The 143,503-nt window shown below is 50.9% G+C and overlaps 1 protein-coding gene across 9 annotated transcripts; it reads left to right on the forward strand.

Moving 5' to 3' along the window:
* The first annotated feature begins 19,761 nt into the window (after positions 1 to 19,761).
* LOC148413324 (protocadherin-1-like) lies at positions 19,762 to 86,863 on the forward strand. 9 transcript variants are annotated; one of them, XM_088430652.1, is made up of 5 exons: positions 19,762 to 20,458; positions 26,440 to 27,253; positions 30,385 to 32,568; positions 53,402 to 53,624; positions 81,557 to 86,863. In XM_088430652.1, exons 2-5 carry the CDS (start codon positions 26,444 to 26,446, stop codon positions 81,970 to 81,972), a joined length of 3,633 nt encoding a protein of 1,210 aa, XP_088286778.1. In that variant the 5' UTR covers positions 19,762 to 20,458; positions 26,440 to 26,443; the 3' UTR covers positions 81,973 to 86,863. The 9 variants fall into 9 exon arrangements, with proteins under 9 accessions (XP_088286778.1, XP_088286777.1, XP_088286776.1 ...); XM_088430651.1 differs by lacking the exon at positions 19,762 to 20,458 and adding an exon at positions 24,082 to 26,370 and having other exon boundaries at positions 53,405 to 53,624; XM_088430650.1 differs by lacking the exon at positions 19,762 to 20,458 and adding an exon at positions 24,083 to 26,370.
* Positions 86,864 to 143,503: the final 56,640 nt, after the last annotated feature.

Consider the following 143,503-nt stretch of genomic DNA (forward strand, 5'->3'; position numbering starts at 1 on the left):
TGTTCATTCACTAAGCTAACCCTTGCCGCGATTGGTGCGTGCGTGTCGGGACAAGACTGTCCCGGAGCACCGGTCGGTGGATGTAACCTTTAACGCACGCACACGCACGGCTAAATCATTTAGCGGCCGCATAATTTAAAAGATCGATCACGTGAACGTTCCCAGGCCGAATTAACGCAAGCGGCGAGAGCTTCGCGTCGGAGCGGGTTAGCCTCCGCCGCTAGCTGCGGCGCGGCGGGAGGTCTTGAATCATTCACCGCGTGCCCCATACCTTATTGATGAAGAAAAGACGAAGACGGCGAAATCAAGAAGTTTCTTTGACAGCTGTGAACGTGGGCGGATCGCAAATGGCGTGGAATACCGCACGGAGATAGAAACCGTTTTCCATCGGTGCTCATTTCTTCACTTTCGTAGACCAAAGACAACACAAAACTCATTTCATTGCTCATTTCTTCAATTTCGTACTTTTTTTCTCACCCGATTTGTTGTTTTTCTAATATGACGCGGACGGATTCGAACTGGAATATGTAACAGGTGCAAAATGATACGGATGTAAGCAACATGGAGGAGTGTGACAAACTGTAGGTGGAATAAAACAAGTCGGTATATGACACGATATGACAGAGTAAAACAGTGGAACGTGAAACAGGTGTAAAATGATGCACATGCAGCCAACATGGCGGCGTGTGAAATACCGGCGGTGGAATAAAAAATAAAACGTCCTCGGACGGAATCCGTTGGAATCCGGATGCCGTCGAACGGCGTTTGCGACGGTTTTCTGTGCAAAAACCTCATCCTGCCTTGAAGACTTTGTTGGTTACTTGGAAATGAACATGATATTTTGTGTCGAATGTATCACTTTATCGAAGGGCCGTGAATACCTTGACAACTTAACATCGAATCGAAGGAAACGGACGCAAATGTTTTTTTTGGATGAAGAAGCCAAAGGATTTGGGGCCACGGAGCCCCGCCTTGAGACGCGCCAACGTCAGGGCTGGACTAATCCTTTGTCACATTCAGCCGAAGCCAAGCGAAAAAGGGGGAGGCGGGGAGGACTTCTCAGCCGGCCGGACTCGCACTGGGAGAAATACGCTTGCGAATGTCGAATGAGTCGCCCAAAGAAGCAAGTTGGTGAGTTTTTTCACTGGAGGTTGCACATTTTTCTCCCGTTTTCATGTGGCTCACCTTGACTTGCCTTTGAATCAAATCATCAAGAAAAGAAAACACTTGAAGCGCTTTTATTTCTTGGCCATGATTAACTTGCTTGTTTTGTGAGGCGCCAAATGTGCCACTTGAGAGATTTGGAGAAAAAGACAAAACTTTTGGCCTTTTCTTCAATCCCTCAGCCTCCCGGAAAGCGTCCTTTGCCTTTCCGTTCCTTCCACTTCGACCCGGCGCCGTGGGCGCGTGAAAGGGCTTTGGCTTTTGGCTTTGTGTTTTCAAATGAACGGCTAGATGACACCGGCGGCCGCCGCTCCTCTTCACGTTCCGCCAAGCCGACGCCGTTGTCATGCAGTCGGATGCCGTACATACGCGAAGCGTTGTTTTGCCATCGAAAGCGCACTTTCGCGGTGTTTTCTCCGGATGCCGGCAAAAAACACAAAACCGCGGCACCCGGATGACCTCTTTTCAAACAGCAGAATCTTAGTAAGCCAATCTTTCGTACGGCGGCCTCAACATCTACGTAGTCACGCAACAGAATAATCTCTCGGCCTTGAAAAAACTGTCAAATTGCCGGAAACGGGCCGGCGCTCTCGGGCTTGCCTCTTACCATAACATTAAAACTATTTTGCTTTTTTTTGCATTCTTGCTAGATATTTTTGACCTGTTAGCACATCTTTAAATTGCTGTATAAGATTCTATCAAAAGAGCCGATTCGATGAAAGGTGTTTGTGTGTGTGTGTGTGTGTGTGTGTGTACTTTTGTGTGTGTGTGTGTACACGGATCTATCCGCGTGAAAATACACGTCGAAGTCAACCGAAATGACACTTGTTGCTTTCCATGACGGCGGCACGCTTTTGTCAGGAAAACACAAGAAGCGAGGGAAGTTCATCCACAACGCGCGCTGGCCCGCCGACTCGATCAATCACAACAACTCTGAGCTTAAGACGGCCGTCAAAAAGACGTCGCGCATGTTTAGCGTTTCATCCGGGTGCGACTCGAAATATCGAGTTTGAATCGTTTTCGTATGAGCGCTGCTCATCCGCCGATCCGCAAAAAATAGAAATAAATACGAGCAGAAGACTTTAGCCGGAAGCTTCCGATCGGCATTTCGCAGGTCACGTAAAATGATGCGAGGGGCCCCATCTGGCCCCCGGTCTTGACGGCATTCGGATCACCGGCGGGAGCCTGACGCCAAATCTGGATGGGGCCGCCGGCGGCTAAGCGTTGCGTGCTTGCGGCCGGAAAACAAGAAGGGGGCGCGTTTGATCAAGCGTAGCCCAAGTTGACGCGGCCCGACGTTTTCCGCCTTTTGGTGTCCCGGTTACGTCGAGGCGGCTGGCGTGTTGGCGTCCCCCGGTGGGGACGGGGCCGCGCCCGCTCACCAAATATACAGAAAACGTAGGACGCACCTGCGCATAGGACGCCGCCTCAATGGCGTCTTCTCTCGGAAACCATGCCGTAACAAGCTCGGCTAACGCGGGTTGCCGTTGGCCGCGGCGGGCGCTCGATGCTAACGGCCGCCAGTGAGCCTAAGTAAGAATACGGCTGATGTAGAAATGGCCGCCTTTTGCGGCCGACGGATCAATCTTCCCCCAACGGAGTCGGATTCAAAAAAGAAAGAGATAAATGACACTTTGAAGTTAGCGTCGGCCTCGGCTTTGGGGGGTTCGGCCCACCGGTAAAAATCCCGTCTCGTCGACGCCGTAAATAAAGGATGACCCTCGTGGTCCGCCGATCGGAGTGGATCGGGGATAGAAGACGGCGGGCGGGCGGCAAAAGCCGGATGTTAATATTTGCCTTTGTTCGCAGGCGCCTCATTTGCCAGTCAAAGGCGGCGCGACGTGGATCGCGTCCAGATCGCGCATCTGTCGGCCCGCATCAAACTTGGCCGGCCGGCCGGCCGGCGGCGGGGCGCGGGCGTTATTGACAGGCGGGCGCCGAGGTCGGGCGGCCGGCCCGGACGTGGCAGCGGAACACAGGCCGGCCCCTTCATGAATATGGAGCGGCACCGGCCGTCCCTTTGTGGCGCCGCCACCCGGCCCCATCATTAATAAACATCCTCAGATGCTCGCCCGCCGCCGCCGCCGTCGCAGCCGCAAACGCGTCTTGGCTTTTGCCCTTCGCACAAATGAATAAATGTACTCGGGCATGAAAAGAAATGGATTACTATATAATGACAAATGAGTTACTTGTGTTGTTGTTGTTTTTACCGCGTTAAAAACAGATGTGGCGCTGACGGCCCTCAAAAATAGAACGTTCGGACACCCCTGGGTCTCCGTCTTGCGCCCTTGGCGCCGACCGCTCCGCCTACCTTTCTTGCGCGACAACCGTACATCTAGATCAGGATGGTCAAAGGAAAAGATGAATGGAAAAACAGCCGCCGGTTTCCATCGACTCCCCGCGGCAGCCGGACTTTGTTAACTTTGCACCGAGACGACGTTTGCATCTAGTCTGTCTGGAAGTTAGGCCAAAAATCAAAAGATCTGTGAACTTTGCAAAACCGAGGTCAAAGGCCGTCGTACTTGAACAAGCTTTTGCAGCAGCCACTCCGACGACTCCAAGATTTTACTCGATACTTCTTACAGGCTTAGAAAAAACAGGACTTCCTAAAAATGGCCACTAGTTTATCGTGGGGGGCTACAGTTCCCAAAATAGCTGCAGTCAGTCACCAAAATCCGCTAAGGAGATACCAAAGTTGTTTTGGGGTGGGGGTTGGGCAGTAACCTGATATTTCAATACATTCCACAATGTAATACGCGCGTATAAGTTACCTTTGGCGATTGGTGATTTTATTTCCGATTATAAATAACTTTTTGGTACTGATCTTTCTAATCAGAAAGTAAGCGTGCCACGCCCCCTCGGAGCTCGATGCATTCATCCGTCGTTTTGCTCGTGTGTGTTTCACTTCTTCATTCTGGAAAAAACAACAAAACAAATTGCGTCCCGGAAGCCCTTAAGCATTTTCCTTTGGATTTTTTTCTTCAATACATCGATATTCGATATTTGCATTTGTTTTGGTGGGGCGACCACAAGGTAAATGTCATCAAATATGCTTTCCTCCCACCGGAGCCCAAGTAATAATTTCACTGGAATTTACTCTGAATATTTCGATTGTCCAGGTGTCCGTTTTATTGCTTGGATTGCGTCATCATTTTTCAAACGTGAGCGCGTACAGTGTACGGGTCCAATTCGTCACACGCGGTGTTTGACTGGTAGATTTTCATCTTTCCTCCTGCTTTTCCCGAGAAGGAAGTGTGCGATTGCTTTGGGGCGCACTTGTTGCTCTTGAGTAGTTCCGCCAGTCGCGGAGGAATCACAAGTCGCGTTATCAAAGGTGATTGAAGCGCGCCTCGTCTTCATCGAGCCATGCACTCTGAAGGGTTTTTTTTTTTTTTTTTTTTTTTTCCCCCAGGATGCACCGCCGGCTTGCCGGTCTTTTTCATTGCACCGATTCGATTCTCTTAGCGGCTGTCAGAAGCTTGTCGCCGATCACACGCTCGGCGGCGTTATCGTTTGACGCCATTTGATACGGAAGACGCCGTTTCCTTTAGCGACGCTCTCAAACACGCTCTCCGTTTCTTTTTTTCTGGCCGACAAGTGACTTGCGTGATGTGCAACCGCGTCGGCCGACCGCAGCGCCGCGCCTCTACCGGCGTCACCTTTACCCCTTTAATCCGCATCGCTGTCATCAAGCGTTTGGCTTCTGCTTCGTCCCCATCACAAAAAAATATATACAGATATCATTTTCATCCTCCAAAAACATTCTATGTAGATATACATCCACATATATGTCGCACGTGTAGGTGCAAAGTTGTCATTAGTAGGAAGCGTGGATGCAAATGTTTGCACCTCGTTCCTGTTTGGGCGTGGCTCCTCCCCCTCGCTCATTAGCGGTCAAGCTGATTGGCGCAAGGGACGCGCGCGCCTTCCGGCCTGCTCATTACGGAGACGTTGACGCACGCAGGCTTTTTCCGAGACGGATGCGACGGCGGCAGGATTTGTCCGCTCGTCCGCCTCGCAAGGACGTGCGACGCCGACTTGCGACGCCGAGGCCGCCTACCCGGCGGGGCGTTCGGGGGGCGACGGCCCGACGCGTGGGCGGGGAAGCGGAGTTCCCCGGCGCGCGTTATGCTTTCATTCGACAGCCGCTCTTGCGGGCCAAATCGCAAGCCCGCTTTTGGATTTCTGCTTCCATCTATAGATGAGCAAAGCATATCATACGCACACCGATTTAGACTGCTTGGCAAAACACAACAAAGAGAGAGTTTATTCTTATTATTTGACATGGATGTTTTTTCCACCAAAAACTGCGCTGTCTGGGTGCACGGTCTCCTAACGCGAATGCCTTTAGTTACAGCCTCAACAAGAATGTCATTCATGAGCGTGACAGTGGAACTCAACGCTGACAGCGAAACCACACAGTCCCCCCCCCCCCCCCCCCCCCCCCCCCCCATGCAGTTTATGAAAGAAAAGAAATGGCAAAAATAAGCAGACATCCACAAAACAAAAAGACAGCAGTCATTGTGCAGAATACCTTCCAAAAAAGTATCCTTGGTTAATCCCTCCAACAGCTACGGTGCAATTATTCCTTCAAATTCTTCGCATTCTTGTACTTTGAATATTTATGTAAAAGGTTAGCAGAAGAGCAAAAAAGTAGTTGTAGAATACAAGTCATAAGCGCAAAAGTTCAAATCGCTGAAAAGTAAATGGAACAAACTCAAAAGTGTAAAAAACAAAAGAATGCGCAAGTGAGTCATGATTTCAAACAAAATCAGTGATGTTTTTTTATGTATTATTTAGCACCATTAATCCTAAGCATTTGCAGTTGAGCACTCAAAAGTTCAAAGGTCAAGCGCTCCGGTAAACGGCACTCGATGATGCTCTTCTGCTTTTCGCAGCGCCACGCGGGCAGAAATTTCTCGGACAAAGAAAACGCCGCTTTTCATAAAGGCCTTCTCGCCGTGTGATGTCATCAAGGCAAGGACAACAACTTTGCTCAACGCCGGCGCAATCCTGCGCCAATCAAAGCTTTTAACCGAGTCAATTAAACTACATCTTGACCTGCACTCACGGCTCCCGGCTTACAATTAAAAATGCGCGGGCATGCACGCGCGCACGCGCTCGCACACACACACACACACACACACACGCACGCACACACTTGGCTGTGAAGGATTACAGCGATGTGGTCGTAATTAGTTGCGGCATAATGAACATTTGGCCCCGTGGACAAGAATAATGAAACAGCACTTTATGGCCAGTGCCTGAATAAAATAAAAAAAAAAAAGTATATATATTTATATAATTTTCATTATGAATCTTCCACCTACAACAGGCATATTCACATCACAGATAATATGAAAACATAGCAAATTTACAAGTATACTTGTAATTAGATAAAAACCATTTCGATGAAGTAGCTGTAGTGTTTTATGTTATGATGTTTTTGGTTACTTTTCTTTACCCGTGAAACTAATTGAACTTATGCTGATTATTTCCCTTCCGCCGTCGACTATTATTGAGCAGATTTAAAGGCAATCTTAGGCTAGCGGGCGCTTCTCCAGAATTAGGCGCGAAACGATTAGGTTTGGTTTCGGCTCGGCTTTTTTTTCCCGTCTCTCTCGAAGGTCCGCGGTAAAGGTGTCGCCAAGTTAGCCCGGGTCATCAGCGGCCCCGACGAGGTGAGGAAAACGTCGGCGCTTTTTGCGGCTAAGTGGCTTATCTTTTCTCATTACGGCGGGATTCCCGCGCCGGCGGCAGACGCTCCTCGCCGTAATTACGCGGCGGGCATTCTTCATCTGCCGATGATGAGATGCTTGGAAGGTTTGCGCAAAGCTTTCGTTCCGTGCGCACAGAGGCGCGCCCGCGGGCCTTATTGCCCGCTACGCCGGGAATGTCAATGTGGACGCTTAATGAAGGAATAAACCCGCGCCAAATTGCGAGGAATACCGGAAAATATTCCCGGGATTCAAGTTGCATTTGTGAGAATGTCAATGCGAGAACGTTTCTCATCAGAAGCCTTTTTTTCTTTCTTTACCGGACATTTTGCGGCGCGCGGTCCTCGGAAAAGAATTTTCCCTGACTTTGAGAAGCCCCGACCTCAATCGTGCATACAGCTTGCATACGTTTTTGCTGAATAAAGGGAAATAGCCTTTGAGAAAGGCGCGGCCTTCTTGCGTGCTAGCTAAGCCAATCGATTAGCTGTCTCGCATCGGTTTGGTGTACGTACGTCGAAGAAAGCCTTGACGCAACACGCTACGCTCATACGTTAAGAGTCTGCGTCGTTAGCATTAGCCTAGCGTTTGTCTTTCAATTAACATTCAGACCGGCATCCGTCAAATGGCCACTGGACATTCGGTCTTCATGTTTTTTCCGCGTCGGCGGCACCCACAATAGCAAAGTATCCATCGTGGGATTTTGCATTGATCCTAATCTTTTCCCCCCCCGGATTCCCTGGAAAAGGACACCTTTCAAGCCTTCAAACCGCAAGGGCAGATTTCCTATTCTTTTTCACTCTTGTTTTCTTGAGACTTTTTTCTGGGTCCCGTCATGTTGGACAAGCCGATTAGATTCCGGATTGACGGAGGGATGGAAAAGCTGGCTCCAAATCAAAACGGATAAGCAGACTTGGTTTCAAAGCAGGGACGTCAAAGGGTGATGTGGGATCGGGGGTCGCGGGGAAGCCAAGTACGCCATTTCATTCAACAAAAGGCTCGACGGAATCGGGAGCGGGGAAAAACAGGCCGGCGGGAAATACTTAGAGGCAGGTGGGGAAACCTGACGAGAGATTGGCAGGCAAGTAAACGCGACAACGAGCCGACGAGAAGCGAAACGAAACAGGTGACTAAATACGCTCGAACCAATCAGGAACGCCTGGACAAGAAACAATTGGAGCATATTTTAAATGTGTTTTTTTTTTTTGACAAACTGAAGCCCCTTGCGTAACCCCGATAGTGACAAGAAACACAAAGCGGAAAGGAGACAAGCTCGTCGCCGTCTGAAATATAAATAGCTCGCGAGTTCGTTTTTTTTCTGGAGCGAGCGGAGCTAGCCGGCTAGCCCGCGCGTAGCCGCGGGCGTCTTGTCCTCGGCGGCCGGTACCCGACCCCCCGCTCCCGTGCCCCTGCCCGCCCCCCCCCCCCCCCCCCCCTCCCCGCGGCGCATCCTTTGTAGCCGCCGCGCAGTGGCCTCGGGGGTTTTTACCCACAATCCTCCTCGGGGCTAGCCGCTATCGCTCGGCGCGGCGCGCAAGGTCAGCCGCCCGCCGGCCATGAGCGCGCCCCCCACCGCCGCCCCGAAAAGAAAATCTTCAACCGAGACGCCGGCGCCGCTCAAAAGTCGGCGCTGCTCTTTGCCTCACCGGAATAAAAGTCATATAAAATGTATTAAAGAAAAAAAGTTCCAGGAAAAGTTGTCCTGCCAAAGAAACTTACAGTGCAGGTTGCAATCTTTCAAAAAACAAGCAACAAATGTTTAGGATTCACACATTTCAAGTCGATCACATACAAAAACGCTTTGATGTCATTAAAAGAAACTCAGTGAGAGACTGGGGAAGTCCGCCGTTTTGTCTCATTTTGGCTATTTGCCCAAAATGGAAAATTCTGAGCACAAAGCTAGTTTTACTCAACCGAGGTGACGTATGACCCACTCGGGGACAGTTGTTGGCCAATCGACTGTGCGGACGCAAACGGTGTGTTTTTACACAGAAAGGCATGCACACTTGGTTAAATTGGAAATCTCACGGGTTTTTAAAAAAAAAAAAAAAAAATCTGATCAAAGACCGCTTACAAGCTTCAATTATTTCTTGCCATCTGTTCAGCTCTTTCTATTTCAATCTAAATTTCAAAAGTCACGTCGGAGAAGTCAACACGCGTCTCGAAGAAGGAAATGAACTTTAGACACGCGGAAAGTAGTTTTGCCGTCTGCTGTCGTCCGGGCAACGGCCCGCTGTCGCACCTGCGTACTAATTAGGCGTCGACGCAAACGCTTTGGCGAGCTAGCATGACGCCGAGCAACTCATTAGTAGAAGTTGACTTTTGATTGTTTTTTTCTTTTTTCCGCCGGCAAAGGAAAGCGCACGCACGCCGTCGTCCCACGGCGCCATCAATCGCTTCATCGAAGCCTATCGATTATCTACGGCCGGACGCGACACAGCTGAGCGTTTGGCCGCCTTTAGCGCCTCAACGGGAAACGCCAAAGGTGGGAAAGAAAGGGACTTCTGAGGCGTTGTCATTTACAAAAATATGCACAAAATGACTTTGTTTGTTGCGACTGCGGCTAAGGCGCCGGCTAACGTCAGTTCTTATCTTCGGCGTGTTATCTCGCGCCGCCTTGTACGCGTTGAGCTCGTTAGCATTCCCGTTTGTGCCGGGTATTTGCTTTTGCTATGTTGGCATACGCAAAGGTTTCGCGTTGATCGCAAGTACTCATTTGCATGGAATTAGCGTTTTGTATCGAAATGAATAGCATTTGTAATTCAGTCATTCTAGTACATAAAATACAAAAGTATTTTGGAGACTCAAGCGAGCTAAGGGCTTCCATTAGTTTGCTGTTAATGGGGCACTTTATATTCACCGTTCCAAGCCCCAAATGGCCACAAATGTCCCGCAAAAGCATCGTTTTAGCATCTCTAAAAATGTGCACGCATTATCCTTCGCTATTGAAAGCTTCTGTTCAAAATGGACGATACTTCCAGTTTGGAATGGCGGTAAAAGAGCTCGACATGGGCTAATTTCGTCAGCTGTAGGGTGTGGCTCTCCGCCTTCGCAAGCATTTGGAAGGGACGGCGGCGCGGCATATTGAAAGTCGTCATGTTTTGATCGTCTTTGATTTGGCGGCGATCGGACAAAATCCCTCAGGGCGCCGAGAACCAGATGGATTTATTTATGGTCGGCTTCGTACGTCAGACGAGTTCCCGACTCGCCCCGACGCGTCCGCGGCCCGGCCGCGTCCCATTTTGCGGCGGCTCTCTCATTCCGGGCTCGGAAATCAAGCGACGCTCCGCGGTAATGTAAGCCGTTAACTGGAATCCCTTTTCATCGGCGCCCTTAATCTCGGCACGGCGCCGTGAGACCGTGAGACGGCGTCCCAAAGCCTTTCAAAACCTTAATTCAATCTTCAGCCCGGCTTCAAAGCGCATGTCACATTAACACGCGCGCCCTAGAATGTGTGAAATTGTCCCGTCTACTTGAAACATATCCACAAGCTCTAACGTTGGAAATGAAACGTTACGTGCGTGTCGTCTCCCTCCTTTCTTCATCGCGTTAACGCCTTAGATCATTCTTGACATTTTTGCTTGATTATGGCACGCGGGTTTTTGTATGAAGCGCGGCGGTAGGGAAGCTAGTCTGAGAATGGTCAAACTTGGATGTCGCACGTAATTGAACCTTTCGATAATGTTTGATCGGCGAGGTCAAATTAAGATTTGAAGGCGCAACGTTACGCTAACGCGCACTTAGCTTCAATTGCGGTGTTATGCCTGGAAGTCGAGCAGTTTATGCTATGTTTTCGCGCTAAGATGTTAGCTACGATGTCGAACGAAGAAGTTATCGTTACGGGATTGTCGTAGCTGCCACAGTGCACTGCCGTGACGCTACGCTGCTGCGTTGCGCGATGATGTTACACGATGAAACTGTATGCCGCGTTCCGGTGTTCTGCTACGGTGTTACGTCACGGTGTTCTGATATGATATCAATGTCGTCGAAATGCCGCAATGTCGCGCTTAAGTCAGTCACGCTAATCTGATACCTTGCGGCAAGCCACGTTGTTACGCTGCAATATTGTGCTACGGTGTTATGATGTTATGCTACGCCGTTACGCTACGATGCGACGACGCGATGTCAGGATACGACGTTGCACCGCATTGGACGTTTTGATATTTTGCTCCAATATTAAGCCGTGTTACTACTACGTTATGCTAGCTTGCTGCGCTAGTGTGAGACTGAGAAGCTAGGCAACAGTTTTAAAAAAGCGCTGAGGATAAAATGAAAAATAGTTTTCCTCCAGCGGTCGGCTTGTTCTGACGCTCGCCACGTCGGCGGTGAAAATGCTTTCTTTTGTTTTTGTTGAGTCGTCGGCGTCTTTACCGGGCTTCCTCCTCGTTAAGAGGCTTTTGTCGTCCGAGTGGACAATTAAAAAAAGTGGCGCTTGTATACGCCTTGTTTCCCGGGCCTAAACGAGGGATTTACTGTTGACTTTATCAGGGATTAAAGGTGGCGCGCCGCCGCTATCTGCTCGCGCGTCCACCTTGTTTTAATTGCGTCGGCCGCTTTGTCCTGGCAAGGATTACGCCTCGCCTCCTCCCACATACAAACGCTTCATCTACATTTGCGCTTTTCTTCTCCCTGCGTCTTACCGCGGCGGGAAAGTGTCTTAGCACTCTCGCTTCTTAATCCCGCGGCCGAAAAGACGATCGAGCCAGCGCGGATTACGGCGGATTTGCCGCCCGCTCGGCACGCCGCCCGTTTGATTAATCCGCCGGCTTGTTGTGTCCGGGGCGAAGGGGTTAACCAGCGTGGGGTCGGGGGTGACCCGCATTTACGAGGCTAATGTTGTTTAACCGCGAACAAATAGCGTAAATAACAGGCACGCGTGACATAAGGTAGCATCCTACGCTTGACGCCTTACCGTTCACCAGGTTGTTTATGATCCTTCTTTGTCTCGGGAGACGCGAAATCAGAGCCGTTGAGGACGCCATTGCTTTTTAGTGTCTTTATTTTAGACGTTTTCCACAAACAGACAGCCTTTATTATCACGGCGCCTGGACAAGCTATGACATTTGGACTCCGAGATCAACTTTGCAGAGCAAACTCAAGTTAAAAAGAGAAGGAGTATTGGTTGTTGGACTTATTGTGGGCCGTTCCACCATCATTCTCGTGCGGCGGTGGCAAACGTACGGCCCGTGGGACGCTTCCGGCCCGCCAATGGGTTTAATCCGGCCCGCGAGATGATTTTGTTTTGGAAAGTATAAAAAAACGGTGTGAATTGTTTTCGGTAAATGAAAAATGTTGTACATTCACTAAATGATTTTTGATGACCTGAATGTTTGGTGATTAATAGTGATGTTTGTCTATTTTGGACATTCTTGAAAAAGAATAATAGATTTCCATACGGAGAACTTCTTGCCGAAAGCTCCGAAACCCGAGAAGCGAAAGAGTGAATACGGAACGCTCGGACGGTGCCCGTGAGCGGAACTGCGATTGGATGCCCCGCGAGTCATTTGGGGCGCGGGGGCCATTTAAGCGCCGACGCGATCCGTGTCGTTCGTTCATCCCCGAATGCCCGTCTTCCGGCTCCGGTCCAGCTCCCGCCCTCCGCTCAATCGCGCAAATCAGATTAGCGGACATATGCCCGTCGCCATTAAGCCCAGCTCTGACGGGAAGGGGCCGCCGGCCGGAGACTCTCAATCAGATAAGGAAAAGGAAAGGGGGTGGGGGGGGTGGGGGTGGGGGGTCCTCATGTGTATCTATATCTAAAAAATAAAGTAAAAAAATCTCCTCACCCCGACTGGGTGCGATCCTCGTTATCCCCGAGCTCGGGTCCTCGACCAGAGGCTTGGGGGTTTGAGGATTCTACGCTGTATCTTCCATGTCCCTAGGACTGCACTCTTCTGGACCGAGGCTTCAGATGTGTCGCCTTGTCTTTGTATGGCCGCTTATCCTCACGCGGGTCACAGGCTTGCTGGTGCCTTTCCCAGCTGGTTCGGGGCAGCAGGCCGGGGCCAATTGCCGGGAACACAGAGCCCAACAACCAATCACAATATAATGTTGTAATAATAATGACATATATATATATATATATATATATATATATATATATATATATATATATATATGTGTATATATATATATATATATATATATATATATATATATATATATATATATATATACGCACACACGGCATACTTTTTTTTCGCACCCTGTAATGTGACAATTCCACAATGCGGTGTTATCCCAGCATGAATTTCTCATGAGCGCAACGATGCCAATTAACGAGCTCGTTAGTCAATGTTGTTACAAAAGTTAATGTGGCGCACCTTTGACGCCTTCTTCACACGTCGGGCCCGGTCCAGGAATAACCTGCAGCGCCCGCATCTCACCAACGCCGTCGGTCTTTGATAGTGGGGAACGCCAAGCATTTTTTTTTTACATTCCAGAAGTAGTTGGGTTAGAAAGAACCCAATTCAAGGTCAAAGGGAAAGCAACTCAACATTTCCGGTTCCTCGTTTAAGCCAAGAAGTTGGCTCAGTTCGTTTATGACCCAATTTGGCTTCATTTGGACCTGATGAGGACGAGGAGGAGCGGTGAAGCGGTGAAGCGGTGAGGATGAGCGAGCGAGCGAGCGCTGCCGCGCTCCTTCACGCGTTTCACCTCGGGTTGCGGACGCGCGCCCATGCCGACGTCCGCAGAGGTCCGGAAAGAGGCGGGAGAAAAGCGGTAGAAGGCAGAAGCCGGTGGAAATCGAGGAGGCCGCGCAAGAGATGGAGGAGGAGGGGAAGGGAAAGAGAGAGAACAGGAGCAAATGAATCTGAGAGGAGCGGGAGGAAGACGCGGATGACCTCATGCAGGGGGAAAATGAAGAGGTGTCAGAGGAGCGCGGAAATTCCCGGGCGCCTCTGAACTCACACCGCGGCGTCATCTCCCAATTGGCAAAAGCGCGCAGCGCCAAACATGCTGGTTATTTCTCGCTTTGATTTCTGGCCTCCACCTCCATCATCATCATCACCTCCACATCTCCCACGGACATGTTCATCAAAAAAGAAAGAAAAAAAGGCTCCCTGCGTGCGGCTGAAGGGTTAAAGGTGAACCGCTGCAAATGGTAGCGAGGTGATGAGGGGCATCGTTAATACGGCCGCCGCCCGCCCGCCCGCCCGCGCTCATTACATCAGTGCAACAAACGCAGCGCCGGCGGGCAAAAGGTTAGCCTGCGCCCAACCTCGCACAACCGTCATCTCGAAAAGGATGGCGGCAGGATTTTTTTTTTTTTTTTTTGGAGAACTCGTTTGACTAGCAAAATGAACATGTCACCGTTTACCAAAACAAGCTCGTGATCACGAGGACTTGAACGAAGACGGGTGACCCCCCCCCCCCGCCTCGGACGCAATTACCGCAACGCTGGAGAGCGCGGGAGCGGAAAGTGTGGAATTGAGCTGGGCTTAACTTATTTTAGGACGCCACGGATCCCTCTCGGGGGGGATTATGCGGCTTACGGCCGTGTTGTTCTGACCAACATAGTAGCGCTCTTCCGCTAAGATACTTGTTAACCTACATTTGCGACACGTTTGACAGCGACCCCGCCGCGTTTCAAACCTCAAAAAGCCTCAAAGCCCCCAAAGCCTGTTGCATTAATAAGCTCGCATTCAATGGGAATGGCCAGAAAAAGCGCCATACGTTGGCTTCTTTGAACAACATACGGAAAACATTATACATCAAATACATGTCCAGGAAATAATAAGAACTATTCTCCCCATTAGCCCGTTCAATCCCAAAGACGTACGTTTCCGTTTTTTGAAGAGGCCGGACCCCCCCTTTGATTTGATTTTTTTCAACATTTTTCAAGTGTTTGACTAAAGGAGGACCTGAAATGAATGAAGCAATCGTCATCCGCACGGCCGTCGCCGTTATGGTGCTCTACAAGCTGGTTGTCGTCCGAGTGGTCGTCATGGTCCTCGTCGTTGTCGTCCTCCATGTCGTCGTCGTCGTGATGGCTTTCAAGGTTCAAGAGTTTTATTGTCATTCGCGTCCTAATACCACAAGATTGAAATTCTTATTCTCTTCTCTTCCCCGAGCAGACCGCATCCCATAATCGAGCAAATAATAAAGTAGGCGGTAAAACAAGAACAAAACAACAGCGCGACAAGGGCAGTAATGAGTCGTAGTAAAAATTCAAATTGTCGCGGCGTCGGCGTCGTTGACCTCGTCGTTATCGTCATCTTTGTCGTCGGCGGCGTCGTCGTCGGCGCGGCGACTACCACTGTAATTGCCACCGTCGTTACGGTCGTCACCGTGGTCACCGTCGTCGTCGCCGCGTGGTTAACCAATTCAATCGTTTACTTGAGGTAAGCTGAAGGTACCAAAGTCATCTATCCGTATAGATTAGTCATTGAGAACTTCAGTATGGACGAAATCCAAACTACAAATAAGCAACCCGGGGTCGAGTGTCTTGAAAAATAAAACGCGAGCGGCGAGTGAGTTAAGAGGGATGGGATTGACGTCCGCAGCCGGAGTAAAACGGTCCGCGCCTTCTCACATCGATGGAATGCGAGGAAGACAAAGGCGCGATCGTTATTGAAAGGTACGCTGAAGACTTGGCTCCGGGATAGAGAATAAAGAGCGCGCTAATCATTTGATTTCTCGCTGACCTCCCTGGCAGCTGGCCGCGCTGCGTTCCGGGCGTGTAGGCGGAACCTGCGGGGGCGGCGGGCCAGCGTCTCATTGGCCGCCGGCAGGCGCGCTTCCTCAATGCCGCCCCGCCCCCGTAATGAGCGCCCGCGGGAACGGCGCCTTCCGGTTAGCTGGGACGGTACATTATTTTGTTGGGCCCCATTGACCTGAGATAAGCAGATTTGGACCCTAATTAACCAAAAAGAACAAATCGTAGCTTCGTGACAGCGGCTCCTTGATTTCAACTCAACTTGCCGTGGCAACAGTGGGCGGAGCTAGGAGCCGGGGCAACTCGCCCCTTTGCTAGCAAAGCGCTACTTTGACCTCGTGAGCGTTTTTGTTGTTGGCATTACATCACTTCATCATTTCATCAATATTGTCCATTTTTAACAGATTGAAAAGTCAAAGTTTTATGGCGGATGTCAACCCAATTTTTGCATGATTCCTTTGGACGGCAACTCGAGAACAGAGTGTGATTTTTGTATTGACACCCCAAAACCGCCGAGGGGGCTAGCGGGCAACTTAGGACATTTGCAAGCCTTTCAGTGACTTTGTTGATCGGCTTAGCCTGGTCTCCCATAATGCAAAAGTCTTCAGAAGGCGTAATACTCTAACGATGACATCATAAATATAACTCTTTCAACTTTATAAATACTGCACATACAGCATAGTTATCCTTGATTCTTTCAATAAAATATTTCATCAGTTATTGAGACTTTTAAATGATGATTGAATCGTACACTTATTGATTGAATTTGATCACTTTCGGGCCGCAGTAGCCAAGCAATAAGTGACCTGACGTGGGCTTTTTTTTTCTCTAAGGAAAAACTTTGTCTTATCAAGTCATTTTTTTCCTCTTTTGTTTGCAGTGCACGCGCGCGCGCACATGTAATTAACGAGGAGTCGTTTGATGGAACAAATCTTTTATGAATTGAGACAACTTTTGCCATGCCATTGCTTTTGTTTTGCTAATCAAAGCTTTGATTCCTATTTACTCGCTCATCTCCTCTTTTGTCTTTCAGGTTGTGCGCGCGCGCGTCTGGAGCCAATGCACACACCTTCGGGGACAAATCCCTGCGATCCTCTCAAAGATGTTTACAGTCGGCCTCGAATCCATTAGCATGGTTAGCGACGGGTAGCATTAGCGCTATGTCACACTGCGCTCCAATTTCAATGTTAAATTACTTGTAATAATTAATAAAATAATAATGATTAACTAATACAATAAAAACAACAATAATACTAACAGTCATAAGATAATAATATATAAACTAAGAATCATCCTTGCATTTTTCTAGAACAGAAGACAAAAAACTATATATTTCCATCAGTGTTTTTTTTTTTTGTCAGTTGTTGGAATCATGCAAACTACGGGGGCCCAAAAAGTCCCAACAATGCAGAAAATATTTGTTGTTTTGTTTTGTTTTGATATGACTCTTGAAAGGCACATGTAAGTGGATCAAGCTCCAGCTGAGGCTAACAGGTTAGCATTAGCATTTGAAAAGGCTTTTCTCCATCTCAGGAGACAAATTTAATAAGAAAGTTAGCCCGAGGCCTGAACGCTTATTAGCTTTTTAGCGTAGCATTGTGCGCTGCTAATTGAACGGTCGCGAATAATGAACGCACTTATAGTCCTTTTTGTTCTTTCTAATTGAACGTTTCGCTTCTGTTGTTTCCTTGCTTCCGAGCGCTCGGCTGAACGAACAAAAGAAAAAAAAACCTGCTGATTTCTTTTTGTCAATTTCTTGATTTTATTCTGATTTCTTTGCCTGATCAAAGACTTTACTTTAGAAATGAAAATAACATTCCTGGGACAAAGTTCATTTTAAAAGTTAGCCCTGTTAGCTTAGCTTACCGCGGCAGCTAACTAGACCTCACGTTTGTAGCTTTTGACACTTTTGACTACGTTTGCTCAAGTTCGGAGCAAAACCTAAATATGTTTGATATTTACCAGAATATTTGTGTGTTTTTTTCAAGAAATATTTTACACGAGACGTTCGACGGTTGGTAAGAACATTTTATTTTCAACCTAACAATTTGAAAGGCAATTGTCTTGATTGTTTGTGGTGTTTTATGCCGGTTAAAGATGTGGCGCTAGCCAGTCAATAAAGGGCATTTTCCAAAGTTGTGAGCGCCTTAGCGAGCGGCGTGGAGGTAAACGTACGGGGAATATTGATGAGGGTATTAAAGGCGAGCGCTAGCTACGCGCGGGGCGTGAGGTTAATGACTGCAAAGGATGCTGGGAAGCGAGCGGCGGCGGGGCTCCGAGACCACCGACAAAATAAAGCAAATGTGCCTTTGTTCCTGGCGACTTATTCTTATTGTACAAATGCAACAGAATTAATATTGTAGAAATCAATCCGACTTACTTGATTGATATCGTTTGGAATACGTATGCTTCCTTTTGTCAAGTTGAGCTTCCTCTTCTGACATTGCCTAGCCTCATTTGGTTTTTTCCTCTTATTTTCTCCAATTTCCATTAGGAGTGATATTGCTTCCGTCAATGTTTTTCTTTCTGATGTTTCTGATATTCTTATTGATGTTTTGAATGTTTTTTCTGATCGTGCTCTTAATGACGCTTTCAATCTTCAGCGTTTGTGGCGTTTGGATAATGTTTTAATCATATCTTTTTAATAACACTTCTAATGATGTTTTTGGCTTCTGTTGAACAGATGCTGAGCGGCGTAATCCACGCACATCTTCTAAGCTGATTTTACTTTTTACGCACGCGCGCGCACACAGACGCGCACGCGCACACACCCAAATGATCACAATACGGCAGTTTGTTGTTCTTTTGCGCCGAAACCCAGCAACAACAGACACAAATCAGCTCATAATCCGCTCCCAAATATTTGAAGGAATGCAAAATACATACACGAAATCATTGGAAAAATGCAAACAGAAAGTCATGAAAAATGTAAGGGCGCGCTTGTGACAGGAAGCAAAAATGTACCGTCTACTGTTAGTGGGAAACGCGACACAGCTTGCAAACGAATAGTTGAATAAAAGGAGTGGCGCAACACACGTAGACAGCTATTATACCAATCGTCAGAAGAAAATAATCGAGCGCCGACGTGTATCAAAAGTTCCTCGCTTTATATTCTGCGCGTTGAAAAGCAGATATGTCGCTTCCGACGGTGCGCGCGTCGGAGCGTGCATTACATTCTCTTTCGTCCTCATGATTGGCATGGAAGGTTTTCCTGGCAGACGCCGATGATTTTAATAATATGACTTTAGCTCAGTGATATTTTCTGTAGATCTTTAAAGTGATCTCGTGAAGGATGCGTTCATTTTGCTCTCATGCAGACACGCTCCATGGATCAATGGACAATACAATCCTTCAACATACGGGCTGTTATGGAAACAACAAATCATGGCCAATTATTCGCCATTTTACTTGGTTTGGGGGCCATTTGAGGCCGACTTTCCATTTCCGACATAAAGTGAAGATAACCTTCGCCGCTACGAAATGCATTGCGTATATTTTTGGGCTCTTCTAACTATGCAAAGATGTAAATGAACAATTTTAGTTTTTTTTTTCTTGTGAGTGACATCGGTCTCTGACGCCCTCCCAAAATCTTATATAATCCTGATTTGCTACAGATAAAATTATGTTCGTATCGCATCTTACAAAACAAAGCTACTAAGTAAAAGTATGAAATTGCGTTACTCATTTTGATGGAATTTTTAATTCGAAGAAATGAAAAAAAAGTGGCCCTTGCATCATCCATCGATTTTGTATGTGCGTACTGTATACTGTATATATTTCTGCTTGTCCTCCCGAGAGCAGCCTGAAGGGGGCGCTCAGAGCCCGGCAGATGCTTCCGCTCGTCCTTATGCGAGACACACTCGCCACACACCACACACACTAACGCGCACACGCGCTGCACTCGAGAAAGCAAGAGAAAGAAAAATGCTTTTTATTTACTGTAGTCGGAAAAGATGGCAAAAATGTCACTGGGGAGGTGTTGTGGATACGTCACGTGGTCCTGTCGCTCGACGTGCAAATAACTTGCAAAAGCTTGAAAAGCGCGTTTGCTGGGAGGAAAAACAGAGGGAATGTGTTTTTATTTGGGCTAAAACGATGTAAAACGGAGGGAGTCCAACGCCGAGTGACGCCCCCCCCCGGCCCCGGCCCCGGCCCCGGCCCTCCGCCCGCCCCCGTGGTGGAGAGACAGCGACTGTCGGTTAGTCCGAGCGAGGGAGCGAGGAGCGAGGGAGCGAGGAGCGAGGGAGCGAGGAGCGAGGGAGCGAGGAGCGAGGGAGCGAGGAGCGAGGGAGCGAGGAGCGAGGGAGCGAGGAGCGAGGGAGCGAGGAGCGAGGGAGCGAGGAGCGAGGGAGCGAGGAGCGAGGGAGCGAGGAGCGAGGGAGCGAGGAGCGAGGGAGCGAGGAGCGAGGGAGCGAGGGAGGAGTTGCGAGCTGCCTTCCACTTGTTTCACTTTGTCGTCGCCCGGGCGGCAGCGCACAAGCGAGCTAGCAAGCGCCGAGCCAGCCAGCCGAGCCGAGCCGAGCCAGCCGAGCCGGCCGAGCCGCTCCGGACCCCCGACAAGCAGCGACGCGGACTCTTTCTTCCTTTTTCTCTCCTTTTCTCCTTGCTTTCTTTCTTTCAACTTGCCGACGTCCTTTTTTTTTTTTGCTTGTCAATTGGCGCACTTCCAAAGAAGCGGAACCTCGGACGCGATGCGGACCTCCTCGGAGTGAGCGAACCGAGCCGGTCACGACGCTCGCAAAAAAATCGAATCAAAAGTGGACTTGTTGGCGAGAGAGGAATATCGCGTCGGGATTTTGGACTTGTCGTCGGATTTTGGAGGCGAGTTGAGTCCCGTAGCCGGCCTGGAGCGCCCCCCCCCGAGCCGGCCTGGAGCGCCCCCCCCCGAGCCGGGCTTCCGCTTGGCCAACTCCCGCCCCAGGTAGGAAGCGCTTCCACCTGTTCCCGACCGTCGCTGGCTTCCGTTTCAACGCGTTCGCCGTCCCCGAGCTTCTTCCGTTTCCGCCTTCGAGCCGACCTGGCTTCTTCACTCGTGCTGCCCCCCCCTTACTCACCGTGCCCATAAATAAGATTATTGTCTTTAAAAATTGTATACTGAAACTGCGTCATTTTTAACATTAAAAAAGAAAAATCTGTGCTTCTCAATTACATTTTGCACAGGCCCCCCAACCCGCCTCACTCACCACGCTTATCAATAAGATTATTGTCTATAAAACCTTTACACCTAAACTGTATCATTTTTAACCATATCAATACTAAAAAGCAATATGAGCTGGCTTTCAACTGTTTACTTTTTACAGCGTTTTACATGTTAGTCTAAAACAGAAAAATAACCCAGTGCATCAAAAGGTCTTAAAACGACCATATATCAGTCCTCGTTTTATTGCCATGACATCCGTGCCCCCCCCCCCCCCTCACCATTTGAGAGGGACTGATATAAATCAACTTTCAACAACCGTTAACTACTTTTTACAGCGCTTATACATGTTACAGATTAGTCTAAAACTGACAAAATAACCAAGTGCCTAAAAATGCATGAAACTAAAAAAAAGCCTCTTACCTGACCTCATCCACGCACCCCACTTGCCACGCTGACTATAAATGCACTGCTAAAAGTGTATTCTTTTTAACAATAACAAAAGGAAAAAGCAATATAAACCAACTTTCAATGACTGTTAAGCATTTTTTACATCATTTATACAGGTTTCAGGTCAGTCTAAAACAAGTCCATCAAAGCGCCTGAAAAAAAATCCCATTTTACTGCATCGACACTTGGCAAAAACAAAGTATTTTAAAAGACCGGGGTCATCCGGGGCCCCCCCGGCAAGGCCTCGCGCCCCCCAGGGGGGCCCGCCCCACTCTTTGAGAAGCCCTAGCTTAGCACCTTGGCCCACTTCACGGAAAATAGAAGGTAGTTACTTAACCCTGTGTTGGTCACAAAAACTGTTTACAGGCTTGACCATAAAAGACAAAAAAAGAGGGATTGAGATGAGGCTTCCTGTTAACCATGATGCACACACACACACACACACACACACACACACACACACACACACACACACACACACACACACACACACACTTGTTTTCTTCTAGAATTGCAATGTGACCATGTGTATTTTTAGTTTTTACCGCGGGCCGCTAAATTAGGGACGGAGACAGCAAATGTCCCCCGGGTTTGCCACCCCTTTCGGCCCCCGTTTCTGAGCGCGCGTGCTCGCGAGAGCCCAGAAAAGCCAATCCCGTCCGGCAGGGTTGAGGTTGGAAGCGTTTTGGGTTCCGGATTCTGGATCGCCCCCCCCCCGAAACATGCATGCGCGATTTCTTGCCGGCGGGTCGCGCTAATCTTCCAAATCATTGAAGCGATCGCAGCCTGCCCGTTTTTGGTCTCTGGAACTTTGGATTGTTCCCAGGGGGCGCTAGCGAGCAGCTTTGTAGCGACTCCAATGGCTGTGAAAGTACGCTGGCTCTTCTGGAGAGCATGTTCAAAAGCTGGGCTATTTCACTGCACGCGCCCTTTATTTAAGAAATTAATCAAGCAAACCAGCTGAAGTTGAATGCTACTCACAAATATATATATATATATATATATATATATATATATATATATATATATATATATATATATATATATATGTATATGTGTGTGTATGTGTGTGTATGTGTGTGTGTATGCGTGTGTGTGTTGATTTGAGATTTATTGAACTCATAAAACACTATACAAATGTTTTCATCATTTGAAATTAATAACTGGGGTTGGGTTAGAATGAAATTAAAGCAATATTTATTTCTTTTTTTATTCTTATTGTTTTTTCTTTATTTTTTTAATATTTCAAAATAAAAGCTTTTGTCACACGAATCAAAATTTGAAAATGATAAGAATTAAAGCAAAGGTTAATTCTGTTTTTTTTTGTTTTCTTCCAATATTTGAAAATAAAAGCTGCTTTTATTCAACGTCAACTTTAAGACTTTCCTTTTGCTTTGTGTTTTTCCTTTTTGTTTTTTTCTTTCATTATTTTCAATATATGAAAATAAAAGCTGATTTTGTTCAACGTAAACTTTAAGTATTTCCTTTTGCTTAGTGTTTTTCCTTCTTTTGTTTTTCCTTTTTGTTTTTTTCTCTCATTATTTTCAATGTATGAAAATAAAAGCTGCTTTTGTCACTGGAATCAAACATTGCAAAGAATGAGATTTAAAGCAAATTCTTCAATTGTTTCATTTTGTTTTTTTTTCTTGTTTTCTTTCATTCGGTTTGTTCTTTCTTTATTGTCATTATTTGATATTCCGAGCCAATTTTGAAAATATCACAAATGATGAGAATGAAAGCAAAGTCATTCTTTCTTTCTTCCTTTCTATTTTGTTGTCAAATCTTGCAAGGCGTCTGCACGTCGAATAAAATCCCACGACGAACGGCGGCTCAAACGCGATCGGGACGTGCCGCCGAAGTCTTTTGGATAAGGCCGAAAGTGATTTTGCGGCGCCGGCGTTTGGGATTCAACTCAAGCGTCTTATGAAATAAATAAAGGACGGCGGCAGGAATCTTTGGAAAGGGGATGGGAGCGGCGGGAAGGATTGAAAACACGCGTGGTCTCCCGCACAATGACTTTGTCACTCACGCGTTTGCGTATCAGAGGCGGCGGGGAATCCGGTCGCTCCGGTTCTGCCGGGAGGAAACGATTGAATGAAGGCGGGCTCAACTCCATGCCGCTTCCACGCGCGGCGCGCTCTGCCGTCAGACTCACCTTTGACCTCTTTCCCTACTTGCTGTCACGTCAGACGTCTGTGTGTGTGTGTGTGTGTGTGTGTGTGTGTGTGCGAGCGTGCGACGTTCCCCCGGTGACACCTGCCAAGGCATGGTGTGGAGTTTCTCCCAGGAAGGCAACCAGGAAGTACTGTAGATGCGCGCAGGCCATCATCCGTCCATCCTAGCAGTCGTTGCCCGTCCCATCCGAGGACCCCACCGGCGCAAAGCGTTTGGGGACGGAAACGCGCGTCCGATTTATCGCATTTTGCGACGACATTCGTGGCGGCGTCGCCAGGCGTCATTTTCGCAAAGCCGCACTCGATGAGGTCATTTCGCAAACGACTTGCTTTTGTGTTCCAGTTCATTTGCTTCCTCGTTTGAAAAGCAAAACGTACTGTTTACATTTCATGAATGACCTGCAGTGCCCTTGCCAAAAACGTAAACGTATGCCTCTTAGTAGTCCCGACCTTCAATCCCAGGTGCTTTATTCTTATTTTATTTTGTTTTTGCCAAGTGTTTGGCTAGAGGAGGCTCTAAAACCGGCTTCTACTAAATGGATGAACTCCTAAATGATTTTGTTTTTGCCTTCTGACAGCAACTTCCTATCTTCAACAGGCTGACTATGTCTGCATGTTTAGCACCAAAATATTAGAGACGATGGATGGATATTTTCAACATAACACCCACAGACTTCTGCAGTTGAAAGCGGTTCTTCCATCTCCCTTTGCTTCATTGATTATTTTAGTGACCATAAACACTTTGCACATTCGTATGTACGATCCTACACACACACACACACACACACACACACACACACACACACACACATATGTATACTGTATGTATAAAACCTAATGTATAACATAAAACCTCATTTAAAAAAATGCCTAAGGTACACCTTGATGAAATTATCCAGCTAGTCAACTAGCTAGTCTTTGCACTCTTCAAACCAATAGGGGAAAAAAGTCTTGAATCACAGTTTTGTTTTTGTTCTTTAAATCAAGGAAAAAAAGTCTTACCCCATTGGCAGATTGTTGGGCTTAAAACAAGAAACAATGCCTAGTTTTTAATATTTCTTTTTTGTATTTGGGCCGGCATTTTTTGCAGTGTGTCAAAGTATTCATGCAGTGTGTGTGATAATCTGCATCAAACAATAGCATGTGAAAAGAGTCATTAGCGTAATCCCTTTTGTCATGCGCTCCGGCTGGACCACACACGCATACACACACGCGCACGCACGCACGCACGCACACACACGTACGCACGCCCACACACAACACACACACACACACACACACACACGCACGCAAGCAAGCATTGAACGTCCTGAAAACATGAAAGCACCTTTTGTGCATGCGGCTTCTTGTTTGTATGTCAACTGGATGTGCTTGACGGTCAGGTTTTGCTAACGCCGCTTCAACAGTCGTTTGCAAGCGCATTGAAAAGTCAAAGTGATGATTAACTCATTCACCGCCAAAGACCAATATAGACGTCAAAGATCCACTTTGGCAGTGAGTGCCTTTCAAAATTCTGACTTCAACTTCATACAATTCCGTATTTGACTGATTTGTGTGATAGTTTTGTTGCCATTCCCTTTAGCGCGGCTTCATCTGTCCATCTAGTGGATGCTTAACGCAAGCCCAGCTACTAATGTAGCTTCTATTCTATGCGCCTTACAATGCGCTGCGCCCTATACAGGAAAACAGTTTGAAAATTAGTTTCGGTAGTCAAAGTCAAGGCCCGTCACATCATTTTAGGTGGCCCGCCAAATGCTGATTTGACTTCAAACGCATTTGCTATAGTGTAGACAAACTGTTTGTGTGTGTGTGTGTTTGTTAGCGCACCACAATTGTGATGAAAACCAAGCACTGAATATATATATATATATATATATATTTGCGCTGGGACATTTTGTGACTTTTGTCTTTTTAGGTCGTGAGAAGTTTGTTTTGAGCGTCAAGAGGTTTGACTAAATTCCTGCCGTGCCTTTCACATGCTCCCGGCTGACACGCTAGCGTGTGTGTTCTCATGTACGCATTATATGCGTGTGCCAAGTTTCCTGCATGCTGATCTCTTCTCAGGATGCATCAAAATAAAAACAAAAGCGTGGGAAAGCTAGCTGGTTGGTAATTGGAGCGCTGTGTGCTACCAGAAATGAATACATTCATTTTATCACACCATTGAGAAATTGCAGTTTTGACGTAAGAACTATCAGAATAGCCTTCACTCTGTCTTGGGACAGTAGGCGGGGGACGCCCTGGACGAATCGCAGGGCACGCAGGGATGAACGAGCATTCATGCAGCCAATCACGCTTAAGGACGAATTAAGAAACCTTTGAACCGTGAGGCGCTAAGCACCGCTCCGCCGAGCCGCCGGCATCCAACGTTACCACCAAAGGTAGACGATCTGAACAGGACACCCAAGTCACGCTAAGTTGGAAAAAAATAGTCGACAGAAGTGTGGTGGGAACAGAATCATACATGTAACGGTTGTGACTGCCGTTATAATCAAAATAACACATGCGATGACACGGCGACACGGGTTAGGGTTGAGTGATTGCGGCGTTTCCACGGCGACGAACCAGCCAGAAACAACTTGGCGGTCGGCGGACTATTTGCCGGCTCTCGAAGAAAAAGCGCGCGCTCGTTCCCGGCCAAACGGAAATGTGTGTGTGTGTGTGTGTGTGTGTGTGTGTGTGTGTGTGAGGGCGTCACAGCGGGGAGGCAACATGAGTGGCCAGCAGCAACAGGCTGAACATTTACTGCTCTTTTGCTGACTCCAAATAGAAGGAAGAGCACACTTGGAACCGGGGCCTTTAGAGTGGATGCCGAGCGCTGTAGAAAACGAGGCAAGCGACTGACGTACCTAGTACGTACGGACCAAGTAGAGACCTAGTGTAGGCCTTACGCCCTAGGTGTGGAAGGCCGGTCCCGGAGGGCGGGTATCCCGCGTGTTTTCCCAGATCTCCGTCTCCGACGCACCCGATTCAAACGACGATCCTCATCCTCACGTTGGAATGAGGCGCGTGTCGAGACGGACGGCTCAATAACATGCAGGACGCCGGCCCTCCAGGACCGCGCCTTACAGCGTAGGCTCGAATCTGGAGGGCGGTCGGCGGCGCCTCGTCTAACATGCCTTCCGCCTTGTGGTCTTCCAGAGCGATGGCGGCACCGAGGCGGCGTTTCCTACTGTGCCTGCTGGCGGCGCTCCTGTCGCGGTGCGCCGGCGTCCCCGGCGACATCCTGTACCGGGTTCCCGAGGAGCAGCCGCCCAACACCCTGGTGGGCAGCCTGGCGGCGGACCGCGGGCTGCCCGACAGCGGGCACCTGTACAAACTGGAGGTGGGCTCGCCCTACCTACGCGTGGACGGCAAGACGGGCGACATCTACACCACCGAAATCCCCTTGGACCGCGAGACCCTCAGGGACTGCCGCCACCTCTTCGAGGACGACAAGTGCTACCTGGAGTTCGAGGTGTCCATCACGGACATGGTGAAAGGCATGGGCTCGGGGCCCCGCCTCATCGAGGGCCGCATCGAGGTTCTGGACATCAACGACAACACGCCCCAGTTCTCCTCGCCCATCCTCACCCTGTCCATCCCGGAGAACACCCACGTGGGCGCCCTCTTCTCCATCCCCATGGCGACCGACCGCGACGCCGGCAACAACGGCGTGGCCGAGTACTCCCTGAGCGCGGGCCCCGACGCCGAGCAGCTCTTCGGACTGCAGGTGGCGGTGGACACGGACGAGAAGCTGCCCCAGCTGGTGGTCATGGGGAACCTGGACCGCGAGAAGAAGGACTCGTACGACCTGAACGTCCGGGTGGTGGACGGCGGCCGGCCGGCCAGGGCCAGCAGCGCGCTGCTCAGGGTGGTGGTGACCGACCAGAACGACAACGCCCCCAAGTTTGAGAGGGCTCACTACGAGGCGGAGCTGGCCGAGAACAGCCCCCTGGGACACTCTGTGCTTCAGGTCAGTGCCGAGCGCGCGCTCTTCGCCGAACGCCAGGTAGGCTTTTGCCGGGAGCCTTATCTGGCGCGGCCTTGCGCGCCTTTGGCCCGTTGCCGTTTGGGTTTGTGCCGGCCATTTCCCTTTGCCGTATGTTAGCGTGTGGCGTTTCGCATTGACCGGTACGCGTCGAATCAACGTTTCGTCCTGAAATAAGTAGCGTTCGTAATTTGTGACTTGAGCACATTTATTTATGTACATTTTCAGGCACTCGACGTCACGCGAACCCGCTGCGCAAATACTAAGACCATGATTCTTGATTGAGTTTACTTTTTAATAGCTCCTGAGAAAAAGCGCAGTTTTGCTGCGCTGTTACTGCGATTAGTTACATACGCCGCTACAGCGGGGGCCAGCAAGCCTTTTGAAAGCGAGAGCTCCCACCCAACATGCCTTTGATTTCTCACGCTTAACAAACGGCCGGAGTAAATATGTAAATCGAGCGGAATTTGTCATATACGTGTCATAAATGCATCAACGGCTTCTATCGCTTGTAAACCGTTTGCAGACGATCGGGATCGCCGGTTAGCTTTGGAATGCGGAACCCGCCGCGACTTTTTTGTCTTTTCGACGACGTAATCGATGGCTTACGGCCGCTGACGTTTTCCCATCCTTAGCCGCCCTTGTCCTTTTCAGCGCAATTCATTTGACGCGGGAGCTTTTTAGATAAGGTCGGCCGCGTCCTCTCCTTGACAATCGATACGAGACGGACGAGCGGCCATCTCTAAATCCCGGCAACGGGATGTTGAATCGCACTCGCGAAAAGTCAAGTCGCCTTATTAGCGACGAAGCGCAGACAATCGACTCCCGACAAGAAATGCGAGCTAAAGCGCCAGAGCGGGTCAGCGCTGGTTAATTGTTAACGTGGAAGACAAACGGCGCTTGTGTTTGTCGGCCGTTTGCCGCTCTGCTCGATAGGCAATCCCGCCCCGAGCTGTCAATAATTTACGGGCGGCCGGCAGAAACGCGGCGCTCCTTAAAGCCTTCCCGCCCGGACGGCAAATCGATGGGCGGGAGAAATGATCCCCGGGCTCCTCTCGGCCGCTAACCGCTAGCCGGCGGAATCGGCGACTTCCCGCTGTCGGCAAGCGGCGAAGAAGATTTTGATAAGGAGGCGGGATGAACTCCCCGTCTGCCCCGGCAAATCCCTGCGGGGTTCTGCGGAGGGAAGGCACCTTTGGCGCCCCGACGCCGCGTGAAAAGAGATCATTTGAAATACAAAAGGCACGCAAACGTCTACTGTTTTGGGCGCGAAAGGAATCCGTTTACTCTAATCGCGGTAACAGGGTTGCAAATCCGTGCTAATGTTAGCCTCTCGGGAGGAGAAACTATCGATTTAGCTAGCTGGAACTGCTGAACAAGAGGACCAAGTTAGGAAGAATGAAAAAAAAAAAACGGTCTTATTCTAAGTAAATGCAAAATAGGGTTGTAAATTTGAGCTAACGTTAGCTTCTCAGGAGGAGAAACCGTTCAGCTCGTACTGCTGACCGAGAGGACCAACTTACTTATGTACATAAGAAAGAAAAAAAATTAAACTTGGTTATCACTCGGACCTTTGGACATTCAGACTTGCTTTGTTTGAGAAGCCACGCAAGTGGGCGGGGTTAAAGCATTACAGGTCAAGGTCTTAGAGCATAGCTGTTGTATTCCGGTCCTGGAGGGCCGGTATGTTTGCTGTTTTCCTCTCCGTAGCGTAGAGCTTGAAAATGACCCTGATCATTTGATTCAGGAGAGAAGGTTTGAAATCATGCAGGATACCGGCCCTCGAGGACCGGAGTTTGACACCTGCGTCTTAGAGGTCAGAGCTAACGGCTAGGGTTAGCATTTGGTCCCAGCGGGCCCCGGCAGAGGTAAAAAATGCGGCCGTTCACTTCCCTTCCGGTCCGCCCTCTCGCATGATTTACGATGCCGCCCGCGCTCACCTTGGCCGCGTACCGTTTGTTACAACCGTCCTCGAGCCATCCTTTTTGGAGATGATACTTTGTTGCCAAAACGATCTGAATGTCACTCGCCGGGGGGAATTTCCCAGCACGTTTCCCAAGAAAGGGACAAAGTTGCAATGCTTTGCGGGAAATCTTCCCTGACCCGGCGCGCTCCAACTCACCACCATCAAACAACGGGAATCGGCAAACGAAACAAGCTCGCGGCCTCGCAAAGAGTCACAAAGAGAGACGGCGGCTAAGCTAGCTAGCGCTCCAAACGTTTTCCTCCCTTCGGAAATCACGGGGACGGGCGGCGGCTCATTGGCCCTTAACGGCCAGCGGCCAACGTTAATGTTCTTCTTCTTAATAGGACCGAAACGCGGGCGCCTCCGGGGAGGACCGCTTGTGAGCCGCGTTCACTCGTCCGTGTCGGCGCAATCAAAACAGATGCTCAGTGTCCAAATGTACACCGCGGAACATTTGGACATCCGAGAATTGCGCCCGTCTTTGTATTATGTTTGTCATTGAAAGAAAATCATTCAGCAGACGCTCGCATTAGCGCGCATTAACGTTGCCGTGATCGTTCCAACAAAATACCCTACACCTGCCGCAGATACAATAAAATCTTCAAAACATACATGAGAAGATTAACCGGAATCTAACACACAGGTATCAAAGTCCAGTCCTGGAGGGTCGGTATCCCGCAAGCTTTCTCTCTCAAACGCGCCCGAGCCCCGTCTCAGCTTGCCGATGAGCTCGTCGTTTGATCCGGGGAGAGAAACCTGGAAAACGTGAAGCGTACCGGCCCTCCAGGAATGTCGTTTGCCGCCTGCGGTTTGGTTTATTTGTTTGTATCGTAAACGACAGTTTCAGTGGTTGAATCCAGCGAGGCGGAATGACATTTCGGCTGACGAGCCGGGCTGGAAGTCACCGACTCAATTAGTTCGGCGGGTCGGGGCTCAGGATTCAGTTTTGCGGCTCCGGTCTTTGGTTAAACTGAGCGGGTTCAAATTTGTGGGTCGGGGGCTCTAAAAGCCATTTTCCCGAACGTTCATTCACGTCAGCCGGCCAAACGATTTCATTTCTCATTTCTCGACTCATTTTCACGGTCGATCGACGCGGCACCAAAGCGGTCCGAGCCTGGAAAGAGTAAACGCACGGCATCCGTCTTTTCAGGTCCGCGCCAACGACGCCGACACGGGCATCAACGGCGAGATCGAGTACAGCCTGCACCAGATGTCCGAAGCGGTCCAGAGACTCCTGCGCATCGACCGTTCCACGGGGATCGTCTACGTGAAAGGCATGGTGGACCGCGAGGAGGAGAGCTTCCTCAAGTTCTTCGTGGTGGCCAAAGACCGCGGGCCAAACTCCAAGAGCTCCAAGGTCCTGGTGACCATCAACGTGCGGGACCAGAACGACAACGCTCCCACCGTCGAGATCCGCGGCATCGGCCTGGTAACGCACCAGGACGGCGTGGCCAACATCTCGGAGGACATGCCGGTGGGCACGGCGGTGGCGCTGGTGCAGGTGTCGGACCGCGACGAGGGGGAGAACGCGGTGGTGACGTGCGTGGTGGCCGGCGACGTCCCCTTCCAGCTGCAGCCTTTGGGCGAGTCCAGCAACGACCGCAAAAGGAAGTACTTCCTGCAGACCACCACGCCGCTGGATTACGAGCGAGTGAAGGATTACAGGATCGAGATCGTGGCGGTGGATTCCGGCAACCCGGCTTTGTCCAGCACCAACTCCCTCCGGGTGCTGGTCACCGACATGAACGACAACGCGCCCACCTTCTCCCCGGTCGTTCAGAAGGTGGACTTCGCCGAGGGGAACCAGCCGGGCGACAGGGTGCTGCGGGTGGTGGCCGCCGATGCCGATTCCGGCAGCAACGCCGAGCTGGTCTACAGCATCGTGGAGCGGGCGGCCGCCGCCCTCTTCGCCATCAACGGCAGCAGCGGCGAGGTGCGCGTCAAGAACCCGCTGGACCGCGAGGAGACGCAGCGCTACGAGTTCCGCGTGGCGGCGGCCGACAAGGGCGTCCCCAGCAAAACCGGCACGGCCACGGTGGTGATCGACGTCCGGGACTGCAACGACAACGACCCCAAGTTCATGCTGAGCGGCTACAGCTTCTCCGTCATCGAGAACATGCCGCCGCTCAACCCGGTGGGGGTGGTGACGGTGAGCGACGCCGACGAGGGCGACAACGCCCGCGTCCGGCTCTTCGTGGAGCCCGACAACGGCAAGTTCGTCATCCAGAACGGCAGCGGAAACATCCTGTCCAGCATCTCCTTCGACCGGGAGAAGGAAAGCACCTACACCTTCCGACTGAAGGCGGTGGACGGCGGGGACCCGCCCCGGTCCTCTTACGTGGGCGTGACCATCAACGTCCTGGACGAGAACGACAACTCGCCCTACGTCACCAGGCCCTCCAACTCGTCCTTCACCTACCTGAGCCCCGTCACCCCGCCGGAGACCCGCGTGGAGGTGGTGGAAGCCGAGGATATGGACTCGGGAGCCAACGCCGAGCTGGACTACGCCATCACCGGGGGGAACCCCTACGGGCTGTTCCGCATTTCGCCCGCCACGGGCGAGATCACCCTGGCGCAGGCCTTCACCGGCAAGCACAACGGCTTGCACCGGCTGGTGGTGCAGGTCCGGGACAGGGGCAAGCCGCGCCGCCACACCACCGCGCTGGTGCACGTCTTTGTCAACGACACCAAGGCCAACGTGTCGCTGATCGAGGCTCTGGTGGGCCACAGCCTGTACACCCCGCTGGACCGGGACATCGCCGGCGACCCCGACTACGCCCTGGCGCAGCGCGGCAACATCCTGTACGGGAGCCTGGCCGGGATCGCCGGCGTCATCCTGGTCATCGTGGCGGTGGTGCTGGTGCGCCACCGGCTCCGGAGGGACGCCAAGAGCGGCTACCAGGCGGGCAAGAAGGAGAGCAAGGACCTGTACGCCCCCAAGCAGTGTCCCAAAAACGCCAAGGGCAAAAGGAGCAAGAAGGGCAAAGCCCCCAAGCCGGCCAAGGCGCTGGAGGAGGACGAGGAGGCCGGCCTGCAGAAGGGCCACAAGTTCCACCTGATGGACCAGGCCGTGAGCGACAGCCCCCGGATACACCTGCCCCTCAACTACCCGCCCGCCAGCCCCGACTTGGGCCGCCACTACCGCTCCAACTCGCCGCTGCCGTCCATCCAGCTTCAGCCCCAGTCGCCCTCCGCCTCCAAGAAGCACCAGGCCGTGCAGGACCTCCCGCCCGCCAACACCTTCGTGGGCACGGGCGACAACAACTCCACCGGCTCCGACCAATATTCGGATTACAGCTACAAGGCCAACCCGCCCAAATACGCCGGCAAACAGGTAGGACACTACGCAAACGCCCACGTGTGCCGCCGGGACATCTGTTGGACCGACGGGGTGTGGTAGGGGCGGGCGGGCGGGCCAGGTTTTTTTGCTTTTTGTTTGTTTCTCGCTTTGGTCTTTGCTCACCCGCCCTCGAGGACGCCGCCAAGGAGACCGCGCCGGGCCTCGGGGTTCGGACCGTTGGCCGCGGGTCCCGCCTTACTTTAGCGTTTTGGCCGGCGCGATTGATGAAGGAGCTTTAGCGAGCGTTTGCACCGTCGCCGCCCGCGGCCCGGTTCCGTATCTTTTGAGTCCTTCGGACAAAAGCGCGACTGTGAATTCCTCACTTTGTTTGACCCGTTTTCAATTTGCATTGACTTGGGACCGCTCCAGCTTGATTCGGAGACGGGAACAAACGCTAGCCGGCGCGGGGCCTTCCCCGGGATCGGCCCGGCTCCAAGCGGTCCGATAGTTTGCACTGACTCTCGGCGGGCGATGTTGGCCTTCTTTGATTACCCGCGGTGCCTTGTAATAGTTCGTGTCCTTAGCGCGCGCGGTTGTGTGCTCCTTGGCCCCGTGTCCACGACGGGCTGTCAAAACGGGGACGGGAAGGGGCCTTCGGATAAAGGCGGCGCAGAGGTGATCGCTCGAGCCCCCGTCCCGCAGCCCGCGTTTTTTTTCCGCGTTTCCCTTGGACCCACGCGCCCGATTCCGAGGGCGGCGTCGCTTAGCGAGCTAATCATTTCGATCCGGCGCGGCGGTCCGAGGCGAACGTGGAAACGGGGCCGCTTCGGGGCTCTCCGGGGTCCGCCCCCGACATCGGGCGACCGAGACGTCGGCCCGCTCCGCTGTTGTGGCGACGGGGAGATGGGCCACCTCCGCTGACCTCGAACGAACCCCCAGGCCGCGAAAACGCCGGCGCGCTTGCCGCCGTTTGCCCCTCAGTGACATTGGGGCTTTCAAATTTCAGGTTGAGCCTAAATTGCACTAGAAACGTTCCAGGTGAACTTCCGTTTTGACCCTTTACCTGTTACTCGTTTGTTACTTCCTCTTTTGCGTCAGTCTTCCATTTCGATTGGTGCAACCCACGGATGACCAAAAAAGACACCTTCAACATTCAAAGGTTAGATTTTTGAAGCATTTGATGCCAAGACCTGTGAAGGTTTTTTCAATCAAGTTGTCGTTCGCCGTCGTCTCCATACTGTCGCGCCCTGTAAATACACAAGCCGATAGACGGTCGTCATTGCGTGTGCGTGTGCGTTTCACCGTACGCTGCTCATCTGCTGTCGCTCACTTGAGATGTTTTTTTGTTTTGTTTTGTGTTTCCTGCTTCATGTACATGTATTTTTATTTGTTGTTGTTTGTCTCATGTCGATTTGAATAAACATGCTTGAATGTGGCGCCGTGTGTGCTTTCACTCGCCGCTCGAGGTGACGTCTTCATTTCCATCTGGCACGCCACGCACGGAGACCCGACGACGCTTTGCACATTAGCGGCACATTCAACGGGAACGTCGGAGATTAAGGGTTCCTTGTCCTAAATGTGATTTGGAAAAATTAGGATCCAAATGAGCTTTTTTCGTAAGACATCTAATCCTTTAATTAGCTGTTCACAAGTCTCGCAAATTCAATTTTCGACTTCAAAAAGGAAAAAAAAAAGGTCTTGGGTCGTGTGTACTCGATACCACCTGCATGAAAATGATGAAAAAACACTTTTACGCTCATGTGTTATTTTTTCCCCATCCATTGCATTCTTTCTTCATAAATGCTTCAAGTCATATTAATGCCGGCACACGTTTGGAAAAGATTTATCTTTGCCTCTCTTTTTTTATGTCGGAAAAAGCCGGAGTCAAACGGGCCTTTAAAGCCTCTTCCTATGAAAAATTCCGCTTACTAAACGCCCCTGGAGAAAAAGATTGTCTCACGTTACGCAAGCAAATCCCGGATACGAAAGGCTGTAATGTAATGCTTCCTTCGTCACAACCCGTCATGTTTATCTGTTCCAAGTTTTTGAAGCATTTTTATAATGGATTAAGATGCCTGCTTGTCCTCAGACCAGAGACACTCGTACTTTGCACCGTTGTTTACGGCCAAACAAACATCAAATGGACATTAGCTTCACATCAAAACACTTTAGCAATGGCGTCACACGGGAAGCACTTGGCGCGACCACAAACCAAACCAAAGTCGAGCTACGTGCTCGAAATAAACGAAAAAATCATTATTGTTCCCGCGGACTTGTAAATGATGCCTAGGTCACTGGAAATGCGTCCTTATTTTATTTTTTCATATATTTGGGTTATTGTGCACGGACATAGGTCTGATATGTATTTGTTACCGTTTTTGATGCATTTTTATCATTAAATCATATTCATTTAAAGGGTTTAGGAGCAACAAAAACTAAATTGTTTCATTTTTCACATGGATAATTTGTGTTGGATTGAAGGGATACTTTTGATTAGAAAATTTTATTCCCGTGTATCACACTTTCAAGTCCTAGCACAGATACAGTAGATACATTTCCAGATAAACGCGCGCACACACAAATCAACTTATTGTCAGATAAAATAAAAGTCGCACAAAAATGGATGCCACATTAGCAGTCAGTTGTGGTCCGTCCTGCTTCAACGCTTAGCAGTCGCCACGGCAACAGTGACAGGCGTGTGTGTGTTTTGATTCACTCACAACTCAAGTACATTTTAGTCACTCGCTGAGACCAATCTATAAAATCTATAAAAATTGTATCCCTTTTAACGCTAACAAAAAGAAAAAAAGCAAAATAAATCCAATTTCAATAAATACTAACTTGACTTTTGACAGGCTTTATACAGGTTAGTCAGAAAAAAAAACACACATTGAGCAACACAACCACTAGATGCTTAAATATTGAATCGATAAGTAAAATATAATGATAAATCATATCAATCTATGATAAAATACATGATAAATGTAGATTGATGTGGAACATTAACACAGGAGCATCTATCCTGAAGAAAAAGCTGTAAAAGGGATTTATTGACCATCTTTTTTTTTTGAGAGCAATTGAAAAATCTCATCAAGGCTGATCTAAAAACTGTAATTGTTAGTACATTTAGAACTGAAACGCAGGGGTAAATATTGAAGGATTTACATGTTATTTTCTTTTTGCGTCGCAGCGGATTATAAGGCGCAATGTCAGTTTTGGAGAAAATTCAAGGTTTTTGAGGCACGCCTTATAGTGCACAAAATATGGCAGTGATTATAAAAGAAACTCCTAAAGGAGTTGGAATGTGTGTGTGTGTGTGTGGTGTGTCTGCACAGTGAGGCGAACGCCAGCGGAGCAAAATGTCTAAAGAAAAAATAGTATGTCAGAAGTAAGTAAAAGTACCGGAGCCCCGGAGGGCACGGAAGCGAGTTAGCGTGCGCGACCGTATCAATGTTCGCAGGTGTCAGTCGTCCGCGGAGGCGGAGGTCAGTGCGCCCGGCGTACCTGTGGGTGGAGTTAAAGGTCAGGAAGCGCGCCAGCTGCTCCGTGTGCGGGAAAACACGCAAGCAGGGACTAAAAAAAAAAAAAAAAAAAATCAATCCTGGCAAGTTTGTGTCTCATGAAAGCGATTTTGACGTCTTTAACTCCGCTTGTCAGACGCTAAAACGTAGCAGTCACGCGTGCTAATCTCGGTGAAAAGTTTGAATTCCAAATGCGGCGCTTGATTTTATACGTGACCATCAGATAAAGTTTGTTGCCCCTTTTCTTCATTTGAATTTAGTAATGAAATGAATTCATTAATGTGAGACAGACCTGGGGGTCGCACGCTAGTCGGCACACTCGCGCTAACGGTCAATGTGTTTACGCTAACAGCGCCGCTCGAAAACGAATGTTCGTTCAATGTATTTTACTGCAATTGAAGTCTTTTAATTGCACTGACTGCCTAGCGCCTTTTAAAAATTCCGTTGTACAACGAGGACCAAGAACTAATCAATTCTAAAGCCAGTTGGCTTTAGTTTACTCGGATAGCCCGACTCAGGCCTCGCAGCCAATGTAAAACAAACTAACAAACAGACACAAACCACCTTTTGACCTCCAGGAAAACATATAAGAGCCGGTTCCCCCTCCTGACCAGTAGGTGGCAATAATCCAACGTGAGGTTTCATGTAAAATCCATAGGAAAAAGCAGCTAGCTTCTGTCATGTTGGCAGCGGCTATGCTAATGTTAAAACAAGTAAGTGTATTTAATGGGTAGTTGTCCACGCTTGCCATCCTCCAGGAAGTTCGAGTTGCTCATGTCCTGCCGGGTGGAATTTATGATGAGAAATCCACTTTGAAAGAGGAAAAAAGTGCACTTTGCAAGGATGGCTCAGTCAAGCTGGCTGGATTGCTTGCTTTACTTGACAAGTCTGGAGCGGCCACAGCTAGCTAGCTCGGTAGCTGGCCGGCTAGCTCTGACTGACTAAACCACACAAGCTTGAGCGGGTGGATTTGCTCTAGAAATCAGAAGCGCCTCTGGTGAGTACCATGTCATTTTTTTCAATGTTTTGTCCTGTTATTTGGGCAGTGCTTCCCAATTATGTTTTTCACAAAGCCCCCCCCCCCCCCCCCCCCCCCCCCCAATGTGTGTGTGTATATATATATATATATATATATATATATATATATATATATATATGTATATGTATATATATATATATATGTATATGTATATATATATGTATATGTATATGTATATGTATATGTATAAATGTGTGTGTGTGTATGTACGTATATAGATAGGGAGGCAAATCCAGCCGGCTCCGGCCTATCCCGTGCGGAGTTTGCACGTGGTCCTCGAGCTTCCACCCACACGTTGGGGTTTGGCCAAGCCAGCTGGGATAGGCGCACGGCAGCCCGCGACCCTCGTGAGGATAAGCAAACAAAAAAAGAACGGATGGATTTCAAAAGCGTTTTACGAGGTTCCGTTTTGGTTTCGGGATGGAAAAATGAGCATCCTTCCGAGAATCCGCTTTTAAAAGAATAATTGAAGTCTCCTCGCAAAGTGGGCTATTTTTAGGGGAGACAATCATTTTCCTGTTGCGTAGCAGTGAAAGGCTTTTTTGACTCTCTCACATGGCCGGCCACAAACTCGCACGGCGGTCACACTTGTCATTTTGTGCAAAAAGTCACGGAGCCGCGGGCCGTCCGACACGCCGAGGGGCTGAAACAAGCTCCGCCCTCCTGTCACGTTTAAAGGAGGATATATCGCATATATCGCGTGTCCGTACATTGAACATAGAGTCGAACCCAACGCGAATCCGCGGTCAGAAGGCGACATCGGATTCGGATTCCGAACAGGGTCGGGGCGGAAATGACCCGTATCGGCGCAAACGGACCCGCCCGACGGGTGGCTTCGCATGTTTGGCGAGCGATTAGTTGTTAAGGAGCGCGCAAGCCGGCTCTTAACGTCAACAACGTCAACATCTGCCGCTCGCTAATCCCGCTCGCTTTGACCTGCCGTTTCCCGCGTTCCTCCTCCCGCATTTCCCCTTCCCCATTTGAACTTGGAAAGGATGGGAGGCGGCTTCCGGCGCCGGGCACGGGCCGCCGCTCCCGTCCAATGAGGCGAAAAGGAAGGAAGGAGGAGGGAAGGGAGCGGCGGATTAGCATCTGGCCGTAATCTGGAGGCCCGGAGGGTTAGCGCGGGATTGAGGTCGCCCCTTGGCTAACGCCCAACTTTTACACTGGCGCGTCTTTGGCAAAGCAGTCCATTTGTAAGTCCCTTGTAATCTTGTGAGGATAAATTTTCCAGGGACGCCGCCATGCTTTCCTTCATGTATTTTGTCTTGTATTGAACTACGTGCAAATTTGGATTTGAAAAGTTGCAGCCATTTTTCTGTCGTTTTGACCATTTCTCGCCGCTTGAGAACATTCCTTTGCCCCGTGTTTTTTTCTCGCAAATCTAGCAAGTGAAAAGCAATCCTAAATTTGGGCTCAGGCTTGTCAATTGTCACGTTGTAGCTGACTTGTTTTGTGGCAGCTGATGTGTTTGCGGCGTCCAAAAGGTGATGACGGGGACGCTGACAAGCCCACCGCTAGGACGCCGATTGATGCGGCTGTCACCGTGACGATGCTAAAAGCGAGGACACGTACACACGCATACACAGAGCTATACTATTAAAAGCAAGGCGCGACCCTCAAAAACAGGGCTGAAGCAGCAAGATGGTCCTCGCAAAGGCAGTGAAAGTCCAGGATTTGGTCCCCACTGTGGAGAAAAACACTAAGGGCACACGCGCATGCGCCTGAGGTGACCGGGGTTGAAAAGCTCCGTTGGCGCTTCGCTGAGTGATGTGTTTCAGCTGCGAGGCGTCACGGGTCGTTTGTGTGGAAAGGTGAGCTTGTCGGGACGTTTGCCTTTGACGAACGTGAACGTTTACCCGGCGGGGCAATCGGCGTCCCGTGGCTGCGTCCCCGACTCCTTGACTTCATCCTTTAGCAGTTGATTCAAGCGTGCTTCCTTTGGCTTGATCTTTGCCTTTTGCCCGCTGTCGATATGATATCTTATTGTGAGGAAGAACGGCGTGGCATGACGCACGCACGCACGCACGCGCGCACACACGCACACACACACACACACACACACACACACACGCGTTGTGTCTCTGTGAGTCGAACTTTCTTTGTATGAATGTTGTCAGTGAAGATGAATTGAGCTTGTTTGTCCATCCGACAACTTGTGACTGTGGATAACATGCTCGCTAATGTTAGCATGTTATCAGCGCTGCCTTGTATGCCTTCAGCTCGTTTCCCTTTGCTATATGTTAGCATATGCACTGAGAAGTACACATTTGCATCTAATTGACGATTTGCAAATCTGCCTAACCCTAACCCTAACCCTAACCCTAAACCGGCCCGGCCCTTTTCGCAAGCTAGCCCCACTTGTATCAATTGATGGCCTCGTTTGCCGAGCTCGCACTCGAGCGCCCGATCGACCGACCCGGTTGCGCGCGCGCGCACGTTTTGCGCCGCCTGAGCGCTAACTCATTCGAAAGCGGCGCGGTCGTCTCCGCGCGACGCCAACGGAGCATCTTTGCCGCTCCATTCAAGGCGTGAAAGGACGAAGGCAAAAGTAGTCTGAAAATGTTCATGTTAGCCGTTTCCTTTTCGCGCCACCCGGAAACAATTTCATGTCCGATGTAAGTGTCTTTAATGGCGTAATCGTGGCGAGCTGGCTAACGCTTTTGGCTGTCCTAAATAGCTCGTTGTAACTCATTTTGGCCACTTAGCGTCAGTCACGCTAATGCGGTGAAGCTAATGCTGACCCCTGTAAACTTTTCTGCCATCGCAACAAAGCAGGACACAATAATCCGCCCCAGTTACGCCCCAATCCGCCGTCGCAGGTTGCGGCGTGAATTGCTTTCCGTTTCAAATCGTTTCCCAGACGTTGGGCGCTAGCGTCGGCTGTCAAACGCTAGCTAGCTCAGAGGAGCCCGAGCTGGATTCCGTCTCAAAATGAGCTTCTATATTTAGTCGGTTACAGCTTTCGTACGAATTTTCCGTTGAAAATAGTTTCGGGGAGCAAGCCCGGAGGCCCCCGGCCGGCCCCGGTCGGCCCCGGTCGGCCCCGGTCGGCCAAAGCGAAGTCGTCAGGCCGACGGCATTCGTTTGGGCTCGACGGGGTTCGTGCCTCAATGGCGCTTTTGCTGCCTTTGGCGCTTGCCGTGCGTCTCGTCTCCCCCGACTCCTTTGTTTCGCGCGCCGTGTCATCGCTTTGCGAGTGACGGGCGGGCAGACGGCTGCCGATTGACAGCGCGCGCGCGTGCCGTTCCGCCTTTTGCGCGTTTGCGCCTTTATTCAAGCGGGCAACTCTGTCGCCAATGCGCTTTCGCGGCGAATAGTCTTCCGCCGTGGGCCGAAATGGAGGCGGCGGCTAAAAAAATCCCTGGGCGTACGGTGACGGATGAAAGCGCTTTCGCCGCTGGTCCCGTCACGCGCGTGGAGATTAGGAGCAGCGGCGGCAATGAAAAGTGGCAAAGTGCGTGTCTTTTGAGGCGTGTGTATAAGAGCGCCCTCGAGCTGCCAGGCCAGTCCGACCGACGGTCTTAAGGCCACCTGATACGGGAGGGGAAGTCGTTGGATCAATCTTCCTCGAATGGAGTCCGACGAGAACAAAAATCATATTTTTTTCATGACTGATTAGAAGGCACACTTTTGGCGGGAATTCCGTCCGGCATGCGGCATAAAGGAAAGGATTTTGCGCGCCATATGTTTGACCTTGCTGCGAGCTCGACTTTTTGCGAGTCACTTCCGAAGCCACGCGCGGCGAATATCAAGTGTCTGGGCGCAGCGTTGCCGGCGGGGGACGAATACCAAGTAACGCTCGCTTCGGGGGCAAAAGCGGCGGCTCGTGGGGACCGGCGCCGCCGACCGGGCTGGCTTCGTCGGGGGAGCGTTTGCCGCCTCCGGGGCCAACGGGGGTATTGATCGCTACCCGCGTATGCGCGCGCGAGTGTGTTAAACAGCAGAGTGCGTTGTTGTTTGCTGATTACGCACACACACGGAGCCCGGCGCGAGTCAGCGCGCGTGTGTTTGAGCGATGGTCGACGGCGCCGGCGGCAGACCGACTCTCGCACCCACACGCGCACATTTGGGGCCACGCACACAGGCGAGCGCTCCGTCGCAGATAAATGACGGCCCCGCAGCTCGCCGGCAGATAATTCCGTTCCGTTTTCCGCTCGGAGGCCGCGCGAAGGATGCTTAGCTTGGCGGCGGCCCGCGGGTCGCGACCCGGCTTTTCCTTTGAAGTAGCCCACTCGGGCGTCTCGCATTTTGAAGCCTTTATTTGCTTTTTCAAACAGACGATTCCATTTATTTATCTATACATTCCTTTTAGTTCTTGTTTTCATCTCCCAACGTGACGTGTCAGGTCTCCAGATAAGTAAGGGAAAGCTGCGATGAAAAGCCGCAGACGATTTGCTCGCCTTCCTGTTGGGGGTCAAAGGCGAAGCGCCGCACGTGGTGCCGGTTATCCCCCGGTTAGCGCGGCGAGCGGCTGATGGATGAGCTCCTTTTTATCCGGCCGATGGACAGGAAGCGAGCGAGCGAGCGCCCGCGACCTCCGAGCCCCGTCGCGCCTGCGATGCGGCGGCGGGCCGGATGACGCGGCGGCGGGCCGGATGACGCGGCGGCGGGCCGGATGACGCGGCGGCGGGCCGGATGACGCGGCGGCGGGCCGGATGACGCGGCGGCTTTCATCTTGCCCGCCCTAACCCTTGTCCCCAGGCGATGGAAAACGTAAACAAAGTGTCAAAAGTGAAGACGTTTTGCGTATCAAACATATCGGCGCCCGATGGCGGTATATGTGACTATCGGGGCTTTACGTAGTCTCGCGCCGGTATCCGTCTAAAAAATGACAACCGTTGGCTACCGTCGAGAACTACAAACTGAAAAAGTCGAAAAAAAAAGTTGATATTCATTTGGAGCAGTGGGAAGGCTAATTGCTATACTTGGATACACGGTCGGTCTTGAAAATGACACGGCACGTTTTTGGAATGTTTCTCAAACATACTGTAAGTACGAGCAGCGTCGTAACTACTCAATAATTGAATTCTTGTACCGGTATGGCTCCTCCCTAAAGCCCTATAAGTCCATTTCCCATTTATTACTATTAATAGCACGACTATTATGATGATGTGATATATTAGCTTGAAACGTTGCGACGGCAGAACAATGCGCAGACAGGCACCGGCTCTAATGAGGCAGCCGCGGGGGAAGGCCACGGGGGCAAAGGTCGCGCGTTTGCGGATTCCCGTCCACCAGCCGGGGGCCAAAGGTCGGCAGGCGGCGCGCAGCTGAGGCCGCGCAAGTTTGTCCCCCCGTTGGCCTTTTTGCGTCTTTCTGGTCAAAACGGCAAACCTTGGGAAAAAAAAACCCGCCGTTGGTGATGCATTTGTTTTGGGAAACAATTTTGTTCGGGGGCTTTTGTTAGCGCCGTCCGGATGTTCGCCGCTCGCTCCCCGCGGGCGCCCACCGACAAGAAAGGAGCTTCCCGCCCGGCGGGGGTCACGTCAACAGGAAAGCCGCGAGCGTCCCCGCTCATCTGCTTAGCGGCCCCGTCGCCGCGTAGCCGCTTCCTCGCCGACGTTCTCTTGGATGGTTGGCCTGCTCCCGTTGGCTGGGAGGGCGACGGCGTCAAGGAGACGCCAAACCCTTGCCGCATTTTATGTACTGTAAGGCGCGCAGAACAGAAGCTACAGTAGTGGCTGGGCCTGACCAAAATGGTCATATCCAAGCCGCTCGGGAGCGGATCCATCCAAAAAAAAACGCAAACAAACGGCACTTGGTAGCGCCCATGGGAAAAAAAACGCTCATTGTTTGACTTTAGGCTGCGGGGTGAACTCAGCCTAAGTTCATCAAGGTCCCCCCCCTCCCGGAGCAAATGGCTCCTTTTGCGCCGGGCCATTTTTCATCCCCGCGGGAGGCCGTCTCCTCCCCGCCCCGCCCCGGCCCGGCGGCCATTTTCAAAAGAGCGCATGTAAATAGCAGCCCGACGCATACGTAACAATGCGGCCGTACTTTACATGGAAGGGGCGGGCTGGCCAAGCGGCGGGGGAGCGCTTCCTCTTCGGCGGGGGGGGGGGGCGGCGCTTTACCGCTTCTGAGGGGGAGGGAGGCCTAGCACTCCAAATTGTGTTGAGTTCCAATGGTTTTACCCAGCGCGAGGGACTTTGAACACTCCTTTGGATCTGCGGACGCGCAAACCCAGATGAGGTCACGCCAAGCAAAGTCGGTCCGTCCGCCGCTCCTTAGGCGTACGTTTTTTCGCCAGCCGTCTTAGCCCGTGGCGCGAACGTCAGTTTATTTGGAAACGATTCGATACTAAGAGGCCCGTGACTCCGAATCCGTGCGCCGTTTGGAAATCAAGTGTAACTGCCTCGTAACCACAACAATAAACAGGTCGACCATAAGCAATCTAAAAATCTTGATTTGTATTATTATTCCGTAAAACGGATTCTACTTCAACGTCGGTGTGTGCAATTGAAAGGAAAGGCTTTTTCCAAATCAACTGCAGTGTTGGTTTCCGCCAGCAGAGGTCGCTAGCTGTCACGGATGAGCTTTTGAAAGCTTTTGTTCAGTTTGCGTTCAATTCGGCCGTTTTTCTTTTTGTTTCACGCATGCGCGGCGCCATTGAGCTCGGCGTGACGTCATCTCATTTTACATATTCGAGTCAAATCCAAAGGCTCAGATCTACGACTTCAAAAGAGCGTTCGTACGAACGCTGAAAAACCTCTTTTTTGACAGCCATCTTAGTCCATTCAAATGTAGGAGTATCGGAAGCCTTTGCGACTACCCGATACCTTGAAAATGGCCTGAATAAGCCAGCAACTTTTGGCCTGTTGCTTCCTTTGTCAACTGCTGCATTTTATTTATTTTTTTTTTTTTTACAGAACACTGCTATCCAGTTTGTGACTCGGAAGCCATTTCGTGGCTGCTTTTTAAAACGTCAACAAAAAGGACAGGAAAAAGACAACTTGTCTAACGCGGAACGCTACCTTCTTTTGCGCTCGCCGTATGTGTGTGTGTGTTTGTCACACGCTGACATACGGCTAGCATTTTATACATACATCCTTTTATCTGTCAGTGGGTAGCGAAGCTGAACGGCTCCCTTATATGTCTGTCTCTCACAAACACGCGCACACACACACAGAATTAAATTTCAACATGGCTGCTTTTTTCCGCCGCGCGTGCGCGAGTTGCCATCAATACTAATTTGGCGCGGGAGAAAACAAATGTATTTAATCCCTGCTTGTCTTGTCCCGTTTCCCTCTCGCCTCCCTGCGTGCCCCCTCCCCCCCTCCCCCCTCCCCCCGCGGCGAGATGATAGCCATTAGCGCCGCACCGGGAATTTGAATGCACCGGCGGCCTCGGAGCAAGACGGACCAGCGTTTAAAACGCACAAGCGCTTACAAAGGGCAAGGGGATGGTACGTGGTTTTTTTTTTTTTGATGAAGTTGAGATTCAAAGCAAGCCGACAGAAAAGTCAGCGCTCCCTCCAGTAAAGTGCAATCGTGTCACTGGCTGCAGTCAGGCTAAAGGGGCAAAACAGGACATCGGTTTGGCCGCCGTGCCGCGTTCAGGTGCCGCGGGAGAGCTTGGTGTTGAGGCGTTGCCATGGCAACCACTTGAAAGCACCCACCTCACTCTCCTCAGGCCTGACCCATATCCAGGGACGGAGCTATTACCTTCATTTTCCAAATGGAAGACACTTTTTTTTTCGCAAAAAATGCAGGCTAAAATTATGGGGCGGACTAAAATTATGGGGCGGTCCCCAACCGCCGGTCCGTGGATCAACTGGTAACGGGTGGCCGACGATATTTTGGAAGCGATTTCGTTTTAGTTTGGTTCATCCTTTAACGCTCGCGCTTTGTCTGGCTCGATCTTTGTTTTTCGGCGCCGCCTCCGGCCGCTGTCGAGATGACATTTTGTAGCGAGGAAGGACGGTGTGGCGGCGACACACACCTTGTTCTGTGCCTCTGTGGAATCTGCTCCGCGGTTTTGACGTTGTTTGTAAGAATGTTGTCATTGATGTGCAAAATGACTTGTGAGTGGCTAACATGCTAGCTAACGTTAGTTGTTCTCTTGGGCGTGTCATATATTGCGTTTAGCTCGTTAGCATTGGTTGGTGCAGGGTATTTCCCTCTGTCTTATGTTGGCACGCGCAAAGGTTTTGCATCGATAAGTACTCCTTTGCATGGAATCAACGTTTTGCTTTGAAATGAATAGCACGGGCGATTGGGTCATATGATCGATCCAAGCGTTTCAGCCTGAAAAGTTGGCCACGCGTCGGCTTTGGAAGGCGGCGCCGCGCTTGGCCCGGCCCGGCCCGGTTCGCTTCAGGAATGCCGGCGGACGGGATCCAAAGGCCCCGACTCACGCATCGCGGTGACTCATGAGACGCCCGGCGAGGACATTGCGCCGCCTGCGCTTCCTGCCCGGAAACCTGATCGGCGCTCTCGTCTTTCATAGCGCCGGCCGCGTCTCCGTACTCCGAAAGCTTTGGCTTCCGTCCGCCCGTCCGCGCGCCGGCCTCGCTTTGGCTTTGAGCCTCCGTCGCGTCGCCGGGTTGGCGTTCCCACATGCTCGTGTCCTGGAAACGACGTCGCATTCGTGCGCCGCTTCCTCATCAATACTAATATCTGTGTACGAGTCGCAGCCTTCATTTCACGGTCAAATTGTGCTATTCTCTGTTAGGGTGTATAGCAGAGGTCCCCAAGCGCCAGTCCGGTGCGTGGATCAGCCGGTACCGGGCCGGTGAGGTTTTGGGTCTAATTTATCGTTTGGTTCATTTGTGCCTTGTTTGACTTGATCCTTTGGAAGAATATTGTCATTTATGATAATGCGCCTCAAATAGCTTTCTTTGTTGTGACTTGTGCGGCTAGCACGCTAGCTAATGTTAGCGTCTTATATTGGGCTGCCTTGTATGCGTTTATGCATTTTCATTTATGCCGGTTTTGCCATAAGTTAGCATATGCAAAGGTTTTGCATCCAAGAGGACTCATTTGCATCTGAATAAAGTTTCGTACCGAAACGAATCACGTTTGCAGTTCGATTATATGATTTAATCAATGTAATTTGTGTCAATTTTCGTACGTCTTAATTTCCGAGACTCGAGCGGGCTGAGCGCTACCGTTGGTTTGTCGTTGACGGTGCGCCGCCCGTTTTGGTCGTTATTGTAAGTATTGTGAGAATACGGTTGATATAAAAATGCATATCTGAGCATCAAAACCCGCCTTGTGTGGCTGACGGATCGATCTTACCCGAATGGTGTCAAAAATGTGAAAACAAATGGAATATTTCCGTTATCTTTTCTAGCAGTGGTTTTTAAAGTGGGCTCCGCCGACCCCCGGGGGTCTCTTGGCCTTAATTTGAAGTAAAAGATGAGGGTCATTTGCGTTTTTTTACAGCGCGGCGGTCCGTCTTCCTTCTGCGGCGCGCGCGATGTGCAATGACGAGGGTGGGACGGGGGTCGCGAACAGCAAGCGTTTAACGCGGCGTGCCTCCCGTCGTCCTTGGCGCAAAGGCGGCCGAGCCGCCGGCTGAATTTCAAAGAGGACCGGCAGCCAGCTGTGAATGACACCTTGGTCGCTCACGGGCCCCCCCCCGCTCCCGCGCGCCCGTCTTTGTTTCCCGGCCGCCAAACGTGCGCGCTCAAAGGTCAGTTACAATGGCGCCTGGAGATACCAAATTCACTGGTTTTCATTGGATTCGATTTTGACGGCTTTTTTGGAAGGGATTGGGCCGTTTTCAATATCTACTTGCGAGAGCTTCACGCTACGAAATGACTTCCGCAACCGATGAATTTTGTGAGGAGGAGGACCACTGCACAGCAGCATTTCTTCACGGCCGGATCCCAACGGAGGTTGACAAGCCGGAGCGAAAAGCGCCTCCTTATCCAAACGTCCGCGTCACAAGAAGCGAAACGAGCGGAAGCTTTTACTATCTTGCGTTTTCTTTCGTATCGGCGGGCCCTTGCTTTTTCCGTGACCTGAGGTGGCGCCGATGCGCAAGGGAGGCTGGTCTGGACGCCCGCCCGGCGGGAGACGGCCGTTTTCGCGCCAAGGAAAGCTGGTCCCGGAGGCCCGTTCCTTTGGCGGCGGGCGGGATGTGATGTCATCACTTCCCGCGCCGCCGCGTTGAAAGGATGGGGAGCCTTTCAGGAAGTGCGCGGGCGACGCGGCGCGACCGCTAGAGGCCTCCCCCTGGGAAACGGAGGCGCACGTATTGTTAAACAGGAAGGAAGAAGTCAACAATGGATGAGCAACAAAAGCCAGACGGGAGGAAAAAACAAGCGCTTCCTCCTGTCCCGCTTCGGGGGGAATCCTCCCTCGGCCTACGTCACCTCCCTCCGCAAACGCGCTCACGCGGTACAGGCGCCCTCCGTGTCTCGGAAAGGCTCAAGAAAAAATCGAGCGCGCCCATGAATCGTTGGATGCCGCATACGTTGCGTACTTGTCATTCTAACCGAGGAAAGGAAATCCATCTTTCATATCATAGCGCCCGTGTTTGCATAGACACAGCGCAGCATATTCTACCAGCCGTGTCACTCACAATTTTGAAGAAAATTTGCTCGCTTTTTCTTGTTTATGCTTTTTCTTGTGTGCTCTTTTCTCTTGCGTGCTCCTCTCCTGCGAGGGAATATTCCTTCAAACTCCAAATCGATACTTCTTCTGCTTCCCTTTGTTTTGTTCCTTGATTATTTTAGTCAGCGTGTAAACACGTTACAAACTTTGATACGGGGTCTTACTCAATTTAGACATCATTTTTTATTCACGAAAATAAAAAATCGCAGACGAGCCGCCGCAGACTATTAGCCGCAAGTCTCAAATGGCGAGAGAAAAGTCACGGCTTATCGTGGGCAAAGTGCGCTACCTCGGATCGAACGGACGGACTCTTCCCAAAATGAGCCTTTGGGCTTGAATGAACTCATCGATGGTTAGCGCGAACGAACGAGACGGAGCGCTCACACTCGCTGGTGAGCGCGCGCTCATCCGTCAAGCGGCGGCGGCGGAATCTTAATCTCTTCGTTCCCATTCCGCCGTCCCTTCCCGGCCTCCGCGTCATCGCTCGTCAATGGTCGCGCGGCAAGCGATGAGGCGCCTCGCCGCGGGCGGGGCCTTCCGCACGTCCCCCCAACCCGTCCGTCAACCGCTTTGAGTAGCGGCCTTGTAATATTCAAACGCGTTGCGGAGTTAACTCATGGGACCGGGCCCCGGATTGGTCTCCGGTCACCGTCAAGGCACGACGGGACTCGTCTCTTTATCGTCTTCGCGAGCCGCCGCGCTTTCCATTGTTTCCGCGCGATCGACCCGGGCTCCTGCGAGCCCCCCCCCGCACGCACACGGCTATTTTTATCACCGCGTATGGAGAGGCGCGCTCGCTAACGCGGTGCCGGCCGGCCGGCCGACCGCCCGACCGCCCGGCCTGATTTATAGGCCCTGCGTAAAGCCGCTCCTTCCAAATGCGTACCCTTTTTTTTTTCAGCAGAGTAGGTGCACCTGTTCCCCTCTGCCCCCCCCCCCCAAAAAAACAAAACTGATCCCATTTCCAGGCAAACGGCAGCAGCATCCCTTGAAGGCCAATCGGCAGCCGCATCTTTCTCGGCCTTTCGGTAGCACACAGTATTTCGTACATCATATTCCACCCAAATGATATCATGAATCCCTTCCAAACCCCCAACAAATCTTATTTCCTGTTCTGTCATTCTCATATTTTTTCGTGCTCTCCCTTTACTGGAGAAAATAGAAGTGTATAAAAAGATTTTATACTGACACATTCTTTTTGCAAAGGCAACCAATAAAAAGCTGCTTTTGCTGTCACGCTAAGCACACCCAAACAAAAACACAATTTTGAACAATAAATCAAGTTTCCCAAAATAATACGTACCGTCAAATGACGCGTAACATCTCGCGCACCATTTCTCACAAAGAAACATAATAATGATGTCAAATATGATTTTGGCCGGATTAATTTTTTGTAGAAATGGCCAAACGTCAGAATTTGTGCAATTTGGGTTTGAGGCAATAAAGCGGGAATTGTTTGAGGAGCCTTCCACAAGGAGGTCAACGCGGCAAGATGGGGAATTTCACCTTTGACCCTTGAGGCCAGAAAACGGCATCGGCCTCGTTAGCCGACCCCGTCGCAGGCGTACGTGACTGTGACGCCTTCTCACCTTTGACCCCGCGCGGCGGCGTCACCTTTGCTCAGACGCTATGAGCTGGCCTGCGTGCGTTAGCGCGTCGATGCTATTCGGTTGCTGCGGGCTGGTCACATTAGCGCGCGGACGCTATGGCAATGCTAGCCATACTAGCGCGTTGCCGTAATCCGCTCGCTGCGGGCTAGTCACGTGAGCTCGGGTGTCAGCAACCAGCCGTAGTATCTTGTTGACATCTTTTCTTACAATTCAGTACTCAAGTTTGAAGTTTTTCAGTTTTTGTTTTGGTCGTTTCTTGGTCCAGTTTAGAATAATAAGCTTGAGCGTGTGAGTGCTGTTGGCTTGCTAGCATTATGTTGTCATATGAGCATGCGGACGCTATGGGAGTGCTAGCCCTACTAACATATTTATGTTTTCTAGATAAATCGATAGTCACATTAGCTTGTGTGAGCTAACTGACTACTAGCAACAAGCTTTAGCATCATGTTGGCGTCAGTGCGCTGTGGGGTCAATGGTTATACAACACTTTTAAGGTTTTTTTTTTCAGTTTTAGCTGTTTTTTAAAAAAAAATCTTTTGATTTTGTTAACTCTCGCGCCACGCCATCCGATTGCTAGCCACGCTAACATGTAGTATTGTGTTTGGTGGCATTTGAAAAAGATTTTGCTAATCATGAGAGCACGCCATGGCGAGGCCGGCTTCTCTCTCTCTCTCTCCCTCTCTCCTGTGGATTAAAGAGGAGCACAAAGAAACATGACTCTTGCATATATTAAATTAGACGGCGTACCTGCAGCGCTGCTTTGGCCTGATAGTGTGGCGTTAAGCGGCTTTTGCCAGTGTGCGCGCGCGTGTGCCTGTGATGCTTGAGTGACAGCGAAGAAGCGTCAGCAGCTCTCCGACGCACAAAAAAAACGTCGAGTCGCCATCCGTCAGTCTTTTTTTTTTTTGCAAAGCTTTTATTTTTTTTCCCGCCCCGCTGTCAGCCGGCAGTGCTGCGTTCGCGTTCCGTCCGGACGTTTGAGCGTCGGCCCGGTGAGCAGCCAGGCAGCAAATTGAAAAATAGCAGCGGAGAAAAGCGATTTACGGCTTTTTTTTTTCCCTCCCCTCCTCGCGCTTGTGTGTGCGTTGATCGGATTGCCACATCAAGCGTCAGTCGAGTGTCAACACGCGCGCGCACACACGCGCAACTGGCGCACCTGCAGGGCAGACAAATGTTGGCGTTCTACTGAACTGTGGAAGCTCATGATGCACTCAGCTGACCTGTTTTGTGTGCGTGTGCGTAAAATGTCACCGTCGAGGCGCGCACGCGCGCGCGCACGCACAGAGTGGCACAAAGTAGAGCGAGGCAGAGCTGAGCTGCAGTGTTGCGTGCGCGCAGTTGTCAAAGTGCACGCAACGCGCATGCGTTGAGCATCAATCACGTGACAGCTTGACCGTTTGGTCGGCTAGCTGGCTTTCTTTCTTTCTTTCTTTCTAATATTCGAAAAGAATGCCCGATTTTATCACAGTAGTAAAATGTTGAAAATGAGTACGAAAGCAAAGTTGAATCCAAAACGTCTTTCTCTTTTTCAGTCGTTTTTTTTCTTGCTTGCTTTCTCCCGCAGACACACACTCGCTGGACACTCGCGCCATCAGCATCATCCCGCTAATCCAAATCTTGGCTCGGCTTCCACTCGAACGCTTGAAATCTTTTTTAACCGCCAGGATTTTCTCGCGCCCCGGGTGCGCTTTCCCCTGACTTGCGGCAAATTAGAGAAGAAAAAAGAGGAGGGCCGTACACGAAAGAGGCTAAAGCTAGCGCCGTAGCTCTCCTCGGCGGTTCCTTTCCCAGACGGCCGGGGAAACGTGTTTCCGGATGCTCGTTCGGCGCCGCGGTGTCCATTTTTCCATCATTAGCAGACTTAGTGTAGGGCAGACTTTTTTTGTCGTGAGCTTGACGCTGCTCACTTTCGACGCCGACAGTCTTTCACCGATGTTTTTCGTTGTTTTTTTTGTCATCTTTAGCTGCGGCCGCTAGCCCTTCGGGCCGGCTAGTCGCCTTTACCGCTTCTCTGCGAGCCGTTGGGTAAAGACCACGTGGTATTTTGGCGTTTTGCGGACGGTCTTTCAACGGAACCTTCATCGCTCGCTCGCCCACCCGCAAAATGTGACATATCTCACGTTCATTTGCTCACACACACATTGTACATTTGTTTTCCCTCATTCATCATGCACTCAATGTGATGTGGCGCTGCTGTTTGGAATTATGGGATGTCGCAGCACTTGACAGTGGCCGTGTGTGTGTGTGTGTGTGTGCATACTTGATAAGTACACACTTTTATAAGCATGCACAATGCAGCCTCACACACTCTTATCTCCCACACAGGAGGTAATGAGAAGCTCACACACACATACACACACAAACACACACGGCGGCGGCGCGTTATCTCCCGCTTTGTGTCTCGGCTGACAAACAGCCGGCGAGGCGTCGTTGCTTTCTCCTCTCGTGGTTGCTTTTTAATCATCAGCGGGCCTCCTCCTCCTCCTCTTCCTCCTCCTCCTCATCTTCTTCCTCTGCTACTTCCTGTTGGCGTTCATATCTTGCGTGGCCCATCCAGCTTCTCCTGCACCTTTTCAAACGGTGGCGCCAAAAAAAAACCTGTTCCGCATCCATTCTTTTTTTTTTCGTAGAAGCAAATTGGACATTTTATCCTTCCGCTTCCACAAAAATCATCCAATGGCATTTTTCCTATTCGGGTAATGTTTCCTTTCGTGTCTCGTTGTCGCCGACTAACGACTGCTTTTGCACAGCGCGCGCTTCAAATCTCATTTGAAACCAACTAAATGTATGAAGTCATTGCTACTATGTCGTGTGTTTATCTTCTATTTGCATTCCGTTGCGAGCGGTCACTGTTTCACTGTTAAAAATAAAAGAAAAAACAAAAAAACCCCACGAATCTTCTGCCCTGCCCCAAACTGAGGGCGCGGCTCAAGTCTGGAAAAGAGTCCAGATGACAGTTGTTTTGGGAGCGGGCCGACAAACCATACTTGAGTCCGTAGCATTAGCCTCCGAACGGAGCTTCATTTAGCCGAATCAGTAAGTTTGCGGCAAAACGCCAACTTTTCCACAGCGACAGCCGTTCCACACGATGATCCCACGACGGCCTCCGAGTCGCGGTCGGATCCGTTCTCATCCGAGTCCCGGCGCCTCGTAGAAGACCGGCGAGTCGACGTCCAACCCGGCCGCGCCCGTATGGGAAATTTTGCCACGGAACCCAACCGATGTCGAGGCTTCCCGGGTTGACTGTGAGGTTGCGCTGTTTTTTTTGGTCGTCGTTGTTTTCGACATTTTCTTCTCGACTGATGTAGTCGACGCCGAGCTAGCGGAGACGCCGTTGACGTCTATTTATGGCAAACAAACACGGCGGCGCGTCAGTACAAAAGGACAAAAGCAAACAAGGATTTGTCACATCGCGCGTGGAAAGTACTTAGGCTCCGTACGGCAGCAGATGTACAGATGCGGAAAAAAAAGGATCCGGGAAAATGCGGGGAAAAAAAAAGAATCAGGCCGTTTCCAGGCAAGGCCAAGCTTCTTAGATTGTTCGCTCTTTGCTTCTTAGATGATTTTTTTTGCTTTTGCTCCCCTTTTCCTTTTCGTTCATTTCATTTATTCAAAAATAAATCCATACATACAATCGCTACCCATTTTTGCCAGGATTGAATTAGAAGACGAATATTCTTGCGGAATAATGAGCTAAAGAAGAAACAAAAGTTTAGCTTTTGTTGTCCTTTTAAGTTTTTTTCCATTTGTTTGAACCCCCCCCCTAAAAATCGCAATTTTTTTTTGGAGTCGTGCAGTTGCAATTTGATTCAAAATGTGGTTTAATATCACAACGGTATTCTTTTAATGTCTTGATTGGTCCTGTCATTAAAGCTGAGGCGTGAAAGTCATTTTTATCGTCGCAGTTTGTGGGGCCGGAATGAATTCGGAGCGTGCCGGTCACACGCTTAGCAAGTTGAAAATCAGAGGCCGGTGGAAAAAAATTGTGTTTTTTTTCAAGACAAGTCGCAAGCGTGCTATTTTAGCCGGAAGCCCGGTGTCAAACGAGCGTTCGGAAAAGGACGGCGGCGGGCCTCGCCTTTGACACCGAGCGGCGCCGGGCGGCCGGGGTTTGGCAGGCGGCCTTCCAACAACGCCTCCGTTACCTGTGCTCAGCAGGCGCCGCACCGCCGGGTCACCTTCTCCGCGGCCAAGCAGGCGCAGGAGCCGCAGGACGCGTCCCCGCACGGCTACTACGACAGCGGGCTGGACGAGTCGGAGACGCCCAGCTCCAAGTCGTCGTCCGGGCCCCGGATCGGGCCGCTGGCGCCGCCCGAGGACCACTACGAGCGCACCACGCCGGACGGCAGCATCGGCGAGATGGAGCACCCCGAGAACGGTGAGTCTGATCGGACGGCCGCGCCCCTCCGCGCCCCTCCGCGCCCCTCCGCGCCCCTCCGCGCCCCGCCGTCCGTACGCCACCTAATCCCGTCCCGCCGCTCGCCGCGTTAACGTGGCGATTACGCGAACGGGGGCCGGCCCGACCTTCCGTCAGCCGCCGTGTTTTCGGAGCCTCGTCGCCCCGCCGCCGTTTGGCTTGCTTACGCCGGGCGCATTTTCAAACCGAAAAATTGGAGATTGTTTCGCTAGTTTGATTCGGGACATTTTGAAGCAAAACAAAACATGTTTTTTTAATTCATCCCAGCCGTTAAACGGGAAGTCAAGTTAATATATGCTTGACAAATTAAATATGAACGAAATAAAATGACCAAACATGTTAGAAATGACAAAATAAGTGAAGCAAAGGCTTGGCTGACCGCTCATTTTTCGACAAAATGCATTCTTCCTTTCCTTTCCTTTCCTTTGCTTTCCTTTCCTTTCCTTAACGACTTCAGCCGATCGACGTAGCGCCGCCTCCCCGCAGTGAGCATCCAATCGCGTCGCGTTCAACGCGAGGCTTCCAGATTGCCACCATCGGCTATTGTCTACGAACGACGTTCGCATATGCCTTTGCGCGCCGCGCAGAAGCCCGCGGCTTGCCCCCTGACGTCGGTGTGATTTGTCGCCACGGCGACATGGACCATCGGGCGAGGGATGAAACCGCCGCTCCCTTTTTTTCTTTTGGCCGGCGCGGACAAGTGTGGCCACACGTAAGGAGAGGCCCGCGGGCGGACCCTAATCTGGATTTAGCGGCCCATATCGGCGTAATCGGCCTAGGAGCATTAAGGGCGCCGGCGGGACCATCTGGACGGGCGCTACGTTAGCCGCACGCTACATCACGTCAACCGCCGCCCGGGAGCAAAAGTTTTGGCTTGCGGCCAAGCTCGCCCACGCTTTGGTCAAAACTCCACAAATTTGTGTATACATTTGCGTACAAATCAGTGTCTGTGAGAGCCAGAGTGAGCGAGGGAGTGAACGCGCGCGTATGTTCCGCACGAGTCTGCGGCGCGCTTAAAAGTCTTGGAGCTGATGTGCGCCTTTCCATCCGATCCTTTTAATTTTGGGGGGCGGAAAAAAAGAAAAATCAATCCACCCCCATTCTCAAATGTTTACCTCTGCATTTGTCTTATAAATATCTTGTTTTACAAGTGAATGATTTATAACTGGCCGTTTGAAATTCGGATATGCCATACATCGATGAAGAAGGTTTGACGGCGGACGCATGCCGCAAGCCCGGCCACTACCGAAGCTTCTGTTCCATGCGTCTTATAATGCAGTGCGCCTTTTACGCAAACAGTTTTGAAATAGGCCGTTCATTGAAGGTGCGCCCTATAATGCAGTGCGCCTTTTACGCAAAGTTTTGAAATAGGCCACTCATACCCTACTGTGCCTTATAGTGCGGAAAATTGCATGGTAACATTTTTCGTTTGCAAGGGAGCTGTGGGAAAAATCTCGTATGATTTTGTGTCCACGCGAGCGTATGGGTTAGAGATGATCTGTGTGAATGTGAGTACAGGTATATGTGTGAGAGCACTCGTGTGTGAGGAATCGCATGCTGCGTAGTGTGAAATGCTGTATGCGAGTTTGAATGGGCGTACGTGTGAGCTTGTCTGCGAGCGGGAGAGTTTGCGTGCGCTCTCTTTGATGTGCGGAGGATAGGAACAAAGTGAGGGTGATGAAGATGATGCGAGCGGCAGATAAAAGCATCGAGGCTCCATTTGGCGCCCGGCGCGGCCGGCTCATCTTCATCACGGCCATCATCGTCCTCCTCCTCCACTCCGCCGCCGCACGCGCTGGCCAGCGACAGGAAGCGGGCACATTAGCGGGCGGGGCCGCCGGCATTAGCGTCCATTACGGGAGCTTTTAGGGCGCCGGGAGACGCCGCGTCTGGGGGGGGTCAGATCCGCGTCGCGGCAAGTCCGCCGGGCTCGCCGTAGGCCGCGTTTCATCGGCGGAAACGAGCCGACGCCCGCTTCTGTAGTCGGGCCGCGCCCCGGCGGTGTCGCAGACCGGCGACGTCGCTCGTGACGGGTCGGTGAGGTCGCGGGACGGTGACATCGCCGGCGGGTATTCGCCCATGTTGTAGGACTGATGTTTGGAACGCGATCTCCTTTAATGCCAGGGACGTATTTTCACGCACGAAATCCCAGCTACCAGAAGTATTACTCGTTAAACGGGGTCGTCAACGGTGGCCTCCCGGCCCAGGGGACGCGGGTTCCCTCCCCCGACCGGCGCGACCATGTCAAAGCGTCCTCGAGCGAGACGCCGAACCCCCGGTCGCTCCCGACGACCATTCGCGCGGCCGGTCGCAATTTAGCGTGTCCCGTACACCTGCCCGCCATGCTTTGGGAGTGCGGGAGGAGAGAACCGGCGCGGACTCCAGAGCCGGCCGGATTTGGACTGGGGTCCCCGAACCGCGACGCCAAGGTGCTGACCGCCGCTCCGCCTTACAGACGGTCCGCGCATTTCCTCTTGGCCGCTACGGTGCAGCGGGCCGAAGAGCGGCGCGAAGCGGGCGAGCGCTGGCGGAGCTCTTCCCGCATCAAGCTAACGTACGCTTCCTCTCCTGGCAGCTGCTTACTTTGCAAGAAAAAAAAATCACTTACTGACTAATAATGGCTCACACGCACACACGCAGTCATTAGAGGCGGCGCGTTCAAAGACTTTCCAGGCTGAAGGAGGCGCGCGCCGGCAGCGCCGTTGCGTAACCATGAAAGGCCACGGCCGCGCTTTGCCAAGTGGGACGCTCGCTGAGAGATGGGCTGACGAAAGCGCCGTCCTCACCCGGGGTGCGTGAGAGCGCGCGCCAGAGCGGGCGCGCCAGAGGCTCATTAGCCGGGAGATAAAAGCGCCACTGATAGGAGAGGTGATTCCTCCCCCTTGGAAGCGCACCTCCCGACGCCCGGCCCGAGAGGGAGAGGGAGCCGACGCAAGGCCAATTTGTCGGCTGTCGGCTTCACCTGTTAGACGTTTGCCAGAGACCATACGCGAAGAAGGAGGAGCTGACGCTTCGGAGGGCAGGTGTTCTGCACCTTTTCTGCACCTTTTCTGCTTTTCTCTCCCCAAAACGCCCGATTGAAATGATCGGCTTATTAGCCAATAGCTTGAAAAGGAAGTTAATGGTTTGAATCCGGTGCGCTTGAGAGAGAAGGTTGGCATGATAGCGGCCCTCCAGGACTGGACTTTGACAGTAGAGTAGAAGTAGATTGTGTTTTTCTGGTGACTTTGTCCACATTTTAGGAGCCTCCTTTGCCGGCTAAAAAAGCCGTCTTTAGAAAGGCTGAGAAATTCATGTGATTTGCAGTCATTAGTCATCTGAAATTCATTCATATGCGGCAAGATGGAGGCTAGCGCGCATCCTTGCGATCTAAAAGCGCGTCTCCCAAAGCCGGCGCCCGTCGCGTCCCGGCTCGGTCCCGGCCCGGGTCCCGGCCCGCCAGCTGTTCCCGGTGAGTTCCGATGCCGCGGTTGGGGGGGGCGATAGTGGCGGGTCAGCACCTGGGAAGCTGTCCGTCGGGAGCGCCGACGCCGCGGGGGAGCTGGCCGCGGCTTCGCCCGCTAGGTTAGCGTGGCATCATGGGAGCTAATGAACGCAGGGCGGGGCGCGCCCGGTGCCGGCGGGGGATGTAAACAAGCGTGTGTGCGTTTGCGCGCGCGTCCCCGGTGTGCCAAACTTTGTTTTCGCGCTGACCCGCCGCCGCCCTCGGAGGAGACGTGTCTCCATGGAAACTGGAAGACCTCCACCGGTGGTGTTGTTGCGGTTGATGATGAGGTTAATCATCTGTGGAAAGTCACCTGATGTGCGCGCGCGCACACTCACACCAAAGTTGCATTACGGAAAGAAAATGAGTACGCTTGGTGGCGCCGACGTGGAATGTTAAACACTTCCCTCTCTAGCATACTAAAGAAAGCTTAAAAAAAAAGCTTAGGTCAGCATTAATTTAGTATTGATTTCTAGATACTCAAGTATTGAGTTGATACTAAATTATCTGCCGTTGAATGACTGTTCTCTTACGTCTCGTAACAAGAGAAAATTCAAGGTTCCGAAAAAAAAAAAATAAAAATATATATATATATATATATATATATATATATATATATATATATATATAATGTAGCGAGTAAAAATATGAAGCGAAAGCATTCTATTCCCGTCGTACTCAAGATGACTTCCTGTGTCAAAATAAAAGCTTTTCTCCAGCTGCCTCCCCTTGGCTTCAATTAAAACGTTGTCAGCGGCAATTAAAATGGGCGGCGGCCGACGGATTAGCGCGGGCTTAAAGGTGCGCGTCGGTCACATAGCGCCAATTAAACGCGAGCCGGCTAATTAAGGAGCGGCTCACGGAGGACGTGCGCTCTTAAACCAATATTGGAAAAAAGGGGGAGGGGGAGCACCGGCGCCTTTGCCGTCGCTCAACGTGATGTGTGATGACGGCGACCGCTCGCTCCCTCGCTCAGGATTAACAAACATTAGCGCTAATGGGGCTAAGCTCCTCATGAATTCCGCCAAATAAATATTTGACTTTAATGCTGCAGCTCACTTGCGCCTTCTGGACCCTCGCTGACGTTGACGCCAAATCTGCCACGCATGCTCTTATTTCCGTGATAGGATGCGCGCGAATCAAAATGAGTGTCGGCCGTTTTGGTTTGAAAGAGCGTTAGAGCAACCATGAACACAAAACGGACTTTTACTGTATAACTGAAATGTAAAAAGGTAAAAAGGTAAAAGAAAGAGGTAAAGAAAGAGGCATTTACATGCCGATGACGTTATTTTCATTACCCCAAAATGAAAACTGGCGGTTTATGCGCCGCATAGGTGGCGCCGGATCATAAAGCACAATGTCAGCTTTGGAGAATATTCAAGGATTTTAGGTGCGCCTCATAGCGCGGAAAATACGGTACGGACGGTTAGTCGGCCGTTTCGAAGGTGAAGGTGCCACACGTTTCCCCGTAGCGACCCTTACCCGAACGAACGGAAAAAAAATCCTCAGTCAATAGCAAAGGCGTTGTTCTTCCGTCGCCAAATGAAAAGGAGTGAAGGTAATCGGCCGGCATGCGCCTGTTGCTTCCGAGCAGATGCCGCCTTTGGCACCCTCTGCAACCAGCAGGCGTCAATTTGTCGGGTTTTTTTTCTCTGTGTGTGAAGTAGAGCAAACGATAGCCGGTCACGCCGCCGCGAGACTCGGCCAGGCGCTTCCGAGCGCCCGCCAATTATCCGCCCCGCCGGCGTCCTTTCAGCCGAGGCGGCGGCGCCGCGAGCGGGGGCCACTTTGAGCGGACGGCTCGGCATTCATCCGCCGGGCGACCCCTCTGACCCGCCGGCGCCGGCCGGCCAATTAGGGCAGGCGGCGCGAACGGAGGGATGGGGCGCTTGATGCGGGGCGGTCGTCACGGCAACCCGCGCTCTTCATGCTCACCGTTTTCCGGATGAGGGGGTAACGGCAACGGCTCTTTTTGAGGCGGCCCCGGTCGGCTCAAGCGCCGTTCCGGTTACACGTTCCGGCCGGCCCAAAGTCGGCCTCGGTTACCAAACCGCTTAGCCGACCGCAATTAATAAAGGAACGCCCTTCCGTGCGCTCTTAACGGAATGGAGCGGAGACATCAGAACTTTGACATGATCTTCTTGGTTTTTGTAATATTCCCGCGCGTGAACGAGGACGGACTCTGACGGCGGTTCCTTACTTGAAAATAATGCGGTAACGAGCTCAGCTAACACGAGCTGCCGTTAGCCGCGACAGGCGCCGGCTGCCGTCCGCCTTCTTGCTTGTCCCGTTGCGCTAATTATTCGAAGTCCGCGTGAAAATGTGCATCGAAAATGCTTCCTCAAATCAAATTTTGTAGTTATAGGACGCCCACGTACTTTTGGCCTTCATTTTTGGGAAATAAATATATTTGGGAAATACCAGTTATTGGTCAAGCCATTTGCAAACGTTGGCGCGCTGTCGCCATTTGGGTGAGATTTCAGGTCCCGGCTTCCTTCAACGCTTTTCCGTGAAACGCCTTTCACGTAAAGATCAAAGGAGTGGACAAAGTGCTGCACGAGGCTGGAGAGGCAAGATAGATGAAGCAGCACTAAAACATTTCAGGTAGGGAGGGAGTGTTGAGTCCAACGGCTGCGGGAGCTTGTTGAAGCCAAAGCCCTCCGTCTGCTGATAACGGCTTCCGCTTTGGTCTGACAAAACACCTGCGAAAAGCGGCTGGGCCGGGGCCGCGCCCGGCGCGGCCCGCCGTTTGGCCGGCAGCCTTTTGCTCGACGGGATTTCCAGAAGATTAGGATGGGAGGTTTTTGGGGAGGGGGGACGTCGGGACGGAACAAAAAAAGACGGCGGCTAATCCACAGCGACCCCGCGCTAATCCACTTATTTGCCACGTATTAGTGCAACGATCCCTCCCGAGTTAATCAGGTTTTCCGCCCAAAGGGTTTCCGACTCAGCGGGATGAAGCGCCGGTCCGAACAAACGCGTCCGCTATCCCGTTGGCCCCGCTCCGTTACGCTGGCGCGCCCGCGGCAACGACGGCGTCCTGCCGGCTCCCATCTCGAGGACGGCTTTCCAAGATGGACTCCTTTGTAGTCCGTACCGTAGACGTTCAACCCCAGTCCTGAACAAAGGGCCGGGGGCCCAAAGCAAAAGTGGTACGTTGTTATTCGATGAGGTCTCGAGGCTTTCGAGCTCAGTCCGAATTGGGTGATAATAAGGCCAGGTTAGGGAAAATTCACCCCGGGGTTAAACGTGATAGAAACATGCAAACGCTGGGGGTTGCATGACCGCGAGTGCGGGCGAGCGGCCGGGACCCGGGAGGACAAGGCGGATGATCCCCGGGATTAGATGCAGACCGGCAGGTAATCCCGCTCCGGGAGCCGGTTAGTCCACGTTCGGCTAATTACGACGAGATTTGTCGCCGCAAGCCTCTTACTGGGAGCCGAGACCAGATCGAGTCCGCGGATCGATGGCGGGAGACTTGATGGGTGACTCGCCAGCTAGCCGTTAGCTTAGCATCTCGCCTCCAATTCCGGAGTATCTGGGATTGAGTGTCTGGACTCTTTTGGCATTGAATGAGTTCATAAATATATCGTCGCTCCAAAGGCAGAATCCTCTTCTGTACAAATGCGGTCTTCATTTTTTGTTAGTTTGTTTCGTTTTTAGCCATGGATACTATTGGCGACTATCTCGCACGTTATATTTCAACAATTTTGATCAATTGAAAGTGTTGAATTTAACACGGGAGCCGACCGCTCGAAGAACTCTCAAGTCATTTCGGCAAACGGTCCCCCGGCCGGTGTTTGGAATCCGTCAGTAGATTTCAGTAGACGAAGGGGCCTGTACCCGCCGCGCATCCGTCCTCTCCCCAGAGGTAGACAGGAAGGCCCTCCAGCGCGCGATCAAGTCCTCTGGGCGCATCTGTGGAGCGGCCCTCCGCTCGGTGCGGGAGGAGACGCGACCTCGTCGGGGACGATACTCACCCGCGACGCAATGTGTTTGAACCGCTGCGATCGTGCAGATGCCGCAGGGGCCCGGGGGCCAGGACCGCCGGGCCGGCAAACAGCTTGTACCCACGGGCCGTCCGGATCCCGAACAAAGGCCTCGGCGCGAGTCATTTGACAGCGGGCGCGATTGCAACTTCCAACCCCGCGCGGTGCAGGAAAGCTGATAAACACGTCATATTTCACACTACATGATATTATCTATACACTTTCTTCACTCTATCTACTCTGCAATATGCTCAGAATGTAAGTCTATTCATTTATTAGCATTTATTATTTAACTATCGTTTATTAGTATTCATTTATTTATTATTGCTCGGGGAAGAATAAGAATGTCGGCGTGCGGTATTACTATGCATAAGACAATCAAAGTCTTGAATCTTTCCCCTCCCCGGCGGCGTTAATGTAAGCCGTGCGGCCCTGGCCTGATGCCATTTAATGCTATTGTCTGTCAAATCAGCCGAGGGATCAGCGGGGGAGGGGGAGGGGGGGGGGGGGGGGGTGGATGACGGCGTAATCCGATCGCGGGCGGCCAAGGTGCGCCCCGATCTGCTTGGCCCGCGATTGGTTGCCGATCTTGCAAAGCCGGTTATTTCCGCCGCGCAGTGTCCGTCCGGCGGCGTTTGGGTACGCTTCGACCTGGCAAGCTCGTGAGATCATACGACGCTAATCCGCATTTGTTTGGGGCCGAGCTCTAGACGCGGCGGCGACCAACGTTTACATTCATTCTTCAAATAGAACTTTGGTTTTTTTTTTCCAAAAATGAAGGCCGTCGGTATGGGTGCTAGCAGCCGTTGGTTGGCTTTATGCAGCCAGCGCCTGTTGCGGCTAACAGTGGCTCATGTTAGCTAAGGTTCTTGCGGCGTTATTTTCAACGAAAGAAGCGAGCGGGCCGAACCGACGTCCGAGCCCGGCCTTGTTCGCGCGCGGGGATATCAGAAAAGCCGAGGGGATGGTGTCAAAGTTATGACGCCTCCAGCTTATTGATTGACGAGTGGCGAGGTACAAGGTTAGAGGACAGGAAAACCTAATCCATTCCACTCCTTTATCGAGTGCATTCTTTTGGCAAATTCTGAACTCGATGAACCTGCCATTTTGCTTCGAATAGAAAACTGGACCTTAACCCTCGGCACGATACGTGCGCGGCGCCGTTGTTTAGCGGCGGGAGCATCGGTCACGCGGCACCGCCCGGGGCCGCGGATCAGGAGTGGGCACCGGGGGGACAAGGACGGGGCCCGGGGGCCGCGCGCAAATGTAGGCTGACGCGCGCGCGTCCCGGATGACGGGGGTCACCTCCCCCGCAGCGCGCCAGCATTTTTCTTCTCCCGCCGGACGGCAAAGTCAGAACGGAGCGACCTTGTTCCTCCCCGTCCTCCCGCTCCGTTAATGGGACGGGCCGTCCTCGTCGCGTCCTCTGTCCTCATCGGCTTTCGTGTGAAAAGCAGGGCCTTCCTATATTCTCACAGCACTTTCAAAACAAGATTCAAACAAATATTTTGGGGGGTATTTTTATTCGTAGAGAATGGAAGTGATAAGTTCCACCCCCCAAAAAAATTCTTTTTTTCCCCTCAAAATGATAATACGTAACTGTGTTCATCCCCCAGTTCAGTTACAAGGGTTAGGGTTAGGGTTAGGGTTAGGGGGTATTTTTATTAGTAGAGAATGGAAGTGATAAGATCCACCCCCCCAAAACAAAACACACACATTTTTTTTTTTTCCCCTCAAAATGATAATACGTAACTGTGTATTATCATTTCAGTTTCAATGTACAGTTAAATGTACATATATGAACTCATATATACAGTAAAACAAAATTTCCGCTCTACTCTCATATAGTGAAAAAACCAAAAGGCATCAAATCCCTTTTTTCCATTTTGCAAATGTGACAGGAGGTCTGAAGGAAGACATTTTTGCAGGCACAACACCTCCAATCCAGAGTGTGTAACCCTGCTGTGTGTATTTTGACAAGTGTGTGTTTATACACTGGGAGGAAGTCGTGAGTCACATCTCGGAATATGCAAGCGCGTGCGTGTAAAAATATATAGCCATCAGTGTGCAGCAGCACGTAAGCGTTGGGATTTGTGCGCGCGCCGGCGCATAGCTCACACTTGCGACAGGAAGTCAATTTCCCATTTGCGGTTTGTTGTGGCGGCGATCGGTCCGGTCGCAGTTGATTTGTCTCGCCGCCGACCAATCGCGTCTCTCGCCGTCTCGTTATTTGCATCCCGAGTCGACCCCGGCTCCGGCCCGCCTAAGCCGTTTCGTCGTCGCGGCCGCGTAGCGCTAACCCGGCGGATTTCAAGCATGCCCGCGCTCTTCTTGGCGTCGCCTTTCACTCGCTCCATCCCCAAAAGCTCTTCGTACGCCTTGACGGAACGCGGACGCCGCTTATTTATTTATTTGTATTGCTTTATTCGTTTAGGGGTTTGAATCAAGTCATCGTGCTGCTCCGTCCTCGGGTTGGGCGGCGGAGTCGTAGGAGACGCGCCGTCGCCTCGCACCCTCTTCGCAATCTCCAACGGAAAACCTCCATTTCCCATAATCCACCAACATACTCATTGTACGAAACGGATATGGGAGAAGCTACATCCGACTATTCCAACACCTACCACTTCATCTGCATCTACAGCAGGCTATAATAACAGACCGGAAATTTGAAGATCGGGAGCCGACCCCGTCTCGGAAAACCCTTGTCCAAGTGCCGCAATCGTATCGGGCTTCATCTCGGTCTCGGTAATCCAGCGCATTGCAACACAATTCAATCTACATACACCTTCGGTCTTTCACTTTTTCGCTGATCAAATCACTTTTCAGTCCTATTCGCTGCTTGTGTACTTCAAGGGTCAGGACCCAAATGAACGCTTGTTAAAGCCAGCGAGATGTGGGCGCCCGAGGCTTTTTTTTTTTTTTTTTTTTAAGGAAGTCAAGACGGAGATGGCGCTGACACAAAAAAGAAAAAAAACCTTTTAAGGCGAGGGGAGGGCAGCGGTGGGACGGGGGGGCCGGAGGAGCGTCGGCGGCGCTTCAGCCCGCGCCTTCATTGTGCGCCACACAAAAGAGCAAATGAAAAGGCGAGCGGGTGTGCCAACGCGGCGCGAAAAGGCAGAAAATCAAAAGGCCCGGCGGATTATCTACCCAAGCCGCACCGACCTCGCGTTCGGGGCCAAGGACTGAAGGCGACCCGGCCGCCGCTAACATGCTAATGCCGACTTTCCGACGCCTTTTATGATTCGTCTCCTTTTGGCGCGAAAAGGTGAACGTCTGTGCCGCCGCCGCGCCAACAATCTTCAATCGGCTTTTCGCGTCCTTCCGAACGGTCGGAAACCCGAGCGCTCCCCGCCGCTGGCAATTTTTCGTCTGGCGCGCCGTCGCCAACCACCGCCTCGATGAACGGACGCCACTAGGCGGCGGAGCGGAATCTCTCCGGATTTGGGATGAGCGCAGCTTTGGCGCCGAAGATCGCGAGGAGGCGCCGATCGCCAAAAAGGAGGAGGAAAAGAAGATAAGAAGGAAGAACGGGGGGGGGCACGATGAGGACGAGTGGGGGAACGGAAAGGGCGGGAGGAAACAATCGGGATGAGGGGAGCGTGAGACGGAGGGCAAAAAGCACGCAAAAGAGGAAAAGCGGGAGAAGGCACACGTCGTGAACGGCTGGACGGGCGGGTGGATGTACAGACATAGGTTACCCCTGCGTGCGAGTACATGACATGAAATTTTGACTTTTAAGAAGCTGGAACCGTTCAAGGAACGTCCAGTTGACCGACAGACGGGGATAAAGTCACGTGAAGAAGGGTGACCAGTCTTCGGCCGCGATCCGAATCAGAGGACGTGGCTCGAGCCCGGAAAAAAAAGACATATCTCGCGCAACATATGGACGGCCGGGGGAAGGAAGGGAGAGCGGCAGGAGGAAGAAGAGGGCAAAAACCAGGAGGCCGGAGATGACGACTGGAAGATAACAATCGCGGCGGACCGACAGCCAGGCTCCATTTTGTCTTCCTAAATGAGTTGAATGGCAGACACGCACACAGACACGCACACACGCTCCTCATCTCTGCTTTTTGCGTTTATCGTTGTAGGAGTGACCCGCTCACGTGTCATTCATTCTTCCTCTGGAGTGTTTTTCTCTCTCCGGCACTCGTCCTCTCAATGCCTTCTCCTCTCATCTCATCTGGTCCGCTTCCGTCTCTTCCATTCCTTTTTCAAATCGTTTGCTCACTTCTTTCCCCGCTCATCTTTGACAAAAGAAGATTGCCTTGAATGCATAAGCGGTCAAGTAGGAGCAGTCCTTTTCATTTGCAAACTAGCGCAAGGCAGCGCGTGCGTGAGATGCCTGCGCGAGATGCCCGCGTGAGATGCGCGCGCGAGATGCGCGCCACACGCGCCCGCTTCCCATCTTCTTCTTCTCTCTGACCGCGACTAATCGTGTCTAATTCTCTGCAAGCGAATCAGCAGAAAAGACAAGCGAAAGGAGAGGATCGATTGCTCTGGATGTTTTCAAGGTCCGGGGGCCAAGCTTCTTTTCTTGAGATCTTTTTCAAAGCGACGAAGTGACGAGATACCGGAGCGGGATTCGGCCGTCCCCCGCGCTTTAACCTGGCGATTTTTTTGGTCGCTCCTGTCATTTCTCGCCCGCTCCCTTCGGCTCTCGGGGGTCTCTTCCGCAGTCCCGAACGGGCTCAAGGAAGCGGCGGTTTGCCGGAAGCGGCCGTCACCGGTTTGCAACGCTCCTTCGTATAGCTTTTGATTTCACAACGATACGGCTTTCAAAATAGGTGGGGCGTTCCGTTATACCGGCGGGATGTGGGCGGACCGCAAACCTGACCGTAGGTGGACAGAGCTTGGGCGGAGTATACAACCTTGGCCGTGGGCCCAGCCGCGAAGGCTCCCCGTTCTCGCGGTTCCCCCGCGGCAAAGGAATACGTCCATCCCCCCCGTTCTCCCATCCTCCGTGCGGGCTGCCTCCAAATCCGAGGGGAGTCCCCTGCGTAGCTTCCAGTCCCGTTGGCGATGCCGATATAGGCCCGGATTCAAAAATGGGAACTTTAGCAGACCCCTGAAGAATCTTTCTCCCTCGGGCGCCAGCGGCCATCCCTTCACGTATAGATTCATGTATGGAAATTGCTTGGGAAGAGCAGGCCCTTTGTCTCACCAACCATTACTACGCACTTCGGATCGATGCGTTTTTAAACCGAGGGCGACCGATAAAAAAATATAGAAACGAACATCGAAATCAAATAAAAATGGAAAGCAAATCCAAATGATTTCAATCAGAATAAAGTACAGTACATGGAGTCAAATCAAATTCAATAAAATAATCAAATAATTTAAAAGTGAAATAAAAACAAAGTGCAAATACAGTCAAATATAAATAGAAGTTCCCTAGCCCCGATCTTCCCCCGTGCTTCCGATCACGTTTGCTCTTCAGCGTGGTGCGATGGACGCCGCGTGCGCGTTAGCGCCGCCTGTGGCCAATCGTCTCCGTGCGGCTGAAAGGCGCCTGGCGAAAGCCGCTCCTCGGCCGGCGCCGCTCCTCGGCCCGCTTGTTTGTTTGCTTTGAGGCCATCTTTCGGCGACGTGCGCCGCTCATTAGCGGCGAGCACATATTTGCCGTGGTTCCTCAGCGCCGCCCGACCGACCGACCGCGCGGAATCAGCGAGGCCTTATTTGGTGCTTTGCCCGCATCGCCTGCCCTTTCCCAGACTTTTTTGGTCGCCCGACTCACCACGGGCCCGTCCGCGTGAGGCTCCTATTGAATGAGCCGGGTCGAAATGACCAAAGAATATAATTGCCGTTTCTAAGATTTCCAAAACCATCTCAATATTAGCGGGCTTATACATACACACGTATGCAAAATATTTCCGCATGACCCGGGACAAAAAGACAGACTTACTATTCCAAAGAAACAAACATAACACGCGGGGATGAATGAAGTACTGCCTTTGGCTTTCTAGTCCAAGTTTTTGACACTTTTGGATAAATGCGCCCATCTCCGGGTCGCTCACATCGGGCCACAAATAGGCACTTGAAAACCAAATGGCAGACTTGGAACAAGGCCCCCTTGAGAAAACCAAATGGCAGACTTGGAACAAGGCCCCTTGAGACATTTTTGGGGGTCTTCTACTCACGCTAGTCATGGCCATCAGAGTGCATGTTGCCAAGCCAAGCAAGCTTGAGGAACTTTGGACTTTTTTATGAATCCAGGCGGCTTCCGATGGGCGCGGAACGGCCACTTGGACGCAAAAGAGCGGACTTATTTTGACGTATTTCGACTCATTTTGTGTATCCATGTGCACCGCATTTCATATTGCAACCTCTACAATAAGTGGCTTTGGCAGCTGAATTGGGAGAAGATTTTCGGAGGAATTGCCAGGGGCACTCCCGAGCCATTTTTTCTTGGATGACAAAAAAAAAAAAAACACCGGCCGCAAAGATCAATGACAAATTTGTTGGATGTGCCCATGGTCAGAGGACTCACAAAGTCAGCTTTTGCGTGGTGGATTTGTCATTTTTTGCAATTGAAAGAAGATGACCCCCTTGACAGCACTTGTACGGATCGACGCCAAATCGGTCTTTTTCATCACAAAGGACGCGCGCAAAACAGTCTGAAATTGGGCAAAGTTTTTGGGTCAGCGGTAATTCCTTCCCTCGGTCTGGGCCGGGCTTACTGAAATGAGAGAATTGACATGGCGGTTAAGTGATTCGCTTTTTTCGTCCCCCCCAAAATGAAAAGTGTCACCTTAGCGAAGCCTCGTCGGCTAACGTGCGGCAGATGTCCAAAAGGTGCAAAGAAGTGCGATGGGCGGCAATCGGGCGTGTTCAAAAGAGACGTCCGAATGGCTTTTCGTCGACGGGCAAGGACAACTGAGCGCTAGTGAGCGCTCGTCTGCCTTCGCGAAGCTAACGGCGGGTAGCGACGCCGCGCTACGCCGCGCTACGCCGCCTCTTTGATTTCCCGGATAAGAAAAGGGCCGATAGTTTTGAGGCGATCTTATATTTCGTCAACTTGACATGACATACGTATTGGCATATTTAGCATCTTTCAAAGCTACGTTCGTGTCATAAATGAGAAATGTCCATCTGTGTTTTTTTAATCTCCTCCAAGAATTCATTTTGCTTTAGTGCGCTTGTCCTTTTTTTTTTCCAAGCTGCTTCTATTTTGCCCCCTAATTTTGATTTGACTTTTGACCTCCTTTTTTTAATTTTTGCATGGATTGTGCTCTTGTGCCTGGCGTGACCTGAGGTGTAAGACCCTGCGTGTCTATCCTCTCGCAGGTGCGGCGGCGTCCAGCAGCCAGCCGGGGAGGGCGGCCGGACTAAAAAGACTTCCTTAAGACAAAAAAGTCCCAAAGGAGGAACACTTTTTTGTCCTCTTCTTTTTTTTTTTCTTCTTCCTGGTCCATTTGAAACACGGTCGCGCTTTTTACCCTCACTCTTTGCTGCACTTGTACGGATTTTGCTTTTTTTTGGGGGGGGGGGATTTTCGTGCTTTCTCGGAACAAGGAGAATATATCCACAAGTTGTTTGGACTCCCATGGACTGTCTGGATATCCTTTTGTAAAAATCTTTTTGTTTTTCTCAAGCGAGCGACGAGCAAACTCCTGCTTTAGGGTTGCTTTTTTGTATTTATTTGACGGCACCTATTTCGGAGGTCAGGGTGAAATGGCATCGGGTCTCCGGACGGATGTTTGACCGGAGAAGTCCGATTTTTTTTTTTGTAATTGCTCCTGTTGCTCTAGTCAAATATTTGTAAAAGCGCTGGCCTAAAAACCCCCGTTGTTCTTTCCTTTGTAACGCGTGATGTAACGGCAAGCCTAGGTCACGGTGTAAACAGGGTGTCGGAGAAAAAGTCTTCAAGGGGGCCTTACTCCAAAAGCCCGCTCTTTCACCCGTGTCGCAATCTTGATTCGTCACCCTAAACAAAATATTGTATGTAGATGAAAACGGCTGGAAGTTGGCTTTTGACGACAGGAGCGATCCCCTCCTGCCCGCGCCCCTACACCGCCTCATTCACTTTGGTTTTGGTTCCCGAGCTGCGGAGGAGAGAATTTGCGCCGAGTCGGCCTAGGGAACAGCGACCTTTCATTTACCGCCGACAAAGTTTTACGGCAGAAATGCCCAAGTGGCCAAAACGCCCGTTTGGGGGCGCGGGGCCGGACAATCAACCGTCAGTAGCAAATAATACCCTTGCGGGCAAAACTAGCGTTATGAATCCTCGCAGGAATGAACGCGTGTTAGTAAGAGCCGTATATCATTTTAATGTCGGTAAAACGCCCGCTTTTGCCCCCGTTATTTCCAGCCGTTTTACTTCCCGGTTCGAGAGATCGCTACCATGAATCTCATATTTATCAAGAAATGAAATGGTGCCAAACCTACTCTACATGCGCGTTACACTCTCGAAAGTACTTCAATTGTACTTCAATTCTAACCCTAACCCTAACCCTAACCCACGTTAGGAGCCCTTTCAATCTAGAAAGCTAACCCTAACCCTAACCCTAACCCTGACCTCAAATCAGGGGCCAAACCTCCTAACCCGTCAACCGTATTGACCAAACCTCAAACCCCTCACACGTCAGGTTTATCCTCAGGCGAACAAACTTTATTATGAAATTCTATGCCCCCGCCCCAAAACGCCCTCTAGGGACGGCCCCAAAACTAGCAACCTTTGTGAAACAGCTACTTGGGGAGTAGAACATGTTGCCAAGGGTCCGGTGAACTCTTGGAAGATCGGACATTCACTCTAATGTATATTTCTCCTTTCAAAACCCTGTTCCCAGACCCGCGAGCGTCTAACCGAAAGCTCTCATAAAAATGGCGCAACCCGGGCGCAATCCGGGCGCAATCCGGGCCTGTCCTTCAAAGAATCCCAGCGACATTCTTCCTTTTCCGATTAGTTCCGAGGACGTTTTCCGAAAAAAAAAAACCCCATCAGGTTGGAAATCGCGATTAGGGAGGTGAGGTCTTCTTGGCGGCGTGTCGAAAGCGACCCCGTTCAAACGCGGCAAGAATACCGTAAAACGCGTTTGTGTGTTGTGTGGAAATAATGACGGGGTCCGAGTGATGATTTAGCTTCAGAGCTTTTTCGCTTTCCTCCCCAAAAGCTGTTTTCCGCTAATTTACCTACTAGAGTGCGGGACTTGAAAGGTTTATCTGTTAGTCGGCGGTCTGGGTGACCTACGGGTACGGCTCCGGTCTCGGCTGTTAAGGCGAATGAGGGCGTCTTTCACTCGCCGGAGGCAGGCGTTTGACCGGAAAGTCAACCGGAGCGACACTAACCCCCGGGGGGAATCTTGACCCGATTGGGGCTTTTAGATGTTTTGACGCGCGATACAAAAACCGGTAGTAGGCGAAAATATCGCATAGAGCCATGTCGTCCTGCCATCCCTTCGAAATGCTTGCAAACGGGAGGTCCAGAGGCACATCCCGCACATGTCAAATTTAGCCCATGTGGGGCTCATTTACTGCCGTTCCAAATCCAGACTTTTGGACATATTGATCCCCGGAGACCCAGGGGTTACATGCTAATAAATGCTAGGAAATTCAATGCTAATGCTATCAGTGTGCAAAAGGAAGCATTTGGACAGCTTTGAGGGCCGTCCAGCTACTGAAAGCCTTGCGAACAAAACGGAGTGCTTGATGGCGTTTGTCTCGAAAAAGTCACGGCTTGACTTTGTTACCACGCTGGCTTTGCCAAAAGCACATAATCTTCCTAAAGGTGGGATGTCCCGCCCCTTCACCCAAACTATCAATCAAGCCTCTTTTTTCTAGTCCACGCCTAATAGTTGAATGGATTATTTCTTTTGTGTATGTCGCTGCTGTTTCTGTGCGCGGGTGTGTGCGCGTGTGCATATTATGGGATGTAATCATAATTGTGGGTGTAGCGGGAGCTTGTTCCTGTGAATGTATTTATTCTTATGACGACTATTGGTTGGTATTTACACGTTTTTATGACAATAAAGTCTTGCTTAGCTTATTTAGTGTGCTCATTCGGTCGGTGTGAAATTTCCACATTCCTATTTGAAAGTCGATTTCTCTTGGTGCTGTTTGAACGGACTGGCGATTCCGGCAGATTGAAGAAAAAGCCTTTTGTCCGCCCGTCATTAGCTCCGCCCATCATCCGTCGTGCAGCATCGGCCCCGTCCCCGTTAGCCGCATCCAGCCTTTAGCCGCGATCGAGCGTCCGTCCGGTAGCGCCAATTTTGCCGACTTCGCTCATCAAGTAAGCGTTTGCGTGCGGTTTTTCCGCTCGGTCCATCGATGGATGAAATGAGCTCAACGGCCACGCTGGTTTAATCCTGCTAAAGCGGTGGCGTCCCAAGACTTTTGCCCAGGGCTGCGCATTTAGATACGTGGGAAGCCATTTTGATTCTAATTGAGCTTTCGCTAATAAGCGGCATTCCCGAGCTCACGTTGTAATCTCGTTTGGTTTCGGGGCCTTTTTGGATCGCCGACGCCGGATGGCGGCGCCGCTTCCTATCGCCGTTGATGTTGCCTTATCTTTGCTGGCAAATAGCCAGCTAAAATGGCGCGCGCGCGCGCGCGCGCGTGTGTGCGCGCGGTCATACTTAGTGCCGCTGTTATATTTTAATTAAAGTTGAACAGCGGGCTTAATTACTGCCATGATAAACAACATCTTTCTGGTTTGCGCTCGCTCGTCTTCAAAGCGCCAAAGTCGGTGTGTGTGCGTGTGCGTGCCCGCGCGCGCGCGCGCGCTCGCTCGCTCGCTGTTGCATCACATGTGAGTTTATGGCTCTTAATGAAAACCGAGGCCACAGTCCCAGAATCCCAACACTAATCACCATTCCGCTCTCTGGACGCCACACGCGCACACACATCCACACACACACACACGCAACACCGATTCCATATGAGTGTGTGTGCTCGGGTGCAGTCATCCATCTTGCCACACTCCAGTAGAAGGCAGAGTGTGCGTGTGTGTGCATGCGTGCTTGTGCGTGTCACTAGTCGAAAAAAAATAAAAAATATATATACATATATATGCATACACGTAATAATATAAATAATAATAAATAATACATCCAAATTTCAAACAGGTTGCTACAAAAAAAAACGACTGGTAAAAGAAACACATCTAGAACTGAAGGGCAGAGATAAGAATTGAAAGATTTACATGGGGATGAAGTTATTTCATTGTTTTATCACCCAAAAACGATAAGTAGCTTTTTCTGCGGCGTATATGGGGCGGCGGATCGTACTGTCAGCTTTGGAGAAAAATTTCAGCCAGTTACAACCGCAAACCTTCAAATATATAGTATGCGGTCATTTCATGCAGATTTGAACATTTGAACCGAGATTTCGGCGGATGTGTCTACCGTAGCTTGAAAACGTGAAATTGAATAGAAACGTTGACCGCGGCAGACGCGGCAAACATTTCTCAAGCATAGCATTTAGCTTGAAAACGTGAAATTGAATAGAAACGTTGACCGCGGCAGACGCGGCAAACATTTCTCAAGCATAGCATTTAGCTTGAAAACGTGAAATTGAATAGAAACGTTGACCGCGGCAAACATTTCTCAAGGATAGCATTTAGCTTGAAAGCGTTCATTTTGTTTGGGCCCGCATTCTCGAACGACAAATGTCGCTACTAGCGCCTTTCTACTGAACCTGAAGCCGAAATACCAGATAAAATGCGCGAGTTTTGTTCGTTGGCGGTAAATCGTGGTAAAAGCCTCTTGCGGTTGGCGGCGTTTGAACGTTTCTGTAGTGTCATTTGCCCTTTTTATTTGAACAGGAAAATACTGGCCCTCCCTTTTCTTCTTTTCTGTTAAACGCGGCGTAGCGGCGAAAGAGGGCGGGTTTCCCCCGGGGGGCCCGAGCCCTTTGGAAAGGGACGGCAATCCAGCCGAGGCCGGCGCGAGCGCTAATAAAGCGCCGCGGCGCAGGCCTTACGACGGCAGATAAAGCTAACCAAGTGTTTAGCGGCGGCGCGCGCATCGCAAATTAACAGCGTCGGGACCGGAGCCGGCGTGTTTTGGCGCCGTGAATCAGACAATAATGAGAGTTTATTAAGCGCCGGCTCCGCTCAAAGTGGCGGCGCGAAATGGACGTTAAAAAGCCGGGCGCTAATTTAATTTTCTTCTTTACGAGCGGCGCGCCGTCCGCACGGGCGGGCGCTAAAGGGCGCCATTCGCACGTGGGATGCGCGCGCGGCGAGGAGTGCGCCGCTAACTCATACCCCGGCTCCCGCCGCGAATTTCATTAGCCCCTCTGGCGCTCGCCGTCAAATAGACGTAGCCGTAGAATAGACCGGCGGGCGGGCGGGCGGCGCTCCTCTTTAGTTGAAGCTTACTGAGCACCGCGGTGAGCATTCGACGGGAGCGTTGCTCTCCGTAGCTACCGAAGACGCCGGCGCGGCCGTGGACCAGAAGTCGGGTCTTCCGAAATACTTAGCTTGCGTCAAATATGTCCGTTTTGGAGGAAAGTGTGGCTGACGCCCTTGACTAGTGCTTATTGGGATACTTTGCCAATTCAGCACTGTAGCGATGCACCGTGACCCGCGATTACAGTATATCTGTCCATTTCCCGGCTCTCTCGGTAGTGTGAAAAACGCAGCGCCGGATAGCTTTTTCACCTTACTTCAAATTGAGACGGACGGACGCTATGATTTCAGAAGTTCCCCGAAGGCACCCACCCGACCACATATGATAGATGGTCGAAACGCGCCGGACGGGAGGAGGTTCGGCACCGTCCCCGTAGGCGGCCCGACGGACGGACGGACGGACGGACGAATGGTCGGCGGAACGATCGCTCGGGAAAGCCGCCATTTGGGACCGCCCCCGAAGGCGACGCCCGACAGGCGCCGCGGATCATCAAACGCCTTCAAAGACGTTACGCGTGTCGAAAATACCGTCGCTGCCGTTTGCAAACGTCGGCGTGAGGACGGAGAGATGTTCGGTTGCGCAAAAGCGCCTTTGAAAATGCGCTTTCAAAGTGTTTGGAAAAAAGGGAAAAAAAGCCAGCAGCCTTTGTGCGGTTGAAGGTGTGCGTCTTTGTGAGTGTCCCGACCGTCCCCCTTAATGAGGAAACACAGAGCCGGCTAGTTTGTAGAAAGAACCTCCCGACCTCCATTACTGCAAAAGTTCCAGTGTGCGCTTGGAGCGTGGCGCTCGCCGCGTGTCGGGCGCCGGCGTCCGTCCCCAGTAAACGGAGACTTCTCATTAAAGCTTTCTGCTCGGCCGCCGGCGACTCCCGCGGACCGCCGCCGCGATCCGCTTCCCCCAAACGCGCTCCGAGAGGCTCGCCGCTCACCTGCGGAGAAGATGAGAGAGGAGCCGCATGAGAGTGAGATGGAGGAGGAGGAAGGACGCAAGAGCGAATATCCAGTTGGACTTGCTTAGCGTAAATGGGAGGAGGGGGGCGGGGGCGGGGTCTGGAGACGAGACCAAAGCAGGGCTGTCCAAACTTTTGAGTTTGAGAGAAAAAAATACAACGGCACTCGCAACATCATGACTCCCTGTTCAGCCGTGATGGAAATCTTATTTCACACTATGAACCCATTCAAGCCCGAAGACGTTTTTTTGTCTGTTTGTTTTAAAGACATTTAGTGCCGGTATTTATGTTTTTCAATTCACAATGATTTTGCTGATGGAGGCTCTAAACAAGGCCGCTATTAGGTAATTACTTGGGGTAATTAAGTACTAAATTAATGAAATGTTTAGGTTTTGATTGAGGTTTGGAATTGAGGTATTTGAGTGCGAAGTAAAAAACATTGCTAAAGTAACTAACGATTGATTGATTAGTACCAGCCATTTTTCCACACAGCTTCAGCCAAAGGTAAACATGTCTTTGACCCTGCCTACCATCAAACCTTTTTTGGGATTTTTTTGGAAGTAACGTCGCGGGCCTCGTCACGATGTGCGTTTAGCGTATATCGCAGGCCAGCCGGGATGCCGGGATGGCGAGAGGGCAGCTACCGTTGAAGGATTCCCTTTCGTCCCCGCTCAAAACTCCGGGCGTCCCTAGCCCCTTTCGCACCGTCAAAATGGATGAAGGAGGTAGCGTCCCAGGTAGTGCGTGCTTGCCACCAGGTGCGGCTTTGCTGGCTCTTGCGAAATATTCAATCCACCACCACGCACGCCACGAGCACGGGTAGCGCACGGGAAGCATTCCGTGACGGTGCCTTTCACGCGGATCGGGGGGGAGTCAAGCGGCGTGAAAGTGTTCGGGCAGAGGGGCTGACGTGAGGACCACTCGGCTTGACCCTCACATATTAGCGCCTGAGCCCAGCTCCGGCGGGGGAGCCGACGCTCGTCCCCCCCCCGCTTGTTTGCCGAGCGTGCTGCGGAATAGCCGATGAGGGGACGGCGGCGGTGGCCGGCGCGTCTCCCCGGGCAACACTTAAAACGCCTCCCCTCAATTAACCTCACATATACACAAGTGCATTGATATGCACGACGCAAATCATACAGCACGGACACGCGTCAGGGTCGGGAGAAGGCTGATGCTCATAATTCATACCACACACACACGCGCACGCGCGCACACACATCGCTAGCTGCAGAATGCTGTATTTACAATTCGGGTCACACAAGCACAGATAAAAAAACAGGCCGAGGCCAACGCGGGTCACTGCTACCACTGACTAGAGTATACGCACGCACGCACGCACGCACGCACGCTGTGTCGCGCGCTCTACTGCAAACACACGCGCAGGCAAGGTGCCGGGGCAGAAAATCACTTACATTGTTTGTAATGCGGACCGCAGCTGCAGTTTAACACTAAACGCACGGACGGGGGATTTTCTATCGTAGTGGGGACATCCCGTTGACATGATGCATTTCCTTACCCTTACCTCAAGCAAAATCCAACTCAAAGCTACAGTAGACTCGAAAAGCAAGACCGCCAAAACGGTCCCAGTGAGTGCAGGACGTCCCCATTATACGGTAAAACCCGAGATTCGGTCCCCGCCGTGCAGCCAACGACAAAACGCACATAGTATCACAGAGCGAGTGTGACTCCCCGTTGACGTGATGCATTTTTGAACCCTAACTTCAACCAAGATCCCATTTGAAGCTAGACTCTGAAAGCAAGCCTTTAGGGGACCACAAAAACGGTCCCCGTAAGTGCAAAATTCAATCGATCCCAGGATTTGGTACCCGTCACGTATACACGTACGGTATCCCGGTCCTCGTGTGACACTTGCGAACGTGCGTACGCACTCGCACGCATGCATAGAAAGAGTTCAAATGCAAATAAGGCACACATAAAATCAACACTCGGCGTAACGCGCACGCCGACGCGACCGAAAGCCGAGCAAGACACGCAGAATAAAGTGCAAAAATTCAAATGGAGCGCACACAATCGAGCATGAGTGTAATGCGCTCGACGCACACATTTTCGGCGGGAACACGACAAACGAGATCTCTCCGACCTTCCGATTCACCGTCTGACTTTCCAGTCACTAAACACGCCGATATCCGCCGGCGTCCCATTGGCCGAGATGCCGCTAGGGGGCGGGGCCAAAGCCCGCCGGGCTCGCGGGCTGCAAACGGACTCGCCGGCCGTCGCGTCACATCACTCACGTTTGCCGGCCTCGGGCACGTGGCGATGTGCGTGTGTGCGAGTGTGTGTGTGCGGGCGTGCGTGCGTGTGTGCGTGTGTCCAGAGGGTCCTTGTTGTTCTGCTCCAGTTGTGTCGCTCTCTCAGACACCAGCCCTGTCCTCCACGGTCCACTTCCTGTCCATTTCCTGCCGCCCTTTGACCCCTGCTGGCTGACTTGAGACTTCCCGGGGGTGCCGGCGTGTGTAAGCAAGCCCGCGTTTTGCCTCTCCTCTCAGTCATCGAGCCCACTCGATTCCAGGGGGCGCTATCACGCCATCCCGCTTCTTTTTATTCCTACTTCCCGCCTTTAGAGACGGTGTGGACTTGTGTGAAACGGGGCTACTTTCTCACCGACCGACCCTCAAAACGGGAGTGGCGTGAATGGTACAGTAGATGCGGAAATCGGAGCCTGTAGATTTTCCGACTAACGAGTCAGTATCAGGCGGTATGGCAGCAGTGTGAAACTGCGCTACTGTTTTACCGAGCCTCAAAGTGGAAGCAGCGCGAAAGGTGGATGCAGAAACGGGGGTAAAGTTAGCCTGCGGATTTGCCAACTTCCGTTGGGGTCTCAGGCAGCATGGCAGCAGTGTGAAACTGCGCTACTGTATTACCGCCCCCCAAAGTGGAAGCAGCGAGAAAGGTAGATGCAGAAACGGGGGGTAGAGCTTACCCGTTGACCTTTCCCAACTTCCAAGATGTTACGACAGCTGTGCGGAAGGAAATAAACGCCGGGTAAAAATTGGTTACCGGGTCAGATTTTCTCACATTTGCATCTGTAAAACGCGGTCACGCTGAAAGGCAAAGGCCAAGACTTGACCCCGAATATCAAAAGAGTTGGAATTTATCCACCTTTCACGCACCAAAGACAGCTGTAAAGAGGGTTTCGAATTTGGGTGAAAAAGTTGGAACCGGGCAGGACGCGGCGTGGAAAAGTGGACTAAAAAGTCAAGGGCGGGTCATGCGGCCATGCTGGCGGATTTCCATACGCTGTTTGTTCCCCTCGTTTGCGTGAAAGGGGGCCACTCAATATTTAACGGCAGCTGCGAGAAATGTGCGCGGCGCGGGCGAGAGCGTGTTTGATTCATTATTCAGCCGCCTCGCGCCTTTTCTCCCGCTCGCTCTCGTGCTGCGTGAGCGAGATAACGGCTCGGCTTCGTGCCGTAATTCTTTTGCATCACAGATTAGACGGGGGGAAAAAAAGATCCGGCTGAAAAAAACAGTTTTTATTTTGTCGTTTTTAATCTTCAACATTTAACGCGCACACATTCAGCCGGCAGGATGAAGACGACGACGACGACCGTAACCGTCCTCTTCCTTCTCGCTCGCCGTCTCGCAAAGAAATTTCCCGCCAACTTCCTGGACGACGCTCAAAACTGCCGCGGGGAAGAGAAAAAAAAAATCCCCCCAACCCGACGCTAACAAATCCTTTTTCTCTTCCCCGTCTTTGTTTCTCCCCTCGTTACGTATGCAAACGAGCGGGCCTCGGCCTCCCGGACCCGTTGCAAAGGAGCCAAAACTGTTGGCCGCCCGCCGTTAAAAATGTGATCGGTCGCGACCAAAAGGTGGAGCGGTCGAGGCCGCCGATTCCGTTTCACAGCTTCCTCCCTCCCTCCCTCGTGCAAACACACTTTGTCACACATGCGCACGATCACATCGTGTCGCACGCACCCACGAGTACACTTAGATACCACAACATACTAATTCAACGTATGGACGAGGGCGGAGCTACCGCGTCTGGAGGAAAATTCGATATGCGTTTTTCCTGTGGGGGGAAAATTTGAAAGCAAGCGTTATCAATATTCGATTAATCGCTGGAATAATCAACAGAATTATTGACTGCAAAAAATGACAGTATTCGATTACGTAATGGAACGATCTTACAGGAAATTCTATTTGATAGTGAAATTATTCGATGGAACGATGGGCAAAATAATTGATTCCAAATAATGAAATAATGGATGAATGACTCAATGGATTAACGAAATCATCATCAGAATAATGTGGTGCCGACAGTCCTAATTTGACTTCCTTTTACCTTCGCTTTCTCGTCCTTTGTGTTCCATTTTGCCATCGCCGTCTTTTGGCTCCCTGTTCCCACCCGCCTGGAAGTTTGGTCCAAACGGCGTCCTCCGGTGCAGACCTTTCACGCTTTCTGCAAAATTGCAAGATGGCGGCGTCCCATTAATGAGTCCCCTGGTCCCCGTGGCCCCCCCGCCCCCGCCCGCTCCCCAGTGCATCCTGGGAGACGTTCCCGCCGCGGGCGCCAGCTTTGCAAATTTATTCACTTTTGTTGGATAATTGATTTTTCCTGTCATAGCGGGCCCGTGCCGTGCCGGGCCGGGCCGGGCCGGGCCGGGCCGCGGGGAAGACAGCCGCTCATCCTCCTTGGTCTATTAATAATCGGCGTTGTCGTCGGCGTCGCCCGCCCCGTCGCTAATTTGGTAGCGCCTCAGATGTGCCTCCGTTTACGCCGCCGTCGATGTTATTTACGTTGGGGCGAGGACGGGGTGCCGACGGGAGCGCCGGGGGTCACTTATTTCCGGCGAGAGGAGCGCTTGCGCTTTTCATCTCCGCCTCGTCATGCCCGACCACAATTTCACTCCGCCGCGCCGTGACGGCGCCCGTCGTGCGCCGCCGATCGGTATTGGATGAGTGCATAATAATTTCAAATGACAATATCTTTGCTGTTATTTGGTCCGGTGGAAACGGACGCGAGCGTCCGTCCGTCAGGCGCCATCGGCGCGCTCTTGACGATTCCAAATCGCGTCGTCGCAGATGGCCGTTAGCGTCCCCGTGCGCGAAGAGACGGAAGAAAAGGCTAGGCGCCGAGTCCAAAACCATGTTTTGCAAACCAGGGGGAGAGCGCCAAAGCCTTTCGGCGATCTCCAGCTCTCTTGAAGCGTCTTTCCAAAACGCGCATAAATAATTCAATGACTCCGTCAAAAGAATCGCCAGCGCGGCTTTAATTTTGAGCAAAAGTGTCTTCCTTTGCGGCTGACCAAGATCAACGGGCCGCTAGATCGCGTCCGAGTCCACCTTAGGACCGAGCCCGGGAGCCTTATTGCCCGCGCGCGGGGTCTTGACCAGTCTCGATCGGCGGTCGAGACGCGTCTTGCGCGTGCCGAAGCTACCTGGTGGGGACCGGCAAGGTGGAAAAAATAGGGAAGGAGGCATACGCGCCCCGAAGATACGCAAGACCCGCGTTTGTATTCGGGGCACTTTGTGGATTTAAAGCAAAGATAAACCTTCTGGCGGCTTAGAAGACCTCTCGCGCTCGCACTCTCAAACGCGCATACGCACCCACTCACTCACACACACTCTAGCAGCGGTCAAATATTTATGCGGCGGAGAAGCCGCAGCGGCGTTCTTGCGCCGGAAGCGGCTCCGGGCGCCTTCCGTCCGATTCTTTCAGCGAGGCCGAAACGCAAAGCGCCGCAAAAGGCCGGACCCCGCCCGGCACGGGCGTGTCACGCCGTCCGTACCATGACATAGTCACTTGATTTACATATGTACTGCAGCAGTTTTTTAATAATAGCGAGAAATGAAAAACATGACCAGGGTCTTCCCCTAAACTGCTTGTCCTTCGTGTTAATCGGTACCAGAAAAAGTAGCTGACCCCCTGCGTGAAAGGGGACTTGCTGGAAATGAGACCAATATTTTTTACACGCCAAGCCGGCAGCGTGCAAAAATTTAACACAGTGCGTCAGTCATTTTTGATTTTTTTTCCAAGTGAATGTTTTGTTTGAGAGGCACCTAAAGGGACTCTCTAGTTTTTTTTCTGGATGCCTGCGTGAAGGGGTCTGAAACCGGCTTGTTCGATAAAACACCGAGAAAATAGACTGCGTTTGTTTTGTCCTTCGTGAGTCATAGAAATTAAGTTTAAGAAAGGAGGATGAGGGTGTTTTTGAAGGGGGTGTCAAAGATTCCACTTTTTCACTCTCCCATTTCATTTTTTCAATGTCTTTTACCCGTAAATTGCCGTCCCCTTCATTTACTGCCAAAGCTGACATGAAAGGACCCCCCTCCGACCCCCCTTTGTCTTATTTCCCTCCAACGTCTTCTCTGCTGTGTCCTCTTCGTCCCTGCGTCCTTTAAGCAATTTGCCGGCTTATTTAATTTGTGCTAAAATAACAAGTTGTTGAAGTAAGAATCAAGAGTGACAGGTGTGTCACGCGCCGCTGGAAAAAACAAAACAAAACAAAACAGTGTATACATATATATATATATATATATATATATATATATATATATATATATATGGAAAAAACAAAACAAAACAGTGTATACATACATATATATATATATATATATATATCTGTGTAGTTGTCAATTATTTAAATTATCAATCAGTTGAAATCAAGTTCAAAATCGATGAATAAATCAATCAACCAACCAGCCATTCAATCAAACACTCCAATCATAAAAAGAGGCCGCTTGAAATTCGAGGCAGGACTCGTAGGCGGCTTGCCCCCCCCCCCCCCACTGAGCCGCGGTGTCACGCGTGGCCAGACAAAGGTTACTTCCTGCATAGGCGCGCCACTTTTTGCCCGCCTGACCTTTTGCCACGCTTTTCCTCCGCCGACATCATTCCTTCCCTTCTACTTCTTCCCGTCGGGCTCCTAATTGGCTTTCTTCGCTCGGCCGTTTGACACATGCGAACCTCTACTCGGTGACCCCCCCCCCCCCCGAAACAAAGCCCGTCCGGCGCACTTCCTCCGAACGCTTCCGCACGCTCCACTTTCGATCACGCCCGCGGCGGTATACGAAGCGAATCGGGGTGGGTTTTGGTGGCGGCCACGGCGACCGGACTGACGGAGGTCTTTTTGTGCTTTGTGTCCCTCCGCCCGCAGACCTGAGGCCGCTCCCGGACGTGGCCATGACGGGCAACTGCACGCGCGAATGCACCGAGTTCGGCCACTCGGATTCGTGCTGGATGCCCGGCCAGGCCTCGCCCAAGCGTAAGGGGCCCAAGGGGGCCGGCGTCCCGCCCAAGCTGTCCACCTTCGTGCCTTACCGGGAGACGGACGGCGCCCACGAGCCGCCGGCGCCGCCCGTGGCCAACGGCAGCCCCGGGCCCGTGGCGGCGGAGGAGCGCGGCAGGGTGGCCAACATGCGCTTCATGACACCCTACAGCAGTGCCTACTCCCTGGGGGCCGCCGGCCAGACCCCCGCCAAAGACTGCGGCCTGGAGGAGATTCCCCTCGGCCAGGCGACGGAGTTCCACTCGCCCGCCGCCCCCGCCGCCAAACGGGAGATCTACCTGTGAGGGAGTCTTGGCCGCCCGAACACCTCGCCCTTCCGGTCGTCCCGTTTGGCCCCTGAACTGTCCCCTGAAATACATCCCCGCCCTACTCGGTGCCCCGCTCAAACAGCTCACCCTACCCCCGCGCCACCTCACCTCCCCTAAACACCTCAGATGTCCCCAAACACATTCGTGATAGCCCTCAAACGCCTCCCCGCCCGACAAAACACCCCACTCAAACGGCTCACTACCCCCGCGCCACCTCACCTCCCCTAAGCACGTCCCCAAACACGTTCGTGACGGCCCCAAACACCTTCCTTGCTGACCCTGAATACGCTGCCAAGCACATTCCTGCCATATTAGTCAACTTTAAAGAATCCTGGCCGACCACCTCACCACCCTTTCAAACTTTGCACTGGGCTTCTCAAACATCTCCCTTAGTGCCCCTGAACAACTCAAAGCGCCCTCAACCACTCTAATGACCTAATAAGCGCCTTTCTTTCCCCAAACACACGACTTCCCCGACGAAACGCAGCTCAATGGGCCCCGAACACCTTCCGCGTCCGTTCAACAATCGTCCCCCAAACTCGTGACTGCCCAATTCACGTACCTCGCGACGTCACCCCGGAACGTGCCGCCAAAAGGCCTCAGCGCCCAAAGCGAGGCTCCCTTCAACACCTCGTCTGTGCCTGGCTGTGTTAGCCCCGCTTCCCTGACGCCCACCCATCCAGGCCCCGCCCACCCGGCTTTAAGCCAGCCAATCAGCTGTAAATGAGGAAATGGAAGGAATGTAAACCGCAAACAATACTTCGTGTCATCTTTTTGGCCCCCAACCGCCTCCGGTGGACCTTGTTGTAAATCCTTTTGCAGGATGCCGCGTGAAACTATCTAGCCTGACTTGGGACTTCTTCCTTTGGATTTGGAGCAAAGAGTTCCCAAAACAACCGTGCCGGAAGTCAAACGGCCCGGCCCGTTTATTTTGTCGTGTGTTTTTTAAACCGGGTGTTTGCCTCGTTTACATACAGTTGGGAATGTTTATTTGTATTTTTTCAGGTGTCCATATGTAAATAGGGCGAAGCTCATGTGACGTCGTGCCGCTGGACTGACGGGTTTCGCGTGTACAGACGCCGCCGGGATTTTCCTCTTTTGTGTTGGTCTCGACTCGGGTGATCGTGATGGGACGGAACGCTCGCGAAGACAACCTCGAGGACGGAAGATTCAGCAAAAACAACGAAGATGAAAAATATAAACAACACAAATGTTCAAAATTGATGTAAACCTCGAAGAAAATGAGCTCAAAGCTAAAGCCGCTGCCTCATCTTTGAAGGAGGCGAAACGTTGCCCGAGCAAACCCTCGGGCCACCTGATCTGTCGGCCGTTTTGCTTTGATTTCCCTGGCGTAAGATCGCCGTCAAAAAGACGCATTTGAGTACGGCTCTAAATTGTGTTGAGTGTAGCGACTGAAAACTTGCCGTCGCGCCTCGTTTGCGTGACCATGACCTCGCGAGACACCGCTTCGCGTCTTTTCGGGGAAACTGCCGTCATTTTGGGAGGGTTAGGGTTAGGGTTAGGGTTAGGGTTACAACAAACAAGCATTGCATTTGATTGGGAAAAACACTTGCCCTTGAATTGGTTTTCACAAGAACGCGATGCGGATTCCTATTATGAAATAAAGGTGAATTAATTATAAATAAAGATTTTTCTACGATAAATTGTTTACTTATTTATTGTTACGATTACGTGGCAGTTAATAAGCAAGACCGCTGGCCAGTTTTCAGTCGGTAAACTCAACACAATTTCGAGTCGTACTCATATGAATTGTTAAACGCGCGAAGGTCGTTTGTTATTTCGGACAGCCATTTTACTCCAGAGATTTCTGCCGTCCTCCCCTTTTCTTCTTCGTACTGGCGCCGTCCGCCAAGCGGACGGGTCATTTTTTTCCCCCCCCTTCTCTTTCTCTCTTTTGGCGCCTCCCCAGCGGCCCGCGCGTTTTGCCGCGCGAGGTAAAGATGGAGGACGGAGGTTACGCTTACTCTTTGCCGCCAATTAACCTCCGCTGACCCTCGGCGGCCTTTCGCCGCCTCTCTTGGTTTTCAGCGCGTGCGTTTGCGTGAGTGCGTATGTGCGAGAGCGAGGGCACTTCATCTCTTAAAGTTTAAAAGCGGCGTCACAAATTCCTCCAAGTCTTAATTTGAGACTTTTTGACCCCGAAAAAGAAAAAAGAAGATTCTCTTTTCCCCACTTTCATTGATTAGCCTGGCAGAAAAGAACCCCTAACCCAAAACAACAAGAAAAAAGTTGCGGGCCAGTATAATGTATTCCAGTCGGAATTCACGTGGCTTAGCAGATGCGTCTGGCGTGAATAGCCGCCATCTCGGTTTGAAATTTGAAAACTGTTTGAAGAAGCCGCGCCCAAAAAGGCACTTTGTTGGCCAGGCTGCAGGAAAAATAAGAACTAATAAGAACAAGCACATTGCTATTTTTTTAATATGTTTTGACTGAAAGAAAAGTGAAAACCCAACGACCAAAAGTGTTTTTTCCTCCACCGTTTGACCGGATTTTCCGCACTATAAGGCGCACGGAACTATAAGGGGCACCTTCAACGGGTTAGGGTTAGGCGCACTGCAGCATAAGGCGCAAAGAATAGAAGTTAGAGTAGTGCGTGATGCTGCCACTAAACAAAACAATCAGACAATTCAGAATAAAGATGTTAAAATGTCATGACCAATCAAGAGGTTTAAAAATATACATATATGTATTTAATTTTCCTCTTGGTTAGTTCCTGAATCCAGTTATGTTCTGGAGTAAACGTAATGGTTTTATGCGGGCCTTACAATGCGGAAATGAGGGTTATTTGTCTTGAGAAGTTAGGGTACGAGGCATTTGTCAAGTTCATTGAAGTATTTTGTAAGCCAAAATATACAAGGTAGATTTATATGATATTTTTTTCTGCAGTCACAGGCATCTGAGTCCACATTTCTCACAATTCATGTGTTTTTTTTTCTAAACGTGTATTATAACCGTGCATGAGATTTTATGAATATGAAAAGGTTTTTTGGTTGTGGTCTCAGTCGCTGCTTTTCTGTATCACGGTGTGCTCAATGTGTTGCTTTTTTCCATTTTTGCACAAAACTTTGGTGAGCGGCCACACTTTTTATATTTAAGTTAAATGAACCTTTTACTTGATTTAATTTTTTTTTGAAGTTGACGACCTCCTCACAAATCCAAGTGTTTGAGAAAAGTGTCCGTTAAAAAGGTGACGTTAAAGGCAAATTTTCGGATTCAAATGTATGTATGTATGTAACTTGCCAATTTGTTTGAATGTCTTCATAAAAATGGCAAAAGAAATCATTCAAGCTGGTGTCAAATCATCTTCCCTTAATGCAGTCTTTCTCAAATAGTGGGCCGGGGAGAGGGGGCTTTATTTTTGCCCCAGGGACAAGGCTTTTTTCTTTTTCTTTAGAGCTCTCGGTTGTTTGTTTTTTTCCATTTTCGACTAAGCTGTCATGGTTTGTCGGATTTTGGGTTTATTTGGAGGGGTTCTGTTCCTTCCTGTTTTCATATGCGTTAGTTTTGGTCGAGCCCACCTGTCCGTGTTCCCTGCCCCTGGCGTGTCCTCCAATCCCCTCCCTTAGTTCCCTGCCCGGCTGCCGTGCGTTAGTCTGATTAGTTTGAGAGTGTATTTAAGCAGAGTTTTTGTCTGGGCCCGTGTCGGGTCGTTGTCATGCTGTCCCGTCGTCGCTTTCCTGCTAGCCTGTCCGTCGTGTTTGTTTTGTGTTTTGCCTGCGCGCGCGCGCGCGCGCACCCTTAGTTGGAGTTTTTGCCGTCCTGTTCGTTGTGTTAATAAATATGGACGACGTCAAGCCCCGATCTCGACGCCCTCCTGCTTTTGGGTCCTCCTCCGCAAGCACGCCGGCCTTCACGCCCGCCGCGCGCCCCCGTGACACTAAGCCGTACGCCGTATGAACACTGTAAAAAGTAGTTAACGGTTGTTGAAAGTTGATTTGATTTATATTGTTTTTTTTTTTTTTTTGCTTTTCTCTTACCTCGGGGAGCTTTGCACACAATATTTGAGAAGTACTGCCTTAATGGTAAACCAATATTATGGTTGATAATGAAGTATTCAAATACTTTATTTTTTAGAATAAAACACTGTATTTTTCTAAGAGGACAAAGTGGCCAACTGTAAGAAAAAACAAATCATTTTGATCATGTTGAATCGCCTCCAAACGCAATTTCTCATCAGTTTTTTCATTTGTCTTCATCTTAACAGTCAATCTTTAAAAACAATCCAATTTTGTTACATGATGTCAGGAACTGACAGTTTTTGGTTTGTTTGTTAGCTCAATTGTTTGGTACGAGGTTTTAGGCTAAGGCGATAGCACGAGGGGTTTATCCGCACGATTTGGGTGACGCACACGACACAGCAAAGAAAACAAAGTTAAAAAAAAATGTGCGGCAAGTGGGAACTTTTTTTCTTTTTTTAAATCACGGAAGAAGAAGCCCGTCCGTGTTTGTAGAGCGGCTTCTATTTGTAGAGAAACAATGCTAGCGATGCCTTGTTTTTTGTACAGTTTTATGTACACGCAATTGTAGCTTTCTTTGTTTTCCAAGGAGATGACGCTTCTGCAAATATATGAATATATCTATCTACTGTGGTGTACGCGGAGCGCGTGAAGGAAACGGCCGGCTCGGCCGCTTTCCCCGGGAATCCTTTCCGGCGGCGAGGCCTTTCTCTTTTCTTGCTCCTGCGGGTTCTTCTTTTCGGGTCCGTCCGCATGTTCCACTTGGCGATCGATGTCAGCGCTTGGCTTCGATTTGCTTTTTTTTGTTTGTTTGGCTGAGCGCATCAAAGAAAGGATGACGTGTAATGACTTCTTCCTCGTAGCTTTACAATAAAATCCATTCAATCCAAGTGCGGCGCCACCTCGCGTCTGATTGCGGGCGGGACGCGGAGCGCCGGGGAGCCTTCTCCGGTGCCGTCGTTCCGGAATGGCGCGCGTCCTCGAATTCCGCTATTGTCTGTGTTACCGTCCGGAAGACGCGGCGACGCTTGGGCAACGGTGTCCAAATTAGCATTCCCGTCTAGCTAAGCGACTCGTATTTTCTTGAGCTTATTGCCTTCATTTCCTGCAATAGAAGACTAGAAATGATGGCTGCGTCCTACAAACGGTGACTTCACAATTTGACAGCCGTAAAGGAAGATTGATCCGTCAGCCGCATGAGGCCAGTTCTTACGTCACCGTAATTGCCAATATGTCCTTATTCGGAGTCGGAATTCAGCGCTAAAAATAAGAGACCCGCCGAGCTTTTTTTTCTTCGCTGGCCCTATTTATTATTATCCCTCCATCTTTGTTCATCTCTTTGCTCTCTGGATCTTTGGAATCTTTTCATGCGCTTATCATTCCATTATCATTTCGCCGTCCGTACCGGAGGACTGGTTTTCCCGGGCTTGTCTCCGTCCCGCTCTGGAATTCTGGAAGAGAATGTAGTCCCAGTCCATCCGCGCGGCCTCGGCCAAAATCGATACAGTCATCGATCGGCGCGCTCCGCTCGACAGTATGATTGTTGACAAGAACAAGAGCGCTTGATGACGCGGGGGGGGGGCGCTCGACGCGCTAATTAGCATCCTGCCGATTAGCGACATCGCGTCGCACCGACGGGCGCGAAACAAAGGCAAATAAGGCACACCCAGGGTTGAGCTGAAGTTGCAAAACAACAACAACATCTTGCCGGGAGAGCACACGTGCAAATAACCTCATTACCCGGAGAGGCTTTTTGTGTGGGGGTGGAAAACTTCACTCAAGGTACCTTTTTTTTATTTTTATGCACACAAAGATCATACAAAGAACATACGGTTCACTACGTCTCGACGGCGACGCTTCCGGGGATGTGGTAGTAAGGGTTCTGACACTCCTGGCAAAAAATTAAAAGATATTGTTTAGTAAGGCTTATTTTTGCCAAAAAACAACCATGTAAAGGAAGGCTTTTTCTTTTTTTTTTTTTTAAAAAAAATGACCAAGGTTTTTTTTTTTTTTTTGGTGAAAGAAAAAAAAACCCGAGTAAAGTAAGTCTTTTTTTCATGAAAAAAACGACCACGTAAAGCTTTTTATTGCAAAAAGATAAGCATAAGACTTTTTCTTTCCACAATAAAATGACAAAATATAGTTAGGCTTTATTCGTGAAAAAATAACTGTAGTAAAGCTTTTTCTTTCTTTTTTTTTCCCAAAAATGTCCACGTATAATAAGGCTTTTTGGGAGGGGGGGCGAAAACGTGACAATGTATAATTAAAAAAAAAAACAATATTGGCTTAATTTCAGCAAAAATAGACATTATTATAGACTTATTTTTTATTTTAAAAAAATTGACAATGTATAGTAAAGCTTTTTTCGTTTATTTACGAGGAAAAAAACGTAAGTTCAGGCTTTTTTTTAACTTACATACACACACACACACACACACACTGGACAGCAATCTACAAAGTGGTGGCCACCTGACATAGACCAAAACGTATTTTGACACGTAACTCATTTTCTACAAATGCATTATTCATCAGTAGGCTGTGCTTAGACTAGCGGGCCCCGTAGGACCCCCCCCCCCCCCCCCAAACCAAAAAAACAGCTCGACTTTCGTTTGAAGAATTCTTAACTGGGTTTCGAATCGGCGTTAAGATTTCAAAGGTGGTAACGCCGGCCACAGCCAGGCCACAGCCAGGCCACAGCCAGGCCACAGCCAGGCCACAGCCAGGCCACAGCCAGGCCACAGCCAGGCCACAGCCAGGCCACAGCCAGGCCACAGCCAGGCCACAGCCAGGCCACAGCCAGGCCACAGCCAGGCCACAGCCAGGCCACAGCCAGGCCACAGCCAGGCCACAGCCAGGCCACAGCCAGGCCACAGCCAGGCCACAGCCAGGCCACAGCCAGGCCACAGCCAGGCCACAGCCAGGCCACAGCCAGGCCACAGCCAGGCCACAGCCAGGCCACAGCCAGGCCACAGCCAGGCCACAGCCAGGCCACAGCCAGGCCACAGCCAGGCCACAGCCAGGCCACAGCCAGGCCACAGCCAGGCCACAGCCAGGCCACAGCCAGGCCACAGCCAGGCCACAGCCAGGCCACAGCCAGGCCACAGCCAGGCCACAGCCAGGCCACAGCCAGGCCAGGCGACGGCCGGGCCAAACGCCCAACGTCCACTCACAGTCACGAATACCAAACGCGCCCATGCTTAATATGAAATATGAAGGCCGGTTGATGAATGTCATTTTCTGTTGAGGGCGTGTTTACGCTGGCGCGTCAACACCAAATAAAAAGTCCTAATTGTGCGAAACGGGACATTAAAAATACATGAAAGTGGCAAAATGAGCACATGGAAGGAGCCGGTGTGGAAAAAAAAAAAAAAAAAAAAACAAGTCTATACGCATGTGTGTGATGTCCCAGAATTCCTGTGGCTGGTGCTGATATTGAAGGGAGGGAGAGGGAGAGGGGGGGGGACTTCACATTTCCTCTAATAGAATGTAACTAGCATCATTACTTTTTCATCACAGCCCTCCCACTGCTGTCGTGCACATCTAGGAACAGCGCTTTCTGCCCCCCCCCCCACCACCACCACCACTCAATTAAAGTGCCCCGGCAAAGCGCGGGTAGCAAACGCGGGCCCCGAAGGCGAGCGCCGTCTTCTCCGTTTTCTTCTTCTGAGGCGTGGGGCTTCTGGGCGGACTGCCATCTTGGATTCGCCCGACATAAAGGCGCCGAAGAAGAAGAGAAGAAAGCGGCGGAAGAGGAAGGCCCCGCGGGGGCCGACGTCGACAAATCAAAGTCGGGTTTGGGACTAAGGTCGGCCTTTCCCATCGGCTTTGAAAGTTGCCGAGATGGGCCCGGCCTTCGGCGGCGGCGTTTCGCAAAAAGCTCGGGCTCTCAAAACCGGGCCGGAGTTTCCCGATAAGGTGAGGGTCCCCGACCGGGGCCGCCGGTCCCACGTGGGGTTCGGTGAATGAAGCTCGAGGCTTTCGGACTCGAGGCGGGCTTTGGAACGGGGCCGGGGTATTTCCGTTTCCCGCTCGGCTAGGAAATACGGATTTGCAAAAGATTGGAAAAGCGGAAAATGCCGGGCTCTCAAACGGGCTTTCCAAATAAGGAAAGTAGGGCTTCCAAATAGGGCGTAAAACCGGGGCCACCTTTCCCAAATCGGCTTTCGTGGCTTAGGTTTAGGGTTTCGGACCAGAGGTAGGGTTAGGGTTTGGAAAATGCGGGAGGGGGGGGTGAAGTTTGCAAAGTACGCTCGGCTTCCCAAAGGAGGCTTCCAAATAGCGTTGCGCTATTTAAGGGTTAGGGTTAAGGGTTATTTAAGGGTTAGGGTTAAGGGTTATTTAAGGGTTAGGGTTTAAGTAGGCTTGGCCTTTCCCAAAAAAGCTTGGTCTTTCGATGGTTGGAAGCAGAGGTCAAAGGCGCGGCGCCCCTATCGTATTTTCCACACGCAAACGCATCAAATAAAAGCCCCTCTTTTCTTCGCGCCCTTATTTCGTTCTTCTAGCTCGGCCGGAAGGAGCGGGAGAAAAGGCCGGATGTTCTCCTGGCGCTAACGAGACGCCATCAGCCGGCCCGGCCCGGCCGAAGGAAGGAAGGCGCCTAATAAAGTTGCCGCGCCTCCTCGTCTTCATCGCCTCTTTAACCTACATGAGCAAATTAAAATCCTATAATTATCTTCAATTAACAGAAAGAGGGACATGCAGTGATTAAGGAAATCAAGTTCAGGGACCGTTTTCATTATCTCCCTCCCCGACTGCCCCCCCCCCCCCCCTCCCCCCCACCTCCAAGATGACGACTTTGCTTTCAGCTCTTGTCATTCTCGTCTTGTGACTTTCAAACTTTGCGGCAACTGGACTTTTTCAACACAAACATATGTATATATATATATGTGTGTGTGTGTACTTGCTTTTGAAGATACGGAGCTGACGGCACAGCGGTCAATTCCTTTGACTCGCTTCCTTTTCGTCGTTAAATTCTGAAAGGTGCTTATCGTATGTTCAATAGAGCGGCAAACAAAAAGAGAAAGGGAGGGGCAGCGTACGAGCGGCAAAGAGGCGCGCGGCTAATGGCGTTCCGCCGCCGGCCTCGGCCTTTGCGTCCCCGCCAAGTGACGGCGGGACGTCGGCGGACGCCGGCCGGGCGGCGCCGTCGGGGCCTCGTTAGCGCGCCGTCCGACCCCGCCTCGTTAGCCGCTCCCCGGCTAATTGCCGTTTGTTGCAAACAATGGCGGCCGGCAATTACGGCGGGCGGGCGAGCGGGCGGGCGGACTCCAAACGCCGCCCGGCAAAATAAACAGTTAATTACAAGTCGGTCCACACAAAGGCGCCGGGCGTATTTGCTGACATTAAAGGCGGGGCGCCGAGCCCGGCCGAGCCCGGCCGAGCCCGACGTCTTTTCAAAGCCCCCGCTGATTGGCGAGGAGGTCGCGGCCGCAAACGCCGCCGTTGGCCGACGCTAAACTTTTGGACCCGCCGGCGACTGATAAAAAAAAAAGAGGAGAAGTTACGGGAAGTTGATAAAAGAGTGACAATGTAATTATTTGTTGGCCAAAAGTTTGTTGTTTTGTTGACTTGCTTGTGTAAGATTGTGTGATGTCACTTTTTTGGAGCGGCGCCAAGCAGTTCAAAGTGATTTTCACCCCATTAGAAACTCTGCAAATACGGCCAAATTGTTTTCCTGCCAGACGGACCTCCCGACATCATTACATCGTTATCATTCACATACACACAGCTTGGAAAACACAACTGGGGGTTTAGGGCCCCCTCCGAAAAAAAAAAAAACAATTTTTTCTTCGTCTTTCTGGCCCATTTTGATTCCAACTGATTTAGTTGACGAAATCTAACGAACATTCCTTGTTGCTTGAATGCCACATGGAACAAATTGGTTTTGCTGGTAGAGCCTCCGTGCGGCATTTGGCCGCTCCTGCAAAACCACCACTTTACCGCCCACAAACGAATTGGATTTATTGCCCCGAAAAATTGCCCGCGGGCCGCAAATTTGTGGACGGCGGACCGCAAACGACAAGCGGGCCGCGGTTCGCTGCTCCATAAAAAAGACTCGGGTCCAAAATAATGGGTGGACATTTGGGTCGTCCGTTTTGGACCCCTTATCGGGTCTTTGTTAGGCTGACTATTTGCTTTTGACAGAGTTTCCAACAAGACTTTGGACTTGGGAGAAGGGCTTTCAAAACTAAATCAGGACTTCAAGCTCGGTTTGGGAGATCAGGTCAGCGTTTCGCATTCGGACTCGGATTTGGAGGAACGTCGGGGTTCTGAAGACCAGACTTAGGGGGTAAAGATGGGGTGAGTTTCAGCAGCAAAAACCTTGTCCTCATGTTTCAAAACCTTTCAAACGGTGATGAATAGAGGCCTCTTCTGGTTAAAAAAAAAAAAAAATCCCACGTTAATGGAAATGGAGCCCAGCGGAATATCTGCGTGGCTAATGAAAAGAAAATGCTGAATTTGCCCGCAATTCCTATTTACATGACAAACGGCAGCGCGGCGTATCTGGGCCAAAGCGGCGCCGGCTGCTTATCAGCGGCCGGACGCGCCTGTCCTCACGCCACCCGATAACTTGATATTTCCGAGCTCCTTACGTTGATCCGATCCGGCGGCCGCACGCGAACGGGGCGCCTTTCATAATCGGGACTCGCCGGAGGCTGACTCGGGAGTTTCCCGCGTTCTCCCGGAGGTGGCTCTTTTGCGTCTTCGGCATTTTTTTGTTCCGGGACAAGGTTTTAGAGCAGAGGTCCCCGTCCGCCGGCGGGCGGATCAACCGGTACCGGGATGCGAGACAGGCGACGAGCCTACAACGTCCAAGGAAAAGAAAGCTTTTAACAGGCCATCCTCCTTGATATAATGACTATCTTGTCTTTCAAAGCGGAACCCGTGATTGGAACTACCTTAAAATCTTGAAACCCTGGCCCGTTTGGAACCATAACCCCCAATTGAAACCCTAGTTTTAAACTCTATCTCGTCTTTCTAACGGTCACCAAGGAAACCATAATATCTTGTAACTCTGGCCGATAACTCCAGATTGGAAACCCTAATTTCAAACGCTCATCAGACATACAGTAGCAAACCTTGTCTTAAAACCTCCATTAGAAAACAAGATTCCAATTGAAAATCAAACTCCCCACGCCTTAAATTGAAACCAGAAAAGTGCGAAAACCTCGCCCCGGCTCGAAACCCTCGTCTCCTCCTCTCGCAAGCCGACATTCCGAACCCTAATTTCAAGCTAAAGCCCGGACTGCGACGCTCATTTCGAAGCCTGATCTCTGTTTGATATCTTTCAAAGCCCGTCTTCGAAACCTTCAAGCCTCAATTGAAAAACCCGCCGTTGTAAATGGAAGGCGGAGAGCGACTTGGGCCGGAACTCGGCGTCGTCCGGCAAGCGGCGAGTCCAGTCCGACCGTCGCTTCCGTGCCCGAACAAAGGCCTTAAGACATTGTTGACGGGGTTGGGGAAGGATCCGTTTCTTTTTTTAATTCCGTCCGCGCGTCGGTTCGTCCGTCCGTCCGCCGGGAAATAACATTTGCGGACCGGAAAAGAAGCTCTCAATATTGTGTTTGCTCGGCAGAGTCATTATTGCGGATATTACCGGAGGCGCGCGGCGGCCGAGGAGGCCGATGAGCTGCCGGCGGCCGAGGAGCTGTCGGGGGCGGGCGCCGTCTCTCGGACCCGAACGCGCGCGCCAGAACTTGACGGCGCTTTCCGCTCCGCGCAAAAGTTGGAATTGCTTCGGCTTCTTCTGGGATTTCATAAACATTTCGTATATTAACTAACTCCTGTTTTTGTTTTTCTTTCGCGGGCGTTCCATCCTAGCTCCTTCTTTCGACGATATGACATGCGTTCGCCTAAAGGTGTTTTTCTTGACACCCCTTTGGTGGCATTGTTCGCATCTGCCCGACCACTCTTCATACCTTGCTTGATGGATGGATGTTGGAATGCAACGGCGGTTGTGTTCTTTTTCTGTGAAGGATGGCGTCGTACCATTATTGGCTTTTTCTGCATGCACTTGTTTCTCCGTATTGTACGTTGCCAAATAAACCGCAAAGACTTGAAATCCGTCCCAAAACGTTCCGGCTGGCGGGCAAGTCCCCAATCGGCGTTCCGGCGGTTCCGATCCGGTCTTTCCCCGGCAAGATCGGAGCGCGGGGCCTTCGGGGCCACGGGAGGACGCGCTAAAAGGCCCGGCCCGCTCCGGCCCGCTCCGGCCCGCTCCGGCCCGCTCCGGCCCGCTCCGGCCCGCTCCGGCTCTTTTTATTCCAGCTCGCCGCTTCGACCCTGACGCTTCATTTAATCGGATTTCTATTCACAGCGGAGGAACGTTTCAGGGTTAAGCGGCGCAGTCGGCGCTTTTTATCGGGCCGACCTTCCGACCGGGAGGGAAAGACGCAAAAGTCGGCGGCGTGCACGGAACGCTCCGGGCCGCTCCCGCAAGCGTTCAGCCCGGCTAACGCGTCGTAGGAACGGGCCGGACGAGCGTCTACGTCGGCTTTTAGCTGGGACCGTACGCCGCCTGGGAAGGAGCGCGCGCCAGCACGCTTCCAGTCGGCGCGCAGGCGGTAAACGAGGCCGTCCCGGCGCAGAAAGGGAAACACGGCGATATGGAGCGGCGCCGGCGCATTTGCATTAGCCGCCGTCCCCTCGCCCCAAGCGCTCCCCGCGGCCTCGTTTCGTCGAGGGCCGCCGTAAATTTACGGCCCCCCCTCCCCCATCCATATTAAGCAAATTAAACGGTAAATTGCGCGGCCGCTTTTTGGGTAGCGAAGCGGCTCGCCTGCTCGCTTGCTCTATAGCCGTCCGGGACGGACATTTTCAAAGCCCACCTTTTTACAACGTCAATTTGTTGCACTTGTGGCCTCAGTAACTTTTGTTTACAGTTTAGGATTTTCTTGTTAATGCTGCGTTTTGGCGTGGGTTCATTTTCACCCCAGCCTGTGAACTTTGAATCCGTTTTCTTGATTACCGTCCCCCCCGAGGTATCGAATCGGGACCGGGCTCTGCGCGGGCGGCTCATTCAAGTCGGATGACTCTGACTGACTGGAAAAACAATATTGGCGAGTACACTCAAATGAGTTCAAAACTGGTGCGACAGAATCAAGGCTGAGTTCGGGGAAGATTTCCAAAAGTGTTGAGCGCCGTTGAGCGTATTGTGCTGATACCAAGGCCAAGATGCTAGAATCGACGTACAGAGGTGATCTCGTATTTCCTCTTATTGTATTGCAAAGCATTTATTCAGCAGTATAACTTTGAATCTTGAAAGACGACGTTGCCCGTGGAAGGAGCGAGCGCAGGAAGAAAGGAGACACCGTGACCGGACGACAGAAGAAAGTGGTCACTGTGTGAACTGATAGTGTAGCAGGGACACACGCATCTCCACCCCTTTAGGGCGGCAACATTTTATTTTTTTCAATGAATAACCCATTTTATTTACCAGACCTCAGGGGTGCCACCGACCTCACTTTGAGAACCACTGCACTGGTCCATAAAAAGAGAGGGTGCATGAGTATTGTTCCCAGAGTGGTGGGAGGTGTGTCGCTAGGAACACACGGCTGTCCGTTCTCCTCGCGAGCAAAAAGATTCTAAAGTCTCTCGTCTTCCTTCGTCGCGCGACGTTTATAAAATGTTCTACGTTGAATAAACTCGAGACAAATGACGGCACGCTGATGAGGGGGGCCTCAGTCCCGGCCGATGAGAATTTAGCGCCGTTTCCGCAACTTTGGTCCATTTGCGCGCCGCCCCGACAAAAGCCGGCGCTTGCACGAATCAAGGCAGCGCTTGATTTCAAACTAATAGAAGCGCGCAGGCCCGCCCCGTCCCCGGCGGCGCTTCTAATGGAGACGTTTCATCTCCAGCCAAAGCGAGCGCTTTGGTTCTTCATGAACTTGGCGCTAGTGCCGCCACGGCGACGCTTTGAAGCACCTGTTAGACTGCGAGCGACGTTTTAACAAGTTGTCGATGTTGCGCCCAAACCGGCTACAAAAAGACTTTCCCCACGCCGCCTCCCGTAGCGCGCACAATGAAAACATCTTTACAAGAGAAATGAAGTCTCGATACAATTACAGCGGTACCCTGCTTACGAAATGTATTTCTTCCCAAAGTCATTCGATCGCTTAGTTGGAACCCCGAAGGCAAAATCAGCATTTTACGGGCCACGTGAAATGAGGTGGCGGGCCGGATTTGGACCCCGGGCCTCGAGTTTGACACCGGTGCATTAGCGCATAAGAATCACGGAATTCTAAATACATTCTGTAAAGAAAAAAAAATAGAATGAACTACAATCAACAAAAGACGAGTACATACCGGCAAAACTGCATTTGTTCAATTCAACAAAATGAAAGATAGACAATGAATTTGCACAAATGAAAAGAATGAAATGATATATGAAATGAAATCAAATGAAACTAATTAACAAAACATATATATTCGAACGAATCAATTATAAAAAAACTGCGAGGATATATTAAAGAAGACTAAATGCAATGTTCTTGTCACCTTTGCGGGGAGGTTTTGAAAGGGGCTTCAATTTCCTTCTGGTCTCCCTCAAATGTCCTCGTCTTTCTTGCTTGATGACAAAACGCGCACACAAATCAATCCAAATCATCTTTTTTTTTTTTTTTGTGCGTGACTGACACACTTAACAAGAGCGGAAAACAAGCGTGCGTGTGTGTGTGTGCCTTTGTGTTTTTAACAAGCCTTTCCTCCAATCAGCGTTTCATCACTTCTTCCACTTTTGACTTTACCGCCGCCTTGAACAATTCTGCTGTTTAGTTTTCGCCAATCAGACGCTCTGAAAGTTTTTTTCACGCATTCCAGTCACGCCGGAGGCCCGATGTTTGTCCCAAACATTTTGCCCGGATCAATATTTGATTTGATGTTTGACTTTTCAGCGTGCGGCGGCAAACCTGCGCCACGCTAACGCTTATTTAGTTTCCAAGCCACTTTTTTGCCGCCGGCGCCGTAATTGCGAAATCAGATGGAAAAACATGAAGTGCGACGGGCAAGTAAGATGGGGAAACTTGAAGGTGTCGGTCACCACCAAACCAAGCTGCTCGGGGTTAGCTTCTCCGATCAAATTTGCCATCTTTCCTTACGTTAGATTTTCTTCCCGTGCAAATACGCTAACAAACTACCGTACACGTGGAACAACGCGAGCGGTAAGATGCAAAAATATATACGGTCCAAAACCTGTTTATGAAACAAAAATTGCAGTATTCAGAACATGTCCGGTATATGAACACTGTTTGAGTAATCGTATGCGGGCTACCCCATAGTTTCGCGCGCGGAGCGAAAGAAAAGAAAAGGCGGCCTTTAAGGGGCGGCATGGCTTAGTGGTAGTGTGGTCGTCTCCCGGCCGAAAGGCCGCGGGTTCGATCCCCAACCATCGAGACCATGTCGAAGTGTCCTTGAGCAAGACGCTGAACCTCCAGTTGCTCCTGATGCTGCGTCATCAGTAGCTAAATGACTAGTTAGTGTAAAGCGCTTTGAGTACCTAAATTAGAAAAGCGCTATATAAATGAAAGTCCATTTACCATTTACCATTTCGCGCGCCGTCGGGGCGGCTTAGGAAGCTTCGTCGCGATTCAGACATCAGACTGGCTGCCTCGCCAGATTAACGCGAGATTAACGTGGCTTTATTCGGACCGCCGCGCCAGACGACCGCGCTTCCTCTTGGCTCGCGCGTTATGCATACGCTCCGTCTGCACGGAAAGGCGTCCTCGTGACAGACTTGTGTCTCAACATGGCGCGGGCGCGCTTGCGGTCTCGGCGCGTCAGGCGATTCCACCGACCGACCGCCGCAGGATCCCCCCCCTCCCCCCCCGAGCTCGGCGGCGGGCCCGGGGTCCCGGCGGGCTTCATTAAAGCCGCGCTTAGCACTTAAATGGCGTCCGGCGGGAGCATCCCGCCCGTCCCGCGACGACCCGGAGTTTGACACAGTGGCTGACTGCCGAGTAATGAAGAAGAACCGGAGCCCCCCCGTCCCGCGAGAATTCCCGTCGCACGTCATCGCATTTGAAAGCCGCGGCGTGCGCTTGGACTCGCTCTCACCCATTTCAAGAAATCAGCAGCTTTCCGCCCATCTTTTTTTAATTGCCCTTAAAGGGACAGCGCGTGAGATTTACGGCGTTTTCTTTTTTAAAGGCGATTTGAAAAGTCGGGCCTTTGAACGCGCTTCCATTTCGCAACAGGAAATCCGGTACCGTAGGTTTGTCTTGTGATGAAATGGACAAGAAGCATAAGGCGTGTGTCAACATGTTTTGGCTTCAAGTCAGCAATCAAGAATGCAAATATGCAAAATGGGTCCTTCCCAATAGGGTTAGGGTTAGGGTTAGGGTTAAGGTTAGGGTTGCTAAATATGTCCATTGTGCTCTACCACCAAAACCAACAACAACAACAACATAGTCTTAAGAAGCTATGTCCAGAATGACACAGGACGTTTCAAGATGTGCCTGCCATGAAAAAAAACGAAAACAATGAGCAACATGAAATGTGCTAGTCTATAGATGTCGGTAGGATTTTGCTTGCAAGTTGAATAAAAAAAAGTTGAATATTGAATTGAACCATAATTATGAACATTTAAACGCTTGGTTAGCTTAACATTGCTCGTAACCACTTTTGAATGGAATGGAATGGAGATGTATTTTTGTCACATAGTCAGGTAACTCTGTTGAGATAATCCACAAATCATCTACTGTATATTCTCCATTTCTGGTTGTCTATTACTCTAGTTTGACTGACTTATTTGGTGCGTTTCAATTCCCTTCGGCTCCATCTGCTGGATGCATAACGCACTACTGCAGCTTCTACTCTACGTGCCTTATGTTGCGCTGCGTCTTATATATGAACCGAGTTTTTCTCTAGGCCATTCATTCACCGAAGGTGCGACGTACGGTCCGCCGCGCCTTCTAGTGCGCAAAAGACGTCATTTGGTCCTTCCCAACGAAGAAGCGTTCCATATAAGGTCGTTTATTTCACTCCCAAAATACCATCCCAAAACGGTGGAGCATTTGCCCCCCGGATAGAAAGTGTGAAAACGGGCTCTCAAGCACACATGCCCACGCAGTCGATGTTTTCAACGTGCAAGTCAGCTTTTGCGGGAAGTGTCTTTTGACACGTTGACGGAATAAAACCGTCCTTCGGGTGTGCGCGAGAGCGGCGACACGAAAAAGCCTTCTCCTCTCCCCGCCGCCGTGATGACCCTTTTGGGTATAGGTGGCAAGACGGGTCCGACGGGGACGGGATTTCTCGCTTAAGTGAGCATTTTTTACAGCGCGTTAGCGTACAAAAAAAGAACTCCCTCCGCTCGGATTCACCACGAGGCGAAAATGTGTCCTTCTCCATGGTGGGCCGTCTTCAAAGCGTCAGCCGTGTTGGGGGGGGCGAGGGCGATAAGTGTTGGGGATGCGTTCAATTTGAATACAATAACATAAAATAAAGCCGGTTGTCACGCTCAGGCAGACCTTTCCTTTCTGTCCAAAGCCGCTCGACACAGTTACGGATTTGCCAAATCCTCCCGAGACCAAACCGACTCTGTCGCTTCATTGTGTGGGAGAGACCCCCCCCTCCTGTTGCACCCCGCCCCATCCCGACAGAAAGCCTTCTGCCAGCCCGTCATTCCGCCGCTCCTCTCTGGGAAGTCGGGTGGCGCTTTGAGCTTTTGAGCGCGTTGGGATTTCTTTCAATTTCACGTGGAAATGGAAAGAAAAAAAAACATACGGCAAAGAAAGACGGACGGGCCTTTGCCGTATGTTAAGCCTCAACTCCGATTCAAGAGCAGCCGGGTGAACGCTACGAATGGACAAAATGAGGCAAAAAAGGGCTGCTTCCAACCAAAATGGCAGACTTCCCTTTTCAGCCATTTCTTTTTGAGACTTTTTTGGGGTCTGATTCTCGCTTTGACTACCAAAATTCACATTCATAAAAAAAAACACAAATTCGCTGTTGGGGCAGTATTTTCAAGTTTTGGCAAAAAAAAAATGTAACTTGGCCTCTTTGAACTGAAACGGCAGACTTCCTGTGACTTTCTGGGCATGACTTTTTGAGACCTTTTTGGGGGGCTCCTCATGACAGACATGTCTAGTAAATTTCCCGTGTCAAACTGGTTTCGGGGGCTGAATTTTCAGATTTGCGCGTGCTATCAAGCGTAAGTCGGACGTTTCCAACAAAACCGACAACTTGAGACGTTTCTTCTCGAGACTTTTCTGTGGCTCTCCCCATGCTACAATTGGCAACCAAATGTACTTCCTGTGATGGCTTCTTGAGACTTCTGCAGGAGTCCGCCCACGCGAGACAGGGCTGGAAAATGACACCACGCTTAATGGGAGCGTCTCCAGGTGATGGAATTCCGGGGCAGGCGCCGAGCTGATGTGCGGGAAAGTTTTGTCAAATGCGCTTCGGAACAACCGGAGCCGAAGAGACAAAAAGAGCCTTGAAAAAATAATCCATTATAAGCGGCCGTGTCTCCAGGGTCACCTGGTCCACTGAGCAAGCGAAGAAGAAGAAGAAAAAAACCCGACGAAGCCGGGAAATAATTCCTGACATTTTCGGATGAAGTCTTTCCTTTGATGCGCCAGTAATATAATCTTAATTAGCAGTGTCTGTTTTGCACAAGTGATCTGTAACATTTATCTCCAAACGGGAGAAATAAAAGCTTAAAAAGAGAGGGGGAAAAAAACTTTAATGAGGAAGAAAAACTATTTCAAGCGAGAGGTGAAAAATGGAAAATATTCCCAGAACGGGAATGATGATAACAATAAAAGGCAAATGGCGTGAAAACATCTGGTAAAAACGGCCACGGCGCTTCTGGGGGGAAACATTGCGCCCGTGTGCTTTAAATACGCGCGAATCAAAAGCGGGCCGGCTAAAAAAGTGCTCGGGGAGGCGAAAAACCAAGAAAATTCCGGCGGATTTGAGGCCGTAAGAAGTCGACGGCGGCGGACGAGACGGCGATTGGAAAACTCCGCCGCCCCGACAGACTTTTGACTCGCGACGCAGGGAAGGCTACCGGGGTCCAATTGCGCGGAGACAAGGCCTTAATGGAAGCCGAGCTGGCGCGGGCGTTAACCGGGAAGCCGGACACTCGCGGGAGGACGCTTGAACGCCGGCCGGTAATTAAAGGCGCTCCTGACGGGACGCCTTCCATGCAAGGCTTGCCGGCGCTAGCGTGACAGTTGGCTACCGAGGCCGTCGTTCCGGCGCCGAGCGGCCGACGGCGGATCGGTAAGCTAACCCTAACCCCGTACCGGCGGATCGGTAAGCTAAACCTAACCCCGTACCGGCAGGCGGGGGCGCTCATTTGACTGCGGCTTGAACAGAAGCAACCGAGGCTAAAGCTAAAGTGCGGCAGGCTTTTCACTTTCTGGACCTGCTTTTGCCAGCTCCGGAAACCTCCGAGCAGCATCAAAAGCATCGTGACTACGCCACTTTCCTTTGCCGCTTCTTTTTCCCGGCTTGCTTCTTTTTTCTTGCGCGCTTTTCTTCTAGCGAGGTGTTTATGGTTTTTGTTTGGGCTGGCTGGGATTATGGCTTGAAATTGGACGGGATCCCGCTTCTGACACCGCTGCGGAGTCGGCGAGCGGTTTGCCAGAAGGCTCCGCGCCCCTTCCCTCTGGGAATAAAAACGAGGGGGCGGAAGAAGCGGAGCGAGCGTGAAAGGCGTGTTTACAAAACGTACCATCTGCAAAATTGTCAGGACGCGGCCAGGAAGCTCGGGCGGCGCGCAAACTCTAATGGAAGCTGATGAATAAAATCTTCATCTTTCATCCGTCTCTCCGTTTGGCCGCTAATATCTACCCGCCCTCCTCCACGCTGCCTCCGACACCGTCCCCAGTGCGCCAAAGAACATTTGGTAATTGAAGATCATTGTCTGCGCCAGGGCTAGCGGGGTTCACAAAGTCTCATCTGCGCGCGCGCACTCACGCGCACTAACTCACTTCTCTCTCTCTCTCTCTCATATATATATATATATATATATATATATATATATATATACTGCATATATTTGGGGTGAGGAATGCAACAAAACCTATTCAATAGATTGGACACAAATCGGAAGTAGAACGATTCCTTTCGAGTGAGCGGGATTATGATTTAATTTGTATGATACAGTAGGATGCAATGAATTTTATGCCGTCATTAGGTTTAGCTACAGTACATCCAGATCGGAATCACAAGACTTTCACCCCACGGTTTTCGGGTCAGGGTGGCATCGCGGCGTCGAGTAGAGATTTTCCAAATCAGGTGATTGGGCCCGGCCTTACAATTCGCTGCCCCGCCGGCCGTTCATCAATCTGGGCGCTTCTCGACTTCCTTCCTTGGATCACACCTGCTCCTTTAGTTGAAATGAATTTTCATCCGCGACGGAGGCAAAAGCAGCCTCGGCCGCCTTCCCGGCAACAATTTTCTCCATCTTCTTTTTCCTCCCCGGTGAAATATGTCCGGCGCCCCGGCCTCGGACGGCGGCTCCATTTTCCTCTTGATGGATCTTGAGGAGGAGGACGAAAAAGAAGAGGCGGAAAACGGAACGGTCCATCCATCCGTACGGACGCTTTTGCCGGCGGCGAGAGAAGCTGATGAGAAGATGGTGATTAGACGGAGGATGTTCCCGCCGCTCGCTCTGACCTCACCCACGCACGCAAACAACTTTCCTCGTATCGCCTCGCCGCCTGCGCTCCATTGGGTCTTCGCCGTCCGGGTTCGGGCTCGGGGTTGGCTTCCGGCTTCCCGCGGCGCCATTTGAAAAGCTGCCGGGTTTTTGCGACTGACCGGCGTCCGTTCCGGCCCGGGCCGTACCCTTCAAACGGTTTTCCGATCAATACGCTCGTGTAAACACCGGCGCGTATAAAACGCGCGGGTCGCGCCGAGCGGTCGTTGCTCTCCGACCGCCGCTTAGCATCGATCCGGCTACATGACGACGGCGCTTGGAGTGAGGCGTAATTAGCCGGTCTCCCTCCGACTAATGAAGTGGGCGCCGCCTGCTACGGCGGCGCGCGCCGGGTGATCGATAACCGCGCCGACAAGCTCATCGCTCAAGCAACCACGCGCGCCCGTTTTTGCGATATGGCCGGCGAGTCCTTTTAATGGCTCGCCGCAAAAGCGTCAACCGTAGCCGCCGCTGTGACTCATGAGTTCCCAAGCAAACGGAAAAAGAACATCTTTGGCAGTTGTCCGACTCGGACGCCGGCGCCGACCGGTCGAAGAAAAGGGATTTGAAATCATTCTCGGTTTCACGATCGACGACCAACTTTGGTTCCGGTATTAGGCCATTTCGGGGGCGCCTCGGACTTGAAACAACAAAACTCATAATAATGTACAATTGCTCTCGTGTAGATAGCCATGCTATCTACATGTATGGCTACGTACAGGTCGATGGCCATGAAGGCAACCGCACGTATAGCCGTTCACCGCTGGTTGGCAGACGTACTTTTGTTCTTCTGAGCTTGCATCTCGGTGAGGAACGGAGAGCACAAGTCTCTAAGCTCAAGTCCGAGGCAAGTCTCCAAGTTCCAAGCTGTCTCTAGAGTCCGAGTCCAGTTTCAAGTCCCTGGCCGCGGGATCAAGAAGTCTCTAAAGTCCGCGCCGAGTCTCAAGTCCCTTTTACTCGCGAGGAGAGCGAACAGAGACCTGCGCCTGCATCATTCCTGCTTCAGTACACGTTTTGCAAAAAAAAAAAGTCGCGAGTCCCCAGTGTCCCTCGGGTACGTAAACCTACGAGCACGATTGTATGTAGGCCTAGCGACTTCCCGCAACACCAACTATGACTCATATGAAAAAACAACAACAAAAAAAGCGCTTTTGCATTCTTGCCCACTGGAGTACTTGTCTACATATATTGTCCGTCATCTCTTGAAAAACTTTCCAAGGTTGTTGTTGCCGACAGATACGGCACCGGTGTCATTTGTGAGCTATGATATATTTGAAGTATTTATTTGACTTGCTTCGGCCATTAAAGTGTGAAGTGTAACCGTTGCTTTTTGCAGCCGTGCAAAACTGCCGATAAAACAAATCAGGCCCCCCCCCCCCCGCTCCGCTCCGCGGCCTCTCTTCTCGTGTCCAAATGGAGTCTGCCGGCTCTCGATAAGGACGTCGCCCCGCTCCTCTTATCAGACAGGAAGTCAACAGCGCGATACCGACGCCGGCTTTTTTGATCAGGTTCCGTTGCCGCTAAACACTTTTGCTCAGGCTAATTAGCGGGACACACTCTTTTGGAACCTGACACGCCTCCTTTGACATGAGCCCCAACTTCATTTGATTGAGCCCCTGATACCGCGTACCCCGCATGTTGTTTTTGCACGCTGCTCATTTTCCGAGCCAAGCGTAGCCTTTTCATTTTCAATATGTAGTGATCAACTATTAGAGCCTTTCCGTTTGTATTGGCGTTCGTATTGGTATACGAGACTTGGAGCGTTCTACCGTATTTTTCAGACTGTAAGGCAAACCGCGGTTTTCCAGTTGAACGTCCAGAGATATTGCAAATGGCACTTCTACCTGTACAGTCGGCTGGAGAGCCGAAAGGATTTTAGCTGGCGTCCTAAATTGCCCGTGAGCGCCTCACTTTGTTGTGTGTAGACCTGAATATCTGGGAGAGAAACACATATGCAAATGGGGAAAAAACGTGGTTACGCAACAGTTCTTGAGACAGTTTCTTGTTGAACAAAAGAAACGAAAGAAAAATCCTCGAAAGTATTTTGGGTCGTTTTAGGAAGACATGAACGTTTAGGGTGAAAAGAAATGCGACAGTGTATTTTTCTGCTCTCATATGTCAAAAGAGTTCAAATTAAATCCAAAAAGGATATAAAGGCGAACTCTCGGCAGGCCACTATCGCCTCAGCCGTGGAATCCCCGCTTGCTTATCCCGGCACATTTCGCTAACGGCCCCTTTTTTGTCGAGACGCTCCGTTAATTCCAAGTCAGCACAAGTTTTAAATGAGACCCCGCCGCTTGTGCCGCCTGGATTAAACTCAATATTTTAAGTGTCACCGACGCAACGGACGGGAAAAGCCAGTGGAAAAAGCCCTTCTTTTTTCCTACGCCGATGTAATGAATTGATTCGCTTTGCATACGTTTGCAAAAGGGGCCGGCTCAGCTATGTGCAAAGGGGCGGTTTGAGGCAGAGGTCCCCAATCGCCGATCCTCGGCCCGGGCGCAACCCAAATAATGGACTTGTCACGGCCTGTAAGAGTTGGCTAATGTTTTGCCTCCCCCTTCAGGAGTTTTTGAGCAATTGATCCAGTTTCAGTTAATTCCATCGGCTGATATAATGACATGAAACCTCCGGCTCACGAAGCAGCGACGACGTCAACCGAACAACGCACTGGTTGGTCAGCGCCCAGTGTTCTCGTAACGTCCGCTTCCTGTTTGTGCCCGTGAAAGCGTCGCTTGTGAGTTGCTTTGATTTTCTTTTATGCGACATGCGTGTTTGTCTGTTGTTACATTCCAATGTTTTATAAACGTTTGGTTTATTTTTTCGCATCGTGAATAATGGTGTGTGCGCTATACAGCGGAACATCGAGGTACAAACACCTTAACCACATTAAAACACCTCGAGCGATAAAGAAAATTGTTAAAAGATTCGGCTCCAATTTGACATAAGTCACCTAAGGCATCACAAAACATAATTCCATAGTGGTCTTGCTCGGAGCCGGGGCAATTGGTCAAACGAAATTCGATGCTAGCTAACCAAAGTGTCTTGTAGCAGAGAGCACTCAAAATCAATAGTAAAATTAAATACTTGAACCGTGCTGCGATTTTCCGCGTAACAATCTGAAATAGTGAGGTACCTCGATGTTTACGCAAGATCTGTCGTGACTAATGATCTTAATGTCGCATGTAAAAGATTTGTTATTTCTCCAAATCGAGCATAAGAGTCCAGCAAGTTGAGCGTTTGGGAGCTTTTGGTGAGTCGGCTCCATTCGGGGATCCCCCGCGAGGCTCCGTCAACCGTCGGGTAACGGGAGACGAGCAGGTGGGCGACGGGAGGGGGGACACCCTAAACCTTGGTTATCTAATCTCCGGTCTCCTAATGAGTCGGCCGGACAAACGCGGGGCCGGCGGGGTCGGCCGGGCCCTTTATCGCCGGCCGGGCTAATTACGCGGCGATCGTTTAGTGCGGTACGAGGTGGGCAAGAGGATCCGGTAGAGCAAAAGCAGCCACTCGGGTTACCTGCGTTTTCCCCGAAACACACAGTGTCCTTGTTGCGCAGGGTTGGCGGGGTCGGCGGGGGGGGCGGAGGGGCCGTTTGATCCGAGGCATTCCGTCTTCCCTTCCCAGGAGGATTAAAGCAGGACCGAGCAAAACGCCGACAATCGATCCAGTTCTTTTCTCGGATTACCTTCCCTAAAGAAAGAAGGTGTTTTTTGTACGCTTATAACTTGGTGAGCGTTGAAATGTGTTGACAAAGTGCCTACATCGACACGTGAACCCGATTGGACAAATTTCAAGGTGTCTGACTTTTCTGCAACAGAAAACTTGCAGTACGATGGATTTCTACACTCTTAAGAAACATTAAGGTGTAGCGGTAACTCCTGGATGTTTGAAAAATGGAATGGGATGGATAACGGGCAGAGAAACCTTGAGAGAAGATGACCCAAACTGCGACGTGAAAGTCTTTGAATCTCAAGATAAGATATAGATGTGTGCGGTGGAATATTAGCCCTTGACCCAGACCAAAAGGCAACCGTCCGAAGTCTTGGCGCAAAGACGATGGAGGCCACCCCTTCAGCATTCCGGCCCACCTACCCTGGGGTCTCCAAACAGGAAGGGGCTCGACAAACTCTGCGTCAGAAGTGCGAATCTCTTCACCGAGCCGGAAACGGCGAGCGTTCGTCCGTGTCTTTGCGGCGAAGGGGCTAAACAGACCTGGCCCGCCGCGTCCGCGGGGATCTCCTCGTGGCCGGAGCGCTTGGCGAGCTAACTTATGCACATTTTGGACCGTTTGAGCGTGTGAGCGAAGCACACCAAGCTACCAGCTTCCCGCGGCGCGCGGTCGGCCCCGGACGTACGCGGCTGTCCTGCAGGAGGGCGGATGAATAATGAATGTCTGGAAGGAAATGATACAACATTATGGCCCAGTGTGTCCACTCTAATGGCATGTGGCCCGTTTTAATGACTGGCCCACCCAGCCCACAATGTAACAACCCCCCCCCCCCCTCCCACCCGCTCGCTCGCTCGCCCCCTTGGAGACCACCTAAAGTGGCTGTAAAGGCCCGGCCGGCCCCGGGCGGCCCAGACGCCTGATTTATGGCGCACATTTGCTCCTGTGGTTCTGCTTCCGGTTCTGGCAGCGCAACGCTAAAGTTTCCAAAGCGAGCTGTCCGCCGGCCAGGAGGTAGACGCGGATTCTCCCAGGATGCTTTGCTGGAGATGCAACAAATCCGACCGCGCTCCATTCATCATTGTCGCGGCTCGCCCGGGTTTTTTTAACTCGCCGATACTGTACAAAATCCAAACCCTGCGGCCAATTGATGCTAGTTAGCTGGATAACGCATGGCTGAGTTCATCTTTTAGCTATATTTCAATGATATAATCAATACTCGCACCTCCCAAGTAATTATTCAAAAAGCCGATCGACTAATTGGGAAGCTATCCGGTCAGTGGCTTGCGTTGTTTGCGAGTGATTCGGACGGCTATTTTTTTATTTAGTAACTCGGATCAACAGGTCGCGCACTCGATCAACTAGTTGAGTCAGTTAGATAGTGGGCGACCACGCGTGTGATTTTTTTCACTAGCTGGTTACTGTAGTGGTGTTGTAATCTATGAAGTCGGGTAATTAGTTGCCGAATTATTCTGACCAGGCAGTCAGTTAGACCTTGGGTAAGGAATTAGTTTGAAAGCTATTTAGTCAGTTGCGTTTATCGTGTTGTGGCTGTACAAGCAGTGTTGTCATAGTAACCGCGTTTCGAGACGCCGCTTTCACTCAAGATGCTTTCGTGCCTAAATGAAGGAAGAGGCGGTGGCCAAGCTAATCGCCGGCGCCCGGCGTAGCGTCGGATCTCATTACACGCCGGATGAAGGCGGCTGAAATGTGACTGACTGAGCGCACCTACTACTTCTTCCTGTTCCCCTCTCGCGCGGCGACGCACGCTCTCACGTTGCGCATTCATCAAGCGCCCGCCGCCTTAATGAAGAGATCACGGGCGCAGATGCGACGCGCTGAAATATGACGCCATTAGACCCTGACCCGCGGCATTTAGCTTGTTTACCCCTCAAAGCCGATACGCGAAGCGTAAGTGATGACCTGCCAGGCCGGCCGGGAGAAAGGACGATCCTTCATCCCCGGCTCTTCAAGCAGGAAGCACATGCCTTTGCCCCTTCTCTCCTGGCGACCGCGCTAATAAAATGTCAGCGCGTAGCCCTTTGTAATTGCCTTTGCGCCTTGTTGAACAAAAAGCGAGCGGGTAGTTGGGGAGCGCCGGAGTGACGATCCGTCCGCCTCGCCGGGAAAACCAGCCGGAGAACAAAACGGCCTCCTCGGCGCCGGCCGCGACCTGGTCGCCCGTCGGTTTAGGACGCCGGGATGTGGTTTGGATTCTAATTCCAAGTTCCGGCGAGGACATCGATCCAAAACCGCACGTGTCCTGACATGAACCACGTGGGTTAGTCGCAAGCCGCATTAGTCCTCGACTACAGTAGACTGAATCACCTCAGACCTTCGAGACACCTCAGTCCTGAGTCACATCGTCTGGAGCTACATTTACACAGAACCGGTACCCTTTCACAAAAGTATCTAAAATAAAATTAGTTGCCAACCACACAATCCCTTAACATATCAGTCCTAAATCACATCGAGGCTCAACCATCCAAGTCTTGACATTAGTGCTAAGTCACATCAGTTGCAAATGGTTTCAGTCTCTTCTCGAAGCGTACCTGTCCCTATCAACCGCATCGCCCCTAAACCGCAACGGTGCGGGCTCTCATCGGCTGAGAGCAGGACGGTCCGAGTAATGAACGGCAGCAGTCCTCAATCATTCTCAACTTGATCAGCCTGTTCCAAAGCGCACCGGTCCACGGCAGTCTTAAATCAGTGGATACGTCTTCCTAAAACGGTTGTGAGACTTTGAAATAGAACGGGAAATGATTGCTGGACTTGACTGGGTCGGCGCTTAAACTGATTATCGGATCCAAAACTTAGAACTCTTAACTTTCCATTCGCTCAAAGACTAATGCAGAAAAGCAAGCAAGTCGCGGCATTAGCGAATGAACCATCGCTTACGAGGTGTCCGATGAGATGAGTCCGACGGCACCACTTAATCGGGACCACTGGACACGGTATGCAACTAGGCGCTACGAAACTTTTCCCCGCAAAACCGTAAACGCAATTAAATAGTGACATCTGGAAATAAACCCTTATTGTAATCCAAGAAGACGATTGTGGCAAATTAGCGCATTCCATAATTCCCAGCGAAACGCGACCTCCTGTTCCTCCCCTCACTATGGACGGCGTCCAGCCAACGCACTAGCGCGCGCTAATCCGCCATTCTTCTGCCGAATGCGCATTAGCATAAATGCTTGGCAGCGGTGGTTAGCATTGTGCTATTGTGTCCATAGTGACTCTTTTGTTTCAATCCACCTGTTGTCCTGGACGGGACACGAAATTACGGGGCGCCGTGCACTCTCAAACGCCGGGAATCACAAGGCCGGTTCGGAGGGAAAAAAGCGTGGAGAGTCACGAGGCGTTTTAGCGCCGTTGGTTTTCCTGTTATACTCACCTGTGGTTTCATGCTGCCAAAACCGCAACGGTGCAGAGTCATGTGGCTCTTGATCCAAATCGGTCCGGAAACGCATCAGGCGGAAATCCCGTGCAGCATATCGGTTGACAATCGGGCACCACTGGCCGGATTAGTCCTGAATTTCAAAAGGGAACACATCTCAACAAATACAATATTACCGTATTTTCCGCACTATAAGGCGCGCGAAAGAAATGCACCCGAAAGTAATGTCATTTCGGCATTTTAATAACACACACCGCGCGTTGCCATTGGACGGCCATGATCTATGTAACCACGAGAGTCAGGGCTAGATTGATACTGGCGTTTTGGTCAAATTCACCCAAATATAAACTGGGAATATAAAATAAAAAGGTACAAATCGAACGTCCTAAAAAGGTGTCTCTCTCTGCACTCATCAGCAACACACCAGCACCATCTCCAGGCTAACAAGTGAACTGCATTCATATTGTCAACTGCTTCAATGAATGTGATTAATTTGAAGGGTTTAGGGGTGTTTTTTATTCTTCTTTATATTGGGTTACTTTTGACCCAGTATCATGTTTAGGGGCCACATGACAACAAAGACTATCCTGAAGAGCATTTTTGCAATTGCTTCCTCTTGAAAGCACATGAGACTCTTAAGGAAAGGGTTTTTTTGTTTTTGCATCGGTCCAAAGTTGAATTTGCGTGGGCAGTTTGATTCATTTTGAAAACAAAAATGCTCTTGTGTTCAAAGTATAAGCAAAGTTCATAAAACATATGCATGACTGTGTATGTAGACACTTTGTGTGTGTGTGTGTTAGGTCGTTATGCGTGATGGATGCGTTGGCGCTGGGAAAGGCTGCACTTCATAAACGCCGTCGTGGCTTCCGGGGGGAGATAACGAGGAAAGGAAGAGTGAGACGCGTGTGTGTGGGTGGTGGGGGGTGGGGGCATGATGCAGGGGCGGGAATAGGTGTGTGTGTGTGGGGGGAGGTGGGTGAATGATGGCGAGGCGCTTGGGTTTTAGGGAGGCAGAGGAGTCTGTTTTCACTCTAATCTGTTTACTCTGCAATTTGTGTTTTCACAGTCAGTCCATTCATTCTGCTTAACCTGACACTTCGCTTGCCGACAGGAAGTGTGTGCGTGCGCGCGCGTATGATGGAGCGAGAGAGGGAGAAATCTCATTTAAGCCTCAATTTTATAGACATGCAATGCGTGTGTGGGACTCCGTATTGGGCGCCTAACACATTTACGGGACTTCCTGTCATTAAAAGTGAGGAAAGAGCATTTGGCATTGTCAAGTGCTTTAATGCGGACGACTTTGGCAATTACCAATCATGTAACCTTACGCTGGATGCTGACTCCGTATTTGGCGCTTAAACACATTAGCGAGACAAGCCGTTATTAAAAGGAGAATGAGTGAAAAGCATTGTGAAGTGCTTTAAAGCCGTGGATTTTGGCAATTGCGCAGGACGCCGGCGGAGCGCTGTTGTGAGCATGCCGCACGTGTGCATGTGTTTGTTTGGCTCTTGGTTTACAAATTGTGAAGAACGCCTGTCATCAACAAAAAAAATAAAATGGTGAAAAGCATTGCGAAGTGTCGTAATATGGATGATTTTTGGTAACCTTACGTTGGATGCCGACTGCACGCGCGGCACTTCCGCACATTCCCGAGACGTTCCCTGTCATCAAAAAGTAAAACCTCAGTTAAAAGCCAAGTAAAGTGCTGTACTGTGGATGATTTTGGTCATTACCAATCGGGCAACGTTACAATGGATGCCGGCGCATGTTCCCGAGGCCTCTCGTCACGAAAAAGTAGAAACAGAGTCAAAAGCGATGTGCGGCGCTTTGAAGCGGCTTCGTTGCGGATGATTTTGGCAATTAGACATCGGGTAACCTTACACTGGATGCGCTCTCCGTATGGGGCTCTTAAACGCATTCCTGAGACCTTCTGTCATTTAAAATGAGAACCAGAGTGAAGTACTTTAATGCGGATGATTTTGGTAATTACACAGGACACCGGTGGAACAAGTTTTTAAGAACGGTGCGTGCGCGTATGCGGCCGTGCGTGCTCGACTTCTTATACGGTACTTAACAAATTGATGAGACCGCTTGTCATTAAAAAGAAGAAGCATCATGACGTGCTCTGACGGGGATGATTTTGGTCATTACACAGGGTAGCGCTCCAATACTTTTGTTCAGCGCAGATTGTGTGTGTGTGCGTTTGACTCTTATGGCGCTTAACGCATTTATTAGAGCGGCTGTCATTAAAAAACAGAAGCAGCATGAAGGGATTTAATTCTACCACATACTAGTCGCTTAAGCAATGTACGTGCCGCCGTGTGCGTGCGTCAGATGTCCTCGTTTTCGAGGTTGACGGAGACCAGAAAACCCCACGGTGAAGGAGTCGCAAAGAAATCCTATATATAAGAAGAAAATCCAGAATTGCAGCCCCGGAACCAAAAGCCGCTCAAATAAAATGCAACTTCGCACTTGTTGAGGTAAAAAAAAAAAAAAGTGCAAGGTGTCAAAAGAAAGAAAGGTGGCCCCCTCGGCTTCCCGCCACGCCGCCGTGCATATTTGATGATGCGGCGGTACAGACAAAGCGCCGACGCGGTCCGAGGGCCGCGAGCCGCCGTAAATCCGTGCAGGAATCAAAGGCCGAGGCCGGGCGAAGAGACAAGGTGAGGCCGAGCCCACGGGGAGGACGGCTCTGAAGTGTCAAAACATCGGCGGGTCCGAAGGCCGCCGGCGCCGCAAGCGTCGTCCGGGCGCCAGCAAAACTCGAGACGGCTCGCTGGCGGGATTCCCGCCAGGGGTCCTGGCAAAACGCGCCGCCTCCGAGGCCCGCCGGCGACCCGGTCCACGGCTTTTTCGCGATACTCGATTTTTGACTCCGGCGTGAGAGTGCGCCGTCAAAATTTCGGACAGGCAAACTCATTCCAACGCATTTGGCGACACCTTCGAAAGCTTTTGCAAGTATGTTGGAACGTATACAAAAACAAACGCAGACTACACCTCTCTCGTAGTAAAACAATTCCTTTTTTCTCCGACTGTCAGCCGCAACTTTTTTCTCACGATTCGGGCCCTGCGGCTTATAGTCCAGTGCGGCCGATGTGTAGTTTTTTTGCTGGCCACCGGGAGGCGGTCCACCGGGAAACAAATGTGCAATAGAGCTAAAAACATGCCAATCGATGACTGCATTCGAAAAGAGTGGAGGACCGGACGGAGTACAGACTTTAATTTCTTCAACCCGACTCGCAAAATACACTCAATCTAATATAAATTTGCTCCATCAGAGGCAAATGGAGTATGTAATACGCGGCATTAGAAGCACGTGCGTAAAAAATGAGCAAAGGGGCTACATTATTCAGCGTAACAACGTTGGATATGAGATAGGGCGAAAACGCCACTTCCTCACCGCCTCGCATCGGACCCGACGTCTTATTTCCTCCCCGTTGCTGACGCTCCGGCGGACAAACTCACGTTCCTCTTTGAGACGGGGAGGGGAAAAGGTCGGCGATTGGCTGGTGGCGGCCCCGCCCGCCCCTAAACGCCGCGGCGTGACAGGCTTAGCGGCGATATGAGCGGACGCCTTATCTGCTCAATTCCAAATTCATAAATCTTTGAGATCAGATGAAATTGAAGCAGCTTGAAAGGCTGGAGGGGAACGGGGCGGGGGGGGGGCGGGGGGGCCGACACGTCTGAGTGGCTCCGCGGGCCGGCTGCATGCTAATGTAGCATCCCGCCCGTGTTTGTATGTACTCAAGAGCCGGCGTCGCGGCGTATTAGCCTCCGTACGCATGCATTTATGCAAGCATGCATTTATGCATGAGGGTCCGCCCGGCCGCCGATTCGCCGTCAATGCCGACCGGCCGGCTTGTTTTACATTTTAACTCGGTAAATGTTTAACATCCATATCTGGCCGTCGCCTTTCACGTCTTCCGCTCGGGCGAGCCCCGACTTCCACGCGTCCGACCGAACCCCGATAAGCTCAAGCGTTTGGACCGTCCCCAGACAACCTTTTGCTTTGCCGTACCGTGCCGATATTCCGTAGTATGGCGGAAGAAATCAGAACCTATCCATTTATTCGTATATATACCGTAATCCCCCAAATATGAAACCTCGTCCTTAATTTTGGGGTCGAATTTTGGTATTTTCAAAGACGCACCAACGCTTTTGCAACTACCGGATGGAAAAATTGTAGCAAAACACAATCGTCGCATATTTTGTACATGTTCTTGTCTTCATATCCCTAAATGATATGTTTCCTGCGAAGTGGGTTTCAGATTTCCCACATTGGTAGCAGGTCAGTGAATGCGGTGAATTGGATCCAAGCAGTTGTTTATCCTTCTCCTCGCGGCGCAGCTCCAGCTAATTTTGCCACAAATACCCAAAGTTGTGCAGCATCCGTCTTCCACCAAGTTAATGATTGTGCGCATATGGCGGACGCCCAGAATTAATCACCGAGTCAGATGGGGTGCCTTTGCGTGTCCTCTATCCGGTGCTCGCAGCTCCGTATCGTGTCGCTCTAACTTGAATGAGCTGGAGACTTCCTAACTTTCACATGACCCCATCGGTTTTCGGAATAAGGACGGACTTGGACGCCGGTTCAGTCTGCTCGCTTCTTATGTTGAAAACAAGCCGCAACAGGCACTTGATGCCAACGGCCAACGGACATCCTCTAGCTCATTCCATCGCGGCAATTATTGTAAGTAAGAATACGGCCGGAATAAAAATGCACATCTGCGCGTCAAAACGCGCCCGGTGGGCGTCATCCTCGGATGGTGTCGAATGAAGAAAAATAAAAAGAAGGAAAAAAAAATCCAAATTCGAACTCGCCGTTTATAGGATGCACCAATACTTTCGGCCCTCATTTTTGGGAAAGAACAAATGCGTCTTACATTTGGGGAATTAGGCTATATAGGCAAGAGATAGGCAGCCATTTTGGTTTTCAAGGATTCGAGCCATTCGCATTCCTTCTAGCAGCTCGCACTTCCACTCCAATTCTTTTTTTCCTTCTCTTGAAAGCTTTCTCCCCACAAAAGTTGTCGCCGGGGGCGACTCCCCAGCCCTCGCTTCGTTACGCCAGTGTTTGGGGTGCAGATCGAGCCCGAGATGCGGCGCAAGACGAGCGCTCTTTTCATTTCGCCTCCAGATACAAAGTCTGCTTCGCGTACTGGCTAATTCTTTTTGCTTCCTCTGATTTATCTTGTTTTCTTGGCGTCGTGTCTGCTCTTGCCCTCGATAACAACTCCTCAAAGCCTTCCCCGCCACCTCCGCCCCCCCGCAAATTGCATCAGCTATCCATCGCTGGCTGAAACCGGCCAAAAAAAAAAAAAAAGAAAAAAATCAAGATCCAGCGTTTTGATTGGACCTAGATCAGCACTTACGCACATGGACAGCGCGTCTTTTGATGAAATGGTTTCATGTGTCGGGGAGCAAACAACGCAACGGGGGGGGGGGGGGGGGGGGGGGGCAAAGCTGACTCATCATTTTCGCATGCGAAGAGAAGACAATCTTCTCACTGAGAAGCTGAAGCTCTTCATGTTGGAGCCGGGGTCAGAAGCCGGTCCAAAAGATGAATGCTCCAGTAGCGGACGCCATCTTCTTGGGGAAGTCAGTCCAGACATAAACAAGTGGGCAGAGGAATAAACTGTACAAACAAAATTACACCCGATTTAAATCATGAGCTCACCCGCAAGTTCCTTAGGAGCTTGAAAATGATCCTGGTCATTTGGAATCAGGTGTGTTTGGAAGACCCTGGCGTTGACACCTGTCAGCCAAATCCGACCAAGTAAAGACTAAGACTTTGCCTACTTCAGACAAAGACAAAGACTATGAGGGGTTGAGACTTTGGCAAAGGAGGTATATGACCGAGTCACGAACAAGACTTTCGTTTAAAAAGAAAAAAAAACAACGCCACGGCTCCTGGCAGGAGGTCTGCCCTCCTTGAATCACTTAGAAGACGGTAGAGTGGCTCCCGTGCGGAGGCCGACAGTCGGCGGCCGCAAATGTGACAGGTGCCATCGAGGGAAGACTATCCGCCGCGCATTAGAGCCTTCGCCACTTGCAAAGAGTCTGCCGAGGACCTGTGGGACGCTTGGTAGCGTCCCTGGTAATAAAAGGCTAATTAGCTCCCCCGCATCTAATGTCCCCGCCGCCCCCCCTCGCTCTCATCACAGAGCAACACCCCTGGAGTGGGGCTCCCGCCTAATCACATCCCCCCCCCCCCCCCCCCCCCCCAGGCCCGCCGGATGTCGGCTCACGCGCGGAGCCCGTCGGGGGACGCCGCTGTCGCCCTGATGGAAATTACCGACGTTCCCGGCGATGATGAGGAAAAGACAGGCCGCCGCCGCTCAAAAGAGTCTGCGGTTATTGCAACATGTCAATCACAACAGCGTCGAGTGCGCACGGCCCTCTTTGACTGGCGACTGCCATGTTTTCTTTCACGGCGATCCCGCGAATCACAGCGCAAATCGGAACGAATGACCGGAATGGCGGGGACCGGTTGGGCTCTTCCAATAAACACCGCGTGCGACGTGGGAGGAAACGGAGGCGCCCGAACCAAACATCGACCGACGAGCGATCACGCTTCCGAACGCACCTAAGGTCAATTGCGAGTGTCCCGTATGACTACCGTGCCTTTTGGGAACGTGAGAGGAAAGCGAAGCACCTGGAGACAAACTAGGGGGGCGCAGGGAGGACATGCAAACTCCACAGAAGCCAAAGTCAAACGGCTTCCGTGTGAGGCAAGTGTGCTAACCGGAGGAGCCACTTACCCACGTGAGCTAACCTAACAAAATACCATCCCGCTGAGAGGCGCGTAACCACGGCAACTTTGAAGGAGCCAACTTGTCAGGATTGATTGGGATGAAGTCCCAACAGGCGGCAAAGCCATCAGACGCCGGCGTCACCAGGCTTTTCACTTACATTTGTCAACGGCGCCGTTCCTTTGAGGATGCCGACAGTGATTGAGAGCCTGCCACCTTTTTGTCAATGGAGGAAATCATTGACTCGCGCCGCCATTTTTATGAAAAGCGCTTTGGCCGCGCTTGACAAACGGCACAAATCTAACACACTTGACTCCTCGGGTCCGAAACGGCGCGATGCGGACATCCTCCAGTTTGTCGCGCTTGACTTGGCGCCGGCCGGCCGGCCGCTATCCGCTCCTCCTCGCAGATGTCGCGGGTCCTTTCATTTGGGATTAACCTCTGTAGGTCCCGCCCGGATGAAAAAAATAATTTTGAATACAGACCTGGCCAAGAAGGGCAGCGGCTAGAAATGGCAAATGTCAAATGTGAAATTACAAAGGGACACTAATGTGCAACTACAAACTTACATTGAGGTTGAATCATCACTGGCTAGGAATTAACACAAGTGAAAATCTTGGTCTAGAAAGTCCAAAGTTTGGCTTTAGCCATTGGGGGTTCCACTCAACCAGTGGGGAAACCTCAACATTTTTGTCCAATCGCATGTGTGTATAGAAAGATAGATAGATAGATAGATACGCATTTTTAAAGTGGAATGATTTCGTCTTGTCAAAGAAAAGAAATGGAGGGCGCACGAGTGTACAAGAAAAGGTAAGGTGCAAGAGAAAAGGCATTTGTGGAAAAACGAGGGCTGCGGTGCAAAACCCCGCCTCCCCGCGCTTCTAATTATTGCTCAACGCGAGCAACTTCCGACTGTGGAGAAAGGCTCTCCCGCGTCCCCCGACTAGGGTCAGGGGACAGGAACAGGAAGGGACAACAGTATCATTGCGTCAAGGCGACGGCGGTGGATTACATCAGACGAGCCAGGCCGGCGTCGCAAACGCGCGGCCCGCCGCCGCTTTTTATCGAGGTGCGGTGTCGAGTGCCACAAATGTTATTGGCTTTCAGCGAGTTGTTTTAATGATGCGTCCTGTGCGGTATAATTATCGGCCGGGTTCCGCTGCCCGGTTTGGCTAGTAAAGTCCGCGTCGTGTGTTTCTTTATGAGCTACGCCGGCAATAAACTTTTTCATCTTTTTACGAGCTTTCGCTTTTTTCCCTCCACCGCAGGATTACATTAGCTTGCGTCCGTACATTTGCTTGATTTGCCAAGAGTGCGAAAAGCTATCGGCTGGCTTTAGAGAACTTTTATTACGTACGTATTATTGGGGTTCTTCGGATCAGTCTCAGCTTCAACAACTTATTTTCAGATTTAGTCCAAAATACAGGGACGAATACATCTCTAGTAGCAATTTTATTAATGACTTCACTGGCGGGCAGCTTTCTCATTTCCACAAATCCATCCAGATCAAATTTAAATACAGTATGTTATCCTTTCTGCTATGGAGGACAATTTGGCCAAGTGTTCTGCACGCAACGGTCAAGGTCTCAGCCTGGTCTTGAAAGTTTTTGGTTTCAGAACGGTCGCACTCTGCCAGCTCATTATCCCTCACGACGTTTCCGACCACACAACCCGTCCAATCACCACCAGGCACAACCGATAACCTCCCCAGTATTTAAGCCCGGCCCCCAAGAGATCGCCTTGATACCCGTGGCAAGCCTTGCCGTGTTCACTCCTGTCCAGATCCTGACCCCGCCCGTCCCTGACCGCCCGCACGCCTGCTGTCCTGATCCGCCTGCTTGGCTTCCGATCTCGCTTGCGCCTGTTTACTCGTTTGTCTGTTCTTCCAATCGGCTTTCTTTCCGGTCTTGACTTGACGTGGACCTTTACTGGGTATCGACCCGTCAATCTTTGACTTGATGGCAAATCCTCACACTATGTCTCAGATGACTGACTTCATCTTGACTGGAAACTTGACTTTGTTTCTGCCACTTATAGTCCTGGATTTGACTTGGATGTAGTCTCGCCTTGGTCTTGATGCCTCAAAGTCTTGCTCTGACTCCGAATCAGTTTTACACCACCAAAATCTTGATCCGGTCTTATTCTCACACATTTGCGTTCATGGGAACATTTTTATATGTTTGAAATTGCATCCGTCAAGACTTTGTGGGAAATGAATAACATTCTTGACATATTCAAACACCAATCGGTGTGTGCGATCTGACACAAGATACGTACTGGCGATGACCTACGGAGGGATTTTGATCGTCGATTGATCGCAGTGTGAACTTTACCAACGCTGCACTTCCTCTTCGTAATGTGTCAGCCAGGCTGGCGGAGCAGCAGCAGCTGCAGAAATAAGAATAAAAAAAAATCAATTTAGCCCATAATGAAGTCATAAATATCTAATTTTTATAAAAGCGTGAAAGGGTCATAAGACATGATTACGTTTAATCTTTGTCGGGTGGTAAAGCCGTAAAAATACTATTGACTGCACACGTTAAATTAGTTACAACATACGATATAAAAAAACAGCATACGATACAAGAAAAGTCTCACGGTCATAAAATAACATAAAGCAATTTTAAGTAAGAAAAAGTAGGATTTTGCTGCAGGTCCGAATAAAGCAATGGTACCATCGTGAAGTCAAGACGGTCTGGACCACTCAAAGTCTTGTTTGTGACTTTCTGACTTGACTTAACCCCTCAAAGTTTTGGTTTGGTTTTAACTCAGCTTAATTTATCTTCATCTTCATTTGGCTCAGCTTTGACCTAAGTTGCGGATGTGACTTTGAACCCTGTCTTTATCCATGGAAAAAAACCTAAAGTCGCTAAAATTTCCTGAATGACGTCGGCAATGTGTGCGGACGCGATCGCGCGGTTATCACGCCGGTCCGCAAAGGTGCCACATCTAGCAACGGAACCGCTAGGTTGCATCAGTGCTCTAGCTTTCAGGGAACGACGCCGGCGGCCAAGATTTCTTTCATCCCGGCGGCTCGGATCGTTAAGGTGAAGCGCGAGACGGCGGCTTGAGCTGCTCGGCGTAGCGGCGGGGCTGTTCTTCCGCCGGCGTCCGGAGGTTTTGTCACGCCCAAACGAACCCAATTTGACCACGCCGCTGACCTGCCCTCAACCGGGAAATGGAGGCGCACGGCCGGAAAATCTCCGGTCGGGGTTCAGCGCCGAGTTCGCGACATCCGACGTTTACGCGCCGACTAAAGGGTGTTCGTCCTCCCTGCCGGCAACTTGGGACTGACCTCCTCTTCGTGTTTTCCAAAATTGGAAGGTATACCTCATTATTAACGCTTTGGGTGCCGGGCGGTATCCGAAAAGGCCGGCCCTCCAGTGCGCCGCCGTTTTCCACATAAGGAAAGACCGGACGGCGCCAATACGGTTCCTTCAAATTAATCATACATCCTTTTACTGCACATCATATTACGTGACTCTACTCAAATAGTTTCTTTCCATTTTTTAAATGTTACCTTTCCTTGTTGCTGCTTGCGTCAAGCTGTAAAAATGTCCTAAATCCATGCACCCTGTGTGTGTGTGTGTGTACGCCATCTTCTGTCAGGCTTTTGAAGCCCATTCCTAAAATCAGAAGCCAGCGCGCGCAACGGCATCCCGAGGAGGAGAAACGCTCCCTGGAGCTGGCGTGCCTCAGCGTGCTCCTAAAAGCTAAACGTCTGCCGCACTTTGCCTAGCGCCGCCCAACGCTTTCATCAACACGTTTCACACTTTGCCATCTTCATTATTTACACGCCGCCCGCCTTTGAAGCGCCCATGCCGAGCCCCTCGGCAGGATTCGGCCGGGCCGGGCTCGACTCGGGGCGGATTCGGCGGGTCGCCGTGGGAGTCGCAACTCGGATGATGTCATCTGGCTGAAAAGCCTTCATCAGACGCAGGCGCCCCAGGAACGTCTCTGATTCTTTTCATCATTTAGTTTGTTGGATTCCAGTCAAATGTTCTGTTCTTGGGCTTTTTTCTTCAATTCCTTCAAGTTCTTTTTGGGGAATTTGGTTCTTCTTTGGGCATATGGGTTAAAAGGAAGAATTAAGGCTAAGTTAACATTGGTATTTAGGGTTGAGAGCGTTTATTTCAGGTTAGTTTGCCTTGTGGGTCAGGAGCCGCGACTTGGAACTAACGAAGCTGAGGTTATGTTTTAGCATTTTCGATTTTGGGCGATGCTTGGTGTTCATGGTGGTCGGGGTCTGAGCTTGATAAAAGTCGTTATCAAATCCTTGTCTCATTCCCCGCTCTGGCTCAACCCTCTCGATGTTTTTATTTTGACTCGGTCTACTTCGCCCATGACCACCTTGACTTTGGTGCCGATTATGCTCCACTGGCCAAAATCTTGGTTTTGACTCGGGTCTTGTTCTCGAACAAGTCTGCGGGACTTGTTGTCATCCCCCGAAGGCCATGGTACGGACTTGAATTCTTCTCAGCTCTGAAAAGACTTGATCTTTGGCCGTCAAATTTGAATTTGATTTGGTTTTAGTCTGGACTTTGTCTCAACGCCTCAAATCAAAGATAGAATTTCCCTGAAGTAGTACGATTCATTCCCAGAGATTGCTGGACCGAGCCCCCGCCATCACAACCGCGTCAAAGCGCCCTTGAGCAAGACGCCGAACCTCCGGTTTCTCCCGCTGCGTCAATTGGTATGGCGGTGCGCAGACAGAGTCAAAAGCAAGGGAAAGGGCACGCCCCCCCGCCTTAGTTCAGAAAGAAGGTTCGGCTCAACGTCCACCAAAGCGAAAGATAAGGATGTAAATAAAAACGTCAGACGCCCGCAAATCAAAAGGATTCGGGAACACAAAGGCTCTGGGAAATGAACGCGAGGATTTAGCCCAACGGACCCCGTTTATTCTATTCCCGGGTTCGCCGTTCTTTTCATGCCCGCGGCCATTATTTCCTCCGTCTCCCCGTTTCAGCGCCGACGTGTCGTCTTTTTTTCCTCTCGCCTCCTCACTTCACGTCAGCTCGGCGGCGCCGGAGATTGCGGTCTCCCTCCCTCCCTCCCCCCCCCCCCGGCCGGCCGGCCGGCGATCCTATCTGGCCGGCCATCTCGCACTCCAGCCGCCACTCCATCGGCGGCTTATGTTTGTTTAATACCCTCTGGAGTTGTCTGGCCGGGATTGGGTGTCTGAGGTGCGACGGGCGCAGATTTCCAATTGATGGGAAGAAGCCGGCCGAGGCGACGGAGCGCTCCCTCCGCCAAAAGTCTTTTGGCCCACAATGGGCTGGCTGAGGGCTATTTAGCGGCCGGAGCGGGCCGGCCAAAATGGAATGGAAACTGAAAAGGCTTCATTGGAGAGCCGGGGATTCTTTTTTTTCGCACAGTGAAATTGCACTTTTGTGCCAGCGTGTTAAGGGCAAAGACTTTCTTTGGCCTTCTCCCCCGCCCGATTTCTGCTGACGTTCTTTCCGGCCGCTGGCCCGCTTTGGATCCGGGTCCGTCCGGAGAGTGTTTATGGGTTGGTACGGAATCGCTTCCTCGTATCAAGAGCTCGAGCCGGGTCGGAACCAGGGGTGGGCAAAGTACGGACCAATTTCTTTTTTAATCCGTACCGCCGGGCGCTTACCGTATCAAGAGTTCCGTTACGTTTGCCGCGATGATTTGATCGAGTCGCTCCGGCGTACAAGTCCTAACAGCCGTAAAGTCAGCAGTCAGGAGCAATAGCAGATTTGTGTTGATGCCCCGAAACCACCGGGTGGCGCTGGCGGCCAACTTAGGACATTTGCGAGCCTTTCCATGACTTTGGTGATTGGCTTAGCTTGGACTCCCACAATGCACATTACCACATCAGCTGCATATTTTACAATTCGCAGATTGGAATCTGCAGAATATGAATGCTATTCTTTTCGGTGCTATTTTTGGTAAGCCCTTTTCATTTTTTAAGTTACCGCCAATGTTGAAATGATCAACTCAGGCCTAGAGCTCCCTCTTGCAGTTCAGTGTAAAAATAACACGTTGAATGATATAATAATGCGTTAAGACTTTCACACATAAGTCACACCCCCGGCCAAACCATTATAAAAAACTGTGACTTATGGTCGGAAAAATACGGTACATATCTCAAGTGTGCGCCTCATGGAATTGTTTAGTACAAACATCCTGTGAAAAACAGGAAAATGGTCAACGTATTTGCAAATATGTTTGAACGCTAAATGGACTTTCACTTATAAGCACATACTTCCACATACTTACTATTCATAGTACTTATGATGTGGGAACACATTTGCTTGTTGATAATATTTCCTTCAAAGCGGCAGAGTGAAAAGCGAGTGTTTTGGAGACGGAGGAATATAGCGTGCCTTTGCAAGCACACTTCCAGGTACTACCTGATCTTTTGGAGTAGGAGTAGAGGTTGTTTCCTTTTGACAATTTGACAAAGGATGAAAGCAACAAATTGTAGCGCCATTACACCCTTTTTTTGCATGTTTTTTTTCATGTCATATTGTTGTATATTGGTGTATGTCAAAAAGTGGAATTGCAGAAATGCAACAACGTTTTCAAGATATTCATATTTTCTGAGTGTTACCTGTACTTTGCCTTTGCGCTTTGTCGTCCTCAAACGCTCCCAGTCTACCTTGACCCTCCCCCCCCCCCCTCCACCCCCGGTGAAAAATCCATCTCCCTCGCCGCTTTGCTATCTCTGCCTTCCCGCGGCGTGTTGCGCGCAGCTCCACCAATCCTGCTCCCACGTTCCTGGCAACAGAAAAGCCAAACAGATGTTAGGGTTCAGATGTTATTTGGTGCGGCGAAGTGACGCAGGTGCGAGCGTTTTGTAAGACGTCGGGCGTGCGCGCCCGCCCGGCCGCCGAGCTGCCTCTGGCTTCACGTTGCTTAGCGATGGCTGCTAACGGGCGCCGGAGAGACAGCAAACAGCTGCTGTTGTTTTTTTCCCACTTGACACGTTTGCTCCAAGGCTGAATTTTTACGCTACGCGGACGAGTCGGCCAATACTCACATCAACGGGGAACCTCAAGAAATCTCAGCCGCGATTCTTTTTGCCGGGGGGGTTGCTTTACCGCTTATGTGTTTTGTCTAACCCTTTGACCTTTACGTCGGATGAGAGAAAAAAAAAAAAAAGGATTGATCCACGCCCTTTCATCCATCAGCCGCGTCAATTTGGAATCGTGTAAATACTCTACTTGGTAGGTGCGTTGACATAAGTATGAACGTAAGATAACTGTGGTGCGGGGCGATATCAAAAGAATAGAAAATGAAAGAAAGTAGTGGGGTGCCAAGACATAAACGTGATGGAATTGTCACGTGCGGCTACGAGCGCGAACGCTACTGTTCTGACAGTGGAGGTCAGGGAGGTTACCAGAGCCCTTCCCCAAAGTGCCCCGCCGGGGCTCGTTTTGCTACCGGAGCGCTTCTCAAGTCTCCTTTTTATTTCCATCTGTCTCGTATGCGCTCGGCGCCGCCGTCCCCGAAAGGAAAAGGAACATGGCTCGGCGCCACGCGTACCCTTCCAAGCGTGAGCCGAGCTACTGACCGCGGGGCACCTGCTTTTCCTACAAAACGGCAGGAAACTCCGACGGCGGCGGCGTTAGATTGGCGGTTAGAATTAACGCTCCGGCTGTGATACTGGATTAGAGTTTCGGGCGTTACAGACCGGAGTTGGAAGTTGGACTCGGCGTCAAGGTTAGGGTGAAGATTTATAGGCGGGTTAAAGTTTTATGGATTAGTAAATCGGGCAATTAGATTTAGGGTTAGACATAGGACATTGGGAGACTAGAGTGTTAGGTTGGAGATTTATGGACCGGGGATTAAGAAATTATAGGGCAGGTTAGGGTTAGTGGCACTGGGCGAGGGTTTAAGATTCGAAGTTAGTTAACTACTAAATACGACTGGGCTAGAGCTAGACATTGGAAGACGAGAGTTCGGTTTTACGGCAGGGGTGCGCAAACCTTTTGGCATCTCGCTGCCGTCAGCCTCATTTAATTCAGCGCCGGCTTCCACCCGGGCGCTAACGACAATCGGCTCTCGTTACTTTTCTGCGGACGTGGCACCTTTGCTCGGAAGCCTTACGCCGTGGCGGCGAAGAGAGTCTTCAAAGCTAAGTCTTCAAACTGTCGCCGGGGAGGAAAAAGGTGGGAGGGAGCCTCTGGTCAGCAGTTTGAGAGCCCCTACATCCCACCGCCCCGAAACACGCTCTAAACGAGCGCTTGAAGTAGTCTGCCAGCGCTCTTTAAATGGCGCTTTCAATATTTCCTTCGCGGGGTGTTGAGAGGAGCCGGTGGAGTGGGCCGGGGCATCCGCTTGGGACGCCTCGCCGGAGAGGGGTTTCGGCCCCGGGGACGACCCGCCTCTCTCGGCCGGCCCGGGAAGGCCTCGGCGCCCGCCCCGAAGAAGGAAAACGAACGGATGGAATCCGGCCCGAAGTTTGGTGCAATTCGACCGGCGAGCAAACGCTAAACTACATGGGAAGAGTGCGAAGTGAGCCTCCGGTCAGCAGTTTGAGGAGAGGAAAAAAAAATGGAGAGCGAAAAGCCCCCCGCGGTCCTCCCAAGCACGCCGGCTAACGAGCGCTTCCTTAAGTAGCTCGCCGGCTCTCTTTAAACAAGCAAAGTGGGCAGAAGAGACGGCTTTTAAAAGGCGGCATATGGCCGCCTCGGATCTCGCCGCGATGTATTGTCACGGGAGAACTCGGTACCCCCCGCTTCCCCGCCCCGCCCCGCCCCGCCTTGGGCTCCGCCGCCAGATGTCGACGTCTCGACAGGCGAGGCGAGCGCTCCCCGGTAAAGTCACTTACCCTCGTCACGTTCGGGCTGATGCCGGTAATAACCGATGAGAAGGCTGATTAAAAGTTGCAGGTGCGTCAATTATCCAGGCGGGAGAACAACCGCGAAGCCTCTTTGATCGAGTTCTTTCGTTCAGGGAAAAAAGAGGGGGAAAGGTTGAGAAAAAAAAAACTTGTATGGTAGAAAGATCCCACCTCCGACTTTATAATTGGAATATGGTTACGGGTTAAGCCAATCAAGTTAGGTTGAAAGTATTTATGTTGTCCTTTGTCTCAAATGGCTTATCAATGAGACCCGTGATTTCCAACAGGAGTATCAAACGTGAAGACTTCTTTTTAAGGAGCGGCCACTGGCGGCGTCATGGCCCCCCTTGCCCCACTCACCTACGTGCGATGCGAGCTATGCTGTAGCGTCTTTTTGTCCTGTTCCGATGGGGTCGTATCGAATTCGAACTATAAAAGTTCGAACTAAGAATAAAAATTGCAAACGGCGAGAAGAGAGCAGCCGTCACGGCTTTCAAAATTGTTCGTGATCGTAAGCGATGAGTGTTCCCTTCACGCTCGGTGTTCACATCCTCTTTTGGGGGGCCGGAGGGTCAAACGAGGCAAGGGGCGAGCGCCCGAAGCAGACCCGAAAAGGAGCATTTTGTCTTCCGCGGTTCCGCGCTGTTCCTTTTCTCTCAGCGACAAACAAAAGCTGACGGCTCCTTGGCGGATGCGAGCGCATCTTTGCGATTGACAACCGCCCAGGAATGTTGCGGCACATGTCCAAACATCTGTCACTCAAAAGCGAGACGAGAGGCTGCGTTGTGATGGCCGCGTCATAAATGTATGATACCTTCACTTTTCCAAATACGAGATGTTGACATGTGATGTCAAGCGCTGCATAGGCAAGCCAAAGCAAGATTGAATGACAACCTGCTGACTAAAAGAAGCAGACTTCAGGATGAGAAAATGTCTTTTTAGACACAGTGCTTGGATTAGGATTTTGCAATCTCGGACTGTGGGGTGAATGTAAAGAGTTGGGCGATGAGAGTGCCGCACGCCGGGCTGGGATTCGCTTTGACTCTCGGGGTTAGTCTTTTAGGGAGTTAGAGTATGGGACTTTTTCTTATGTTTAAGGAAAAAGATGTCTCTCGCGAAGGAGGATTGGGGGGGGGTCCGGCGGCGATGATGAAAAGCGGGGGAGCGTGTGTTCCCAAGTCTATGAGTGTGTGTGTAAGAGACACGTAAGCTAGTAGCTCCGAAACCTGGTCCTAAGAATGCCTCAAGCACATCACCTTGGATTCAGCCCTAATCTCCACTTTACCTTTACCACCCCGTATTGCTAATTTGCCAATTGAAGTCCGTTCAGAGTAGAATGCTAGGAACACGCGTCGGATCACACTTGGCGCCCCGCTTCCACAACAGTCAAGATTTGGGTGGCTCCCCTCGGAGGACGTGGAGTTCTCAAGCTATGACCATCTTTCCTCTCCCCCCTATCAGGTGGCCTTAAGACTGTTGATTGGCCTGGACTGGCAGCTCCAGGTCACTCTTCCAGACGCGGCGGTCTCCAGCTACCCCATCCTCTCGTTGCGAGAGATACGCGGCGTCCTTTTCTGTTGCAATATGTGTGGGAATTTCAGCCTCGGCCTTCGTTTCTCAAGACTCTTTTCTTTTCCTCGCGTACTGCAACAAGTTTCATGCTATTGCGGAGTGCGTCAGGCCTCGCCGTCTTGTCTTTCCCTGTGGCTAATGGTGTTGAAGGTATCTTGAATGATTCCAGCTCATTAAGTCAAAATGTTGTCGCCTCCTGCAGGTAATGACAATAAAGGATACCTGAGTGACCTTAGAAGGATGCTTTCAGGCCACGGTAAAGATTCCAGAAAGGGGTTTTAGGACAAGGTGCGAGATTGAAATGCAAGGATTGAAAGCGGGCTCATGATTTCATATCAGAAAAGCAAGCTTTCAAAAGAGGAGGGCTTCAAGAGCTATGAAGAGGGGCACGGTCCTCCTCCATTTGATCATCCCCTTCCTCATCATCACTAAACAAACACTCGCGCGATTGGCGGTGAAAAGGCGGCAAATGAGGCCCAATCAAGTGGCAATAAGAAGAAGTAAATGAGTTGGAATTGATATGCAAATGGGGGGCCGTTTACGCCGCCCGCTGTCGCCGCCGACAAACAAGGCCGCCATTTTTCTTTTTTTAACAGCTGTTTTGACAGAAGAAGAAACCAGGGGCAGGGTTCCGCTTTCAGTTGCGGCGTGAGCATCGGCTTGCTTTCTTTTCTTCCGTTTCTTGCATTTCGAGTCGATGCGTCGGAAAAAGAACGAAACAAAGAAACAGACGGATTTTTTCGCGGCGGGGATGACGAATGTTGAAAGCGGGCGAAGCCGCGGGGTCGCTTGCGCGTTCCTCTCCACTTTTTTATTTCACGCCGTCAAAGATTTTTTTTCCCTCTCTCTTTATGACTAATTGAGAGCAGCCGGCGAGTCAAAGAATGCGGAAAAAAGACTGAGAAATGGTCGGATGAAAGAGTTTCAAGGTTTTTGTTCCAAAGACCACTTGCATCACTTTTCCTGCACTCCATGGGAATCCTAATGCCAAAACGGCAAAAGGCAAAAAAACCGCCAAAAAATTCTGGTGAATCCAGCCGGAAGGGACAAACGGGGGCGCGGGCGGGGGTCTCTCTCTCTCTCTCTCTCTCTCTCTCTCTCTCTCTCTCTCTCTCTCTCTCTCTCTCTCTCTCTCTCTCTCTCTCCCCGGGAGAGGTCGCGCCTCGGCGCCTCGGAATCCCCGGCTCGTTTTCATGCTGTTTGACTCGGAGGCTCAAGGAAGGGTTGAGTCATTCTCCGTGGAATCGGATTATTTCGGGATGTGGGCCCGACACGCCCACGCAGGCACACTTGAACGTATGTTCGCAGAAACACACAAACGCGAAGAGAAACAGACACTAGAGTGACCAGACCGGTCCCGATTTTCAGGGTTTTTCCTGGACCAGCCCCCGTCATTTTGGCCTAATTTTACAAAGGTGGCGTCCTGACCTCACTTTTTTTTTCCCCCGGCAAGTCAATCATCTGGGCCGCGAGTATGTCAATCACACAGATGTCATAGCGGTTGCCGCTTACACTTTCACATTCACGAACAAGCGCAAGTAGACTACCTCCGCTTCCGTCGGAGAGTCGCGGGAAGCCGTGTCAGACTATAGCGAGCCGAGCTTATTGGCCGTGCCGATTATGACTGGCCCCAACTCTATCTCGGCCAGAAACCCGAATAGGAAACGGGCCGCGTAAAATGATTCGGCGGGCCGGATCGGGCCCCCCGGGCCTCGGGTTTGACACCGGCGGCGCGGGACACCTCAAACACGGATAGAAATACTGACTTGACGCATCAAAAAGCGGCTTAGGTTTATGTTTAAGAACGCAAAGCGTTTAATGCTGCCGACGGGAAACAGGAACACGCCCCCCCCGTTGCGTATCGGCGAGGGTGAAATGTCAGCGTCGTTAATCGGCATCTGTACCCAATCTCCACAAATGTCAGCGGCGGTTATCCCCAAGACAAATCTGACCAATTACACCCTCTGACCTTTCCGCTGATTTGTTTACAGCAGCACAACATTTGCTTTAGTCCTCAATTGTTTGCCTTTGTTAACAAGCGCATCGGACGCAAGCGTGACGGGCGAGCGCCGCGTCCGAGTAGCCTCCGGTCCCGACGATATTTCACGTCCTCGAAAAACTCCCACTCCAAGAAGGATTTCTTGCGGGGCGAGGGCAGAACCTGCCAAATGTCAAAGGTGCTGGAAAGGAGGCGTTGGGAGTTAAGAGGTAGCTTCGCTGAGGGTTCGGGACTCGGGTTGAGGGTCGCGGGCTCGGCGGAGGGTTTGGGCAAGGGATTCAGCCGGGATTCCCCGGCGACAAAAGATCTCGTCCCGTATTCACAGCAACGGTTTGAGCGCAAGGCCTCAAGGAAAGGAAGGCTTTCGGAGCGGACGCCAAGATGGATGCGGTCTGCTTTGGTGACGAAACCGCTTGAAAGACAGCAAATTTTGCCTTGTTTGTCCGTCTGTCACGCGCAATTTTCCGGGGCGGCGCTGAACGGCGAGGCTTCATTTCTCTTCATTGGCGCGGGAACGAGCTGACAGCTCTCCTTAGAGGACGTCGGCGCAAACGACTCCGACGGGATCGAATCATTTTCCCCGCGTGACGCGGGCGCAGACAAACAGCGTCGGGGCCGCAAATTGACTTGACGGGATTTTTTATTTTCTTTCGCCGCGTTGTCGACAAAACGATTTAGTGCGCTTGCGACTTGTGCCAGTCGATAAATACGCCGCTACATCAAAGCCCTTCCGCGGGGACTTTGGAAACTACAATCAGAGGGAGTCACATTCGTTTGTCACAAAAAAAAAAAAGTCACAAAAGATACAGTAAGAAAGTTTTTTGGAGAATAAATGAGTAGTATTCTGCAATTTTTTTGCTTTAGAAAAAAACACGGCATAGCCAGAATATGATTCGATTTTTTTTCAAGGAACTATCTGTGGTGAAATTGTTTTCGAGGGCAGGGGGAAAGAAGCGCGATATTCCAAAACTAAATTAGCGTCCGCTATCGAAAATATACGTCAGAAATCGAAAGAAATGTATGATGAGAACTTTAGCACATTCGATCATTTGTATTTATTTGTATATGTTTCTTCCACCCGTTCTTTGCAGAAAACACATTAAAAATGTCATATATCTTTTTAATCAATTGGTAATGCGTTTCAGTGCTAGTCAATTGGACACGGATAGCCCTATACCCTGCGGTAATTAGCAAGGTTCCGTACCACTCGGTATGGTATTTCAAACCAATACCAGTATGAGTCTTGAGTAGCCACAGATACTATTTTCTGTTTTTTTATTGCAGTGAAACGAGGACTGTCATGGAAAAAACAATGGTTGAAAGTTGACTGATATTGTTTTTTTCAATGTTAAATAGGATCCAGGTTTAGGTATACTTTTACAATTTTTATAGATAATATTTTTGATAGTCAGCGATTCGAGTTGGGGGTGCAAAAAGTTTTCTCTTTCCTTGGGGGGGGCTTAGAAAAATGGAGAAGCACTGACCTAATCACGCTTATGACCTCGTCACTGGATGGAACGGCGCGGGGTCTGTCGCCATGTTCCCGGGAAAGAAAACAGCAGTGATTGCATGGGCTCATAGTGTATTGCCTGCCACCTACATCCCCCAGCATCAGAAAGTGTTGTTCACCTAACCTTTCAGGACCTTTTTCTTGGTTGCTCAACTGAGCCTGCGCGTTTTTTAAGAGCTACACAAGCGAAAACGAACCTTCATTTTGTTGTTGTTTTTTCGTTTCCGACAAAGTCGCGCGCGCGTCTGAACGGCGGGTGGGGCGAATATGAAAGGCTTCTGATTGGCCCGGTGGGGGAACCGTCGCGACGAACTCAGCGGCGCAGAGTTATTTGTCGCTGATTGGCTCAGTCAGCGGGGATGATGACTCGGTAGCGGCGCCGCCTGATTTATTTCCTTTCATCAAGCCTTTCGCATCTGCCGAGCTCCCAAAACACAAATAATTCATGCAAACGCGCGCACGGCCGTCTGCGTGCGTGACGACGCGGCTCGCTCGAAATCTTCTCGGGCGGCGCCCTTCCCGCTGGGAGACCCCCGACATGGGCGTAAAAGCAAATTTATGTCCGAAAAAGACCGGGGGGCGGGGACACCCGACGCATAGGCGACCACGGAAAACTTTCAGCAAGCGGAGCGGAAGAAACCGGCACGTGAAAACACGCCGCTCACCCGCACGCCACTTGCCGCTTTTTCTTTTATTTAGCCTGCTTTTAGGATGCCCATTCTGCAACAACTGATGTTTTGGATTGTTTCTTTCTCAAGAAAAGAAGGCGCTACACGGCGCTTTTCTTTCAAGAAGAATTTCCAGAAAATGCCGGCGCTCGTCCGGGAGCTCCGCTGCCCAAAACGCCGGACCATCGGGTGCCATCCGTCACGCCCGTAGGAAGAAGGCCTGCCACTGTCGTCAGTGTACTGTCTAAACATACACACACACACACACACACACACACATATACATATATATATATATATATATGATATGTGTGTGTGTGTGTATGTATGTTTGTATGTATGCAAAACGTTGGGGGGATTAAAAAAAAAATGCAGTTGAGAAGCCCGGTCGCTGCGCTTGTCAAAGCAAGACGGCAGCTGCACGCGCAATCGCAAAGTTGGCAGATTGCGCGGGTTGGTCGTACAATTAAACATAAAAAAGGTAATTTGTCCATACGCAGGCATTTAAAGGGCCAAGGAAGGCAATCACAAGCGCACGCGTAATTGAAAGCAGAAGCGGGGAGGCGGGGGCTGGCGAGCCTTTCAGGCGCGCGCGACTGTTTGGCCGCCAGCTCGCAGGTGCTTCCTCTTCTTCTTGGTTTTCGCTGGGGGGGTTTTTCAACACGGACTAGAGGAAACACTACAAACGTAGAAAACGCTGGCTGGCGACCAGTCGGCAGCCCAAAGTGCTCGGGCGGCGGCCGCGGAGTACAAATTGGGCGGCGGCGGCCCATCACACGGCCATCTGGCCGCCGCCATTGATCGCGTTTGCTCGACATGACGGGACGCGCGTCTCTTCTTGCGCTTTCGTTTTTCAACTTGTCTAAACGCGACAACCCACCGGGGCTTTGCTCGAAATTCTCAACCCAACATTTTCCTCAGCCTTTTTGTCAGGTTCGGCCCATCTACAACTTTTAATAAACAACAAAGCGGAAGGAAGACAAGGGGCTTTTACTCGCAAGGAGAGCGGACAAAGATGTGCACACTGCCCGCCTCTATTTTATTTGCGAGGGCAAATGCAGCTCTGAAAGGTTAGGGTGAGGCGTTATGGCAGCAGGGTAACAATCCGTTTCTGATGGCGGGGGATGGATATGATCAGTCCATGCAATCACTGCCATCTTCTTTCAGAGAACCATGGCAACAGAACCCAAACCGTTTTATCCTGCGATCAGGTCACCAAGCTTGTGATTAGGTTATCGTGCCTGATTTGGTCATGAGGTCATCAGGCCTGTGATTCATTAGAGCTGCGGGAGACATGACAAGTTCAACGGAAAATATCCATGTCTACCAATATACATGTAGCAGAAACAAAAAAGCGATAACCGATAAATGAATATTCTCACACTTTTTTTTTCTTCCAAAGAGAACGAAGAAAGAAATGTGCAGCTCAGGCTCGGTTGTTGTCATGAGTGAAAGTCAGGTAGGGTACGCAAATATGCAAAGTGCAGGCAACGTTACGCATCGGTGATCTTTTTTCACGCATGCGTGCCACACACGCATTTATATATATATATATACATATATTTATTAACAGCTGATTCCTCGCCGCCATCTGGCCGCTCGGGCCGTTCGTCAGCTCCGAAGCATCCTCAATTAACCGGGATAAAGCCGCATCCCTCTCCCCCAGGCTAATTACACCGTCATCCGCTTGTTGTGGAGATTGTTTGATGAAATATGAGCGCAATAAAAGCGGTATTAAAAGCGCGCCGGCGGAGACGGCGTCAAACGCTCGGCGTTGTCGTCTTCATCATTCCCGTCACGAGCTAAACGGCGCTGTCGGGTGGGGGGGGGTGGACACGTGTCGGGACCGGAGGGGGACGGCTCATTCATCCCCCAAATGTTATTTCTATGCAAATGAACGCGGACCGAATTAGAGGAGACGGGCTTTGGAGGGTCCCGCCGGTTGCCACGGCGACCGCAATCTCATCATCATCATCGCAGTCAAGTGGGGCGAAAGAAGCGCGTGAGAAGCTCGTGGAGAGGCTACTAGTTGAAGAAGCCGCCGGGAAAAATGTTTTCAAGCCGCTTCTGAACAAAATGGCCGACTTCCTGTTGTTTGGTATTTACGTTTAAGACCGAATGAAATTCCCCAAGTTCTGACTGAATTCTGAAATTTTGGCTTTGAAGGGACAATGTGTAAGAAGGAAGACAATAAACAAGAATAAACGTGTTCTTTTCAGTTTAAGTCTTTTAAGTTTAAGTCTGTTCTAAGACGGACAATGTTAAAGGCAGCACCACCTGCTGTCGGTAAGGAAAACCGCTGGAAATCTTACGCCGCGCCCCTTTAAAGTGAGAGAATTCTGACAAAAGTTAGAAGAAGATTTCCTGCATTATAGTTGGTGTTATTTAGCAAAGGAATTGGGGGAATGTTTTTTTTTTTTCTTTCTTCCAGCTCGTGGCTGAACCGCCATCGAAATAGTTGTTTTCAAGTGAAATAGGGGGAAAAGCGGGCGGCCGGCGCGCTCCCTCCCTCCCTCCCTCCCTCCATCCGGACCCCTTCAATATTAACAAGGGCTGCGGCTTTGCGAGGTTTTGCCGGGCGCCTACGCGAGCGCGCGCATGAAAACAAAAGCCGCTTTATTCCAGAGAAAATTCAGCGCATAAAATATTTAGTGTTGTTTTATTTGACACACTCACACACACAAACGCACGCTGGCTTTCTTCCTGCCTCCCATGATTCCACTGGGCTCTCCTGCCAGGAAACGCTCAGCCTGGAGCGCGTGGCCCGTCTGCGATAAAGACGCGGCGGCAGCAGAAGAAGAAAAAGAAAATTCTCCAAAGTTTTCTTTGGACTTGCGGCGGGCGGGCGGGCGCTCGCTCCCTCCCTCGCTCGCTCGCTCGCTCGCCCCCCCTCCCCAGTCGGAATGCGGCAGACTTCTTAGGAGATTACGGGCTTTTAGGCATTTGGCAGGCTCCTTCCCCTCCCTCCCGCCCGTCTCGGACGGGACGACCCCGGCTCACACGGACACTAGTTTTATGGGAAGCTATTTTCCCTACCCGGCTATCCGCCTCGACTCGGACACTCGGCACCACCGCCGGAGAAAATAGCGCAGCCCACGGAGGAGCGGCCCGACTCGGAAAGGAGCGGGGCCCGGTCTCCTTTGGCCCCTTCCGAACCAAATCGGGAACTTCCTGACGCACCCCGGTAGTCGGATGGCGCGCAATATTGACCGGGACCTTTGGAACTTGGACTCGGACCTTTGTGACTCGGGCTTTACTCGGACTCAGACCTTTGCGACACGGCCCTGGCTTGGAACTTTGGAAGTAGGACCTAACTTGGACTGGGACTTTTGTATCTCGGCTTTGACTGGGACCCTCGCGACTCGGGCTGGACCGGGATCTTTGCGACCCGAACCTGACTCGGCCTGGATAAAGGCGGGCTTGCCTGCGACCGGGAAGAGTGGAAGTCGGGCGTTTGGGTTTGAAGCACTCATTTTGTGGCAATTCAGACAGATGGACAAGGCTGAATTATGGAGATTATTTGTTTTGTTTGGACAGCTGCGCAACGGACGCACAATTTTAATAACTACCGTAATGAGGCTCGCTTTTCCGAGAGAATCGAAATTTCACGCCGCGCTTGATACCGCTCGTCACACTGGGAAGGTTTCTAATATTCGGTCCACGTTAGGAGAGGGTCAAAGCGTGAATCTCTGGTGACGGAAACTAAACGTCTGCGCGGCGCCTTCGTCTCCACATTAATTTGCTTCCCGCTGCGGGGACGCTCTGCCTTTGATGCGCCTCCCGTTCAAAAAGTAAAACAAGACATGAATTTAACATCGCCGCTGTTTATCTGTTCTCGGGAAAAAGAAAAAAAAAAAAAAAACGGTTTCGCTCGGTCCACTCGCCGGGAACAATTTAGGAGTTCAAAGTGGTTTTAATGCGTCTGTCTGGCCCGGAAAGGATTTGCTAGCGCTTTTGAAAAAGGACGCAGATACAGCCGAGGTGTTTGATGTCCCCGCGACCGCTGCGGCGCCCCGACGGCTCTCCACACCATTTAGCATCCATTTTTCATCAGCCGCCCGCCCGCCCGCCTTTGAACGAGGGGCCGCCATCCGTCGCCCGCCCGCCCGCCGCCGGCTCCCTCGGCTCGGCTCTTGTCGTCTGCGATCCGCCCCCGTTGCGCCCCTCCCTAAAACTTTGCGCGGAGGAGGAATACCCCGTTCCCCGCCGGGGTCGGCAAAACCTGATAGCGAGTGTACTGCTGAGCCGATGCGGGCCGAGCTTTAGAAAAAAGAATGAAAATAAAGCGGGAGGAACGTTTATGAATTCAAGCCAAAGTATCGGGACACACACTGGAGGCTTTTTCCGCTCTATTTTTTATTGCCTACTTTAATATTTGCTCTATTGTGCGGAAATCTGCTCGAGCAAGTCAACGGAATGAGGAATACGTTGCGTAGTCTTACTATGCAAATGTAAACATTTTCCCTACATTTTCCCTTTTGACGGCTCTCTTCAAAGTCTCCGGTAATCCTCCCTGCTTGACTTCATCAAGGAGGTCAAGGGCCCCGGCGCCATTGTATCTGGGTCAGGGTCACCTCCTTCAAGCCTCTTTTCATTCTTTCGTTCCCTCGTCGAGGATCGTCCGCATGCGGGAGAGGAAGGGGAACGGGAAAAGGCCGACCGATGCGGAGACGATGATGCAAGCGGCGGGCAAGAGCGCGCCGGCCGCCGTTAGCGATCCGGCAACAGGAAGGCAAACCCCGCCGGGGTTCAGGTGGGAAGCCCCGGCCTGGGGAGTAAGGAGCTGGATTTTTTTTTTTTTCTTCTCTTTTGTGACGCCGTCGCCACTTTCTACCAGTGCGAGAAAAACCTCTCCGGGCCCAGCTGTGCCATCCACCACGACGAGGGAGAGAGCCTCTATTGTCGTCACGCCTGCAGCGCGAGGCGACGAAATTTGACTTAAGCAGCTCAAAGCGTGCAAGAAACATACAATGCAATTGATTGACAGGGGGAGACGGATGGCGAGGCCCGTCCGGATGTCTTAGCAGAGGTAAGGTCATATGGGGGGGTGATGAAGGAGAAACGAAACGAGTAATCGGCCGCGGCCCGAACGGAGGGCGTGGCTCGAGTCTGGAAAAATATTAAAAGTTAAAAGGATTTAGGCAAAACTTGGGGCAGAGACACCACGACATATCTCGCACGACACGGGGGAGGGGCGGTGGAGCGTGGCGCTGCGCTTCCTCGAGCGGCGGTCACGTCACTCGGGCGCGTTCGGGAAGGACGGGTGTCCGGTTGTGACTGGCCATGCGGTGTTTGCGTAAGAGTGTCCTTCGGCTGATGCTCACTGTTAGAAAAGGTCCAATCTGTTGATCGGTCCGGAGGGGGGCAGGTAGCCTTGCCGTTTCCCTGGAAGTGACATTACGGGACAAACCGGGATTCAAACGTGGATTCTTAATCATTCGAGGACCCGTTCATTCAAGTCTTTCTCAAGTATGAGCACCCGGTTCGCGATGTACTTGCGCTCTCGCCAACAAGCGACAAAAAAGCTTCCGGCTACGTTCCCGCTTCCAAAACAGACAGAAAAACACTTGAGCTTTAACTGCTAGGAAAGCGAGAAATTACAAGGTCGCATTAGATTTTCCCATTACTGCCGACGGCCTTTTCAAACACGGTGACGCACCACAACACATCCACGGAGAACAAGACGGAAGATATCTCCCGGAAGATATCTATGAACCCCTGGCCGTCCGGGGAGTTTTCACTAGCCTGGCCCTATGGCCACCCAACTCGGGCTTTGAAAGGGTTATAACATGGTCAAATAGAAATATAGACTTACTTTTTTCAGCGGCGTCAGCCCTATCCATACGTATTTATATATGTATTTGAAGACCTCTGCGTTACGGGAGTCCAGGCTAAGCCAGTCATTGAAAGACTCGCGAATGTCCTAAGTCGGCCGCCACATGGGTGTTTCTTCAACAAGTAGCTTTCCAATTCCATCATTCCCAGGAGACGGAAGCAGCCTTTCAAGAAAAAAAAGCCCCGCGACCCTTGGACCGGATCTCGCGACGGGCAAAGTCGCCGGCGCGGGCGCACGGCGTCGCTGCCCCGGGCTCGCGGCCGACACGTTCGCCCGTCGCCCGTCTTCCCCTCACCTCCGCTCCCCGATCCTCCCCCGAGCGCCTCACCCTCCTCCCGCCCCGGCGAGAACGGCTGCCGGCGGAGGAGCCACACTAAATTTTACATGGATTCTCTTTCAAGTGTCAAGAGATAAAAAGAAAGCCGCCTTGTGTTTTTCGCCTTCTGTGTTCAGCGAAGAAGAAGGAGGAGGAGGAGGAGGACGAGGAGAAGGCCAGGTAAGACAAGATGATGATGTAAGAAGAGCCAGATGAAGAGAGCGTGCGAAGGATCAAAGTGGCTCACGTGACGGCTGCGTCAACGCTCGTTACCCGTTCAACTTTGACCCCCCGAGTCCCCGAGTAACCCCGGGCGCCGCGAAATGGCTCGGAAGCCGTGCGCCGCGGCGTCCGGGACTCTTTCCGCACACTTGCGCTGGGAATTGTCACAACTGACGCAATTACCGCCAAAAAGTCAGAAACTGAATCGCGAATCATTCCAAATGTGGCTGTGCGCTCCAAGCATTCGTTCCAAAGTGCTGGAAATGCTACGCTGACCACTGTGACCATTAGCAGCGGAAATTTCGAACAGAATTTCTTGCAAACGTAAGTAGATACAGACCGAGATGTTTTTCTTCACGGCCAGTTTGGATCATTAGTAATGAAGGATAACCAACACTTGGAGACTGCGGTTCATTCCGAAGTCGTAAGTCAATCGTTTGTAAGTAGGGCCGCTTTTTACATGCAAATAGCCTAATCCGTTCCAAGTCCGCCAAAAAGCTCCTAACGCTTCTTAAATGATAAATCAAAAAGAGTAACAAATACATATTAAAATGACATTTTGCATCATAATAAAAGCATATCACGTAAAGAATTATAAAAATAAAATAGCCCTCCTAAACCCTGTACAATCATATGAATTGTAGCAGTTGACAATATGGAGAGAGAGAGAGAGAGGGGGGCCTTTTTAGGATGTTTAATTTGTGACATTTCCAGTGAATGATTTACAAGTCCACAGGAGCAAAGATATTTCATTGTTGGATTTTTTTCAGCAAGTACATTTATTTAAGTTTAGTTCGGGTCATGCGAAGTGCTTCTCGTGTGATGACACTGCTAGAGGGCTGAAGTCACACTGAAGGCAGACGCACAGCCCAAAGTTGAATTTTACATATGTGTTTTAATGTGAATATGTACAACGATAGCCCTTGCCCTTGTCCATTTTATGTTTGTTACTTCGACGATGTAAATCGTTGCACGGAACGAGTAAAAATGAAAAGACCACGTTAAACATCAGGACCAAAAACTATTGTTTGCTTTGTGGGCAATCTGGCATGTCAGTAAATTCTCATGTGAGACGATATAGGGGTACCACTGTACTTGAAAAAAGAAAATCTGGAAATTAGAACCCGGGAATAAATGCCTGGACTCTGTCAAAATGCATAAATCAGTCTCTGGGATTGAACGAGTGGATCTAAAAGCCAAAAGCGTCCGGTGTCCCTCAACTATCATTCGGCAACAGTCTCATTGGAAAGCGTCGGCCTGTCTGAAAAGCCTCATTTCGAACCTCGGAGCTGATTTGAAAGCTTCATTTAAATGCTAACGCTCCGATTGAAAGCTCGACCTAGAACGGAAGCGTTCATTTCCGTACCCTAACCCTGACTTGAAAACTTCAAGCAAAACACTGGCTTCCGTTGACGTTATTAATCACAGTTTTGATACAAATCAATCAGCAGAGGAAGAAAACAAAAAACCAGCGGGAAAAGTTTAATTAAAACTATCGAGTTCCAAAGGGCTTGGAAAAAGCTTGCGCTAATTCAATAATAAATGTGTTTTTTTTTTTTTTTCCGCCCCCTCTGTTTGTTTACTCTCCTACCTTGTCGCCAGTTTCTTGAAGAGCACTCACAGCGACGGCTGGTCAATTATGCATATCACATATTAATACTTCATTTGCAGAAGGAGAAAAAAGGAAACAATAAATGAAGAGCTGTGCCGCTCCTCTCCCAACACACAAAAATGGACTTTCATCATTTGATTCGGCCATGCTTTAAATCCTAGGTGTCAAACTCCAGTCCTGGAGGGCCGGTATTCCGCATGATTTCGGCTTTTCTACCCCCCAACACACCTGATTCAAATGATAGGTGCGTTTAAGAGAGAAGAATGGAAAAGGTGCAGGATACCGGCCCTCCAGGACCAGAGTTCAAATGATTTCAATGATTATGTGAATCTCAGGGAGAGATTGCACCTTTGGGACCTGTCTGGATTGTAACGAATCACGGGCACGATGACCTCACGACGGCCTAATGGCAGAATGGAATAGCACGGGTCCGTCGCCGTGTTCCTGGGAAAGAGGATAGCAGTGATCGCAAGGACTGATGGTGTATGGACCGCCGCCAACATCCCCCACTATCAGAAAGCGGCTGTTACCGTGCTGCCATAATGTCTCCCCTAACCTTTCGGGGGGAGAAAGCTTTACCCCGGTCATCTTGTTTGGAACCTTGAGCCAAGCTAAAATGAAAGCCTGGGCTGAAATTTCAGGTGTGAACAAACAGCCGCCTTTGGCACTCGCTGCAAATCTAACGATCGACGTCGTCGAGGCCGAGGACCCGAGGAAGCCAAAGAAAAAACAGAAAAAACAAAGAAAAAACAAAGAAAAACAAGCTCGGGCGGCGGACTCGGGGCGGCTGTTATTCTTCGCCGCCAGCCGGCGTAATTACCCCGGCAACGGCTAACCAAATTGTCCCGGCCGGCCCGGCCAATTAGGTGCGGGCGGAGTGGCTAATGGAGAGCCGATTACGCAGACCTTCTCCCCATTAGCCTCCATTTGCGGCCAGGAAATTTAGCGGCGGCGGATGGAGCGGCCGTGACGTCCAAATCGGATTAGGGCTCGCAGAGCACTCGGACGAGCCGTCCTCGTCTCGTCCTCGTCTCGTCTCGTCTCGTCTCGGGCGCGGCCGCCCTCGGTCGTCTGGCGGCGAAAAAAAAACCAAAACGAAGAAAAAGCACGAGTAAAAGCTCTGCTTTTCGTATTCGGACTCCGGCGATAAAGAGGACGGCGCTGACCCGGCGAGGGCCGGGCGGACGGTGCGCTCGCCGGACTCTAATCCTGCATTCCTTGGCCGGCTTCTTCTGTACTAAGCGGAGGTGTAAAAAGGGATACTTTGAAAATTCAGCCCTTGAATCCCGTTCTACTTATCTGAGTCAACACGTCCGAGAAAAAAAGCATCCGAAACCGCGCGGGAAGTCGGCCATTTTGCTTTAATGCTGCCATTTTGCAGTCATTTTCCCCTTTGCGGGGGTCCTTGGACCAGAAACCCGTTTGAACGCTTGTCCGGCTGCTTTGTGTTCTATCTGCCTGCCGGGTGCGCGCGCGCGCGTGTTCACACCTGCCGGTGTTTTATATTCATCTCCTCTCCACCTGCGGAGAAGACGCCTCTTTCTCACCTCGCCTCCATTTTTAATCCGCTACGCTTGCTCATTATTAATGCAAAAAGTGTGGGAATACACACAGACACACACAGCTCCAAGTCGTATCTGGAACTTTTTTGCCCTGAGCTCCACTTTTCCAGCGGCCGACCTTCCGCAATCATCACCTTTGCTTTTTTTTTATTAGAACAGTATTGTTATTATTATTATTGTTATTGTTTAGCCTTTTGGCCAGAATTGCAATGAAATCCAGAGCAAGAATGTGCCGCCTGTCTCTACTCCGGCACTTCTCATTTTTATTTGCAAAGCCCCCCCTCCCAGGAAAGACAAAACCTGTCGCACCCCCAACTTTCCGCACCGACTAGGCATAAAATAGCATAACATAAAAAAGAAAAAAAAATACGAATCAACTTTCCGCAACTGAGGTTATATTTTTTCGCAGTGTTTAAATATGAATGTAAATGTGAGAACTATAACCAAGTGGCAAGAAATGCCTGGAAAGAAAACAACAAAGTTGCAATCGTCAATAAAGCCTTTTCCCTGTGGTCATCCGCGCCCCCCTACTCGCCACGCTCACTAGAAGTAAGACCATTCCAGTGTCGAGAATAATTGTATTCCTATACCTAAAACTGTATTCTTTCTCACATGAACAAGAGAAAAAACAATATCAACACGTTTTACAGTTTCTACAGGTTAGTCCAAAACGGAAAACATTTCCAAGTGCAGCAAATTGCCAGAAAAATCAAATAAAAGATAGATTTACTCTCCCCCGGCCCACTATTTGAGTCGCACTGCTCTAAAGTGAGAATTTTGATCATAAAGCACCTGGAATTTCATGCGTGGACACTTTCCAAAAAAACAAAACGTAATAATGCAGCTTCGGGATTGAAAGAGTTCAACCGGCGCTGTTTGTTAAAACTGCCTTGAAGGGCCGCCAGGACTTTTCTGCTGGCCCAGCACTCACGTTTGTGCCGGGCCACCGTTTTGCTGATTTACATTTTGACGGCGGACATCTGCATATTGTGCTGACGTACAACTTTTTATTTGCTTAAGCTTGCGCGCGCGCGCGCGCGCGTTTTAATAAGAGCAAGTATTGACTGGTCGTAAAGCGGCGCTCCTCCGCCGTATTTATGAGGCGGCTGGCGGCCGGCTGCCGTTTCCTCGGAAGCCCTCCTCCTCCGTCGGCCGGCTCCCGTCCATGCGGGAAAGCAAAGCGTCAAAAGCGTCGCGCTCGGCTCGGCTCGGCTCGAAAAAATCCAGGCTTCATAATCAAAGTCTGGCGAGCGGGAAGGACGGCCGTCCGAAGGGAACGCAGAAGACGACCGAAAGCGTCGCTCGAAAGCAAAAACGGCTTGCTCGGGCCTGTTGGGAAAGCCTCATTTCTTCTCTTCTCAGAGCCAAAGGGCCTTTTGAGAGCTTCCTTTTTAACGAGCGATTGTTCACGACTTGAGACTTTGTCACGCGCCCCGGACAATAAGACAACATTTATAGAATGAGTTCGGCGTAAATATATATATCTGTTCTCTAAATACACATATTTGTGGAAAGGGAAGGCGCGCCGGCGCCCCGGTCGGCGGCCCGACGCTCGACGGCGCGAAAGCAGCCTGAGCTTTAACGACTTGGGCTTGAGTTAATTATGCGGATGATTTACTACTTTTTATTGCCGCGCTGCACCAGCTTATCGACTGCACTGACTAAGCAATAAGAGAGTACTTTGCAACAACATCCCAGCACACTTTGACGGCCTAATAAATAAGAGTGACTCATCAAGTGCTCTGTTGACTAAACTCTGCTACATGCCGAAAAAATGAGATTTCTTCTTTTTTTTTTGAACACACAGACGTTATTACCCAAACTTTTATGTAGACATTACACAACACACACACACACACACAGACTTAATGAGCTTGGGTCGTATTGAAAGTTAGGTCAAGTAGGTATGGCCAACCCTGTAAAATGCACATTTTACGGCTTAAAACAAGAAAAACCATCGATATTGGAAATCGCATCGTTTTCCGTATCGTGTCATTTTAACCACGCAGTAAAAGGTCAGGGGAGCAAAGGTTTCATCGGGGTCTGTTCAAATTCATTATTTCACCCTTACTATGTTTTGCAATCCCGACATGGCACTTGTAGAAGTTCTAAATCATAGTTCCAATCAAAACAAAGTTTTGGGAAGCGACGTCCTCGTATCTGGAGGGCGGGCCGCGATACGGCAAAATGCGCTACCCGGTAGACTCAATTGTAAAAATAGTGACCATACCTTAGCTGCAATCAATATGACTACTTGCGATGGACAAGTGCCGCGAAAACGGATGCACCGCATGCAATGAAGAAAGCTTCGCTTCCGACAGCCTCAGGCTCAACTTCTTATCTACAAAATTTCTTGGACGCACAAAACTTTTTGCTACTCGCGTACTAATCATGCACAAAAATAGAAGGACAAGTACACCGGGTCGGGGCCCTGTTTTTTTTCCTGTTACGGCGGGTACCTTGGTGTCGTTGGGGATCTCTGAATCAAACAGAAAGAGAGGTTTCCGAGAGGCTGTTCTAAAACTTTGTGCAGTCCTTCTCTGTTCTCCTCATGCACGAGCTGTAAAAGGGCATTTTTGCTACGTTTGTTTATAGTTTCTTTCAAAACGTTTTTGACTTGCAGGAGGACGCCATTTTGACAAGAGGAATCGATACGTGCTTCAAAGGTTCACCAACAGAGGGTGCTAACAACACACCGCCGTCAAATTTTTACTTGCATACATTGCATAACTGTTTTTTTTTCCACAAAATGAAAATTCTGGGAAACGAAACGGCCTTTCGATGGTTTGAAAGTAAAACTGTATTTCTATTTGACCGTGTTATGCGCCTTTCAAAGTCAGCCCAATTTGGGTGATAATATGGCCAGGCTAGTGAAAAATCCCGGGGTTAAAAGTCAAATCTAATTGTTGGGTTTTCACTGGTCAGACACACACACATGGACGCCCTTAACAGTACAC

This window comes from Hippichthys cyanospilos, chromosome 13, assembly GCF_059441005.1.
Source record: "Hippichthys cyanospilos isolate Australia breed blue-spotted pipefish chromosome 13, RoL_Hcya_1.0, whole genome shotgun sequence".
NCBI classification, from domain to species: Eukaryota; Metazoa; Chordata; class Actinopteri; order Syngnathiformes; family Syngnathidae; genus Hippichthys; species Hippichthys cyanospilos.

Bases quoted from the DNA above. Each gene is read 5' to 3' on its own strand.
- LOC148413324 (XM_088430650.1), top strand. From the start codon at position 26,333: ATGCAGGACGCCGGCCCTCCAGGACCGCGCCTTACAGC. The intron at 27,254-30,384 runs GTCAGTGCCGAG...CCGTCTTTTCAG, and splicing joins TGGGACACTCTGTGCTTCAG to GTCCGCGCCAACGACGCCGA. The intron at 53,625-81,556 runs GTGAGTCTGATC...CTCCGCCCGCAG, and splicing joins GATGGAGCACCCCGAGAACG to ACCTGAGGCCGCTCCCGGAC.